Raw genomic sequence first — 141568 nt, forward strand, 5'->3', positions numbered from 1 at the left:
TTAGCAGTACCAATATAACTATATTTATAGTGCAATAGTACTGATAAATATATATAGATTATGTGGCATGTGCGAGATTGGCCTATGTAAATGCTAGTGACTTGGTTTGTTGTTTCTAACATACACGTTTCCAATTTCATTTTTTTTCTAAGCTCAATATTACAATCACTTTAACAAGTTAGAAAGAATCTAAAATAAGCCTCGTAGCGTTTCATAGTCCTCTTGGCAAATGGCCTACCATGTGGTCTTCATATTGAACAAAAATAAAACATAATTAACTTTGCTCTTCACTCAGCACTAAAATTAATGTGCATCGACGAAGACTTTGAAATTATAAAGCAATATACATTATTAGTTTACCATTATAAGCTAAAAGGTCACCGGTCACAATTGTTTCTAAGTCTTAGTCCATCACTACAAACAGGACTAAACAATTGCGCAACTAATCAAGCAGAAGAGACACTGTGAAATTTAAATAGTAGAAATCATCAATTCTAAATTTTGATCTGAAACTGAATTACAGTTTCAAATCCTCATAATTCTACAATCCAAAAGTTCATGTAAATATATAATTTTCCATTTTATAAACTAACAACAGACACAAACAAGAAAATAAAAATAAAAATAAAAATAAGAACGAACACAAGAAAGAGTAACAAGAAAATCATACAATAGCTTTTTGTCTTGGAATCATCTTCTCCTCGGTGTTGGTGTTGGTGTTGCTCCTCTGTTACGTCTCCTTTTCTTCTTGTTATTATATCCAACGCCAAAAAAGAATTCAACTAACCATCTTGGCTTTCCATATCGAATAATCCAACAACCCATACCAATTCCAACTATGAATCCACATCCATACCCCATCACTACACTTTTCCACCCAAATCCATCTATAAATTCATCATCGTCATCATCTTCTTCCTCTTCTTGTTTTGGCCTAGTCACCTCTCCGCATTTCTTTGTCAACGGAACTCCACATAACCCTAAGTTTCCCACATATGAATCATTCTCAAATGTGGAAAACTGGTTAGACTGTGGTATGCGTCCCACCAGACGATTCACTGAAAGATTTAATGTCGAAAGAAATGTCAAACTTGTCATTTCATTTGGAATTACTCCAACCAGATTGTTCGAAGACAAGTCCAAAGATTCAAGTGCCCTCATGTTGGCAAGAGATGAAGGTATATTTCCTATGAGGTTATTGTGTGACAAGTTCAAGTATTTGAGATACGTAAGATTTCCTATTGAATGTGGAATACTCCTAGAAAATCTATTGCAAGATAAGTCAATTATAGTAAAGTCATCCAACAATCTCTCTAATAATCGATCCTGACCTTTCAAGGTGATCGTCATCTCCACATAATTTCGAAATGCATTAAAGATCGGAGGCCCATTTTCATCGACCACGTCTACCATTGCTTTGAAATTTGTGATATAGCTTTCAGGTAGAGAGCCAACAAACGCATTCTGAGATACGTCCAAAACTTGCAACTCGGGAAATGGAAGCTTAGTCCGTAAAGGCAATGAGATGTTACCATCAAAATCGTTAGACCTCAAGACTAGCACCCGAAGTTGAGGAAGGGCTTCCATCCAGTACGGAAAATTGCCATGTATTCTATTATTTCCAATGTCGAGGCCTTGTAGACTTTGGCAGTTGGCTAAGGATTCGGGTAATTTTCCTTGCAATTTATTACCACTCAAATTGATGGACTCAAGACTACACCCTTTGCTGAATGTTGATGGAATGAGACCACTAAACGTATTCGCATGTAAATGTAACATGACCAAAGATTTACTCATGTTTCCAATGCATTGTGGAATTGTATCTCTCAAACTGTTATTTGAGAGATTAAGATCTTCTAAGGATGTTAGATTGCAGATAGAGGATGGAAGCTCACTATTTAATTTGTTGGCCATGAGTTGTAGAGACTCCAAATTTGATAAATTTCCAATAGTGAATGGAATTGGACCTAGAAATTGGTAGAATGAGATGGAAATGAAACATTTTCGTTACAGTCCCATAAAAAACATAATGGAACTTAGATGAGGTTGGAAACTTACCATTTATTTTGTTGAAAGGGAGACGTACCTCAGTCAAAGTTGGTAGATTTCCAATGGTGGATGGTATAGGACCTGAAAATGTGAGCATTATTTTTTATTATCATAAATTAATATTGGAACAAATATTACCTGGGATATTTGTTTGAGAGAGAGAGAGAGCTAATTACTATTGGAAAGTTATTGATATAGCAGTGCACAACTAATTATATTGTTTTCCTTTTCTAAATACAGATCAAGAATTATAGCTCACCATTTAACTTGTTGGACGTGAGATCAAGAAATTGCAAATTGGGTAGATTCCCAATAGTGGATGGTATTGGACCTGAAAATTAAATTAAGTTAATAAAAATTTACTTGAGTTTCCAAAATATCATAGGGAAAGTAATATGAAGTGTGCATCTTTTGGCATAAGGAGTACGGAAACTCACCATCGAAATTGTTGTAGGAGAGAACTACGTAAGTCACCTTTGATAAATTTCCAATGGTGGTTGGTATTGGACCTTAAGAAGTTGAATTAAAGATAAATTAAATATCTCCAAACATATATCATAAGTAATTATATATATTACACATCATATTCCAAAAACCATACATTTACGTGAATCAAGTTCTCTAAGAATATTACTTTTCCGACGAAAGATCATAGCTAGTAATATTCAAAGTGGTTGCAATTGATGTATATGAAAAGAAGCCCTACCAATCAAAGAGTTGTTCGCAATGAACAAACTATCAAGCGCTTTCATATTCCCAATTTCCGAAGGCAATGCTCCGCTAAGTTTGTTATTTACTAACTGAATATATTCTAAGGAAGACATGTTGGAAATGGTAGGCGGCAGAGGGCCTGACAAATTGTTATAACTCATGGACAATACTTGTAACCGATGAAGACGATGAATCTCTTGTGGAATAAAACCTGTAAAAGTATAATTATTGGTCACTAATATACTGAATTATGGCTGAATTCTAGATTTTCAAGATAAGAGATAAAGACTTGGGCCCGCTCTGAAAGAGAAGAGATAAAGACTTGGGTCCGCTCTGATACCATATTAGAAATGAGACGTTCACCCCTTAAAAGATCTTATAAGGGGGTATCCATCTTTATATAGATAAGATAGTATCATCACCAAGTCAATGTGGGACAAGATTTAATAGTTTTAACAAAATCGAATCATAGCTTGTCGGATAGACTAGGCAGACTACATTTCAAATAGCTGTAAACGATATCATTTCATGCACATATTATAATTAAACCTTAACCTAAATTAAGTTTTTTCATGTTTTAAGATAGAATTTCTTGTTGTTCATGTACGGAATTTAGGTTTGAGTGTTCATCCCCATGTTTGTTATTCACCTTCATCGAATTTCTCCATCTTCTTTGATTAGATTCGATTCGGTAGTGGCCATGTATGGATGTATCATTGATTTTGCCGAAAGACATCAATAGTGGAAAATCTCAAGCAATTCCAAAGTTCATGATTTTTATAATCAAGTTTTAAATTCTTGAGAAAATCCAGAATTAGTCATAGTTGGATAATCCTCATGTTTATGCTCTATTTACTTCATACAGGCATTCTTTTGGAAGCTCCACTTAATGTGAGTATTAGTTTTATTTTTATAAATTAATAGGTTGAAAGAAATATTACTTGGGATATTTGTGTGTAGGAATATAGTATAATCTGGAAAGAGAGAGTAATTACTATTGGAAAGAAATTTTAGTCACAACTAATTGCTTTTTTTAAGCTATAGATGGAGGGTAGAAGCTCACCATTCAATTTGTTGAATGTTAGTTGAAGAGTTTGTAAACTTGCCAAATTCCCAATGCTGGACGGTATTGGACCTGAAAATGAAATGAATAATGGCTTGAACGTTGTATGAGTTTCAAATTTTATGGAAAAAAAGTATGGAAAAAAGTAATTCAAAGAATGTATATTTGAATATGGAGGACCTTGTAAGCTCACCATTTAAATTGTTGGAGTGGAGATCTAAGGTCACCAAATTTGATAAATTTCCAATTGTGGGTGGTATTGGACCTGAAATAATTTACTTGAAAGATAAAATATCTTCAAAATGCACATTGCATGTTACCAACAATGACTATTTTACTCTATCCATTCATTTGCATTAAACTTTTACATTAGTATCCATAAAGTTTTTTATACAATCAACTAATAATTGGAGGAAGAAAGAGACATGTGACTCGTTTATTTGTGAAGGAGTAATATTTTGGGAACTTGATACCTAGAAATTAAATGCCATATTAGTAGACTTGTGTTTTGAAATAGTAAAACTATTAGAAAATTGTATTGATTAGTTGAACAAAAAGAGTTGAATAAGTTTAGAAGTGTTACCAATCAAAGAATTGTTTCCAATGTACAAAGCCTTTAGCACTTTCATGTTTCCAATTTCCGAAGGCAATACCCCGCTAAGTTTGTTACCTCCCAAAAACACATCTTCCAACGAAGACATGTTGAAAAAATCAGGCAGCAAAGAGCCTGATAAATTGTTATTACTCATGCTCAATCCTCGTAAATGATGAAGATGATGGATCTCTTGTGGAATAAAGCCTGTAAAATATATGATCACAAACACTGTGTAAATTTTTGATATACATTCAACTTTCAATGGATGTCATGCGTTGATAATGGAAGCTCACCATTTAAATTGTTGTTTGCAAAGAAGAGAGCAAACAAATTTGATAGATTTCCAATCGTAGGTGGTATTGGACCTGTAATTCAGAGATACAAATTTATAAATATTAAGGTATATATGTATATCAAGGTGCAAATGGAGGATGTAAACTCACCATTTAATTCATTGTTCATGATACTTATGAATTGTAGCTTTGATAGGTTTCCAATAGTGGAAGGTATTGCGCCTGAAAGAAATTATTTGGATGATAAATCACTAAATAGAAAATAATATCATATCACAAACAGTGCATATTAGCATTTTACCAGCAGTTACTTTTTTTACTCTACATACATATAGTAGTAGTATATCCGGAGTAGTATACAGATAAAGGTATTGCATAAAAGTAAAATATTATTTTTAAATTAAAAATATGAATTATTTTCAGTTCTTTTACTAACTGGGTACTTTTTTTTATCACGAGAACTAAGAAAGTGAACATAGATATCAACAGAACACATACGACTACATTTCGTTGACATACAAATGTTTTCGTATTGACATTTATAACGTAGGTTATTGACATAATTGTCGGTTATTAATTTAAAAAAATTATCAATTAATCATATCCCTTGCATCGAATGTGAAAAAGTTCTACATCCAAAGTTAATTAAATTAAATAAAAGATTTTGCCTAGCATGGGATTCGAACCCTGATATTGCATTAATCCAACAAAGAAGATGATCAAATAGGTGAAAGTAATTTGTTACTTCGATACCGTGTTTTTTTTAAAACTCCTATAAGAAGGAGGAAATTACAAATAAACTTTCATAGAAAGGAGGAAATTACAATCTTATAAGAAGGAGGAAATTACAAATAAACTTCCATAGAAATGAGGAAATTACAATTGATGTCAAGAGGGCTCGAACTCGGCACCTCATACAATAATGTCTAAGCTCCTTGGCGCTAGGACAAAGACTCTGGACTTACTTCGATACCATGTAAAGAGGAATGATATGCTACATACCTTATTTGAGCACTACTCACGTTTGGCCCACGTTTAACGTTGTTTGTTATGATTTATATATTTAGTTTGATTTTAATACATTGAAAAATGTTATTAGAAATTTTAATTTCACAAAAGTCATAAATATCAAAGCTTGATTTATTATAGTATTAATTTATTTGAAATAATAGAGAAAACAAGTAAATCTAGCTTTGATTTTTATGAATTTTATGAAACTAAAAATTTCAATAATATTTTTTAATATATTAGAATCAAACTAAATATATAAATAAAAATAAACAACGTTAAACATGGGTCAAAAGTGAGTAGTGCTCACATAAAGAAAAAGGTTAAAAATGTCACCTGTTAAAGCATTGCGGTCAAGGTTCAAGTCATGTAATGCTTTCATATTTCCAATGGCAGCAGGCAAAGGACCGGACAACTCATTGTCCGACATGCCCAACCTTCTTAAATTATCAAGATGACAAATCTCTTGTGGAATAACTCCTGCAAAATTATAGAATCACAGTTATACTTTGATTGCCTAAGTCTATATTTGACATTTTAAAAATTGTGTCACGGTGGATTGGACACCACATGTTTTGGTACCACTAGGCCAACTCCCATTTACCTCTTTAAAAAGATAAACATACAAAGAGCAGTGAACTCCAAGAAAAAAAGATATATTAAAAAAATTAAATAAAAATAACTAACATTTTACCTTTTGTGTGAAAAAGAGGTAAAGATATTTCTTCAAAATTAAAGAAGGTATAATACCTCCTCAAATACTCTTTCCATTGAATAATGATATTTTATGAAGAAAGGTAAATATAGTGGTTATTTTTCTTTATTTCACCATATTTCTCTCCTCCTCAAATACTCTCTCACAATTATAGTTAAATTCTAAGCATATTTACCTTCTAAATAGTTTATATCAAGGCTTAATTCCATAAGCTTTGTTATGTTCCCAATTTGTTTGGGCACATGTCCACTGAAGTTGTTGAGTCCAAACATAATTCTCTCAAGTTGTGGACATTGATCCAAACTCAATGGTATACCTCCCACGAATTCGTTCCAAGTCAGATCAAGCATTTTGAGTCTTCCAAGTCTATTTTGCCTGCAAATGTCTTCCGGAAGGGAACCAGATAAGGTATTATTGTATACATTAATTGATTCAATTACCGTTAGATTGAAGATTGATGGAGCAATAGGACCATGAAGAATGTTTCCACTTAGATCAAGAGAAACTAGACAATCAAGATTTCCGATTTCGGGTGCAATGCTGCCTGCGACTCCCATGTTCGAGATATTTAATCGAGTCACCCTACTTCCGCGGGTATCACAAGTGACTCCAATCCATGAGCAAACAGAGGTTTGAGTGCTCCAATTTTGGTTTATAATATCGGAAGTGATGAGAGATTTGAAAGCAAGAAGAGAAGATTCATCACTTTTTATGTCGAGTGTGGTAGCAATGCTCAGATAAGAAAACAAAGGTAGCAAAACTAGGGAAAATCTTTCCATAATTAAACTGCTTATTATTGTGTGACTTGTGAGCAAACAAGAATCCAACCAACTGCATTATATACTAAACTAAAAAAACTGTTGTGTGGTTATAGAATTATTGGAGATTAATTTATAAGTCAAGTCAATTGTGGAGTGCAGAAATTAGGGGCTTCTCACTTTGTTAATCTTTGAATAATCAATTCAATTTTATTGTTTTGTCATTACATTTGAATGGAGGATTAGTACTACTCAAGTCATCTACGTAAGTCACATTTGATAAATTTCCAATGGTGGTTGGTATCGGACCTTAAGAAGTTGAATTAAAGATAAATTAAATATCTCCAAACATATATCATGAGTAATTATATATATTACACATCATATTCCAAAAACCATACATTTACGTGAATCAAGTATTCTCTAAGAATATTACTTTTCCGACAAAAGATCATAGCTAGTACTATTCAAAGTGGTTGCAATTGATGTATATGAAAAGAAAGAGTTGAATAGGCATGTATAAGAGTTAGAAGCCTTACAATACTTGTAACGGATGAAGACGATGAATCTCTTGTGGAATAAAACCTGTAAAAGTATAATATAACATAAGGTTATGTATGAATTATACATACCCTCTTGAAATCAAAGTATATGCATAAACAAACCACATGCTAGAGTCTAAAAGCAAGTTTAGGGTTATTGGTAGCTAATATACTGAATTCCAGATTTTCCCACAAACTTAAAATTTGGCCGTAAAAAAGTAAGAATTTGATCGTGTTTGGGATTTCCCACAATTGATGTGTAACATCCCAAAAATTTGTATGACCTTTATTTAATAAATGTCGGTTGGAAATTTCATTTATGAAATTTAAATTGTTGCTACGTGTTTGAGTTTGGTTATGTGGAATAAATCATCATGGGGGAATTGGAATGAAGTGCTAATTAGATTTTAATGTGGGGAGTCAATTTAAATAAAATCATGCATCTTGTTCTAGCCAAAAAATGGCTATTGTCGGCCCTCCAATTATTGAGAATTTATTCTTTCTTGGATTTAATTAATTGTTTTGAGATATTCATCCAAATTAAATCCAATTAAATCTTGCCACATTTTATTCCCTCGCCCCAATTGAATTAAGAGTTGAATTATTTCCTTGTGGCTAATTAAGCCAATTTTCGGTCTCCCTATTTTTTAGAGGAGAATATATTTGTTTCTTATTTTATGGAAACCTTTTTATTCAATGAAATACCAAATTAATACCTAAGTCAATTAATTGGAGATGTGAATATTTCCTTGTGTCGCGCGCCCCATTTTGGTTAATTTCCTTGTGCAAATTTATTTAGTTGTTGCCTATTTTATGGGAGTCTTTTCCTATAAAGAAATTACCAAATTTAAATCCTATTCTATTTAATTGAGGATTTAAATAATTTCCTTGTGCAATTCCTTATGGAATTTTCGTCCCTTCCTCATTATTTTCCTACTTGGAGATTTAATTTATTTTGTTCCCTTGTTTATGGAATATTCACTTTTATTTCCTAAGTTGTGAATATATTCTCTCCAAGTAAATACCAAATAAATTCCTTGTTATGCTCTACATGGAATTTTCGAATTCATCCCCATCCTACATGCCTATTTTATTCTTTTAATTATGGGACTTTTATTTCATTTGGCCATTATTTTATCCCTCCATAATTAATTAAATAATTCTTTAAACTTTAACCTAATCCTATACAAACACCTAAACTAAACCCTAGCCCCCATCTCCCTCAAAATTTCGTGCCTCCCCCCTTCACTCTCCATCCTCTCCAAAAACTTCTTCCCTCATTGTTTCTTGCATCAATTGGAGTGGATTTTTCAAGAGTTTCGACGAATCGCCTCCATCCTTGTTCCTACCGTTCGTTTTCGTGATTCGAAAAGGTATAACTAAGTTTTTCTTCTCATCTCTTCATTGAAACATTATTCTTGAATCCTACATGCATATAGAGGGTGTAGGATTAATAGATCGAAAAATTTATCGGTGGGAAAGTGTGATTGCATAAGAACTTTGATAATATTGTGTTTTTGATTGAAATCATGTGATGTTGGATTGGAATAGTTGGTGAATGATGTGAGTTCATGTGCAAATATGTGTGTGAGAACCTTTTAAGCATGATTATGTGTGTTCGAGCATGAAAAATCGATGTTTGTTTGATGGAAGATGAAAACCCTATTTTCGATCTATGAACCTGAAAATCTGTGGTGCACGACCAGTGACTTATGATCTATGATTGACCCATCAAACGAACGAATTTTGCTATGAAATATTTACTGAGTAAACTTCAAGATGTTTTCTGTGTCTCGTGTGAATTTCAGCCCGTTTTATCGAAAAATGAATTTTTAATAAATTTTTGAAGTTGACTGCGCAAATCTGCCAGAAACGTGAGTTCTCGCCATGAATGTTTCGTTTTCTGTTTGTCTGACCAAATGACCTCCGATTGATGTGATTCTTGAGCTATATGAAAATTTGAAGTGTCTTCTGTATTGTGTTAAATTTTCAGCTTTTTTTGGCATCGTATGAATTTATGGTGAATTTTTCAAATGAACTGCGCAATACTGCCAGAAATTGTATGTTCCGACCAGAGAGTTCAATATGTGATATGACTGACTAAATGACGTGATTTCGATATGAAAATTTTCATGGATGAACTTGAATGTGTCCTCTGTATCGTGACCAAAATTTAGCATGTTTTGAGGTCGGGTGAATTTAAAGTGATTTTTACAAACGGTCGCGCAATTCTGCTAGTTTTCTGCCTTGATTAAATGACACTTATTTTTCAAGTTTAAAAGTATTGTATGATGCATGTATGTCCAAGGAATGTGCTTAAATGTTGAAATCACTTGTGATAAGTTGAAATGTGTTACGTGTGTTTACACCTTTGAGATGTATGTCGGGTTTGGGAAATTGAGGAAAACGATGAGAGAGAAACGATAGGACATGCATAGTGATATGTTGTTGTGTGAGGCTGACTTGTGTTGTCGTTGACAAGGGTGTTGTGTATTCGTGAACTCGAGGATCGAGAGTTGCTAAGTTGGGTTGTGATTTTGCTAAGAGAACGAGGTGGGCTTTCTTTTCAAACCTCTTTACTTTTCCGAAAAATATTATGTGGAGATATAAGGGTGGTTTAACTGTTATGTCATGCCATGATGTTTTTGTTATGAGATTGTGTGCCTGATGCCTAGTTCGTATGAGTTTACTCCGTTAGGCTATATGGCTGTGTTGTGAAACGAATTCGGGTCCGAGTAGGGCCGTAAACCCTATCGGGCTGTGTACACTGGTGGGATCATGAGCCGTCCTTGCAAGTCGGCCGGTCTCGTGGGCGAATAGTGTGGCCACACTATTGTCGCATTGTGATTGTGATTGATGGATTGATGTGAAAAGTGGGGAGATAAATTGTCTGGCCAGACTTGAATATTTTTGTGTTTCTCGTGATTTTCTTAATACATAAAACTCGAGATCACTGGTATGGATGACATAACTTATTAAAATGTTTTCGGCATGAGCCCATTGAGTACAACAAGTACTCAGCCCTGCATATTATTTTTCTTATGTGCAGGTTGAGCGGGATGTTGCGGTGGATGTTGAGCTGGCTTGAGAACGTAGGATACGTTGTGTCGTCATACATAGGCGTAGTCCTTGACTCTCCTTAAATTGTATTTTCCGCTGCTATAACTTGAACCATGTCTCAAGACTTTAATCTTTTCTTTATGCTTTGTGTTTGAACATGTATGGTGGTGATTAGTTTTTAAACAAGTGTTTACGTTGTCTTTTGAAAATGATATTCTTCGAGATTTTAGTTAAATGTTTGTTTTACTTTAGTTATTAATGGTTGTATTTCTTAAGTCTAATTTTTTTTCCGTTATCCTTTTTGAATGTATTTTTCTTATGTCTTTTCAAAAAAAAAATATAACCTTAAAATTTTTAAACTAAGTTGTTTTCCTTTCTTTAAGTTAATTAAGTTGATCTTCTAAATTGTAATCCATGCATGTCGGTCACGATCGCCGCGTTTGTGGTACCCCTTGTATGGGCGGTCGTGACAGAGTGGTATCAAAGCTTTGTTCTTTCGCTCTGGTCCGAGAGTCTTCTTTCACTTTAAGTCTAAGTTAGTGAACCCGTATTGACTAGAAGTGTCACGAAGGCTCAACATCCAAAGCATCACGCTCAACCAAGGAAAGTGAGGTATATTTTAAAGTTGTTGATGAAATATGAGAACGAGGTATAAACTTTATGATATGATGAGGATGGTTTGGGCAAAAGAATGCATGAGCATGTAATTACGTGATGATGTGATGTGATTCTCATGTTCAAATTCGTGAATAAATGATGTGATGACGTAAAGAAGTTGAATGTGAGCATGATTTGTGTGATGATCTAAACACGTGCTTTATGTGGAAATAATGTTGTGATAGTATGATTTTGTTGAGTATGAGCATGATTGTCAAGATGATCTAAACACGTGTCGTATGTAAGAATGTGATATCGTTCTGGTATACTTATGTGGAACATGAGCATGAGTGACACAATGTCGTAAATATGTGTTATGTGTGAAAGTTCTACGATGTAAGCATGCGAACATAGGAAGATGGAGTGTTTTACATCAAAAATGACAATTGATGAGTTGTTTTGAGAATGTTGAAATTTATGAGAAAAGATGAGTAACTAAAAATGTTGTTTCAACCATATATGCGAAGTGCATGAGTGTTTTGTCTGGAATACAAATGCGTTATGAGTTTTGAAAGATTTGCATGGTGTTAGACATGTAGAAAAAAAATGGGAAAATGATTTTGAGGTTGATTGTTTTGCGATATTAATGACTAGTTGTTCTAGTGGAGTATGGTTGAGGAAAAATATTTATGTTGTGGAAAGTTGTTAGAATTTTTTTTAAATAAAAATATGTTCTTTTGAGGAAATTAATTGATCAATGGAAATTGTGGTGTTTATGATTTGTTAAAAAAAAACGAGTTTCGACAAAAAAATTTACTTCGTTTGGAAAATTGAGCTGTGGAAGTGTGATGTTATGTATGTTATGAGGTGCGAGGTATGATGTGTTATTCCATGGAATGTTTTATACGAATGATGAAAGTTGATGCGAAATTACGATTTAGTTTGAGTCAAAACTTTTACTTTAAAAGTGAGATGTGGAAAATTTTTAGGAAAGTGAGAAAGTGTAAAGAAATTTTGTTTCAAAAGTTTTGAACATAATGTTAAGTTCGAAAGTGTTTTGCTGTGGGAAGTGAAAATGTGGTGTGTTTATCTTGGGGTATGAATGACGTAAATTGAAGTAGATGATGATCTATGAGATGATGAATTGTGTGGTGAACTTAGAGTAACTAAAATATAAGCCTAGTTGACCGTGCGAATCGTAGTTCTAAGTTGAAAACTTAACTATTGCTTCTCTGAGCAATGAAACGTACGAGAATATGAAAGTTAAGGCAAATGCTTAAGTCAAGGTGCGAGACAAGAAGAACTGATGCTAAGAGATATTTTCATGCAACGACGAGCGATCATACTCGCAATTTAAATTAGTATAGTTTAATCTTGCGTAAGTGGAAGCACGATGGAGATGATCTCCATACCCTGCTAAGGAGCACGAGGATGATAACCATGTCATACGAGGATAGTCATTATGACAGGCAAAGAATTTTATGAAGATATGGATTTCAATTATCGTTATTATGGTAATGACACGAAGAATCTCAGTGTGGAATCCACAGTTCTTAGAGCGATGTTACCAGTTTCGGCTTGCGAAAGATGAACAAGGAGGTGCGACTTTAATAGGTGGAACAAACTATTCTAGTCAACAGTTCTTACTTGGATTATAAGAAGTTATCTTTCAGGACCTTTCAAATAGCCGTGAGCCATTGTCTATTTAACAGCTTGTTTCATTCACCCCTTGCAAGTGATGCATATTGTTTCTTTTCCTCCATTGAGTCATAACTCACTTTCACTTCTTGGAAAGTGGTGTTGCCTTCATAACTTTGGACACTTGGATTGATTGTAGTCTTCTTTGATCTATTATCTATACGGACCATACTTTGACTCTGTGAGCCTTTGCTATTGAGCTTCATTCCTAAGGCTGCTTGCAGTTACGTCCTTCAATATAATCACGTTTCACAGACATGTTTTCTATTGGGATATTCTTCTTCGAACTTTTGTTTAGCCTTTTATTTTGTCACCATGTCTGTGTCAAGTTCTTCCTTACAGAGTGAAATTCTTTTGGGTTCAGTTCATGTATCCTTTCCATAATAGATTCTTTCTTTCTACAAAATGAAGTTAAGGCCTACATTTTGTTCCTTGCCTTAACAAACTTAATCCACTTGATTTTTTTGTTTTCAATAACCCCTTTGACTTTGATTGCCTTTCACAAACTTATGAACCTATTGATGTGATTCTGTCAGTCCATATTATGATTTTCCTTGAACCATGATCAGTACCGCTTTGTGGCAACTGCCTATATTTCTCAATCCTCATGCAACTGATCATTTCTTTTCTTCAACCCTTTAAGTCATTATCCATTGATGTGTGGACCTTCCAAATTTGGTCGAACAACTGAGTTATCTTTTGGTAGCCTACTATGAGAATTGACATTTGTTTGATTTCATCCCATATTCATGACCTATCTTATGTTCTTTCAAGCTCCGTGGGGATGATCATAACCAATTGTTATATTTCAAAATCGGTTCATATCCAAGTTAAGACTGTTTGACTAAAGTTTGTGTTAGGAGAGTTAAGAGTAGTAGCTCGACTTTTACACATCATGCCTTGGAGAGCGTTGACATAATTTTGGGAATGGATTGGCTTACCGAGAACCACGCAACGATTCACTGTAAAAGAGAGACAGATTTCTCTTCAAGCCCCGGGCGAAGAGCCAACTATCTTGTATGGGATCTCCCTGAACCGACAAACTTCCATAATCTCCGCATTACAAGCGGCCACGATGTTAAGATAAGGGCGTCCGGCGTATCTTGTGTACTTGAACGGAGATGAAAAGAAGGATTTGAAAGTGGAAGACGTGGCAGTAGTACGAGATTTTCCCAAAGCTTTGCCAGGACCGCCACCCGACGGACAGGTAGAGTTTACCTTTGACTTAGAACCTGGATCTGCGCCAGTATCGAAAGCACCATACCGAATGGCCCCTAAAGATTTGGCTGAATTGAAGATTCAGTTGCAAGAACTGCTACATTTGGGATTTATCCGACCGAGTGTATCACCATGGGGAGCGCCTGTGTTGTTCGTAAAGAAAAAGGATGGAACGATGAGGATGTGCATCGACTATCGTGAGCTCAACAAGTTGACCTTGAGGAATAAGTACCGACTGCCAAGAATTGATGACTTGTTTGACCAACTTCGAGGAGCGGGCGTATTCTCGAAAATGGATTTGAGATCAGGGTATCATCAACTAAAGGTCCGACGAGAGGATGTGCCTAAGACTGCTTTTCGCACTCGCTATGGCCATTATGAATTCGTCGTGAGGCCATTTGGGCTGACTAATGCCCCTGCCGTCTTCATGGACTTGATGAACCGAGTATTTCACGAGTATCTTGACAAGTTGGTGTTAGTCTTCATCGACGATGTTTTAGTATACTCGAAGAACGAGGAGGAACATGGATGGCATCTACAAACAGTGTTGGAAACGTTGCGAAAGGAGAAGCTTTATGCCAAGTTTAGTAAGTGTGAGTTTTGGTTGACTCGAGTGAACTTTCTTGGTCATATTGTGACGGCAAATGGAATTCAAGTAGACCCAGCAGAGGTCGAGGCCGTGCAGAATTGGAAAACTCTGAAAACGCCAAAGTGAAATCCGCAGCTTCTTAGGATTGGCGGGATACTATCGACGATTCATTGAAGGATTCTCTAAGATTGCGAGACCGATGATGCAACTGTTAAAGAAAGTAATCAAAGTAGTTTGGACGCCGGAGTGCGAGGCGAGTTTCCAACTATTGAAGGAGAAGTTGACGACAGCACCGGTTCTAGCTATGCCGGCAACCGACAAAGACTTCGCTGTCTATACGGAAGCATCGAAAGTAGGACTTGGATGTGTGTTGATGCAAGATGGAAAAGTGATAGCATACGCTTCCCGACAGTTGAGACAGAATGAATTGGATTTTCCGACTCACGACTTGGAGTTAGCGGCAGTAGTGCATGCACTGAAAATTTGGAGACATCATCTCTATGGAGTGAGATGCGAAATATATACAGATCACAAAAGTCTCATGTATTTCTTTGAGCAGAAGGAGCTGAACATGCGACAACAACGTTGGTTAGAGATTGTGAAAGATTATGACTGTGGTATTCACTACCACCCGGGCAAGGCAAACGTAGTAGCCGATGCTTTGAGTAGGAAGAACCAACCGCAATTGGCTTATTTCCTAACGCAAGAGGAAGCGTTGATTCGCGAATTCGTCAGAATGAGATTGGAGATAGTGAGAGCGCCCGAGACAGTAGAAGCGAGATTGGCGACGCTAATGATTGAGCCAAATTTGAGAACCAAGCTCATAGAACCCAGCGACGTGATGAGAAGTTGAAATAATTACGTGCGAAGGTAAGAGCCGAGAAGCTTGATCATTACCGTGAGGAGGCGGATAATGCCTTGACGTATGATGGACGATTGTGTGTGCCGAGCGATGAGGCGCTAAAAGATGAGATTTTGAGTGAAGCACACGACAAGCCTTACACTGCACACCCCAGAAGCACGAAGATGTATCGAGATTTGTAGCAACGTTTTTGGTGGAATGGAATGAAAGGAGACGTAGCGTCGTATGTGGAACGATGTCTAGCATGTCAACAAGTGAAGGCCTTACACCAACGGCCATATGGGAAGTTGCAACCACTCAAAATTCCCGAATGGAAGTGGGAGCATCTAGCTATGGATTTCGTGACGGGTTTGCCAAAGTCACAGAAGGGCAACACCGCAATTTGGGTGATCATTGATCGACTTACTAAAATCGCGCACTTCTTACCGATTAAGATTACTTATGGCGCGGACAAACTAGCAAAGCTCTACGTGAACGAGATTGTGCGATTGCACGGAGTGCCAAAGACCATTGTATCCGACCGCGATACGAAGTTCACATCAAAGTTTTGGATGAGTATGCAACGCGAATTGGGCACACATCTGAACTTCAGCACTGCATATCACCCGCAATCGGATGGGCAGTCCGAGAGGACGATTCAAACACTTGAAGATATGTTGCGAGCAGTTGTCTTAGATCGAGGGGAAAGTTGGGAAACAGTTCTACCATTGGTTGAATTCGCCTACAACAATAGCTATCAAGCGACGATCAACATGGCTCCGTACGAAGCTTGTATGGCAGGAAGTGTCAATCTCCATTTTAATGGGATGAAGTTGGCGAGAGGAAGATGTTAGGACCCGACGCTATAAGGGAGATGACCGAAATTGTGCATCAAATCCGCACAAGGATCAAGGAAGCTCAAGATAGGCAGAAGTCGTATGCCGACGTGCGTCGAACGGAAATTAAATTCGACATTAGTGACAAAGTGTTCTTGAAAGTATCCCCGACGAAAGAAGTTGTGAGGTTTGGAATGAAGGGCAAGCTGAAACCGCGTTTTGTATGGCCGTACGAGATTATCGATGAAGTAGGTCCTGTAGCGTATCGTTTATCGTTACCTCCCAGTTTTGGGAATGCGCACAACGTGTTCCATGTGTCGCACTTGCGCAAGTATGTGTTCGACCCCAAGCATGCGATTCATCAAGAGGAGGTGATCCTAACCCCCGACAGGAACTACGAGGAAAGGCCCGAGGCAATCCTAGATCGGAAGGTGCAAGAGTTGCGAAACAAGTCGATAGCATCAGTGAAAGTGTTGTGGAAACACCATGGTCCCAAGGAAGCCACGTGGGAGTTAGAAGAAAGTATGAAAGAAAAATACCCCGAGTTTTTATGTGAGGCAGTCAAAATTTCGGGACGAAATTTCTGTTAAGAGGGGAAGGATGTAACATCCCAAAAATTTGTATGACCTTTATTTAATAAATGTCGGTTGGAAATTTCATTTATGAAATTTAAATTGTTGCTACGTGTTTGAGTTTGGTTATGTGGAATAAATCATCATGGGGGAATTGGAATGAAGTGCTAATTAGATTTTAATGTGGGGAGTCAATTTAAATAAAATCATGCATCTTGTTCTAGCCAAAAAATGGCTATTGTCGGCCCTCCAATTATTGAGAATTTATTCTTTCTTGGATTTAATTAATTGTTTTGGGATATTCATCCAAATTAAATCCAATTAAATCTTGCCACATTTTATTCCCTCGCCCCAATTGAATTAAGAGTTGAATTATTTCCTTGTGGCTAATTAAGCCAATTTTCGGTCTCCCTATTTTTTAGAGGAGAATATATTTGTTTCTTATTTTATGGAAACCTTTTTATTCAATGAAATACCAAATTAATACCTAAGTCAATTAATTGGGGATGTGAATATTTCCTTGTGTCGCACGCCCCATTTTGGTTAATTTCCTTGTGCAAATTTATTTAGTTGTTGCCTATTTTATGGGAGTCTTTTCCTATAAAGAAATTACCAAATTTAAATCCTATTCTATTTAATTGAGGATTTAAATAATTTCCTTGTGCAATTCCTTATGGAATTTTCGTCCCTTCCTCATTATTTTCCTACTTGGAGATTTAATTTATTTTGTTCCCTTGTTTATGGAATATTCACTTTTATTTCCTAAGTTGTGAATATATTCTCTCCAAGTAAATACCAAATAAATTCCTTGTTATGCTCTACATGGAATTTTCGAATTCCTCCCCATCCTACATGCCTATTTTATTCTTTTAATTATGGGACTTTTATTTCATTTGGCCATTATTTTATCCCTCCATAATTAATTAAATAATTCTTTAAACTTTAACCTAATCCTATACAAACACCTAAACTAAACCCTAGCCCCCATCTCCCTCAAAATTTCGTGCCTCCCCCCTTCACTCTCCATCCTCTCCAAAAACTTCTTCCCTCATTGTTTCTTGCATCAATTGGAGTGGATTTTTCAAGAGTTTCGACGAATCGCCTCCATCCTTGTTCCTACCGTTCGTTTTCGTGATTCGAAAAGGTATAACTAAGTTTTTCTTCTCATCTCTTCATTGAAACATTATTCTTGAATCCTACATGCATATAGAGGGTGTAGGATTAATAGATCGAAAAATTTATCGGTGGGAAAGTGTGATTGCATAAGAACTTTGATAATATTGTGTTTTTGATTGAAATCATGTGATGTTGGATTGGAATAGTTGGTGAATGATGTGAGTTCATGTGCAAATATGTGTGTGAGAACCTTTTAAGCATGATTATGTGTGTTCGAGCATGAAAAATCGATGTTTGTTTGATGGAAGATGAAAACCCTATTTTCGATCTATGAACTTGAAAATCTGTGGTGCACGACCAGTGACTTATGATCTGTGATTGACCCATCAAACGAACGAATTTTGCTATGAAATATTTACTGAGTAAACTTCAAGATGTTTTCTGTGTCTCGTGTGAATTTCAGCCCGTTTTATCGAAAAATGAATTTTTAATAAATTTTTGAAGTTGACTGCGCAAATCTGCCAGAAACGTGAGTTCTCGCCATGAATGTTTCGTTTTCTGTTTGTCTGACCAAATGACCTCCGATTGATGTGATTCTTGAGCTATATGAAAATTTGAAGTGTCTTCTGTATTGTGTTAAATTTTCAGCTTTTTTTGGCATCGTATGAATTTATGGTGAATTTTTCAAATGAACTGCGCAATACTGCCAGAAATTGTATGTTCCGACCAGAGAGTTCAATATGTGATATGACTGACTAAATGACGTGATTTCGATATGAAAATTTTCATGGATGAACTTGAATGTGTCCTCTGTATCGTGACCAAAATTTAGCATGTTTTGAGGTCGGGTGAATTTAAAGTGATTTTTACAAACGGTCGCGCAATTCTGCTAGTTTTCTGCCTTGATTAAATGACACTTATTTTTCAAGTTTAAAAGTATTGTATGATGCATGTATGTCCAAGGAATGTGCTTAAATGTTGAAATCACTTGTGATAAGTTGAAATGTGTTACGTGTGTTTACACCTTTGAGATGTATGTCGGGTTTGGGAAATTGAGGAAAACGATGAGAGAGAAACGATAGGACATGCATAGTGATATGTTGTTGTGTGAGGCTGACTTGTGTTGTCGTTGACAAGGGTGTTGTGTATTCGTGAACTCGAGGATCGAGAGTTGCTAAGTTGGGTTGTGATTTTGCTAAGAGAACGAGGTGGGCTTTCTTTTCAAACCTCTTTACTTTTCCGAAAAATATTATGTGGAGATATAAGGGTGGTTTAACTGTTATGTCATGCCATGATGTTTTTGTTATGAGATTGTGTGTCTGATGCCTAGTTCGTATGAGTTTACTCCGTTAGGCTATATGGCTGTGTTGTGAAACGAATTCGGGTCCGAGTAGGGCCGTAAACCCTATCGGGCTGTGTACACTGGTGGGATCATGAGCCGTCCTTGCAAGTCGGCCGGTCTCGTGGGCGAATAGTGTGGCCACACTATTGTCGCATTGTGATTGTGATTGATGGATTGATGTGAAAAGTGGGGAGATAAATTGTCTGGCCAGACTTGAATATTTTTGTGTTTCTCGTGATTTTCTTAATACATAAAACTCGAGATCACTGGTATGGATGACATAACTTATTAAAATGTTTTCGGCATGAGCCCATTGAGTACAACAAGTACTCAGCCCTGCATATTATTTTTCTTATGTGCAGGTTGAGCGGGATGTTGCGGTGGATGTTGAGCTGGCTTGAGAACGTAGGATACGTTGTGTCGTCATACATAGGCGTAGTCCTTGACTCTCCTTAAATTGTATTTTCCGCTGCTATAACTTGAACCATGTCTCAAGACTTTAATCTTTTCTTTATGCTTTGTGTTTGAACATGTATGGTGGTGATTAGTTTTTAAACAAGTGTTTACGTTGTCTTTTGAAAATGATATTCTTCGAGATTTAAGTTAAATGTTTGTTTTACTTTAGTTATTAATGGTTGTATTTCTTAAGTCTAATTTTTTTTCCGTTATCCTTTTTGAATGTATTTTTCTTATGTCTTTTCAAAAAAAAAATATAACCTTAAAATTTTTAAACTAAGTTGTTTTCCTTTCTTTAAGTTAATTAAGTTGATCTTCTAAATTGTAATCCATGCATGTCGGTCACGATCGCCGCGTTTGTGGTACCCCTTGTATGGGCGGTCGTGACATGATGACTCCAGTGAAATCGAATCATAGCTCGTCGGATAGACTAGGCAGACTACTCAGACAGGAAAAGCAATTATATCATTTCAAATACCTGTAAACGATGCATTCATGCAAATATTATACTAAAACCTTAACCTAAATGGAAAAATTTGATAAACTTTCTGGGATGGATGGAGTAATAAGTATTTCCTTTGTAGTCACATTCACATACCTTTACTAATTGTTCAACCTACAACTATTTTCTAAGACCAACTATATAAATTAAAGTCTGTGCATAGATTAGAATAGAGTAGCTCTTAAATCGTTGAAAGTGAGCTCTAATATCTCAAGTTGTGTGATGTTCCCAATTTCCTTGGGCACATGTCCACTAAAGTGTTTCATTCAATTCAAACATAATTTCCTCAAGTTGTGGGCATTGAGCCAAACTTAATGGTGTCAGAATATATCACGGAGGATATTCCCCCTAAGAAGAGAAGATTAGGGAATAATTGATTGAATTGATTGATTCTATTACATATTTGCCTAGAATAGGTTGATTACACACTTATGGTATTTACCATAGTTAAGGGGAAATCCTAACTATATAAGAAAGGCTGTAATACATTGTAATCATTCAATAAGAAATAAAATACATATTCCCTACGCTACTATACGATCTCTACAACCCTTTCACCACCATGTCTAACCTCTCTCGATTACCATCTTTAAGATGGTATCAGAGCAGGACGATACAGGCTTGAGACTCAGAGCAATCTCATCATAGTCTCGAGTACCCTTCCCGGCCTTTCGAACCCTGCAAAAACAGCCACCAAACATGTCAGAATCCGATACCAATAACTCCTAACTTACCAACCAGCCAATAACCCTCTCTGCAGAACAATTTGCAGAATTGATGAGACTAAGCATGTCTCCAAAACCTCCAAAACAGCCAATCCAGACTGAACCCCAACCAGAATCGTTGGGAGATGTACACGTGCAGACCAAGCTCAATGGTGAGAACTATCCCCTATGGGCAAAATTGATGAAGAAGGCAATCGGGGGGAAGGGTCTGATTTCTCACATTTCTGGAGTGTCAGACCCCCCTTCACCAACCGACCCAGCCTACTCCAGATGGATACAAAGGGACCACTGCTGTTTCCACTGGATTATCAACAACATCGACGCCAGCCTGATAAACGAGGTTTCCCAATACGAAACAGCCCAAGATCTCTGGGAAAACTTGGCTGTTACGTACGGAAGCGGCGCCGATCCGTTCCAGATCTCAGACCTGCATCGACAAACATATGGGATGAGACAAGGAAATTTATCGTTGGAAAATCTATGGCAAAAATTCCAGGATTTATGGATCTCCATCGACAGCCGAGACCCGAATCCGATGGACACCCCGACTTCCATCGAGAAATACAACCAAATCATCCAACGACATCGATTATACCAGTTCATATGGGCGCTTGACGACAGGGTTTAGGGTTTATCAAACTGACCCCCGAGACAGAGAAGCCCACAAGATCCTACCCCATAAATCACAAAAATCACCCAATCACCCCAGAAAATTGAAACCACCCGATTTGCACCCCAGAAAATTTGAAAATCAACCTTCTATACCCTGTACGAATTCCTTTGATGCCTTAGCCTGTTCATCCATGTCACAAACATGCCATAAAAATACCCATTGGATCTTTGATTGCGGCGCCACTGACACGATGTCTTTTGATGCTTCTGATTTTCTGAGTATCTCCAAATCGAATAAGTCCTATGTCCAAACTGCCAGTGGGGATCTAGCCCGGGTCTATGGGGCCGGCACAATCAATATTTCGCCCACTCTACGCCTCTCTAACTGTCTTTTTGTCCCATCGTTGTCACATAAGCTACTATCTATCAGTCATGTGACGAAGGAACTCCATTGTAAATTACTAATGCAGCCGAACTTTTGTATGTTACAGGATATCAAGACGGGGACGATAGTTGGGCGTGGCACTGAGCGACGAGGACTGTACTATGTGGACGAGATAGCCCAACAGAGTGCCGCGATGCTGACTCACGGACCGACAGACAGACAGGCTTGGCTTTGGCATCGTCGGTTAGGTCATCCGTCCATAGGCTATCTACGTATGCTTTATCCTAAGTTAGTTAATTCTATGCACTCCTTTCATTGTGAAACTTGCCTGTTAGCCAAAAGCCACAGGCACACGTTTAAGTTGAACAATACAAGAATGAAAAAACCTTTTGCTTTAATACATTCTGATGTCTGGGGCCCTGCTCCTATTAATGGGGGTCAAGGTTTTCGCTATTTTGTGTTGTTTATTGATGACTATTCACGTATGACTTGGATATATTTCTTGAAACATAAGTCTGAAGTTTTTGATAAGTTCACTCAATTCTATACCCTTGTCCAAACTCAGTATAACCAAACGATTCAAATCTTACGATCGGATAACGGGGGGGGGGGGGGGGAATTTGTCAACACAAAAATGAAAGATTTTTTTCAAGAAAAGGGATTAGTTCATCAAACTTCGTGTGCATATACTCCGGAACAAAATGGGGTGGCCGAAAGGAAAAATAGGTACATCCTTGAAATTACCAGGGCTCTCTTAATAGAATCCAAGATACCCAAATCTTTTTGGCCTGAAGCCATTGCCACAGCCGTCTACCTTATAAACCGTTTACCCACAGGGATTCTAGAATTCAAATCACCCCTAGACCTTTTTTCCCAACATTTCGAACTGCCTTCTTCCCTGTCTCTGGAACCTAGAGTGTTTGGGTGTACTGTCTTCGTCCACGTTCCTAAGCAAGACCGTACAAAATTTTCTCCATGTGCCCTCAAATGTGTCTTCTTGGGTTACGGAAAGAACCAAAAAGGATATAGATGTTACGACCCAACCACTAGAGCCATGCACACCACTATGAATTGTGATTTCGTAGAGGGGGAATATTTCTATAGCCAATCTAGTAGTCAGGGGGAGACACAACCTTCAGATATTCATCCGAATGGTGACCTACTAAATTGGCTACCCTCACCCATGTCCACCATTGGACAAAGGGACACCCAATCAGGGGGAGAACCACAGTCACAGCCAAGTCCTGCCACAGACGTTGGTCCAACAGAGGAGGTTAGCGACACCGCCGGGCCGTCACATCCTATAGTGCAGGACGAGGAACAAAGTGGCAACACCCAAACATCAACCCCGTCATCAATTCCTGAGGTAACGAGTTCATATAATGAGGCATCCTTAGAAAACACTAATCTTGACAGGAACGATGGAGCCGAATGTGAAACCAGTGGAGGATGTGGAAATATAAGACAACCGTACGAGTTACCTAATAGAAGTACAAGAGGAGTCCCACCTCGACGATACTCACCTGAATGGAAAGGAAGAAAGGCCAGATATGCAGTAGCAAATGTTGCCCAAGAACAACTGTCAGAAATGGCCAGAGCATTTGAAGCTGCCCTTTATGATGAGGAAGAAATTCCACATTCTTTCGAAGAGGCATCAAAATACAAACATTGGAGAGAAGCCATGAAGAAGGAGATAGATGCCCTTGTTACAAATGGAACATGGGAGAAGTGCACACTACCTGACGGAAAGAAACCAGTTGGATGCCGGTGGATTTTCACTATCAAACGGAGAGCAGATGGTTCAATCGAGAGATATAAAGCAAGACTTGTGGCGAAAGGATACACTCAAGTGTACGGGATAGATTATGAAGAGACCTTCTCCCCTGTTGCAAAGCTGAACACTGTTCGAACCCTACTGTCTGTAGCAGCATGCAAAGATTGGCCTCTACATCAGTTTGACGTCACCAACGCCTTTCTCCATGGAGAATTGGAAGAAAACAAGGAAGTATATATGGAGGTCCCACCTGGTTTCTCAGCAGAATTCGGAACCGGCCAGGTGTGCCGTCTAAGGAAAACACTATACGGACTAAAGCAATCACCAAGAGTCTGGTTCGGAAGGTTTTGCCAGGCCATGGTTAGACAAGGTTTCAAACAAAGTCAATCAGACCACACACTCTTCACGAAGAAACGCGGAGACAAGATAACATGCCTAATTATCTATGTGGACGACATGATCATCACGGGAGATGACAGTGAGGAAATTCAAAACCTCAGAGAGAACCTGTTCCAAGAATTTGCGATGAAGGATCTTGGAGCATTGAAATATTTCCTTGGGATCGAAGTATTGAGATCAAGACACGGGATATTCCTGCGGCAGAAAAAGTATGTCCTAGATCTGTTAGCAGAAACAGGTCTACTAGAGTGCAAACCGGCAGAAACGCCTATAATCGTGAATCACGGCTTGACGATAGAAGAATGAGCCGACCTTGCAGACCGAGAACAGTATCAACGGCTGGTAGGGAAGCTTATCTATTTATCACACACTCGGCCAGATATCACTTATGCAGTTGGCGTAGTCAGTCAGTTCATGCACCGACCACAGACCAACCACATGGAAGCTGCCTTAAGAATCGTTCGATACCTAAAAGGGACGGTAGGCTACGGAGTATTCTTGGCCAAAAGAGAAGACCTTGAGGTTGATGGGTACACGGACGCGGATTGGGCGAGTAATCCCGTCGATAGGAAGTCCACAGGTGGCTACTTCACCTTTGTTGGGGGCAATCTTGTTACGTGGAGGAGCAAGAAGCAGAAAGTGGTAGCCTTATCAAGTGCCGAGGCCGAATTCAGGGGAATTAAGAGTGGACTCATGGAGATTATGTGGCTAAGGAGACTCTTAACAGAAATTGGCTACCCCCCTACACGAAAAAGCCAATTATTCTGTGACAATAAGGCAGCGATTAGTATCTCAGAGAATCCTGTACAACACGACAGAACTAAACATGTGGAAGTCGATAGGCACTTCATCAAAGAAAATCTCGAGGCAGGCACCATTGAGTTCCCGTTTGTAAGATCTGAAGACCAGTTGGCCGACATCTTGACCAAGGCAGTCCATCCAAAGGTCTTCAAGGAGGTTTTGGGCAAGTTGAGCATCGGGGATACCGTTTCTCAACTTGAGGGGGAGTGTCAGAATATATCACGGAGGATATTCCCCCTAAGAAGAGAAGATTAGGGAATAATTGATTGAATTGATTGATTCTATTACATATTTGCCTAGAATAGGTTGATTACACACTTATGGTATTTACCATAGTTAAGGGGAAATCCTAACTATATATGAAAGGCTGTAATACATTGTAATCATTCAATAAGAAATAAAATACATATTCCCTACACTACTATACGATCTCTACAACCCTTTCACCACCATGTCTAACCTCTCTCGATTACCATCTTTAAGAAATGGTATATCTCCCTCCAAGTTGTTATATCCTAGATCAAGCACTTTGAGTTTTTGAAGTCTATTTATTGTGCCTGCAAATATCTCTTGGAAGGGAACCTGATAAGTTATTACCGTAGACATTAATATATTCGATTACCGTCAGATTGAAGATTGATGAAGCTATAGGACCATGAAAATAGTTTCCACTTAGATCAAGAGAAACTAGAGAATCAAGATTTCCGATTTCTGGTGCGATGCTGCCTACGACTCCCATGTCCGAGATATTTAATCGAGTCACCCTACTTCCGCGGGTGACTCCAATCCATGAGCAAACAGAGGTTTGAGTGCTCCAATTTTGCTTTATAATATCTGAAGTGATGAGAGATTTGAAAGCAAGAAGAGAAGATTCATCTCTTTTCAATTCAAGTGTGGTAGCAAACCTATTATAACGGGTTGGTTAATATGAAAAATAGGGATATCCTCTCCATATCAATCTCACCATCACTTACATATTTATAAGATTATTTTATTTTGTTGTGAGTGTTGGAGTAGGAATGATGCACCATTATTAGAGTAGGAGATCCGCTCCGGAAATTAGGGAGTCTTCTCAGTCATATTTTAAGTTTATTTAAATTTTTTACTGATCAATGGCTATACAATATTATACTCCCTCGTCCAATAATAGATGTCGCACCTTTTATTTTAGTTTATCTTATAAAAGATGTCTTATTTCCTTCTTTAAAACAAAATTCTCTCTCACCATAATATAAATATACTACTATTTTCTATTTCCACTTAAAACACAAAATAACATTTTCTAAAATCTAGTATCATTATCCAAGTGTGATATCTATTATGGACGGAGGAACTAGCATCTTTTTATGGATTCAGAACACAACCAAGAACAAGAACCCCTAATTCTCATTTTTTCAATTTTCAGAGGATCATCAATAGAGTGGCTCTGATACCACTTGTTAGAATAATTGAATAAACAATTATATAAACAATTATATAAGCTTCTTTACGACGACTATAAATTCTTCTGTGATAACTTTGGTTAAATCAAGAATTGAACAATGTAAAATCAAAAGTCATTGCAACGAACACAAACCTAAAGATGAATAACCAATCTCTACGAAAATATATAAACAAAGGTTACTCATTTTAAAGATAAAAAATACTCTCATCTTTATTCCACAAATCATGTACTCCTGTACAAAACATAAACAACAGCAGTGAGAGTGAGATTCCTGAGAAAACAATTAAACAGTTATTTACACCTCCAACGCTATAATTTTCTACTCAATACATCAGTAACTACGAGTTCCGATCTTTCACGCTCCAAGTACCATCGTCTCCTTGTTAGAATCCACAGTTCTAAGGGGTTCCGCAGCGCCAGGCTGTTTCGACCAATAGGAGTGCGCAGATCCAACAGATCCTGAGGCCCCAGCTCTCCTCGTCTCCGATGAAGAGATAAGCCAGCAGTGTGAACTAAAGTTTTCCATTTATCCTGTATTAACAACAAATTCCATATCACATGGGAGTAAAGCTAGTTATTGATTAGCTGAATTAACAACTGATCTGTCTAAGTATATCCAGAACATTCCACTTGAAAGATCCATTTAATGTTATAAATGATGAGATGCGATTGGTAATATTGTATTCCTAACAGTTTGTCCGATGAAGATAATATAAAACTATCACATCCAAACAGACAGAAGAAAACAGAAAGAGACCGAAACCCAAAAGGCCAAACCACACACAAAGACCGATAAAACAATATTATAATCCATAACTGACATCTTGAAATAGATACCTTCAAGTCGACATACATGCGATGATCTGCATGCTCGAAAGCACCCATTTTGTCATCACGCCACCTGCATAAGCAAAAGGATTATTAGAAACGAAAATGTGATGGGGATGGATCAGAAGCAAATCTTGACGGGTTACATTAGAGTATCAAGCCAAGTTTTGTACTACATTTTTACCTTCCGGTCCTGAGTCTTTCAACAGCTTCAACATACAACTCAACTTCACCTACGGAGAATGGTCTCCTTGTTCTGCGTTGCGACAGTCCATTAATTTTTGGGTCTGGGGTTCACTGGAACTACTACAAGTGACTCTAAGTTCGTTGGAGAAACAGGAACTAATGCATTCGAATCAGGAACACACCATTCACTGTCTCGTTTGTAGGAGTCTGCGGGGCAGACATGAAATCACTGGTAACCACACCATCATCAACTACTTATAAAAGGGGAATCTACTGAGGCATTTGAAATCCCTGAATCAACCATTGGAGTGACAGGAGACCTGGAGATCAGGACAAACAAGTAGCGGGTTAAATCAGTAAGGAATTAAGAGATTATACAATAACTTCTGCCCTCAGTAGATAAGATCGGTGATATGAAGGGTTAAGAAATATCATACCTCATTAACTCCTCGTCTGCATCACATGGCAATACTGAGGTAAGTTTTTTGAGTCATGGTACAGCAAATACTTGTAAAACTCGGCTCCAATGTAAAACCCAGAGTGTCAAGATCGCTATTCTGAGAAATACCAGCCTGCTGCAAAGTTCTTTTGTCATCTCGAACTTTCTTCCGTTGAAGAACTGCCCCAGCTCGTACTCCATGTCCAAGAATAGCAGTAATTGCCTCCATCAAAGTTCTCTAAAAAAGATACAGGATAGTAACATATCAGGAAAAAAAAACAGACACAAACCTTCAGAACCAACACTTGCGGTTTCGGGGACTTCAATATAAATTTCCGGTACCTTAAAGGACTTAATGATGAACTTCACTGAAAGAGTAGAAAACACGAATGTAAGAACTTCTTCATGTCAACAAAGAGAGACAAAAGACAGAAAATTGAGATTTCCGGAAGAATAATTCTAATACCATGAAGTTTTTTGCCTTTTTTATGGCCTTCCATTGGGGTTGATGCACCTGTCACTGCAAAATTTAATACAGTAATACTTATTTAGATATGTACTATATAGCACCAATAGAAAGAATTTTCAAATAACAAGAATGATAGAGGACCTCTTTCCAACATGATGCCCCAATTACTCTTGTCCATGTACATCCCCGCTATTACTACTGGCCTGCTGATCATGTGCAACTGTGCTACTGTGATCAAACAGTTTCCTTTTCTTGATGGGTGCTTGTAGACATCTCTCTTGGGTATAAATTCTCTTCCTATTTTGGTAAAACGACTTCACTCCATCCCCTGAAAACCCAAAAAAGCATACAGGAAGGGATACAGTTAGTTAAATAAGGACAGTTGCTCGTGCAAACTAGATTACTGAAAATGCAGACAACTTGAGTAATTCAAACTCAGATAAGCAAGCAACCAACCACTTACTAAGGTTATAGAGTTCACAACTCCCTATCTTTGGAGCCATCTTCCGGTATTTGGATGTCAGCATCTTCCTTATTCTTCAGTGACCAGTGTGCGGCTGTGGCCTAAACTTGGTGCTCAGTTTATTGCACCAATAACAATTATCATCATCATCGCTAATTCCTATTTTTACAGTATTCCACTGCTCAGTTTTTAAAGAAGAGACACCACAAGTGTAAGAACTTCTTCATGGAAGAGAGACAAAAAACAAAAAATTGAGAGTTCTGGAGGAATAATTCTAATACCATGAGGATCCTTCCCTTTTTTATGGCCTTCCACTGTAGTTGATGGCTTGATGCACCAGTCACTGTAAAATTTAACAATACTTATTTAGATATGTATTTAATACCAACAGAAAGAATTTCAAATGACAAGAATGATAGAGGACCTCTTTCCAACATGATGCCCAAATTACTCTTGTCCATGCACACCCCCTTCTCGGGTGAATTAGAAATGCTATTACTACTGGCCTGCTGATCATTTGCAATTGTACTCATGTGATCAAACAGTTTCCTTCTTTTGATGGGTGCTTGTAGACATCTCAGTTGGGTATAAATCCTCTTCCTATTTTGGTAAAACGACTTCACTCCATTCCCTGAAAACCCGAAAAAACCATGCTACTTGTCCTCCTTTTTTTGGTTATGAATCCCCTCAATTAACATGGAATGTGTTTGAGGATTAAGGGGGCAACCACTTCTTTCCATAACACCGACTAGCTCAGAGCATTCTTTCACAAAGCCCATCCTCATTAACCCATCAATCAAAACCTTCCACACCACCTCATCATAATTGTAACCAATGTGAAGCAGCCTACAAAAGGTTTGCTTAGCCTTCTCATCACTTCCCTCATTATATAACCCACAAACAAGTAATTTATAGGACTCTATATGTGGTAATAATTCATGAGTGAGCATGACATTAATTAAATCCACAGCTTCCTTGTACATTTTCAAGTTGCAGCAACAATCCACTAGTTTGTTATACATATCTTCATTAAGAGACATCCCACGCTGTTTCAAATGATCAACCAACCTCCAGGCTTCTTCGAAGCGTCTTTCTCTGCAAAGTCCTGTAATGAGTGCATTATAAGTTTTTATATTTGGTGCACAGCCATACTTTTCCATATTCTCAAAAAGCTTAAGAGCAGTATCATGTTCCATAATTTTCCAGATATCTGCAATATTAACGGAGCCACTAATTGGCTTAAATTCTTGATCTACTCCATCCCTTCTGTCGACTAGCTTTTCTTGAGAAAGATGTTTAATTAAAACTGAATAAGTATAATCAGATGGTTCGCATCCAGCAGCAATCATAGACTTGAAGGTACTAAAAGCTAGATTGAGAAACCCTGAACGCCCATATCCATCAATTAGTACAGTGAAAGCCATCAGATCTGGTCGGACCTCTTCTTCTTTCATTTTAGCCTTCACATCCTCAGCTTCTTTCAACATTCCTTGGTTGCAATAAGCAAGAAGGAAAGAAGTATATGTGCAGACATCAGGTTTACACCCCATAGCAACCATATGGTTCAAAACTTTATAAGCTCTGTCAAACTCAAATTCTTTTAACATTTGCTCAATGACAATTGAGTAAGTAACTATTGTAGGTTTCATGCCAATGTCCAACATTTTTTCCAAGTAACTTAAAGCTTCAGATAGCTTATTCACCTTGCACAATCCCTTAATTACCACATTGTAGGTGTATGAGTTTGGTAGGAAACCCTCAGTGGACATTCTCCTGAATAGTTGTAAGGCAAAGTCAACCTTTTCAGCATTACAAAATCCAGAAATTAGAGCAGTATATGTAACTTCATTCGCTTTTATTCCCATCCCTTTGAGGGATTCAAATATGTCCAACGCCTTGTCAACACTCCCTTTGTCACATAAAGCTACAATGATAGGACCATAGGTACACTGATCAGGAACAATGCTATTCTCTTCCATCAACCTAAGCAGGCGAAAAGCACTATCTATGTCCCCCTGCTTACATTGTCCATATACTAAAAGGTTAAAAGTGACAAGATCAGGAGAAAGCTTTTGCTCCAGCATCTTACCAAGGAGAGCCATTGCTTTGTGCACTTGTTTCTGCTCAGAGAATCCAGAAATTAATTCATTGTATGTGCGTACATTCGGAGTAGAGTTGTTTGACTTCATCAGGTTAAATATCTCAAATGCTGCATCTACCTTTCCCTTCTTGCAATACCCATTAATCAGAGCATTATAAGTAACTACACTAGGAATCAAACTGTTATCTAACATAGTTCCAAGTAGTTTCCTTGCATCATCGAACATACCATCTCTACATGCACCATTAATGATTACAGTATAAGTATGAACATTTGGTTTACAGCCTTTCTCCTTCATCTCCTCAAACAAACTCAAAGCATCCAGCCTCCTATCTGAACTGCACAAAGCATCGATTAAAATAGTGTATGTTCGAACATTTGGAAAACAGTGATCGTCCTTCATTTGCAAGAAAAGCTTTCTGGCCTCATCCACCCTCCCAACTTCACACAAACCATGCATCAAATTATTGTATGAAACCTCATTCCTTTGACAACCCATAGTCATGAAAACTTTGGTCGCACTATCAATATCCTTTATCTGACAGTGTCCTAAAATGAACGATGTGAAAGTATGGGCGTCCGGTCCTAGACCAGCCTTAAGAATCATACATAAATAACGCTCTGCCTCCTTCACATTCCCCAATTTACAGTAAGCATTAATCATGGTATTAAAAGTATACACGTTAGGCGATACTCTATCCTCCAACAACATTTCCCAGTAAACAGACTTCATATCATCAATCATCACAAATCGAGCCAATGACATCAATAGCACGTTGTAACACAGAAGATGAATCCTAAAACCGTTATCATTCATCTCGCGCAGAATGGCCAATGCCAGCCTCGCATCCGCCTCCGTATCACATGACTTAACCATTAAAATGCGGATTTCCTCGGCATCACCAAACCATTTATAATCGACCAAAACGCCCAAAACAGCAGCATAAGTCTGGAAGTTGGGGGAATTTAATGAATTTAGGGCAATGTGAGAATTGAGGTGAGGGCGTTGAGAGAGGAATGAGGAGACAATCGGAATCAATTTGTTGTGCTTTTGAGATTTGTGTTGGCTGGAGAATGAGAGAGCGAATGAGGAGAGGACGGACTGACCTGATGAAGCGGCGGAGGTGGCTCGTACCATTCTGATGTGGAAACGGACGGCGGCGGAGGTGAAAACGCCGTTCATTTTTGGATTAGAAGCTGAGATTCATGGATTTGGGGAGGCGTTCGGAAGAATCAAAGATTTTGTGCATTTGAAATTCAGCCCAGATAATAATTTGGGTTTAGTTGTAATACTATTTTAAATTAGCATAAATAAATAAATAAAACCTAAAAATATTACTAGCACGTTCGAATTTTATTATTTCAATTCATATATCATGATGTTAGTTAAATTAATTTTTGATTAAATTAAAAAAGCAAATTCTATAAAACTTAACGAATAGTAGATACGAATCGAGTAGAGTTAAAATTTTAAATTAATGTTTAGATTAAATTCATATACTAATCACTTTTGTATACAAATTAAATTTTCATGTTAGGAAGAAGAAAAAAATCAAAGGAAAAAGAAAACAAAATACTTTATAGCTTTAACAAAACACATTTTCACTAGAGTAAGTATAAATTTTGTATTTAATCCAAACAAGTCCTCTAAATGCAAATCAAACTCACAAGCAATATTTGAAGAGAAAGCTAACAGCTCCGCCTCTACATTAAAAATATTACTTTTCTCTAATGTGAATAATTACGTATAGGATCCTCATCTAATGCTTATAATACCACGATCCAAAACTAAGACTAAATTTACACCCTTAGATTTTAAAATGAGTGTATGAGATTAAAGCTCACAAATTTCAATAAATACTAGACAAAATATCAACAAAAGGGTAATATCGTCATTGTTTTATCATATGATAATTTTCGTGGGTGTTTTTTATGTCAACGTAGTGTATTACAAATATCAACAATATGACATGAGAATATCAATACAAGTACAAGAAAATATCAACACAATTTTATTGATATTTTACCTACATTATAATGAGATTTTGCATACACTATATTGAGATTATTTTTACATTTGTTGATAAAATCTGTTTATCAACATGTACGAAAATTGAACTATAATTTATCAAATTTCATCACCCGAACATCGTCGGAACATATGCAATTGAGATCTCGTTGGAATCCTTATAAAATTATCTTTAATTTGATATATTTTTTACGAAAAAATAATTTATATCGAGAGAACTCCATATTAGATGCAGAGCTTTGTGATTCAGAGAACTCCATATTAGAGGCAGTAGCAAAGAAACTCATGGATCGTGGCTTGCCTAGTGAGAATTGGGGATCTAGGGAAGGTAGAGATGGCAGACTCGAAGACCAACAAGTTCCATCTTTTGATGAAATTGACCCACCGTGCAGCCCCGATATGAGTAAAGAGACGGAGGAAGAGGCATTATTAGACGATGTAGAGGAGGTTGATTCCATTGAGGAAGTGAAGAAGGCTGTCGTTGCTCGAGTGACATCCCAAGATGTTGTTGGGAATTGTTTGGGTGAAAAGGGAGAGTTGCGTGATAGTGATGTTGCAAGAATATTTCAGCGACCGACATTGCTTGCCATCGATGCACGGATGGTCCCGCCGCGAAATTACACGGCGTGTTTGGGAGTTCGTGGACGTGTTAACAAGCTTCACGTTTTAGCGCTGAATTTTGACGACTGTTTTGATCCTACCTTGATGATTTTTTATGGAGAAGGTGAAGTGACACGTCCAACTATTCGGTATGCGTTTGATCCAGGAGGAGACGCCTCGCCAAGCTTGTGCTTTCAACTCTCGTCTTTGGTTCGTGGTTCCCGCCTTGAGGACAAGGTGGATTTTAACCGTGGGGGAGTTGATACGAGTATTCTACCATTATTTATTAGTTTAGATATATTAGGGATTTGCATATCTTTTCTTATATTTGTTTCTTGTTTCCTAAGCTAGTATTCTAGTATTATAAATAGGGTTAGGTTGTTATCGTTTTAATCATTCAATGAATATATTATTTTCCACAACTTGTCTTGAGTAACAAGAATATCATATTTCGTTTCCAAATTGTTGTTCATCGGAGAACGTCCGAAAATCAGCAATTCGTGAGCTTTCCTTCGAGCACGTCGAAGGTTTGATCACCTTATCTCTCCGAGAAGTTAGCCATCCGGCCTCGTTACGGAGAACGTCCGTAACAGCATCTCCCATGAAGTACCTGAAGCAGCTCTCGCTAATGCCCGAGGAGCTTCCATGATCATTGTTCAAACCTTGCTCACAGTAAATATGGCTTTGATAATTATTGCTGTTGTTATATTTTCTCTTCTTGCTCACATAATTATGGATGCTTTCCCATTTCTCCTTGCAAGCCGCAGCGCTCCTCTCATGCCCAAAACACCCCATCTTCACCGCGATTTCCTCCCAAACCATCTCCTCATCGAATTTCCCCTCCATTGCCGTTGTCAGCTGAATCAGCTTGTTGATTTCGCATTCCGGCCAGTCTTCGTTGTGGCTCTCTTTCCGGGTGAGCTTGTGCAGTGCGTTCATCAAGGCGGCGTCGCGCGCTTCGATCCAGGCGCGCTCGCTAGCCCAGAACCTGTGCTCTCTCTCGATCCTGGCGGCGTCGTGCTTCCTCCACTCCTCCTCTCTCATCGCCCTCTCCCTCTCCCTCTCCCTCTCCTTCTCCTCGATCGTCCTCATCATCTTCTCCATCCACGCCTCCTGCTTCTCCATCAATTTCTTCAACTGCGCGTCGATGAAATCCCTAATTTTGACCTTCCACCTGCTCTTCTTCATATCGTCGCTGTCGTCGGAAGAGCTCGTGTTAGCGTCCGGGTAATTGGAGAGGCTGAGGCTCGTGTCGGAGGCCTTTGGAGTTGGAGTAATTGGAGTTTTATCGTCGGCTTGGATTAGTGACGGATTTGTGACGGATCAGTTTCTCCCAATTAGTGACGGATTAGTAACGGATTTGTGACCCGGTAATTAAAACTGTCAAAAATTTGACGGTTTCGTCCAAAATGGACCAAATGTGGTCGTATTTCAAATGTGAGTGACCGAATAATTCAAAAGATAATGTTTTGGACCAAAAAAAAAAACGAATGTTAAGGACCATTTTGGGACTTTAGTCTATATAATAAAAAATGAGTACTATGTATGTGTGTAGTGACAAATCCAGAAATTATAGTGGGTGAAATCGGACATTATAAATTAATTTATTAAAAATAAAATATTAAACCATTGAAACACCTTAACCATAGCCTTTTTTTGGCCTGAATCTTAAGAAAGTCTATAGCCAAAAGAGGAAAAAGAAACTAAGTTGGAAAGAAAAGTGTACACAAGAAAGAGCAACGTTTTTTTGTCTTGGAGTTGGAATCATCTTCTCCTCGGTGTTGGTGTTGCTCTGATGCGTCTCCTCTTCTTCTTGTTATTGTATCCAACACCAAAAAAGAACTCAACCAACCATCTTGGCTTTTCATATCGAATAATCCAACAACCCATACCAATTCCAACTATGACTCCACATCCATACCCTATCACTACACTTTTCCACCCAAATCCATCTATAAATTCATCCTCTTCTTCTTCCTTTTCTTCTTCTTTTGGCCTTGCCTTCTCTTTGCATTTTCTCGTCAACGGAACTCCACATAACCCTAAGTTTCCCACATACGAATCGTTCTCAAATGTGGAAAACTGGTTAGATTGCGGTATCCGTCCCACCAGATGATTCATTGAAAGGTTTAGTTTCGAAAGAAATGTCAACCTTGTCATTTCATTTGGAATTACTCCAACCAAATTGTTCGAAGACAAGTCCAAAGATTCAAGTGCGCTCATGTTGGCAAGAGATGAAGGTATATTCCCTGTGAGGTTATTGTGTGACAAGTTCAAGTATTTCAGAAAGTTAAGATTTCCAATTAAAGGCGGAATACTTCCAGAGAATCTATTGGAGGATAGATCAATTATCGTGAAGCCTTCCAGCAGTCTCTCTATTAACTGATCCTGACCTTTCAACGTCATTCTCATCTGCACATAATCTTGAAACATATCATAGAATTGTTTCGTGTCATTTTTCTTGGTCACCTCGATCATTGCTTTGAAATTCTCGATATACCTTTCACGCAGAGAACCCGCAAATGCATTCCGAGATAAGTTGTTTTCAAAGATTTACTCATGTTTTCAAAGCATACTGGAATTGATCCTGCCAAACTATTATTTGAGAGAATAAGTTGTTCAAGCAATGTAAGGTTGCACATGGAGGATGGAAGCTCCCCATAAAATTTGTTGGAAGAGAGTGATAATATAGACATTTCTGATAGATTTCCAATGCTGGATGGTATTAGACCTGAGAGTTTGTATGAAGAGAAAGACAATATGAAACAATTTTCTTAACATCTCAAAAAAAGCATATAGCATTATAGAAGCTCACCATTTAGTTTGTTGAATGTGAGGCGTAGACGAAACACATATTGTAGATTTCCAATGCTGGAAGGTATTGTACCTGAAAATAGTACAAACACTCGTATTCATACAAATTGCTTGCAAATGTATAAGAAAATTAATTAATTTCGCAACTAATTGCTTTCTTTTTAGTACATACAAAGCTCACCATTTAATTCGTTGGATAAGAGATTAAGATCTTCTAAATTGGCTAGATTCCCAATAGTGGATGGTATTGGACCTGAAAATTTAAAATTTGGTTGAGTTTCCATGATCTTGTGAAAAAGGTGATTCAAATTGTGTGCATGAAGCTCACCATTTAAATAGTTGAAGGAGAGAAATAAGATCACCAGAGTTGATAAATTTCCAATGGTGGGTGATATTGGACCTGAAAGAAGTTGTTTGAAGGATACATATTAGATCCGAGCGGGTTGACCCTATTGACATCTCTAACAGTTGGAAGTCTTACCAACGAAAGAATTGTTATAAAGGAACAAAGCCTTTATCGCTTTCATGTTCCCAATTTCCGAAGGCAACGCCCCGCTAAGTTTGTTATTTCCTAAACTAATATATTCCAAGGAAGATATGTTGAAAATGGATGGCGGCAAAGGGCCAGACAAATTGTTAGAACTCATGCTCAAACTGCTTAACTGATGAAGATTATGAATCTCTTGTGGAATAAAACCTGTAAAAATTAGATCCAAATTTAAGTGTTACAAAATTCAAGGGATGCATGCATGTCAAGTTGAAGATGGAGGATGGAAACTTACCATTTAAGTTGTTGTAAGCGAGACTTATCTCTTGCAGATTTGATAGATTTCCAATAGTGGAAGGTATTGCGCCTAAAAGAAATTATTTGAAAGATAAAACTCTAAATAGATAATAATATAAATAAATTTATTCTAAAATATTGTAATGAACTATTTTGATTTTTAGATCGTTAAGAATCGCAATGATATTTATATCTTAGGTTGAACATAATACTTTTATCGCGAGAACTAAAAATAGTACATTGAACGTATAACGTCATTACATAGAAAGTGCAATTAATAGCATTCAAAAATACGAAATCAATGAAAAAATGTCAAATATTAATTTAATAATAACTACTATTATTATTATTATTAATATTTAGTACAGTATGTACCTTTATAATGTACATTGTTATTACTAGAAAGTGATTAAAGAAAAACTATTATGCATGTTAATAAACAATCATTTATCATATCTACTAGTTATTTATAATTAATTAATAAAAATTTAGAATCCTAATAAGTTTTCTTAATACATTAAACACATGATAATTAAGTAGTAATATATTGCACATCATATTACCAAATAACACACTAGTACTTATTTTGAATCACATTACATCGGATATTACTTTTGTACCAACCAAAAGTCCTTAATCGATTTTGTTTAACATTTAGTAGAAATGTTGCACTACTTTTGTTTATTTTTTAACCTAAGTTTGTTATAGTTTTTTCTAACTAGTCCTAATAAATGTGTTAAACAAAGCTTAACCAGCTAGTATTCACAATGGTTGTAATTGATATATATGAAAAGAAAAGGTTGAATATGCTTTAAGCTATGAGAGTTAGAGGTTTTCTCATCTTTTTACTTTTTAATTCAGTCTAGGAATGAGTAGTAGATGACCAAAGATCTTCTATTTTAGAGAATTAAGAAGAAAGTATGTCATGGAAACACATCATTTAATGCTGTAGATACAACATATTTAATAGATTTCCAATGGTAGAAATTGGATATACAAATTCATCAAATTTTCTATATATAATTTGACAAATAATTGTACCTAAAACTACTCTTATTCATGATTTTTGTTGACAATACTAAAATACATATTCAAGGTATGTAAGTCAATTTGCAGATGTTGGATGGAAAGTTAACTCACCATTTAATTTGTTGTAAGAGATATCAATACTCTTTATATTTGATAGATTTTCAATGCTGAAAGGTATTGGGCCTGAAATAAATTATGGAGTGAGAAAGATAAATCTCTACATAGAGAAGAATAATAATCATATCTCAAAAAATGCCTATAGCCTTTTACCAACAATTACGTTTTACTATACACACACAAATATAGATATTGAAACAATTTTTTAAAATAAAATTTATGAATTATTTTAGTTCTTATATTATGAAGATCTAAAATGGATATGTACAGACATACAAGAATTATGATCAAAACAAAACTCAATCTTAATGTTAAACCGCATAATTAAAACACAGAATGTCATATCTAGATATATTGAGGTCGTTTTAGGCTATCTCTGTGTTTTCGAAATCGAATTTTATAAAATAAACTAAAAATGTTGATTCTACTGTTTGACATTAAGATTGAGCATTGCATTTCACTAACCTTAGAGCATCCACATCTGTGCTCTTGCCAACGAGCGCGGATGTGGGCCCGGCCCCACTTTTACTCTCTGTTCTTAGGCAAGAGCAAAACACCCACATTTGTGCTCTTCCGCAAGGACGAGCACAAGGGCCCAACTGTTCCATTATTCAAAACATTTCCATAAAAACATTTCCACAAAATTAAAATTCATTAAAAATAACCGAAATAATATTACAAATTACAAAAAAATTAAAAATTACATAATTAAAATCCTAGAAATTAAAAATCACATAATTAAAGTCTTAAAAATTAAAAATTACATAATTTAAATCCTAAAAATTTAAAATTACATAATTTAAATCCTAAAATTTAAAAATTACATAATTAAATTCATAAAATTAAAAAGCACACTACTCTTGGCCAAATTTCACCCAAATGGATGATGAATGTGTGTATTTATATATGATTTTGGGATTAAATTTTTTTAAAAAAATTCAAAAAAAAATTCAAAAAAATGGTAATAAAATCTGTATATTTTTGGGAATCCGAAAATTATTTAATTTTTGGTATTATTTTCGATTTTTTTTAAAAAAAAAAGAAAAAGAAAATGCCAACGGCCAACAGAAACGTGCCACGTCGCCCTGCTTGTTGGCACAGACTTGCTCTTAGCTAAGAACACGTCCGTGCCAGCGGCAAGAGCGCAGCGGCGGACAAGCGTGTCCTTGCCAGCGGCACGCACGGACGGACGGAGCCTGCTCTCCGATGTGGATGCTCTTACCATCGAATAAACATAAAAAAAAATGAAATTAAATAAAGTCACAAGATACACAGTGAAATTAACTGTATTTCGAAAATATGAAATTAAATACTAGTAATATATTTGGTGCTGCGTATGAAAATCTGCTGTAGATTTTCACAATCGAATAACTGAAAATAATATTTCTTCATCACAATAAAAACATATTTTTATTTGTGTTCATTATTAATATAACTTGTGCATACACAGCTCTACTCTTTTGACAATGGCTGTAAATTCTACTATTAAGGTTAGAAATATTGTTACCAGTTAAATCATTTCCTCTAAGCGTTAAGTCCTCTAATGCTTTCATATTTCCAAAGGCAGGCAAGAACCCTGATAACTCATTGGTCGACATGCCCAACTTTTGTAAATTATCAAGATGAAAAATCTTTTCCGGAATGACTCCTGCAAATTGTTATAAAATATAAAAGCAAAACTCATGTAGAGATTGAAAATGGATAAAAACTGACCCTTAGATAATTAAGGGACCAACTATAGTTAAATTTTGGGCAGTGTCCAACCCCAATTAGTTTGAGGCCGACCCAAAAAAAAATTCATGCTGGCTCCCAAAGCGGACAATTTTAAAATTAACGTGCAGTCGACGATGCTATAACAAGAATATAGCAGTACCTGTTAAAGAGTTGATGCTAAGGTCTAATTCCTTAAGCTGTGTGATGTTCCCAATTTCTTTGGGTACATGTCCACTAAAGTTGTTGTCTCGAAGCCTTATTGTCTGAAGCTGCGGGCATTGATCCAAACTCGAGGGTATATCGCCCTTCAACTCGTTGCGGGATAGATCAAGTACTTTGAGTTTTTGAAGTCCATTGTGCCTGCAAATGTCTCTTGGAAGAGAACCTGACAAGCTATTATCGTATAGATGAATAGATTCGATTACCGTAAGATTGAAGATTGATGGAGCAACGGAACCATCAAGTTGGTTTCCACTGAGATCAAGAGTAATCAGAGAATCAAGATTTCCGATTTCTGGTGCGATGCTGCCTGAGACTTCCATGTCTGAGATATTTAATCGAGTCACCCTATTGCCACGAGAATCACAAGTGACTCCAATCCATGAGCAAACTGAGGTTTGAGTGCTCCAATTTTGCTTTATAATATCTGAGGTGATGAGGGCTTTGAAAGCAAGAAGAGAAGATTCATCTCTTTTTATTTCAAGTGTGGTTGCAATGCTCAGACATGAAAAGAATATGAGAGAAGGTAGCAAAAATGAGGAAACCCTTTTCGGAAAATGATCAATACAAAACTTGATCTCAATACAAAATCCAGACCAAATCCTGACCATGAGATTTGACAATCCAATGGTCAATAATTAAACAAAAACACGGAGGGTCATTGTAAAGCAGTTTTAGGTCATATTATAAACTTTGGGTTTGAGGTCATGTTAAGATCATTTCATGTCATCCTTACTATAATGACGTAAAAATAAGCTTACAATGACCTAAAAATGACTTTTGTATGCTTGGTTCTGCATTTTTGTATTAAGAATGGTTTTGCATGGATCAAAACCCACCCTTTTCATCATAATTATTTGTGTGAGCAAACAATTAAGCCCAACAAATGCCCTATTTATGAAAACAATAGTGAATGCTACTTTAATAAGTCAAGTCAAGTCAAGTGTGGCCACAAATTGATGCATGCACAAATGAAAGATTTCTAGTAATCTTTTATCCTCAAAAAAGGACATTGATTGGTTGATCTTTTCTTTTTAGAAATTTCTTCATATTTATCGTTCTCGCATGTTTTTTTTTATGCATATAATAGGCCAACTAAGATTTATACTATGTAATTATCAAAGTTCTTTTTAGTACTTTTTAACTCTTAAACATAAAAATATTATTATAGATATTTTAGACTATTTATATGTCTCGCAATTTTATTTTTATTAATTTTTATTTTATTTTATTTATTATATATTTTAATTAAATTTGATTTTTTTATTCTAAATAAATTCATAAGTCCACGCTTGAAGTCAGTCCTCTTTGAAATTGCAAACTTGGGTTTTTATTTATAACCATAAATTGCAGTGGCCTACCATGTGGAATATTAACCAAAACGAACATAAATTTTCGCTTGAATCAACACGCTAAATTTATTGTGCAACGACGAAGACTTTGAAATTATAATGCAATATATCCATCAATAGTCTTATTAGCAGATGGCATGGATTATAACACGAAATTGGTAAAATAAGATTGATCATAAAAAGATAAAGTATCATGTAAAGTTTAGCTAATGAGTAGAGACTTTGAGACATGTTCAATTTATTTGAGTCGTATAATTCTCTCGATTACGTTTAGCTAAAAGAAAATGTAAAACAAACGCGTTGTCGCGATCCTTAATAGCATAACTTTAATTTAAGGTTAAGTCGGAGCAGTTTCGAAACATGCTATATAAGGTTATGTTCTCATTTCTTAAAGGTTTTCAAGTTTAGCTTTCTGCATCTTTCCATAAATTAGTTTAGATCAAATTTCCCTCATTCCTGTTAATTCGATCCTTAACTAATGATTTAATAATAGGGACATTTATTACTAATTATAAAATTTGTATTACCCATGTTAATCTATTGTTATTTAAGATGGATACAAATAGAAACAGAAAGAAACAACTAAAGCACAACCAACATCTCTACATTAGAATAACCTATATACAAAAAAAGGAAGTTGAATCAAGTTCTCATGGTGTTGCTCTATTGCTTATCTATTGTCTTCTTCTCATTATATACAATGCCAAAAAAGAAATCAACTAACCATCTTGGCTTTCTGTATTGAAGAATACAACAACCAATACCAATTCCAACTATGAGTCCACATCCATACCCCATCACAACACTTTTCCATCCAAATCCATCTATAAATTCATCTTCTTCTTCATTTTCTTGTCCTACTTCTTCTTCTAGCCCACTCTCTTCATTGCATTTTCTTGTCAATGGAACTCCACATAACCCCAAGTTCCCCACGTACGAATCATTCTCAAATGTGGAAAACTGGTTAGATCGAGGTATCTGTCCCACCAGATCGTTCATTGAAAGGTTTAATTTCAAAAGAAACGTCAACCTTGTCATTTCACTTGGAATTACTCCATCCAAATTGTTTGAAGACAAGTCCAACGATTCAAGCGCACTCATGTTTGCTATAGATGAAGGTATATTTCCTACGAGGTTATTGTGTGACAAGTTCAAGTATTCGAGACACTTAAGATTTCCTACTGAACGTGTAATACTCTCGGAAAATCTATTTGAGGACAAGTCAATTATCGTAAAGGCTTCCAGTAGTCTCTCTTGATCCTGTCATCTCCACAAAACGTAGAAATGTATTAGAGAATCTTTCTGTTACATTTTCCTTGCTCACTTCTATCATTGCTTTCAACATACCTTTCAGGTAGAGTGCCCACAAATGCATTCCGAGATATATCTAAAACTTGCAACTCGGGAAATGGAAGCTCAAATCGCGAAGGTAGCGTTATGTTACCATCAAACTTGTTAGACCTCAAGACTAGTACTCGAAGTTCAGGAAGGCCTTGTAGACTTTTGCAGTTGACTAAGGATTTAGGTAATCTTCCTTCCAATTTATTACCACTCAAATTGATGGACACGAGACTACAACCTTGGCTAAATGTTGATGGAATCGGACCACTAAACTGGTTTGAATGTATATGACCGTGAATGTATACGAATATTGTTTCCGACAAGTTGTTATTCGAGAGAATGAGATATTTAAGGGATGTTAGGTTGTAGATGGAGGATGGAAGCTCGCCAATTAATCCGTTGGAAGAGAGAAATAACAAATATATGTTTGATAGATTTGCAATGCTGGTTGGTATTGGACCTGGAATTGAAATAATGTGTTTGTAAATCTTAAAAAAAAAGAACATAACATTATGGAATTGAGATAGATGATGCAAGCTTACCATTTAAGTTGTTGTTAGAGAGGCTTAAAGCATACAAATTTGATAGATTTCCAAAGGTGGATTGTATTGGACCTAGAAATAGAAGAAACCAAGAAATAGTTACATATGCAGAATAGAAACTCACCATTTAATTTGTTGAATGTGAGATCAAGAGTTTGTAAATTGGCTAGATTCCCAATAGCGGATGGTATTAAACCTAAAAATTAAATGAATAATGACTTAAAAGTTTGCTCTAGTTTGAAAAAGTAATTAAAAAAGTGTACTTGTTTTTTCATATAGAGGATGAAAGCTCACAACTGAAATTGTTGAAGGCTAGACCTAAGAAGGCCAAATTTGATGAATTTCCAATGGAGAATGGTAATGGACATGAAAAAAAATATCTTTATAATGACAAACAATGACTAATATATAATAAGTGTGATTAGATGTTTTGTTTTTAGCCAAAAAGAAAAATGACTCAAATAACTTGGGACAACCCAAAAAGAAATACGACTCAAGTAACTTGGGACGGATGAAGTATATAAGAAGATCATTCATTTCTCTTAATTTTTATTTTTAATTTTTAGCCCGTTAGGCTAGGTCAAAACTCAAATATATAGAGTTAGGATTAGAATTTTTTTGCCCAAAAAGAATTCAGTCCCATTAGCCAGCAATGGTATTAATAATCCAAAGGACTAGCCTAATTGACATCACTACATCTGAACATGTGCATTCTCCTAGTAATTATGAACACACGTGTGCATTCTCTCATAAAAATAGGGACTTTGGGGACAGCATGGATTTTAATACAAAATTGGTAAAATATGATAGAAATAGAAAGAAAACGTGATTGAAATATTATTAGTAGAAAATGAGATTCACCTTATAAAAAGGTAAAAACTTGCCAAAAATAGAAGGTGGCTAATTTTTGGGACACCCCAAAATAGAAATGGAAGACTATTTTTAGGGACGGATGGAGTATTTATATATTCTAAGAAGGTTAATAATTATTAATTAACTATTAATATATTTACCTTGGAGTTGTTCACAAAAGAGACAAATAATTAATCAAATACATACCATTTAAATCGTTTGAACCAAAGTTTAAATGATGAAGTCGAGTGATGTTCCCAATTTCTCTTGGAATCTCTCCACCAAACATGTTGCTGCCAAAGTCAATATACTCCAAATTCGAACATTGCCCCGAACTCAACCGTATGTCTCCATACATCTGATTGTAAGAAATAATAAATCTTTTGAGTTTGTTAAAACCATTCTTGCACATATCATTTGGCAAACTACTCGATAAACTGTTCTTTCCCAACGACTGAATCTCCAACGATGAGATATTGAAGACGGATGGAGGGATCGGACCATGAAACGAGTTTTCTTTCATGTCTAAAGAGACGAGAAAAGAAAGATTTCCGATCTCTGGTGGGATGGTTCCGACAAGACCCATCTCCGATATGTCTAGTTGAGTAACCCTATTATAGCGAGAATCACAAGTAACTTCGATCCAACTGCAAACAGGAGTTTGAGTGGTCCAATTATTTATCAATATGGCATGTGGATCTGAGGTTATTTGAGATTTTAAGGTGAGGAGGGAAGAAATATCAATGTTGATGTCACAACTTGCAAGGATGGGAAAGGTGTAAAATAGTAAGAATGCAAGAAAGAAATAGTGGGAAGGATATGATATCTCCATTTGGGTTGGCAAAGAAGAAGGCCTAGGAAGGTTGGTACCACAATATATAAACATTAGAGTAGGTACATTAAGACAAATAAAAAGGTCTAGTGAATAACTATTCTTTTAAAAAATATATCAAAATACTAGTATATTTTTGAAGGTCATAATCATGTTTGTGAATAACGTTGAAATGAATCATTCTTTAATTCCGTGTGTGTGTATTGATATGACATTGCCGAACAAAATTGAGGAATAATAGGTTACCGGCTGCGATGATCGGCATCGGCCTAATGGATGAATAATCAGACGGCCACGATCAGTGGCGGACGCAATGAGAAATATTGTCAAATTTGTCGAAGTTCTTAGAGATCGATCGTCTATAGCTCGATCTTACTAAATTTACGTAGATGAAGATCGAATCGGGGGAGGTTGGATCGTTAGGAAGCGCTTAACCGGAGATTCTATAATATGCAATCACCACAAAGAAAACAACAAAAGAAGGCCTAGGAATTTGAGTGCATGTTACATTGAAATAGTCATGACAACGAGCCTTAACAAGTGAACGTGACATGATCCAGATTTTTATTCAATTTTCCAACTAATCTGTCTAATTAAATCATGTCAGACTAGGGGTGTGAATTCGGTTATTCGGTTCGGTTTTTGCCCAAACCGAACCGAAAAACCGAAAAACCGAACTAAAAAAACCGAATTAAATCGAAAAACCGAAATTTTTAATAAAACCGAAAAACCGAAAAAAATATGTAGTATATATTAATATGTATATATATATATAATTTATTTTATTTTATATATACTAATATAATATAAATATATAATATAAAATTAATAGAATATATAATACATATTATATAAAATATATTTAAAGAATATATATTATATATATAATATAATATATTTAAATTAATAGAATAAATATATATAATATTATATTTAAAATATAAATTCTGTTTTTCGGTTATTCGGTTTTTTTCTTCATCCGAACCGAACCGAACCGAAAAACCGAAATTTTTTTATTTTCAAAACCGAACCGAACTGAAAAACCGAAAAACCGAAAAACCGAAATAACCGAACCAAATTTCAAAATTTCGGTTTGGTTCGGTTCGGATATTCGGTTTCCGGTTTTTTTGCAGCAATGGCACACACATGTAATTAAACTACTTTGCCATTTCTATGATCAAGCTGGTTATGAGTACATCAAAAAAATAGCTAACAATCACTACACGAAACGAGCCTTCTACGACATCACATAGCACGGCATTACCTTGACAGACTACATGTGACGAACCCCTAGAGCAGTTACCTGTTAATATTGTCAAATGTTTTCCACTTCAACCACCCTCGAACGTTCTAGTATAGCATGGAAGTATGGTGGCAGTTAGCACAGAGACTGTTGGGCGAACGTGTTGCATCACCAATGTGGTTCTACAGCCCGATTGACAGCTGAAGCGCGCAGGATCAGCAAACTCTCACTTACCAGCTAAAGGAGCGAAATAAAATTAATTTAAGAAGCTAGACAACTGAAATATATTTAGAAACAGTGTAGCATTCCAGTAGATAGCCGAATAAATAATACCTTCCTTGCAAAGAGAAGGAAGTTCATATTCCAATGGTGTTGAAGAAGTTGGAATGTCCAGCGGTTGATTATCTTGGCATCATATACGAAATTTATGAGCTTTGACGAGCTGGTCCCCAAGAAGATCCAGCGTAAAGAATGCGTCCCTTCCACCCCTGCAACAACCACTGACTGTCTTCAGCTACCACAAAGTCCTTGTGGTAGGATGATTCAACTCTATTTCTAGCCATTGTCGTTATCTCTGCGTCCAGAGGAAGCTTCTCAAAGCCAGCCCTTATAAGTCGGACCTGCCATTGCTTGTATGTCTCTGGTCTCTCAATCCGCTCAGCACCTTCACATGCAATTGCATTCTTTACCTCCCGCCCAAATAAATATTCCTCAAGCAGCATTCTCTCTTGAATTCCTCGGGGAATAATAGAATCTAGCATATCGAAAATAGATGAGTAGTAAAAGAGTAGCTCACGGAATCTCGAGATAAAAAAGGGGGCATTGTAGCCACCATTCTTTATCCCCAGAACGAAAACGGCAGGATTTGTCTCCCTGATAAGGTTCAATACCGTATCTCTTGGACTGTTCACCACAACAGTTTCATCCAGCAGATCCCTTAATTTAAAATGACTGCTCACAGCCACCATCTCATCTTTCTGGATCTTAAGATCTTCAAGTTTAATTGTTTCCCACTTTTGAGCAATAGCATGGAACTCAAATGGAACTCCAAAGGTCTTAGCATGACTAGCCAAACGTCTTCCAGTCTCTTCAACCCTTATGGATGGGCGAAAACCTGGAATGGGAAAATCAACACCGGTGAAACGAAGTTTAGGGGGTCCACCAGGTCTCATCGAGAGCTTTTGCAGAAAGGAAGGCCATTGAAATCCATAGAGAACACCAAAATCAATAATGTGGAGTTTCAAGGCTTTCTCAGAGACATTCAGAATGGTCTTATTCGCAAAGAAATTAGTGATATTCCTGAACGGACATGTACCAAGATATGTAAGATATGATTTTAACACTTTAGAAGCATGAATAGGCCGCCTAAGAAGCGTTTCATATATCTGACTACCAGATCCAGCCATACGTGCCTCAAGTCCATCAGCAACATAATGTGCTAGCCTCTGCATTCCATCTCCTGATGGCGTAGCATGCTGCCTGATCTGCTTCAGAAGTTCATTTGTAGTCCTCCGGTCTTCTGCTGCAACAGCTCGTGCGCAAAGAGTCAGAAGGGTACTCATATCTACCACATTCCTTTTGCCTTGCTTCTTCCTACCACCACTTTTTCTGCCACTAGGTCCCTTTGATTGACCACTATGTTTCTCGTTTATGGCTATCTCATTGAATGCTTCACGGAGGTCGGTGTCTGCATATAGGAGGACCCTATCAAACATGTCTGAGCTCACAGTTGATTCAACAAAAACGGCTGACTGTTTGTTACTCCTTTCCTCTTCCAAACCCATATTTTCATAGTGTGGATTCCTCTTCCCACTTAACGCATCAACAACTTCATCATTACCAATTTTGCTGTCCACTTTGACTGAAAGATTAGCAGAGCCTTCCTTCGGCAACAGAGCATCATACCTCAAACCAGCAACTAAGTTAGTTCCTTTAGAAAGAAACTTGCTTGCTTCTTCGACTCCCTTCTTAAACTGCATAATTGATTGACTATCACCAAATATATCAGGGATTATAAGGGTGTTCACAGGAGAATCTATTGCACCCTGGGTTCCACTTCTACTTGATGAAGCATTAGAAGACTGAGAAGTCGACTGTGAATTTGATGAAGCATAAGAGGACTGAGAAGTCGACTGTGAATTTCTTTCGGAAGTATCATGATATATGTACATCCCACTACTGCAGTCAGAATCAGAATTCAAATCAGGAAGTAGTGTTCCTGAATCATAAAAACCAGTGGAATCATTTACACCAAACAAGTTTTTATCAGGGTTCTCAATGATCTTGTCAAAATTTGATCCATACTGATAATCTGTGGCTGCAGGATATTGTTCTCCAATGACCTCGTAAAATGATTTTTCTGCAGCTTGAAGTGCAGAAGACTCTCGAAGCATGAACGTTTCCTCTTCCAAATCCTCTTCCAGGAGGATATGATTTATATACTTGAGAAGTGCATCACCAAAATCAAGATCCACTGCAGAATCACCTTCGGGTAATTGGACTAATGCATCAAAATTTGCATGGGTGGAAACTGGTATAACATCAGCATGACTCAAATTTTGAAAACTGTCACTGGCTCTCACACTGTCGACTGGAGTCGGATCTGTGAATTTTTGCGTAGTTTGGTTGTTATATCTCATTCTAGAAGTTGCCTTATCAGAACACCAAATATTTGGTACATGGCCTTCTCCTTTGTTGTAACCACTCATCTCAATGTCAAATCAAACTGTAGTAGGCTACTACTTTCCCAAATCTCCAACCAATTTTGAATTTCTATTCTCAGAAAAGGAGCCAACTTCTACCGAAATGAAAGCTTATGAAACTGAAAACCTGTAACAAGCACAGCAGTTAGATTAAAAAAACAACTACAAATTCATCAAAGATTCTCACAAAACTGAAACTAAATCCCCAAGCGTCTATCATCTACAAATTGAACACGCTGATCTTCTATCATTGAGAAAAGGTTAAAGGAGATGCAAAATTAGCTCAACGAAGTTCAAATCCCGAACTTCCAACAGTTTTCGCTGAAACAAACCTCATTTCTGACATCGAAATGAATGAATTGTACCGAATAACAATAAGTTCGATCAGATTCCAGCACGATCAACTGACATTTCACATGTACATAAGCACTAAACACAAAAGAAGGCCTTATAATCAGAAGAAACCGCAACAGAATCCTAATCAATGTAAAGGAGATGATCATCTATTCAATGAGAAAAGGTTAAAGGAGATGCAGAATTGGCTCAACGAAGTCCAAATCCAAAACTTCAACAGCATTAGCTGAAACAAACCTCATTTCTGACTTAGAAATGGATGAATTGTGCAGAATAACAACAAGTTCGATCGGATTCCAGCATGATCAACTGACATTTCTCACAAATATAAGCACTTGACGCAAAAAATGCCTTATAATAATCAGAATAAACCGCAACAGAATTCTAACCAGTATAAAGTAACAACAATCTAGTATAGAAAGAAAAAGAACGGCGAAAAAGTAGAAGTAGAAATGAGCTTACCAGAACGACTGAGATGGATGAGATTTGGGAGAAATATCCACGCGATCCACAGTTTGCTCCTCAAGTCTCTCTATCTCTGTCTCTTCTCTTCAGTATATACTATTTATGTGGTATATAAATTGCACACATAACATAATGTAATCGTGACAGAGATTATTGCCACGTGGCGCTTCTTGATTTGTGCGTGTGGATTGAGGGAAATTTAAAAGTATTTGACTTTGTGCTTGAACTATGCTTTGGATTTATAGATCAAATTGAATAAAATTTATGTAATCGAATTGAGCTAAACCCAAATAGTGAACTTGGTTTGGACTTGTAGCTCAGATTGAAGAAAATTTTCATAATTCATGTAATCGAATTGAACTAAACCAAAATATATTAAACTTGGTTTGGGTTTTTAGAGCATATTGAATACTCGTAATCCAAATAGTTGAACTGAACTAAATCAAAATATTGAACTTGATTTGAATTTTTCGATTAGACTGGACAAATTTTTCATTATTCATAGTATAATCGAATTGAACTAAATTTAAATACTTAACTCCGTTTGGACATTTAGATCAGATTGAACAATTTTTTTGTATTCCAAATTTTTTAATTTAACTAAACCAAAATATTAAACTTATGTTTGGAAATTTTGATCAAATCGAACACAATTTTAGTAATCTAAATAATAGAATTGAACTAAACCAAAATATTGAACTTCGTTAAGGATTCTGAATTTTTGCAATTGATCTATTTACATTTTCCAAAATTTGAATTTTTAGATTGATCACATTCACAGCTAGGTCACATTTTTCATGAACAAATGCCCATTAAAAAATAAAAACAACACATTCATGCAAAAAAAATAGAACTGCTCTTAAAGTTGATAAACAAATTCCTGATCATGTGATGTATAATTCTACGATTTTAATGTCGAGAAGTAAAAGAAAGTCTATGTGCTATCACTGCTCACAAATTTGATGACAAATTCCCACATTATGTAAACTACATTGTCATTTCTATGATCAAACTGGTTACAAGTGCATCAAAGTAAAAGCTAACAATCACTATACGAAACAATCCTTCTACAACATCATATTGCACAGCATTATCTCGACAGACTACATGTGACGAACTCCTAGAGCTGTTACCTGTTAGCATTGTCAAAGGTTTTCCACTTCAGCCACCCTCGAACGTTCAAGTATACATGGAAGTCTGGTAGGCAGTTGGCACAGCGAGTGTTGGGCGAATGTGTGCATCACCAATGAGGTTCTTCAGTCAGATTACCCAGCTGAAATGCGCAGGATAGCTGGATTAGTGTAGACAACTCAAAATGATTTACAATTAGTGTAGCGTTCCAGTTGATAGATGGAGAAATGATCCTTACAAATGGAAGAAGTTCAAATTCCAAAGGTATTGAAGAAGTTGGAATGGCCAGGGGTTGATTATCTTGGCATCGTATATGCAATTTTTGAGTTCCGATGAGCAGGTCTCCAAGAAGAAGCAGCATAAAGAATGCGTCCCTTCCACCCATGCAACAACCACTGACTGTCTTCATCTACCACAAAGTCCTTGTGGTATAATGATTCAACTCTATTTCTAGCCATTGTCGTTATCTCCACATCCAGAGGAAGCTGCTCAAAGCCAGCCCTTATAAGTCTGACCTGCCATTGCTTGTATGTCTCTGGTCTCTCAATCCGCTCAGCACCTTCACATGCAATTACATTCTTTGCCTCACGCCCAAATATTATTTTCTCAAGCAGCATTCTCTCATGAATTCCTCGGGGAATAATAGCATCTAGCATATCGAAAATAGATGAGTAGTAAAAGAGTAGCTCCCGGAATCTCGTGACAAAAAAGGGGGCATTGTAGGCACCATTCTTTATCCCCAGAACGAAGACAGCAGGATTCGTCTTCCTGATAAGGTTCAAGACCATATTTCTTGGACTGTTCACCACAACAGTTTCATCCAGCAGATTCTTTAAATTAAAATGACTGCTCACAGCCACCATCTCATCTTTCCGGATCTTAAGATCTTCTAGTTTAATCGTTTCCCACTTTTGAGCAATAGCATGGAACTCAAATGGAACTCCAAAGGTTTTAGCGTAACTAGCCAAACGCCTCCCAGTCTCTTCAACCCTTATGGATGGGCGAAAACCTGGGCAAGGAAAATCAATACCGGTGATACGAAGTTTAGGGGGTCCACCAGGTCTCATCGAGAGCTTTTGAAGAAAGGAAGGCCATTGAAACCCAAAGAGAATACCAAAATCAATGATGTGGAGTTTTGTGGCTTTCTCAGAGACATTCATGATGGTCTTATTCGCAAAGAAATTAGTTATCTTCCTGAACGGACATGTAGCAAGATATGTATGGTATGCTTTCAATACATCGGCAGCAGAAGTAGGCAGACTAAGGAGGGATGTATATATCTGAGTACCAGATCCAGCCATACGTGCCTCAAGTCCATCAGCAAAATAATGTGCTAGTCTCTGCATTCCATCTCCTGATGGCGTAGCATGCTGTCTGATTTGCTTTAGAAGTTCATTTGCAGTCCTACGATCGTCTGCTGCAACAGCTTGTGCGCAAAGAGTCAGGAGGGTTCTCATATCTACCACATTCCTTTTGCCTTGCTTCTTCTTACCACCAGTTTTTCCACCACTAGATCCCTTTGATGGACCACTCTGTTGGTCATTTCGGGTTATCTCATTCAATGCTTCACGAAGGGCGGTGTCATTTTTTCCTCCACTGCATAGGAGGACCCTATCAAACATGTCTGAGCTCACAGTTGATTCAGCAAAAATGGCTGATTGTTTGTTACTCCTTTCCTCTTCCAAACCTAAGCTTTCATGGTATGGATTCTTCTTCCCTCTTAAAACATCAACAACTTCATCATTACCAATTTTATTGTCCACTCTGACTGAAAGATCAGGAGAGCCTTCCTTCGGCAACAGACTATCATGCCCCAAACCAGCAACTAAATTAATTCCATTGGGAAGAAACTTGCTTGCTTCTTCGAATCCTTTCTTAAACTGCATAGCTGATTGACTATCACCAAATATATCAGGGATTCTAAGGGTGCTCGCAGGAGAATCTATGGGACCTTGGGTTCCACTGCTACTTGATGAAGCATTAGAAGACTGAGAAGTCGACCGTGAATTTCTTTTGGCAGTATCATGACATATGTTTAGCCCATCACAGTCAAAATCAGGATTCCAATCAGGAAGTAATGTTCCTGAATCATAGGAACCAATGCAGTCATTTACCCCAGACAAGTTTTTATCAGGCTTCTCAGTGATCTTATCTAAATTAGATCTGCACTGATAATCTGTGGCTGCAGGATATTGTTTTTCAATAACCTCAAATAATGATTTTTCTGCAGCTTGAAGAGCAGCTGACCCTCGAAACATGAATGTTTCCTCTTCCAAATCCTCTTCCAGGAGGATATGATTTATATACTTAAGAACTGCATCACTAAAATCAAGATCCACTGCAGAATCGCCTTCGGGTAATTGGACTAATGCATCAAAATTTGCATGGGTGGAAACTGGTATAACATCAGCATGACTCAAATTTTGAAAACTATCACTGGCTCTCACATTGTCGACTGGAGTTAGATCTGCAAATCTTGGCATAGTTTGGTTGTTATATCTCATTCTAGAAGTTGCCTCATCAGAACACCAAATTCCTGATCCATGGCCTTCTCCTTTGTTGTAACCATTCATCTCAAAGTCAAATTAAACTGTAGTAGGTTACTACTTTCCTAAATCTCCAACCAATTTTGAATTTCTACTCTCCGAAAAGGAGCCAACTTCTACCGAATTGTTAGCTTATGAAACTGAAAAACCTGAAAAAAGCACAGCATTTAAATGAAAAATAACTACAAATTCGTCAAAGAATCTCACCAACTGAAACTAAACCCTCAATTGTCTATCATCTACAAATTGAACATGCTGATCCTCTATTCTATGAGGAAAGGTTTATAGAGATGCAAAATTAGCTCAACTAAGTCCAAATCCAAAACTTCAACACTTTTAGCTGAATAAAACCTCATTTCTCTGAAATTGAAATGAATGAATTGTACCGAATAACAACAAGGTCGTCGGATTCCAGCATGATCAACTGACATTTCAACACAAATATATAAGCACTTAACACAATAAAAGCCTTATAATCAGAAGAAACCGCAACAGAATCCTATGCAAAATTAGCTCCAAGACGTCCAAATCCAAAACTTAAACAGTTTTCGCTGAAACAATCCTCATGTCTGACATCGAAATGAATGAATTGTGCAGAATAGCAACAAGTCCGATCCGATTCCAGCACAATAAAATGACATTTCACACAAATGTAAGCACTCAAAACAAAATAAATGCCTTATAATCAGAAGAAATCGCAACACAATCGGAATCAATATACACTGACAACACTCTGGAATAGGAAAAGAGAGAAGAACGGCGGAAAAGTAGAAGTAGAAATGAGTTTACCAGAACGAATGATTAGCTGAAGATTATCAGATTTGGGAGAAATATCCACGCGATCCGCCGTTTGCTCATCTGACTTCTCCAGCTCTGTCTCTCTCTTCTCTTTATATAATTAGCAAATGTAATGTAAAATCGTCAGAGATATTGGCCACGTGGCGTTTCGTGATTTGTTCGTGTGTGTAATTATTGAGGTAAACTTTAGCTCAAATTGTCAATTATTCGAGAACAATGTAAATCCAACCTCGAATAATGCTCACCGAGGTTGGATTTTTAGCTCAAATTTGGTAATCCAAATTTAAAAATTTGTTTGGATTTTTTAGACCATATTGAACACAATTTTTCGTAATCTAGATAATTGAATTGAACTAAACCAAAATATTGAACTTAGTAGTTAGTAATAACAATTTTGAATTTTCTCAATTGATCCACATTTACATTTTCCAAATTTTCAATTTTTAGATCAATTCGGTCTTCGGCAAAAAAAATTGATTTGATTTTTGTCATACCTACTCACATTGTAGGTCGGGTTCTAATCCAATCCTAGCGCCAAACATGGCCTAGTCCGAATTCAATTTGACCCAACTTGAATTTAACCCATTTCTCACACACATGGTCCATCCATTCTATAAAAGTAACATTTGTTGTTAACAATAATACAACTTGTATTAAATACTAACAAAAGATGTGTAATTAAATTCACCAATATCTAAGTCAGCAAAGGGAAAAATTCCATCAAGTTTAAGGTTCAGTTAAAGATGAAAAGTACACAACCAAAAGATTGTGAATTGAATCACCGACTTAAAAAGGTTTCTGTCAAGATCCAACTAGAAGTGTTCCTTGAGGAAAAATAATCTACAAGAATTATAGAGGTTTGTAACACATATATTTGATAAAATGAAGGGATGAATAATGATGAAGTGGAGAAAATGGGTTTCATTAGCTGCAGATTGTTTAAAATGTCACGCCTAAATAGTGGATGGCGATTGAGTCTCCCATACTAAGGTGTCCACGATCATAATTCAATTATTTCCATAGGAAGGTTTATACTACAACAACTTACCGACGGCTCGGCTCTGCTCTTTAATCCATCCCCCTCTTTTTCTTATGGAACTTCCACTGCTTCAGCAGCAGCGCGACTCCTTCCTTGAGGGTGGCCCTCCTACCCTCGTTATAGTTCCACAGTTCAGAAGTAATGTACGTCCCACTCGGGTTGTATTCATTTATCTCGATGAGAGCGGCCGTCACAGCATTGTAGACCGCTGCACCGTAGTTCTTCTTCAGGTCTATCAGCTTCTCATCATCTTCCTTTATCATAGTCTGAACCAACATAAAAAGCCTGTTTAGATGGCACAATAACTTAAAAAAGATGTGAACTACTAAATTAGAATATTGTATATCAGGAATGGAGTTGATCGTCATTTTCACTTCCGACTGAGCTAAGCAGAAGAGTAGCATGCATCTTGACCACAAAATGCACCAGAACCAGGCTTGTAACTTCCATTCAGTCTAGTATGCGGCCCAAATTTACATTTGGACTCGGTGAGTTCGAACCTACTTTAGTGAGTTTACTATCAATTCTAATTATACTGATATCTATGCGCCACCAAACAACAGCCAAACTGTACAGTGGAATGCCTGATGGTTTATGATAGGAAGAAACAAAATTAAAAATTCATCGTATTAGATGGAGTAGTATGAAACTAAGTGGAAAGCAGATAATGTTGTATCAGCCAAGTAAAACCACTACATACGTAGTATATAAGATAGGTAGATATGAAATTCAGTTGGAGCACGTGACGTTGGAACATCCAACACAAAAACAAATGGCCTAGAAAAAAAAGAGAGAGTAGACTAGGGAAAGCAATTTTGGTGGTGTAATTATTATAAGTAGAAGCTTTAGAACATTTCATAAAGCATGGGATAGTTATGGCAGTCGCATCTACTCATCTACTCTCATCATATTAGGTCATTGTTGACATCGATAATGCACTAGCACTGCTTATGAACTGAATAAAGAGTTGAAGTATAAGGTTTGCAGAAGTTTAAGAAGAGAAGCAGGTCATATTTTACAGCGGGGCTACAAGAAACCAGTTTGGAACTGTACATGAATCACCACAAGATTTATACAGAGTAACGAATAACAAGGAATTTAAGGATACATGTAATGTCATAATATCAGTACAGAAATTAAATCCTGGCATTAGAACATGTATACACACACTGACTCACATGCATGCATATTAATTTATACATCCAGAGTGCCATCAGTAAATTCAAACCTCCATAATTAAGAGGAGAAGTTAAACTAGCTAAAAACTCTAACCTTTTTCAACTTTCAGTTAAATCTTTCAAATCATATGGACCTATAGCATAAGTGATTAACAGAAACAGAATCATAAAAGACAAAATTTTGTTGTAGGAACAAGACCATAATTAAAAATAAAATAAATTGTGATGCAATAAGGTAATATTTGATCTGCATGTGCTAAACGGCATACCTGTTCCTTGCCATTAGTGATGACCACCTTTAGAGGATGCCATCCTGGATCTCTAAGATACTCCTCCCACAGGGAGCACAATTCTGAAGCCCTCTCATCTGCCTCAGCTTCATTATACTTCCTCTTCATTGCATCATGAAATGGCTTGTTATCAAGTTCCCCCATCCTCTTCACGCCAATATGAGAATTTATTGACATATCTTTCAAGCCCTAGGAAAGCCAGTATCCAATATAAAGGAAGGTAGACAATTAAAAAAATGCAAAAAAATATTGGCATGGAAAAAATGCAAACAGTGTAGGAATCGAATATGAAGATGTAGGAGCAAATTAGATGGAAAAACAGTGGCTTTCCTTCGGAATTTTTAAAATACCAAATCATCATAATTTCAAGTGTGGAGAGATACAAGATTAACCATAATTATATATTCATGCGTGTGTGCCTGTGTGTGTATACACACAAAGGGACAGCGAGGAGTGAAATCAGTTCCCACGTATGAAATTTAATAGGGTTAAAGAACTAACATTAACCATTTCCTTCCGAGCATCCTGTAGCTCATCATTACTCTTGCGCTCCTGTACGATTAAAGATTGGTTTAAATCTTCCAGACTCTCAAGGTCTCCTTCCTTCTCCCTTAAGGCTTTGAGCAGCAAGTCAACTTGATTTAACACTTCTAAATCACCTTCATCTCCCATGTGCTTCATAACATTCACTTTGCCTCTCAGCTGCTCAATTTCAAGTTGTACTGCTTGTTTTGCATCCAATTGTTTCTCCAACATAATGATCTTCTTATGAAGCTCCTCCTTTTGTTTCTGAAATTACAAAGCCAGCATAGAATTTCCTATAACTATCTGAACTTCACATTTGAAAGAATTTCAAGTATCAGAATGACTAAATACCTTCTGTTCGTCTGCCAACCTCATTACTTTTTCATCAGCCTTTCTTTGTTCCTCAGCAGCAGCTTGCAGGGAGCAATTTTTCACTGCATTCTGGAAAGGAGCACAAACGAGGAAAACAGAGGTTAGTTGAAGAATATGCCAATAGCTATGAGGACATGGTGGACAGGAACAATGTGAACAGTGCCAGTGGCAAGAGGTGGTCGTTTCATCTAATTTTGAATCAATCAGTCAATATTCAACAACCAGAACTAGGTACCAAAGTTCTCAAAATTTGTGAGAAGGGAGTATGGGGACAAGCAAGGAATGCTAGCTTTCAAAAATATTGAACATATGAAATACCTGTTCAAGGTCCTCTGATAGCTTTTTTCTCTCAATTTCATTGTGTGTCTCACGTTTCATTAGTTCTTGACCTCGGAGCTCAAGATCTCTCTTTTGGGTTTCCAGTTGGAATTTTAGCTTTTCATGGTCACCAAATATCCTCTTAAAATGGTCTCTGGCACTTGACTCGATCTTTTTTATCTCTGACAAACACAAAATGAAAGAGTACATCAGTTTCAAAAGTACATAAAATTTAATTTGGAATAAATAGAAAAGTTATACATAAAAGACCTTCATTATACTCTTGATGAAGATTATCCTTTTCCTTGATCAACTGGCTTAGAGAGCTTTCAGTCTCCTTGTATTTACTCTCCATCTCTATCAAGTGCATTTTCTTTGCCTCAATTACATTTGTTAAATTGCCTACAAGCTTGTTTGTCTTTCGGGCTTCTTCTTCCATTAGATCAGATACGGTTCTAATGTCACCTATCTTACGAAGATTTTCTCCAACAATGTTATTAGAGTTGTAATCATCTCCACGAGCTACCCATGCATAAAGATCAGATTTTTTTTCGTTCTTTACCAGCCAATTCCTCTTCCCATGATGCTTAGCCTCATAATATTTCTCAAAAGACATGGCGTTGGTAAATCCAGACCAGTCCTTACGAAATTCAACAACTGCAGTTCCAGAATGTCCTTGGTAATTCCACAAAGGTCGCACCCTAGTTGGATTAAATCCTTTACTTGCCAACTCATCCCGCAATTTACTACCACTCGCCCCCACATAACGACCATTCTGAACGCTGGTTGGTATGTTGACAACGATGCCAATCCATGGCCAGACAAACATCTCATCACGATCCTGGTCTGCAAGAGCTTCAACTTCATCTGAAGGCTTTGAAGGGCCAGCTACAGGATCACTTTCCAAGTACTTAGCTAGGGCAAGGTGATTTGCCTTGTCTTTTCCAGTCCTTTTCTGTGAACTGCAACTGCCAATTGAAGTTGCATGCTGCAAGAGTTCTTTATGATGGAAGTCTTTTCTTTTCTTCGTAGGGCAGAACGGGCAATTGTAAACCTGATCAGCTAATTTAACCAGGTGTTTACCATTCTTCAGTTCTTCATATGCCTTCTCTGCGTACTCCTCAGTCTCAGAGTCACTAACATCGGTATCTTCACCAGAACTATGCTCTACCGAACTTCCCATGAGTATCAGCTCTTGGTCCAACTGAAGTTCAAAATTCATCCCATAAGTTTATGACTCGACCATAACACCAGAAATCAAATGAATGAAACAGTTTCAGCAACAACAAAAGCAAATTAGCACAAAACTTGAAACAATTAAATTACTTTACAAAATACCAAGGAAGCCACATTCTACCATTCTGCTATATTAATATACGGATATTTACATGAAATTCACCGATGAGCTGACAAGTGAAATTGCAAAAGTATCAGCACGACACACCAAATTTCACCTTTCACAGCGAGGCAGTTCTAATTCAAAATGAAATTGCATTACCTCCTTCAGTCTATCTTTCCTATTCTTTCAATTTCACAAATTTGCAGAGACAACAACTGAAACTAGACATGCATTACATCGATAAAATCGCCACATGCTACAACACTCAGGATCTAAGCTGAATTAGGCACAACCAGTACCACGCTCCACCACATACATAGAAAATGACAAATTACACGGAAATAGCTTCCGACTTCCAATTCCTTAAAAAAAATTGGTGAATCAACAAAGCAAAATGATTCTGACACAAATTCGGAGCCGGATTTGTTAAATGCAGCTGCACACGACCAAAATTAGCTGAAGATATGCTGCAATTCAACATCCACATTTACGCAGAGAGATTAACGGAATACTACCTGTCAATCGACGATTCACTGCGCGACGAACGCCGGAGGTAAATTGAAATCAGCGTCCAGAAATGCAAATTCGTTCGGTTGAGATAGAGAAAATTGAGTGAGTAAGAGAGAGAGAGAGAGAGAGAGAGAGAGAATGATTAATGAGTCAAAGAAGCAGTGAGAGGCTTTGGGGTTCACAGAGCACAGTGAATCACTGATAACAGAGCACTCAGAAAAGTGTGAGAAAGGTGTGATTTATGATGCGTTGAGTACCGGCGAATCGGTGATGCTGTTTGAATTATTGTTTCATAATTAATTCTATGTATTTTCTTACCTAAAAGAGAAATGTTTTATTTTTTTATTTATTGTTTTGCATGAAATAAAAAGATTTCCAAAGTGAAATCTCCCTTTCTAACCTAAATATGTGGATTTTCTAAAAGTGTTAAGGTAAAAAGGAATATTGTTTATTTCTGGAAAATAATAAGTAGGTAGTTTATGTACATTCATTCGAAACAAAAATAAAAGTTAAAGACTCGTGAATTACTTTATTTGTCCAAAAAAATAGTTTATTTTGTCATTGTGGAATTTTCACAAAAAATAGTCTCATTTCAAAAAATTGCAACTTTCACCTACTTTATTTTTTATTCTCTTTTTCTCATACTTTTTCTTTTAAGTTTTTCTCATTCTCTTATTTTACTTACTTTTTTTCTACTTTTGTCTTACTTTTTTTTCTCCTCTTTTACTTTTTCTCCTCTTTTTCATACTTTACTCTTTTTTTCTCTCTCTTACTTTATCAATTTCTCATTAAAAACTCATGTCCTTTAATAATAGACCTATTTTTCTTGGACGAAGTAAGTCTAATTATTGAGTAATTCAGTTTTAAAAAAAAATTGGTCCAAATCACAAAATTTAGTCCATAAATTTTAACTGCGAAAACTAACAAATTCGACCAAAGTTTGTTATTTTAATGTCAGTAACTTCATTTAAAATTATTTTTTCTCATTTCTCACACAAAGTTTCCTATTTTAAACAATAATTTATTTATTATTTTTTTCAATATTATGCCAAATGTGTGGAATCAATGTTTTATGTGTTTTAGCACAAGATTTCAGTCCAAATAATCTCATATTTTCATTTAATTAATAATATTTGGCACATAATACTCCCTCCGTCCCATCTTACTCGCACTTTTCACTCTAAGCCGTAAATTTGAGAATGATTTTTTAGTGTAATTAAATTAGAATTTTAAATGTAATGAGACATCACTTAATAAAGGAGCTCTTAACTTAATCTAACATATTAATTAAATACATTAATTTTAACTTAAACTATAAATAGTGTAAGAAGTTTGTGACGAGCCGAAAAGTAACAGTGCAAGTAACATGAGACGTAGTGAGTATTAAGGTTAACTAGTGGTAGAAGAATGTCAATGACTTGATGAAATCAAAACTATCTCCTCGAAGTATCATCAATATTCCTGTAGAAAACTTAGTCTTTTCATAGTTCGAGTGAAATCCGTCAAATATTTGTATATAAGAAGAAAAATTGATAATAAGGTTATTGGTCCTAAAATCACATATTATCGAATAAAAACAATAAATTTGTATACAAATTTTGCAAAAATAATTTTATAACATGTTCTCAAATAAAAATAATAAAACTATATTATTGCCTTAACAGACATAATAAGGTTATTGGTCCTAAAAATCACATATTTTTGCTGAAAATCTCTTTTACACTAACATGAAAGTCAGATTATTCTTTATTTTGTATAGCATTTTATTTGTTTAACATCATCCCCAATTCATTTTCTACCATGACTAAAAAGCCATGCTCATTCAAGTCAAGGCTGAGCAGACCCTCGTGCCCCCCCCCCCCGGGTTCCACCGTGCTACGGCTGAAAATGAATGGAACAACTCTAAGCTACTAAAAGTACAACAACATGTTCCAACCCTATCACTCCATCCCCCTCTTTCGCCTGTAGGACCTCCAATGCTTGAGCAGAACCCCGACTCCTTCCTTGAGGGAAGCTCTCCTACCTTCTTCGTAGTTCCACAGTTCTGATGTAACGTACCTCCCGCTCGGGTTGTATTCGTTTATCTCAGAGAGAGCTGCTGTCACAGCATTGCAAACTTTGTCACCATAATGTTCTCTCAGGTCTCTCAGCTTTTCATCGTCTTCATTTATCACAGCCTGAAACAAAAAGACGAGAATTCTTTGAGAGAATTGTTCCATTTTCCTCTTAATAGATAAGCCGATATAACAAGTAGATCAATGTATTATCAGTCAAAGTATGAACAAAAACTGTTTTGTAACTTTAATTTGGTTAATATATGCTGCATTCACATTTCACAAATGTATGATGCATGACAACTTATATCTTGAACTGGCTTTAAAAATTAAGTGTGTGTGTGTGTGTGTAGAGTGAGAGAGGATTCAAATCCTATAGCAATTAGAAAATCTCATCTCCAACAGAGTTACAGAGATGATCATGTACCATTTATTTGGTCATTTCCTACTGCATATTTCAAGCTTTGTCAATAAAGAAGTGGCACACAAATGAAGCAGTAGCGAGCAGAATAAATTGTTCACTATGTTATAAAAACAACACAATGTGAAATTTGTAAAGGATTGAAGAAGAGGAGATGGAGCAATCAGGAAAATAGAGAGAATATAAAAATTGACCTAGTTCAGTTATGCTGTTCGAGAGAGCAAATAAAAAGGATATAAATTGCAGTACACAAATTATTTACTAGGTTAACATACGCTTTAACAGGATACCTGATGCTTGCCGTTAATGTAGACCACCTTTATAGGATGCCATTCAGGATCTCGAAGATACTCCTCCCACAGCGAGCATAGCTCTGTTGCCATTTCGTCTGCTTGAGTGTCACCATAAATCCTTTTCATTACATCGTGAAATGGCTTGCTATCAAGCTCCCCCATTCTCTTGACACCAATATGAGCATTTATTGACATATCTTTCAGGCCCTGGAAAAACAACAGTCTCATGAGCTACTCTTATCTTTGTAGTCATACATAGATTGCCAAAGAATGAGAAAATAAGATAAGCTAAATGCAAAAGCAAATGAGAGGCACCCTGAGGAGCGAAATTTAGTTCCCATTCACGAAAAACAGTTATAGAACTAACATTAACCAATTCTTTACGTGCATCCTGTAGCTCGTCATTTTTCTTGCGCTCCTGCACAACTAAAGTGTGGTTTATTGCTTCCAAATCTCCAAGCTCTCTCTCCTTCTCTCTCATGGCCTTGAGGATCAAATCAACTTCATCTAACACTTCGACACCACCTTCATATTTTATGTGTCTCATGACATTCAAGTTTCCCCTCAACTGCTCAATCTCAAGCTCTAATGCTTGTTTCGCATCTAGTTGTTTCTCCAGTAAAATAATTCTCTTACGGAGCTCCTCCTTTTGTTTCTGAGACCAAAAGCCAGCACACATTCGTCATAATTGATTCAACTTCATCCGAGAAAAAAAGTTCTATATAATATAGGAAAAATAATAGTAATACCTTTTGTTCCTCAGCCAACTTCATTACTTTTTCATCCACCTTCCTTTGTACCACAGCAGCAGCTTGATTGAATGAATTTTTCACTGCATTCTGTTAAAACAATTGAAAGCAATTGGTCACAAGGAAGAATTCTGTAAGATGATCATTATTCTCGGACATAGTGCACATAAATAAAATCCAATTTTCTCCAAATAGCCATCAAGTGTTAATGGTTTAATAGATGTGTGTGCAATGTGATAGAACCGATGTTAATTTAAGAGAATAAGCAGAAGGATGGATCTCTCATACATGATACATTTCATAAGAACAAAGAGTTTGTCTTTAGGACAACGCAGAGTACACAGAGATGTATAATAAATGACCTCTGGTTACTAACACTTGGTACATGACCCAATTAAATAAATATTAACACCAGGAAAGACCAATACATTGTGAATGATGCAGTGAATCACATCTTACTCATTCTGATAAAAAAATATTAAACACACGTAGCCAATGGAAAGAACTTGATCATTTATCCATCTATTTCTCATTTTACAGGTAAAACTGATAGTATAAAACTCAAAGTCAGACTGATAGAGTACCTTTGAAACATTACCAGGGCCCGTCAAGCTACATGCAGCATGCTTGATGGTAAAAATTGGTAATGGTAAGGCTCAGGTAAATGTAGATGGATCAATTTAATAATCATTGTAGTTATTCTAAAAGTAGTAACTAATAAAGATAAGTATATGGAGTATCAATTATGATATCGTGCAATCTATGAATTGAGAAGCTTTCTTATCATTTAATATCATTTATTGTATCAAATAGTGATAATATAGTACATTTTATCTCATTGAATTCATTTAAATAGACTAAAGAAAATGTAGCTAGGGATACAAAGAAACACACGGACAAATTGTAATGTGACTCTAACAAATAAATATTTAGCACTACAGAGTGTATTATTTATGTTGATGTGGGACTTGAAATTTACCTGTATACATGCATATAATGAGTCCATGAATTTATGTCGATGTGGGACTTGAAAATTACAACTAACGTTTGCATGGTAAAAAGCAAATATAGCAACATGGATGCATTTATATAATTTGCCATAAGTGAAGATACAACTATAAACCATGATATCTTAGAAATATATGTTACACCTGTTCAAGGTCTTCAGCAAGCTTTTTCCTCTCGATTTCGTTGTGTCTCTGCCGTTCCATCAGTTCTTGACCTCGGAGCTCAAGATCTCTCTTTTGAATTTCCAGCTGAGATTTAAGCTTCTCATGATCATTGGATATCCTTTGAAAATGATTTCGGGCACTTGACTCAATCTTTTTAATCTCTAATCAACATGAAAGGGCATATGAGGTTTACAACTTCATGTAATGTTGAGTTATGTGGAATAAATCCAAAATTTATACATGAAAAACCTTCATTGTGAGCTTGACGAGTATTATCATTTTCCTTGATCAATTGGTGCAGAGAGGTTTCTGTCTCCTTTAATCTACTCTCCATCTCTAGCAAGAGCAATTGCTTTGCCTCAATAGCATTTGTTAACTTGTGGATAAGCTTGTTGGTCATTCGAACGTCTTCTTCCATAATACCTGAAATGGTTCTAAGATCGCCAATTTTTCGAAGATGCTCTCCAACAATGTCATTTGACAAATAATCATCTGCACGAGCAATCCATGCATATGGATCAGATTTCTTCTCATCCTTTGCCAGCCAGTTTTTCTTTCCATGATGATCAGCCATATAATCTTTCTCAAAAGACATGGCATTGGTAAATCCAAGCCAATCCTTACGAAATTCAACAATTGCAGTTCCAGAATGACTTCCATTGTTCCACAAAGTTCTTACTCTAGTTGGATTAAGCCCTCTACTAGCCAGCTGATCCCTCATTTTACTACCACTCTCCCCCACATGACAACCATTGCTAAAGCTAGTTGGAATGTTTACAACAACGCCAACCCATGGCCAGACAAACAACTCATTATATTCATGGTTTGCAGCACCTTCCTCGCCATAAGGATTTGAAGGGCCGGCTCTAGCAGATATTTCAGTTTTTAAAGACTTGGCCAACGTAAGGACATCTACTTTTGGAGAAGGATTTGAAGGGCCAGCTCCAATAACTATGTCCTTTTCCAAGTAATTAGCCAGTGCAAGGTGATTTGCCTTGTTTCTTTCTGTCCTTTTCTTTGAATTGCAACTGCCTATTGAATTTGCATGCTGCCAAAGATCTTTATAAATGAAGTCTCGTCTTCTTGTGCTTGGACAGTAGGGGCATGTAGTGGTCCTTCGAGCTTCTTCTCCCATAATATCTGATAAGGCTCTAAGATGTGCAATCTTGCGTAAATTTTCTCCAACAACACTATTAGAATTGTATTCATCTGCGCGAGCTACCCATGCATGAGGATCTGATTTTGTGGCGTTGTTCTCCAGCCAATTTTTCTTCCCATGAAGGTTATACTCATAATCTTTCTCAAAAGACATGGCATTAGTAAATCCAGTCATATCCATACAAAATTCAACAAGTGCAGTTCCTGAATGGCCTTGGTGATTCCACAAAGGTCGAACTCTGGTTGGATTAAATCCTCTCTTTGCCAACTGGTCTCTCAATTCACCACCACTCTCCCCCACATAACGACCATTGCTCAAGCTAGTTGGAATATTGACAATAATCCCAATGCATGGCCAGGCAAACATCTCATAATGGTCATGGTCTGCAAGGACATCTACCTCGTCACAAGGCTCTGAAGTGCCGGTGGCTTCTTCACTTTTCAAGTGATTAGCCAGTGCTAGAGCATCTACCTCTGGTGAAGCCAATGAAGGGCCAGCTACAGAAACTACGTTCTTTTCCAAGTACGTAGCCATTGCAAAGTGATTTGCCTTGTCTGTTGCTGTCCTTTTCTTAGAGTTACACCTGCCTATTGAACTCACATGCTGCAAAAGATCAGTATAATCAAAGTCTCGCATTCTTGTATCAGGGCAGTAGGGGCACGTGGTGGTTCTTCGAGCTTCTTCTCCCACAATAACTGATACAGCTCTAAGACATGCAATGTTCCGTAGATTTTCTCCAACAACATTATTAGAAGTATATTCATCTATGCGGGCTAGCCATGCATAAAGATCAGGCTTCTTGGAATTGTCTGCCAGCCATTTCTTCTTTCCAAGATGATTAGCCTCATAATCTTTCTCAAAAGACAATGCATTGGTAAATCCAGTAAAATTCATATCAAATTCAACAAATGCAGTTCCAGAATGGCCTTGGTGATTCCACAAGGGTAGCACACGGGTGGGAAAAAATCCTTTACTTACCAACTGATCTCTTAAGTAACTACTACCACTCTCCCAACTACCATTGCTAAAGCTAGTAGGAATGTTGACAATTATTCCAATACAAGGCCATACCAATACCTCACGATGGTCAATGCCTGCAAGGACATTTACCTCATTTGAAGGCTTTGAAGGGCCTGCTCCCGCAGCTGTGTCCTTTGCCAAGTACTTAGCCAGTGCACGGTGATTGGCCTTGTTCTTTTCAGTCCTTTTCTTCGAATTGCAACTTCCAATGGAAGTTGCATGCTGCAGAAGGTCTGTGTACCGGAAGGACCCTCCCCTTTTCTCAGGGCAGTACGGGCACGTGTAAGCCTGGCCAGATTGCGTAACCTGGTGTCTACCATTCTTCAGTGCTTCATACATCTTCTTCACATGCTTCTTAGCTTTAAAGCCGCCAACATCAGTTTCTTTTCGAGAATTATGCTTCACATGAGTTCCCATCAGCTCCATGTAATCCCAAATCCCATCCATGAGACTACTATCAATCTAGTCGAAAGCCACTACCAAAATACAACTCAAATGAAAGGAAGAGTTCTTATGACAGCTAGAGGCAGACACACACCTAAAGGGTTGCAAACTTGCAATTATGTGCAACACTAACCTCTATGCAAATTCAACATTCATAAACTAAATTTGGAAGGGAATATACCAAATAAGCCAAGACACTGGAAATATCACAACTTATTTAGCACAAAGTTAAAAAGATACCTAATTTCTCCTACAGTCTATCTTTTCCTTTTTTGGATTTTACAAATTTCGAATGAACACCGGCGAAATCATATATATTCATAAAAAATAAAATTAAAAAAAAAACGCAACTCAACTCTGAGCCCAATTGGGAACCGCGCTCCACTACATCTACCGGAATTAAACAAATAAGAGTAAATATACTCTCAATTCATCAAAATCTCGCCGGACCTACAAATCGGCGAAGCAGATACAAAGCCGGGGTTGAAAATGCAAGTGAAAAAATACGGAATTTGATAGGAAATACACGTGCATTACACATACATGCATACGAATTAGAAGAACATCGACGAATGTGGTGAAAAATGAACTCAGAGCCTCGGATTGCCCAGAACGCTGGAATCTTCACTGATAAATTAAGAATAAATCTAATTCTTGGCAACAAAAGAAATTTGGATAAGAATTAATCTCGTTTAGGAAAGGACCAATTAATCTCGTTTAGGAAAGGACCACGAGCTATTGGAATTGATTTGCTAGGAGAGATATGACTCAAACGAAGAAGAAGACTGTTCACTCTGCAAAACGGTCAGTGCCCCTATAAAAACGGGATGGGATCCCCTGCTGTGGTGGGAGCACAGCAGGGGCTGCTGCCCTCACCCAAACAAATTTTTTATATTAAATTTTTTTTTTTTTATAATACAAATTTATTATTAAAAAATTTGGTTGTGTGAGGGCAGCAGCCCCTGCTGTGCTCCCACCACAGCAGGGGATCCCCATCCTATAAAAACGGGGATGGAGCAGGACCACTTTTACTCCCGGCTCCTCAGGCAAGAGCACGACACCCACCCACATTCGTGCTCTTCCACAAGAATGAGCTCAAGGGGTCTCACCATTCTATTATTCAATTTAAATAAAAATATTTCTACAAAATTAAAATACATTAAAAATACACAGAATAATATTACAAATTACAAAAAAATTAAAAATTACATAATTAAAATTCTAAAAATTAAAAATTACATAATTAAACTCCTAAAAAATAAAAATTACATAATTAAAGCCTAAAAACACCCTCGTGGAAGACTATTCATCCGGCTCTACCCTCAATGTTCTTTGGAAACTCCGTATCATTGTCACATGCGATCGAAGTTGCTCGGGGGTCATAGTTGACCTATCGGCCAAATTGAGTTGGGCCAAAATCCCTCACAACGAGTTGGTGGGGGTTCAGGTGACACAAAGGGCGCGGGAGCGGGGGCGGATGGAGTCGCGGCGCGACGGCGGTTGGCCATCGACTTCTTCCTTCCTTGCGACTGGCGTTGGGAACTACTCGGGCCGGCGTCGGGGCTACACAAGTTAGCTCCGGCGAACTAGGTGGACACCTCATCGGAGCCAGGGTCGGATAGGGATACCGACCTCGACCGTTTGCCGGAGGACACGCACCTCCTGCCAAATATTGAAGTACTTGAACGGTTTGTAGTGTTAGTATTGGTAGGTCGCCAACGCGGCAAATCAATAGGATAAGAATTTGGAATTGTGCATCGGATCCTTGAGTTCTACATTTTCTAAATATTATCTTTTCACATCTTGTTTACTTGTTTTCATTTATTTACTTGCTTATTACTCCCTCCGTCCTACTTTAGGGGTCTCAGTTGAGTTCGGCACGAGCTTAAAGAAATGTAAAGGAAAGTTGGTGAAAAAAAATAGTGAAATGTGGGTCATACTTTTTTATATTAGTTTTATAATAAAATGTGGGTGGGAAAAGGTTAGTGGAATATGTGGCCTAATACTATTTATGAAATATTTCAACTGGGACTCCTAAAGTGGGACACCCAAAAATGGTAAATCGGGACTCCTAAAGTGGGACGGAGAGAGTATATGCTTTCAGTAGTGTTAGAACAAATCAAACTTTTCTCAATTGTCTAGATAGCAGTTGACATTTGTTCGTGGTAGTTATGTTGATACAAATTTATCTCTGTGGGATACGATATTCTTGCTTGCTAATTGTTAAACTAGCCTCGTACACTTGCGGGTATTGCTTGTGTTAAAATAAGTTGAGTCAAGTTTTCGGGCGTGGGCGATAGCTCGTCCTACTTGGGGACGTCCTACCTGTCGTCCGCTATTGCGGCGGACACCCCCACAGACTAACCGCTAGTCCTACCTGACATCCGCTATTGCGGATGCTCTAAGTCACTGGCGGACGCAAAAAAATTTTTGCTATGGGCTAACTGTATACTTTATCCGTCCAAATTTAAAGTTCCGCCGCGTGGGTGGAAAAAATCAACGAAATCAAAATGATAAAATATGATATTATTTCATGAACGAAAGAAGTACTATTTCATAATAAAAAATAAAATAGGATAAATAATACTTGCATTAAACCTACCGGACAAAAATCAAATAGGAAAAATCAATTTTTAATAAATCACTAATAGTATATATACAAACTCTAATTTTTATTGTCAAACTTTTATAATTAAATAAATATAATGAAATATTAAAAGCAAATTTTTGTACTGTATAATAGAATTCACAAAAAAATATAAGAGAAATTTAAAACTATTAATTAGAGCCAACGGCAAAAAAATTATTGTGATAATAAAATAATGAATCTGAATTGTTTCCATCTGGGTTTATTGGGGGTGTTCGGTTGGCAAGATTAAATCTCATAGTTAAATATGTATCATGTTTGGTTTATAAGATTGAACCCTTCAACTTAATCCTAGATGGATAGTCTAATGATAATTAGTCATAGCCTTCCCCTCCAACTAAAATAATCTCACAACTTAATCATATATGGATAGTCTCATTATATTAGTCATGACAACCGAACGTCATCTGAAAGTACTACTAGTATTATAATAATACTTCTACATTTAAAACTTAAAAGTCTAAATCACGTCACATTTTATAATATTACTCCTGTTAAAAGTAATTAAATAGAGAACATTTAAGAGAGCACGCTACATTTTATATATTAATAATAACCAGTCGTCTTCAAGTTGTTTCGGCAACCATTTTTTTATGCAACTCTCCACTTTCCAGATTTTTCAGCCCCTTCCGCTCGTTAACTCTCGACAATATACTCTCCTATGGCAAAATTTTAGGAAGGGTGGATAAATTTTGAAAATTATAAAAAATTTAAAAGAATAAAAACATAAAAAAAAACATTTGGGAAGGGCTTAAGCCCCTCGTTACTCCTTACTGTCTCTGCCCCTATTCCAAGTGACACATTTTCCTTTTTGGATGTCTCATTTTAAATAACACATTTTTTAATATAGAAACATCACTATCTTTACTTTTTTTTCCCTTTTCACTCCTACTCTAAGTGAAACATTTTCCTTTTTAGATGTCTCATTTTAAATAACACATTTTTTAATATAGAAATATCACTATCTTTACTTTTTTCCTTTTTCTTATTATATTTTTCTACTTTATTAACAAAATAAGTACTATATAAAATTTTGTGTTAAATTGAAAATGTTCCACTTAGAATGGGATGGAAGGAGTATATAGTTTGATCCGCTAATAGGCTAGGTGTCGAATAAAATCCTATATATTGATGTTGAATTAAAAGCCCATTTGGAAGCCCAAATATGCCGCCGCTCACTTCGATTAGCCATAAATAAATCCCATAGATGTGTAAATTATCCAATGTTTACATTACAACTTATATATGTTTTTGTATGATATTTCCTCATAATTCGACGCTAGTATGTTATGTATTTCATGTTGTGAAAAGGTAAACTTAATTTTCGTAATTAAAAAACATACATACGATATATTTTTGTAGTAGTAGAATTATCTAGATATTTGGTCATGAAAGATCATGGATTCATGGATTTATAATTAATAAATGATGATATTTTTTAGAGAAATTTTTAATAGAAAAAAGTGTCTAGAAGACTAGAACACCTATAGTGTTTCTATATACTTGGCGTTATTCATCATTTATCGAAAGAAAAAGAATGAAAAGTTATCAAATTTAGCTTAAATCAACAAAAATATATAGTAACATGTATATGCAAGATACATTTCAAATACATATTAATTGATTAAAAATGTAGTAAAATATGACACAAATTGCGAGTGTTGATATATAGGAAGTATAATGCTAGCTAGGTCTTGTGGCCTAATGTTTAGCTGAGCATGTAAGGATTTCCCTAAGACTACTTCAAACGGGTGACTATGTCACCAATGTCACCCATATAAGACAAAAAAACCATAAATAAAAATAATTATAAATGAAATTTAATGGCCCAACCCTCCCATTTCAATGTCATCCTTCCGCCCTTGGCAAAAAGTGGGAGTCAATGACACATGTCATTTTTTTGTTGGATGTGGGATATTTAATTAATTTTAATTTTCTTTTACTACTTTAATTTGTTAGTATTATTTTATTCAATTACTTATATATCTTTTATTGTACTTCTTTTATTTTAATTACTTATATTTTTGGAGTCCTACAAGTACGTTTCGCATTTTTGCGAAGGCCGTGTCTTGTATGGGATAAGGTTTTGATGGGAAAAACTATGATGGCTTGTATCATCATGCATAATATGATAGTAGAAGATGAGCGTGATACATATCAAAATTATTATGATGTCACTGAGTTTATTCAAGATACGCATACAAGAGTACATGAAGAAAATGTTGAAGCCTTTTGCTATTCCACTCAACGGATCGGGAGCTTGTCATCATATATAACTAATCGAGCTCAACTCCGCAATAGAGAAGCTCATATTGCTCTTCGAGAAGATTTGATTTAGCACATTTGGATTAAATTTGGCACAAACAATTAAATATGTACTAATGTTTATCTTGTTTAAGCTAACTTTTTTTTCACTCTTCATTTGTATTTTGGTTTGTTTATTTCTATTATCGCCTTGTATGTTTTAATGTGTGTAATTTATTATTATATTGTGCTTTAATTATTTGAATATCTAAAATTTGATGTTTTAAATTTGAATCATATACTTTTTTTATTATAATTTTTAGACATTATTTAATATATCTAAATTAATTATAAATCAAAATATTAATATAAAATATATGAAAAAGAAAATATTTAATTGGGTTGGGTTGGGGTCACTGATGAAAGTAAAAAAGTTGATGTGGGTTGAATTGAGGGAGGGTTGTGTATGTGGAGGATAGAGAAATGAATATTTTATTAAAAGGTTGATTGGGGTTGGGTTGGGTGAGTGTCACGGATGGAGATAGTCTAATATGTACGTACCTCAACTTTTGTAGGTTAACCAAAAGTGATGTCTAATTGTGGCTAACCAGTCCGGATACACATGGTATACAAGTGAAAGCAGCCAGACACCTACTACAAAACTAGAAGAAATTGACATTGGCAAATCAAAATGCTTCTTATGCATCAACATGCGGAACTGATTTACCGAATAGACAATACATCCAAAGTGAACAGCGCCGATGAAGTTTGAGAGGTGAGCATTGAGCTTCGGCTCTGTGTTTAGTCTGACACTCCATAGTGAAATGAAGATTAAACCAATCGCACAAATAAAATCCGGATTGAATTTGTCGTCGCGCTGGAGCATATGAACAAACGCATAAGTAATCAGCCCGATGAACACATGTTCCACCGCATTCACCATTTTCAGAGAGAGATTGGGGAAAATCTCGTAAACGAGTGATTTAACCATGAGCGGGAAGGTTATAATTGATTCAAAGTCTCGTAACTGACTTAGCCGGAATCTTAACATGGCGGGAGGATTACCTACACCCGCTACATTCAAACCCCTGCCGTAGATTGTGTTTACATTGAAGTTTTTAGTATTTTCTTTTTTCTTTGCATTTTCTATATTTTATTTTTTCTTTTGTTTTTTCTTTATGGTTTTCAAAATTAAATTATCATCTTTCTTTAGGGCACTCACTTATAAATTAAAACCCGCTCTATAAATCCGTTCATCCCATTTTTTCTTTGTCCCGTAAGCATTTTATTTTCCAGCCCAACACCTGCAATAAAGTCTTAAATTTTGCCCTTAAAATTCGTATATCCTCATTTTTAACACCATTTTCCTTAAAATAAAATAAAAAATGAAATGAAATAAAATTAATAACACAATATGAAAATCTACGTGATATTAAAATGTCAAAAAAAGTACTATGAGAAACAACTAAAAAGGGTACAAATAAGCTTTAACGGTTACGTGACCAAATTTCTTCGATCATATTGCATTGGAGCTGAGCGTGGTTTTGTTCGTCGCACATTATAGTCTGTGCACAAAGAACCTCATTGATGTCGGCCGGTAAATCCTAATTTCCGGGCTCGTGGGCTACACCTAAGCTAAGTCTTGTGTCCTCCTCGCCCAAATTGGTGACTCCTCACTTCCAACCTCGCCTATCATGTTATGCATGATGATGCATGCATACATGACATCAACAATATAAGATTTGTATAGGAAACGCGTCGAGCCTTTCACTATTGGGAAAAGCAATTGGAGCACGCTAAATGTCAGCTCGACATCCTCATGTGCAGACTTTAAGAAAATAAAGCTCTCCTCTCATTAGTTGGACAAGTGATCGACTTCGGAATTACGGGCCACTTCAGGTATATGCCGTCAGCTAAGTAGTACCTCATACGATACGGTCGGCCATTGACAGTTAAGTCTATGGTCGGGCCTCTACCACGACATACTTTGTTGAAGAGAGTCGATGAGTTCAATACGTTGATGTCGTTGTATGACCCGACCACACCAAAGTAAGCATGTCATTGATGTGGTTTGTATACTAAAAGTAGTTTCAAGTGTGTACATGTGCTAGTACGATTACTCAAACGTGTGTATACGAGAAACTCTATCCACTTCTATCCCTAATTTGAGATAAATAGGATTAATGTAATGGTTTATTTAATGAGATTTCATGCATTAAAGGCTTATGCATTGAAGACCGGGTAGTGGAACATGTCTCAGCATCACGGGACTCAGCTGGTACTTTACAGAAGAAAAACTTTTTCAAAACCTAGATAGGCTTTGGCTACCTATGGTGAACTGTTGCAGTGTTAGTCCGATAAGTCTTTCTTACTTATGGAAGACTAACGATACTGGTGTAGTATAGCACTAAATGGATCTAAATTGAGAATGTATCTTTATTACTATCTACTGAAAGATACGTTTGTTAGAGTTTGTATACTAGAAATCACCTTTCGAGTAATTGAATACTGTAAAACTCTATATTTTATTTTCTAATGAATGCAACAGATTATTTTATCATAACGTTGTTATGTTTTACATTTAATGGATGTTTATTGCATATTTCAATGTATAAGCAACGTAACAAAGTCTAAGTCTTTGTTTTAGTAGACCGGTTGTGGGCGTCGTCCACTTTAAGGTAACACGGTTAGTTCTGAACAAAGAAAAATAAGAATTTCACAACCTAGATAGGCCTAGACTACCTATCGTGAAAGGTTGCAATGTCAGTCCGCATATTTCTAAGTCTTATAGAAATAAGATGACATTGGTGTGGTATAATAGTGAATTGGATCTAACAGCAAGACGAGTCTTTATGATATCTACTGAAAGACGAGGTCTTGATAATTAATTTCTTAATCAATGTACATTAACATTGAGCATACGATATTTATCACCCAAAATTTTATTACTCGAAAATTCGCGGGTATTACACTATAGTGTTCCAAAATAATATTCCATTTGGATGTATATTAAATTATGAGCAAATTAATTTAATTAACACACCTACTTGCCATTTATGGTAAAAATAAAGTGTGACAATTATTGAGGGACAGACCGAAATAGAAAAGAGTGACAATTAATCGGGGACGGAGGGAGTATGTCATTTTTATGATGCTGTTATGGTGATTAGTGTTCATAAGCATATAATTCAAAACAATAATAACTATTCCTTTGGTCCATGAAAGTTTGTCCAATTTTTTCATTTTTGTTCGTCCCACAAAATTTGTCACATTTTCTTTTGACCATTTTTATAATGGACCTTATATTCCACTAACTCATTTATACGCACATTTTATTATAAAAGTAATATATAAAAGTAAGACCCACATTCCACTAATTTTTTAACTCACTTTTTATTACATTTCTTAAAACCTGTGACCGGTCAAAGTGAGACAAAATTTAAGGGACGGATGGAGTATTGTGTATTAAATTTTGGCTTTATGCTTTGACAATATCAAAATGAATTTTTATAAAACTGAAAACATTTTTTTTTATTTTTTGTCCTAAAAATCTAGAGGTCATTTCGTCCAAATTTTGTTGTGATTAAAAGTAAAAATTGGAAGTTTGATAAAGCCAAAAAAATGTCGTATTACTCTCTTCATCTATTACAAATAGTCTTATTTTTTAAGAAAATCAATTAAAATTAATCTTATTTCTATTTAAAGAAATATTTTAATATCTTTTGCTACTGTTTTTCTATTTTACTCCCTCCATTTTTAAAAAATAGGGAGGTTTGAAACGACACGAGTTTTAATGCACAATTTGGTAAAGTAAGAGAGAAGAGGGAGAAAATTTGTCACGCCCGCATTTCCTAAGGATAGGAAGTACGGTGGACCGCGACTAGGGGAGGAATAAAGAAGCGGGGAAGAAAGGGGAGAACAAGAATACTTGACCCGAAAACGTTTAATTAGAGGAAGTTCACTTCAAAACAATGTACGGTAGCGACATTTCTAAAGTTAAAGTAAACAGAGTTTAAATGAAAACATTGTATCGGATTATAAAGCAGCGGAACAGACCAAGAGATAGATAATGCCGGGTATGACGACACGACACCATCCAAAAGGCAAAGTAAAAACACAATTTTGACTTTAATTGCTCAACATCCGTCATCCCCATCGTCGCTCAACCTGCACATTAAGAAAACAACACGCAGGGCTGAGTACTTATTGCACTCAGTGGACACACGCCAAAATCATAGTTTGTCATGCCATAACAGTGTAACCTTGGGGTTTTAAGTGTAAAGAAAATAACCCAAGTACACTAAAACATATTTCATAAATTCGACTGCGCAGTCATTTTCAGATATTGCCACCCTTATTCCCACCATCATACACTATCTGATCCAACGGGTGACAAGGGGCGTGGCCACACCCCAGGTCAACTAGACCGGCCAACTTGCTCTCAGATGGCTCCCGATCTCGTGTACACTAGCCTGAGGGTTCGCAGCCCAACAGACCCGAATTCGATTAAACATATGTGGTAAACCACTTCAGATAGGTTTCAAAACAAAACAGTTGGCAAGACAAACAGTTCATCTCCATAAACATTTCCGGAACAGCGTCCGTATTAAAGATAACCCACAAAATAGTAGGGTAGAAAAGCCCACCTCAATTGCTTAGCTTTTAAACAGTTTCCTTCTTCAACCACAATTGCCTAGCAAAAGTTCACCCTTTTTGAAAGATAAATGAGAATCATGATTAGACTCAGGGAAGACGAGACTTAGTCAACAATGCATGTTTTCTACGTGGATGACTTCAATATCTAGCACGTTACACATACACACACTTAACAACATCCTATAAGTCAAGCACACAGAATCACACGTCCGAAACACACCACGCACGCACCCGACACGCATACCACGCACCCACGACGCGCACACGACACACACCCGAAACACTCGTACTCCCGGTATACCCTCCTTGTGCAAACGGCTCACTTGGCTCGGAAAAGGTTCAGAAAAGGCTCGGTGTCTCGGCCTGGCTCGGCACCTCGGCCGACCGTCTCGGCCGCCTGGCTCGGCACCTCGGCCGACCGTCTCGGCCGCCTGGCTCGGCACATGTCTCGGCGTCTGGCTCGGCCCTGGCTCGGCACCCGTCTCGGCACCTCTCTCGGCACTGGCTCGGCACCTGTCTCGGCATCTGGCTCGGCATCTGGCTCGGCGCCCGTCTCGGCACCTCTCTCGGCACTGGCTCGGCACCTGTCTCGGCATCTGGCTCGGCGTCTCGGCCGCTGGCCCGATCAAGTGCACACCAGTTTTCCCCCAACCAACGATTCTCAAACCTTATACGACATTCACAACACACATTCTACATCCCAAAACACACCCGAAAACATGAGATCAACCCTCCAAAACTCTCCACAACACCACCCTAGGCCAAACCCTAAAACTCTCGGCCAACACACACAAAACACTCGAACCAAACGCTGATTCCTCCGAGCCATCCCTTGGCCAAACACACCCACATACATCATAATATCAAAACACCCAGGTTCACACCCATTGCACAAAAACACATCACCCAGAAACGTACATCTCGCAGAACTGCGCAGTTTACTTACAAAAATCATTATAAAATCATCCGACGTCCAATGAAGCTGAAATTTACACACCACACAGAAGACACACCCAAGTTTACACAGTTAAAATTTCGTACCAAAAGAAAATCGTTTGATCAGTCAAAAAGGGGTCGGAACCCACTGTCAGTCACCACCGAAAACATACTCAACATAAACACATGATCACAAAACCTATTCAGCATTTAAAACATTCAAAACGTCCTAAATGCATGTGGTTCGGGTATGGAAATAGGGTTTTGGACTACCTTCTCGAAGAGTTCAAATGTAGTTCGAAAGCCTTCCCTACTCCGACTCCAAATCGGTACGCGAGAGTGTGATACCTTGATGAATTCAAGAAATCAATGAGAGGGAGTGAGTGGGGGAAAGGTGAGAACCGAGAGGGAGGAAGAGAGAGAGAGACCTTACCGGTGTTGAGAACAAAAGCGAGAGGGAGATGAGAGAAACCGATGAGTGATTGGAAAGGAGATAATGTATCGGTTATGTGGGAGTGGGGAGGTTGAGAAAATAGTGGGGTGAGGGGGAGGGGTTTCGAAAATAGGGAGAGAGAGGTTTAATTTGTTAATTAGGATTTTAATTCATAGCTTAATTAATTATTTCAATTACATGTTGCTTAGGTAAATAAAATCATATCCACAACAAGATATTCACAAAAAGAAACATCCCTTAATAAAAACAATATTCAAAATATTTTTTTTTTCGGATATTACAAAATTGGTAAAGTAAGAGAGAGACAAATTGGTAAATTAAGAAAGAGAAATAAAAAAAAGTAATGGAATTAATGTTAGTGGATCATGTGGTCCACTTTATATTGTTAATTGTAGTGGTATAAGTGATAAATAAATTGATGTATATGAGTGTAAAGATTTCCTAAAATAGAAAGTTTGAAAATTGCTATTTTTAAGAACAGATTTTTTTTAAAAATTAACTCCTATATAAGGGAGGAAATTACAAATAAACTCCTATACTATAAATAGGAGGAAATTACAACCGCGGCACCTCATGCAATAATGTCTAAGCTCCTTGCCGCTAGGACAAAGACTCTGTATATATTTTTTTAGAATGAATTAAAATGGAAATAGTTGCTATTTTTAAAAAACGGAGGGATTTATCATGTTTTCATTCGTCTTTATTTTTTTTATTTATAAAATAAATAAAAAATGGAACGGAGAATGTAATATACTAATAATCACTGGTTGACTTTGTTATTAGATAAAATCGAAGGGAGCTGATTGATATTTTTATAAAATCTCAAGGTTCGAGCTCATCTTCACAATCAGAATCCAAAAACAGTCGACCACGATCCGAGTTGAATGGCAGAAATCGGAATTCCGAGGGAAAAATCAAATTAGATTTAAAAAATGCTGACGCAATTTGGCGCGACGGCGGAGTCGCTGTCCAAGGCGTCGACGATGGTGTTCCGTATCGGCACCGACGCACACCTCTACGACGATCCCGATGACGTCAGCATCGTGCCTCTCCTCGACAGTAAGTTCGAGTCCGAGAAGTGCGAGGCGCTCAAGCGCCTGCTCGCGCTCATAGCTCAGGGCTTCGATGTCTCCAACTACTTCCCTCAGGTCTGTCCACTTGCAATTTTGCTTTGTCGTGCGGATTTGGATTTGATTGAGTGTTTTATGTCTATTTGATGGTATGGATTTCGATTGTGTTGATCAGAGCTTGTTTTGAATGCTTCTTGTGATTAACGGCAGCTTGTTTTGGGTCATAGGTAGTGAAAACGTGGCGACTCAGTCGCTGGAAGTTAAGAAGCTGGTGTACTTGTACCTGCTGCATTACGCTGAAAAGTATGCCGCAGTGCTTTACATAATGTGTTCAGACTGTAGTTGAAGCATCGTTTTGCTTAATAAAAATTTCTGGCAATTAGTGAATGTATCGTTTGAGTGAGAAGAGCTTCTGTGTTGTAGGCGACCGAACGAAGCATTGTTGTCAATCAACTATTTTCAGAAGGATTTGGGGGATCCGAATCCTCTGGTGAGAGCATGGGCGCTCCGAACAATGGCAGGGATTCGCCTGCATGCTATTGCGTCCCTTGTTTTGGTGGCTGTGGGAAAATGTGCGCGAGATCCGTCTGTATATGTTAGAAAATGTGCTGCAATTGCGCTTCCAAAGTTGCATGATCTTCGCTTGGAAGAACACACGGCTGCAATTGAAGAGGTAAGTCTAGTAGCTTAATTACCAACTCATTGGTCTTCCTTGCTGGCAGGGAAATACAGAAAAATCGACTTCTACATTTCCTACTACATAACCATTTTCTAACCGAATAGTTATCTTTGTTTAACTCTACCAGTAAGTGGCACTGAGTCAAGCTAATCTTTCAGAGGAACCACCATAGTTTAGTCCTAGCAGGTCATTGCATGAATACTAAATTTACTAAGTAGATTTCTGGACCGTCTGTGTTCCTAAAGTTTTCGATTGCTCTTATGTTTTGCGAACCTGCAGTTATGCTGTGTTCTGAAACTTAACATGTTAAGTTTATACATTTTTTTCCAATTTAATCTTGACAGGCTGGTTTACGTTTCTTGATTATTTTTGCAATCCTATCAAAATTCATGCAAAAACAAATTTAAGAAATTATGTAATTTAATCTCTCTCTTATCAGATTTTTGTGGAAGATATGACCATGCCGCATGAGTTGATAACTATATGAAAAGCATGATAGCCTATCGACTTGATTATAGTTTGTCCTTTGACAACTTACATATCTTTTGGAGAATATACTTATCATCAAGTGAGAGCCAAACATGTAAAATGTTAAAAAAAGAACATTATTATGAACTTGAGCATCAATATCTTACTCATTCTGTAGTCTCTTGAACTTCTATTATATTCTACTGTTGGAGTCACTATGTCTCATGCTAATCAACATTGTAATATCTTGAGTTATATCATGTGCTCCTATCAAGAATATGGGTTAAGATTTAGTCAATTTACACTATGGTTGGTTTGTCTCTCTTGCTGTAAAGAATTATGTTCATTCATCTGGTCTTTTGAGTAAGTTCTAATTGCAATCACCTGTTATTGGGTTGTAGATTGTTGGAATGTTGTTGAAGGACAACTCTCCTGGAGTAGTTGGTGCTGCTGCTTCTGCTTTTGCTTCTATATGTCCCAATAATTTCTCCTTGATCGGAAGAAATTACAAAAGATTGTGTGAGATTCTTCCTGATGTGGAAGAATGGGGTCAGATTGTCTTGATCGGGATTCTCTTGAGATATGCAATTGCAAAACATGGGCTAGTTAGGGAATCCCTAATGTTATCTTTTGACGATCTGGAAATTCAGAGTCTGGAGAAGGATGATCCAGAATCATCTCATCTTACAGTAAAAAGACCTTTCGATGGTTCCAGCTTTGACATATATACTGAGATTGCAGATATAGTAGCTAGGAGTTACCTTGAAGGACCAGATAAGTATTTAGCTCGGTTGGGGCATGTAAACCAAGATTCTCTTGGGTTGGATGGTTCATGCATTACGTCCGCAACAAGCAATGATGATGTGAAGATTTTGTTGCAGTGCACATCACCTTTATTATGGAGTTATAATAGTGCTGTTGTGTTGGCTGCTGCTGGAGTTCACTGGATTATGGCACCAAAGGAAGACATTAGGAAGATTGTTAAGCCTTTGCTATTTCTGTTGAGGTCATCAGGCTCCTCAAAATATGTGGTAAATTCCTCTTTACATAGAATCTTTGGTCTAACTTCACTCATTGATAGAGCTTTCTCCTATTTTTCATTTCTTTCTTCACCCTAGCTAGATAGTTGGGTTCTCTTACATTAAACTCTGGATATGGCTACGTGTCTAGCTTGTCTTCCATATTTCATGTGCCTCATTATTGATTCTTAATGTTAGATTTAGTGATAGTTGTAGATGCGGGTGTACTTGTTTGGATGGAATTCTAATTTTAGTTGTGTTCAATTTTGCATTCTATCTTCTGATAAAAACTATTAAATCTTGTCCCCCATTGACTTGGTGATGATCTTAGCTCTTCTATATAAGTATGGATAACCATCCCCCTTATATGGCCTTTTAAGGGGTGAGTGGCTCATTTCTAATATGATATCAGAGCGGGCCCAAGTTGAAGATGGATTTTTATCTCTTTATCTCTTCTCTTGCCTACCCACGTGATGGAAGTCCGATGTGTCATTGCGGCCCACGCCCACACGTGAGGGGGCGTGTAAAAACTATTAAATCTTGTCCCACATCGACTTGGTGATGATCCTAGCTCCTCTATATAAGTATGGATAACCCTCCCCCTTATAAGGCCTTTTAAGGGGGAGTGGCTCATTTCTAATATCTTCCACTATAAACCATTCGAGGAATGGTGAATTTTACCAAGGAAGTTTTACTCTTACTACAGCCAATTCAGATGGTAAGATATTTCTTGAAGTATACCAGTAGTTTTTTAAAGTTTTTACCTCGGACGTGCTCCTTCAAGTTTAAAATCCCACCATCCTACTGTGTGCTAATAAACGATGACACTCCTGACTGGCTGTTATGTAGGTAATTTACCGATTTTTTAAGCCCATACATCCTCATAACTGAAACTGTCTTCCTGTTAAAACTCTTTAGTAGACTAGTAGCAATTATTGATTTGTGAGATCATCACATGTTAATGATATATATAGTTCTCAAGGTGTAGGTCAACCTACTTAAGCTCATATGCATGGAACACATCCCAGCAAAGTGGTTCATTCGACAATCTTTCTTAATTTGACCTTTACAATGTTTTAATGTGCAGGTTCTTTGCAACATTCAGGTCTTCGCCAAAGCAATGCCATCACTTTTTTCTCCATATTACGAAGATTTCTTCATCAGCTCTTCAGATTCATATCGAACAAAAACTCTGAAGCTTGAAATTCTCTCCACCATAGCTACAAAGACTTCGATTTCCTCTATATTTCTGGAGTTTCAGGTGATTTGGTCTACATTTTGTTTATCCTTCTATCTGAGGAACCTGAGGCTTTATACTTTGGTATAAAAAATTACACACTGTTTTTGCTCCTATTGTTGGCTGGATTTGGAGAAAGTGTTCTGAAATATTTTGGTGGTTTGAATAGGAAATCAGTACTTCAGTAGTGACATAAAATATCTCTGAATGTTTTGTTGGGAAATGATCTGATGTATTTCTGTAAGAAGTTTTCAAGTTGATATCTCTTGTCAGTAATATTTTGTTTCAGTTTGTGGAAGGTTGTTCCCTATCCCGATGCCATATTTTTCTCATTTCTGTTGCATATATATCATTTTTGTTTACTAACTCAAAATGTTTTTTCTAGATATCTTATCCCACTCTAAATTCAGTTTTCTCAATATAGTTCTGATTCATTCCTTTGTTGCTAGCTTATCCAGGTCCAATTTCAGTCCTCTAGCCCTATAGGAGTACTATTTAGGTTTTGTTTGTTTGCAAGTTGGGCACCATGGCTCTTTCTATAGTATTATGGTCTAGGCGTTTTTGGATTTAAAAAAAAATAATGATTCATATCTTTTAGTCTATTTTTAGGATCATGTTAGAGATCCTGATAGGAGGTTTGCTGCTGATACTGTTGCTGCCATTGGTTTATGTGCACAAAAACTCCCTGACGTCGCCAACACATGTTTGGAAGCGCTATTGTATCTGGCTTTGTCAGGTAATTGTTATTCCAGTGACTTGCATTGTAGATCTTCATACCCATAACTTTATTTCTGAAAGTTCTTTGATGTAATTCAACTTTCAGAATCTTCTAACAATGCTGTGGCATTGATGGGCGAGGAAGAAATATTATTAGTTCAAGTAGTCAAGTCTATCATGGCAATCATAAAACAAGATCCTCACAGTCATGAGAGAGTAAGTTTATCTATTTCCTTTCCTGTTTAGTCTGTTTATGTATGCATCTGAGGAATAGCTGGGCATCCTTAATAAACTGATCATCATGATTTTATGACATTTGTAAGATCACTTCTAACTTCCTGATGTGTGGAACCTTTCTTCTCTTGCCAGATTCATGTTTAGGCTTCTGTTTCTATATACTTGATGAAACTGGGTAGCAAATTTACCATGGAAGATGTCAAACATGGTACTCTTTTGATAGTGCATGGAAAATGTACCATTTATTTAATGAAATAGAGAATAATATGATTTTCAATCGTGTAAAAGGTCAGCAGTTTGAAGCTTTCGAGTGGTTGTGCTTGTCCTGTATCGAGAATCTTATAAACACTCCCGAGAACAATATGATTTTCAACTCCTGTGATAATTTACTCTCATATATCAAGAATCTTATAAACTTAACCTGAACTTGATTGAAGGTCATTGTTCATTTGGTTCGAAGTTTGGATTCAATGTCTGCACCTGCAGCTCGTGCAATGGTCATATGGATGTTGGGTGAATACTGCAACATTGGAGACCTCACGTCTAAGATGATACCAACCATATTTAAGTACCTTGCTCAGCGCTTTCACTCAGAATCAGTTGAAACAAAGCTCCAGATTGTTAATGCTTGTGTCAAGGTAGTCATCAGTACTCAGTAGTAACTCTTTTGGTTGCATTAGTATTCTCATCTGGACCTATATGATAACTTAACTTGGTTAATTATAGTCTGTTCTAAAGTATGGTGAGAATTTAACTTTTCTTGCAGCTCTATATTGTGTTAGATATTAAGATGCATGAATTTAATCACCTTAGAATGGTATGTCAATAATTTTCTTTTTCATTGCTTTCTTTGACATGCATATTCAAGCATGTATTGGTTTCTTGTTTGATGGTTTTACTGTATGCATCTGCTTATTCTGGTATGTCATACGCAGTTTATATGTCAAGGTTGATGGAATCGAGTATGTTTCTGTGCTTTGTGGTGGATATATCTTTCAAGTTTTATCCACTTTGGATTCTTTTTTTTTGGTAATATTAATTGGTATGTCATCCACCTTGTTTAATGGAGGATGAATATCTGACTCATGGTTCGTTCTGGATATATCGTATTAATCCTCATATGGTTAATCCACAATCTGTCTTCATATGTTTCCAGGTCCTACTACGTGCCGAAGTGGAAGATATGTCTGAACTGCGATTAGCCATAAGTTATGTTCTTGAACTAGCCAAATGTGACTCGAACTATGATGTTCGCGACCGTGCTCGTGTTCTGAAGAATTTTTTGTCACACTGCAAGGGGTTCAATTATTTGGAAGAAGCAGATAACCTAACTGAGTTCAATGACCTGACATATGTATTTGCTGAATACATATTTGGAGGAACCAAAAAAGTGCCATCTGAATCATTCAGTTATAGGTTTTATCTTCCTGGTTCTCTTTCACTAATAGTACTTCATGCAGCTCCAGGATACGAACCTCTCCCAGAACCTTGTAGTTTTGCAGATGACGAGACTAGTCATTCCCCAACTAATGTGCATAATGATCACGAATCAAATGATATTGATGATTCTGATGACATATCAGGTTCTCTTGATGAAGAGAACACGTCTGATTACAGTTCTGGGTCTGTTTCTGGTGAAGGCGGAGACAGTTATATTGCATCAGATAGTGGTGAAGATGAAGAAGCTGGTACGTTAATTCATCTTTCAGATGATGCTACTGATTCTAGAGATCATGACAGAGTCTCAGTGAAGAATACCTCGTCTGGATTGATGGATGCTGGTGAATTAATGTCCAAAAGAGCTCTTGAGTCTTGGTTGAATGAGAATTCGGGTTCGGGACAGAATTCATCCAATCTGAGTCATGTTCAGAGATCACTGGCCAGAATCTCAATTAAAGACATTGGTCAGCTGGTTAAACCAAAGTCATATACACTTTTAGATCCTACAAATGGGAATGGGTTAAGTGTACTTTATAGATTTTCTTCTGAGGTATCAAAAGTATCTAAAGAACTGGCATGCATACATGTTTCTTTTAGCAACCATTCAGAAGGGCATATGTGCAATATTTTCCTTGCTGAAGAGAAACCTAACCCAAGTCCAGATTCTTCAGAGAAATCCGGGTCACCAAGTGAAAGGTATTTTTACCTATAGCTCCAGTATGCTGCTGCATACTACATATCCTTGATGTGCCTATCTGAAACTTGATTAAAGCATTTGTCACGTTAAGCTGCTTTTCTTATTCTGTCATGCTTCTATCGCCTTAATGGTTTTTCATAATCAACTCTAATATCAGATTGTTTTTATTCCAACGTGATTATTCTAGCAGTCTCAGGCTAATGTTTTTTCTTGATGTACAGTGTATTGGTGTCTCTTGATAAAGAAGCAACACTAATTCCCATGGAAGAGATAGACAGGCTTAATCCTGGTCAAACAGCAGATAGAGTTCTCCAAGTTCGCTTTGAACACCATCTGTTACCTTTGAAGCTGGTTTTATCATGTGATGGCAGAAAGCAACAAGTGAAGTTACGACCTGATATTGGTTACTTTATTAAACCTCTGCCAATGGATATTGAATCATTTTTGAAGAAGGAATCTCAACTTCCTGGGATGTTTGAAAATATAAGGAGGTCAGTTTCTTTTGAGCAGTTACTGATTTCTTGTTCTTATCTACAGCTGAGGATTTTGTTGATCCTAGATTTTCAATCTTTTTTTTTTTAATTTATGCGGAAGAAATTATGTTCTTGCAGAAAGCAACTCACATGCAATCTGCAATTTGTATCTGTGGTTTAGCTGTTGAATAAGTATTTAGTATTCTATGGAATCAGTTTCCTAGGTCTTCCCAGTTTTATCCTTTTCATGTTGGTCTTCTGGGTTCTCGTGCAAGATGTTTACATATTGTGGGCCTCTAAATTTAATGTGTTTTCACTTTGGCCCTCAATGAAATTTGACAATTAGTCAAGCATAATCTAAGATCTCTCTGTCCTGTCAGTTTTCTTCATTTACAAATTGTTCACATAATCTATTCTATTGATTTGTGCAACAGGTGCACATTTTCAGAGCATTTAAACCAGCAAAATGATAAAGATGAACCCCCACAGAAAGACATTTTTCTGATGATATGTGAGAAGTTGGCACTAAAAATGCTTAGTAATGCAAATTTGCATCTTGTGTCTGTGGACATGCCCATTGCAGCTAATCTTGATGATTTATCTGGTATATCCCTACGTTTAAGTGGTGAGATCTTGAACAATTCTGTCCCTTGTCTCGTCACTCTTACTCTTAAAGGTACTTGTGCCGAACCACTTGAAGTGTCAGTAAAAATGAACTGTGAAGAATCTGTATTTGGTTTGAATCTGTTAAATAGGATTGTAAATTTCTTGGCAGAGCCAACACGGTGATGATACAATTTTGGATAAAAACTGAGTTGTACTTAAATTTGTTTGCAACATTCATTTTTCTAGCTTTGAGCTTATTGTTTTCTCCCTTTTGCATTGTGAAACTACCCCTGGAATATCTATCTTCTGGCACAGTAGTTTTAGGGATAACTTTTTTATTGATATGATTGGTGATTGAGTTACTTCTGAAGATGTCCATGCTCACTCTCTCTTGTACAACTGTATATGTAAACATGGTGTACTTTAAATCCAGTCAACTTTTATTTTGGATATAAACTTTTACTCCCTTCAGTGGAGGATTAACTCTATTACAGTGGTTTTAGGGAGAACTTTTTTGTTGATATGATTGGTGATTGATTTACTTCTGAAGATGTTCATGCTCCTCTCCCTCTCTCTTGTATAATTGTATATGTAAACATGATGTACTTTAAATCCAGTCAAAACTTTTATTTTGGATATAAACTTTTACTCCCTTCAGTGGAGGATTAACTCTATTACAAAATAACTCCGTGACAAATCTCAGAAACTATTTCATACTGCAGCTGCTTTCATTCCATTTCCCTTCTGGAAGAAAGGGTATCTAGAAATATTATCTTGTTTATCACATATACTGGAAAAAATTGTCCACTACCTGACATATTTTTGGTTCTTGTATCGTCTCTGTAATCTATATGGGATGCTAACTTCTTACTATGTGGGGATCAAGTAACGAAATTCGAAGACATAAGGCTGAATTTCTATCAGCTTATGTGATGGAGATTGAGTTTCTCCATTTAGACACTCCATCATCAATCTTTTCAGTGAGCTTGTAAGAGGTAGTTGGCTGTAGATCCACTCTAGAAGCGACTCCATATCATCAGCAAAGTCCTTCGTGTGCCGGTGCATGAGTTTTGACACTGAAATCTTCTTCTTGCTCGTAATTCCTACTGATGCTTCCAGATACTCTACTTTAGCTTTCTCTAATTCGTTCATTACTTCATCGGGCATGTAAAACCTTAGCTGCAAGTCTTAATCTTAGTTGTCTGCATGACTCCTAAAACCTGGTGAATATAAATTGTAATGTTGGAAATTGTACTTACTGCTGGAGACGACCAGTTGCCTCGACAGAGAGCAAATATGACATTAGGTTCTGGATAGTCTAGACCACAAGCTTGCCTTAGAATTATTTCCCTCTCATCAGTTAATTCCTGTAGTTCAACAAAATCATGCCTTATGATTCATGAATAAAGATTTCTTACTATAAAACAGGATTTAGAAAACTGAACCATAGCATAAATTGGTGTATATCCCGTTCATTGTATGAACTGATCTCCAATTACTGAGATTGCTGTTCCATTTGTCTCATTTCTGTTATAGATCTTGATAAAGACTTTAGTATGTTTATGTTCACTCACATGCTTAGCTTCTGCTGGATGTCTGAGGATGCACTGCTCAATCGTGGAAGCCTTGAATATGAAACCTCCCACATTGATTTCAGCCTGAATGATAATGCATCGTGAACACTACTGCTTTAGTTTAAATGATTTTAGTGTCACTGCTTATGTTATAGTATATAGTTTAGTGGGCTGGATGTTGTTACCTCGTTCACGAGTAAGAGCAGTTTCTCCTGTGTAGAAGGCAGCCCATGTTGCAGAAAGGCCTGGAATGAAAGAAAAGTTATTCAGATAATGATGATATTGATTTTGTTAGAATTGGGCTTAAATCACTTGAGACTTCTTATGTACATTCATTATGGAGGCGTTGTAAATGTTAATCCAGAATGCGAGCTTCTGCTTGTGGCTAAAGTGGTTTACTTTGACTTTACTGAGTTTCTGCATCAAAATCCTGGAAGGGAAAAAGAGCCACTCATAAACATGTCAATGTTGATCGGGTAGAAGTTGCTGGTACATACCTCAGTCTCTGCACGTCCGGGAGACATTCAGAAAAACGGCTTGTGTCCAGTGTAGTTTTTGTTATTTCTATGAAATTCTTGTATGGCCCGATGTCTCTGATGTTAGCACCAGGTTCAGGCAAAATTTCATAAGGATCAAGATGGGATGCATTATCGATAAACGGAAACACAGGTGTTCTGCAGCTGAATGTGGCTTTGGACACCAAGCCTTTCGAGTTCATGCAGGCCAGAGTCTGCTTCGAGAGGTTAGTCGACCCTTTGCTCTTGAATGTGGTCAGGTTCAGTTTGAGAAATATGTTTATCAAGCACTTGATAAGATCTACAGAGAGCTTGTTGGGGTTTACTACTTCACTCTCTGTACCTATTTGGCCTTGAACTGTGCGACCGTTACAGAATTTTAAATCCCCACTTCCCCATTCCGTTTCCGCAGCTGAGGAGCTGGATGGCTTTATAGTTATGTTGCCATTCAAAGCTGAAGCTCTTCTCCTGGAAACGGGAAAATCGGGTTTACCACCATGTTTTCCCAGGAATGTTGCATTTTGAAGTTCCTTGGAGGAACCCAGAGATGCTCTCCTGTCTCCTGGTATTCTGCATCTTCTATTTTCGTAGTTTTGTGATGTTGAGAACGCGTCGCTCTCCTTGTGTTGCATCTGGTTTGGTCGTCTGGACGGCAACTTCCTGAGTTGCCGTTGCTCCAGTTTTGGCCGGAACTCTTTCAACTGCACCACCTCCATTTCCTTTCTCTTCTGCTTCTCATGGTGGATGTCCGATTTGAGGTCATTGATCTTTCTCTCCACCCAATCTATCTCTTGTTCCACCAACGCTAAATCAGCAAGAAGCATTTGCACCTGGGTTTTCATTCAGTGTTCACAACCATATTTATTACTCCTCTGTCTCGAGTTAATCGAAATATATTTAACCCAGCATAGGAAAATAGTGTTTAATGAGGTAAGTGGACGGGGAAAATAAAATAGATAAGTAAAAAGAGAATAAAGTGGACGGGGAAAATACTTTACTTCTTTCACAAGAGGAAACGATTCATTTAGTTGGGGGCGCTTTGATAAGGAATAAAAATTAATGAACTTGAGATGGATGAAGTATTGGTTGTGACTTGTGATATGGGGTTTGGGTAGATTTCTGAAGAAATAGAGTGATTTTTTGTCCCGCCCTCGTCCGAGGGCATCGCACCCGATGTGGGACCAACCGGACTCTATAATAATACAAGCTTTGCTAACTACTACTTCGTTCTCGATTTGTTGAATTTTTTTGGGATTCATGTATTTGAACACTCTATAGCAGTGTTTATTGTGGCTTTCAAATATTGATAATAGCATTTTTTCTGTTGGTGTACATTCTAATACATCAAACGTAATTAAATTCCTGATTGTGATAAATAAATCCCCACTACTATTTGGTTATAATCAAATATTGATGAATCCGAACAAGGGTAGATGTTTAAATGTACAATTTTTGCCTTATCAAAAGAAATCAGGGTGGTTCTGGCAATGTTTGTTAGGGTATGTGTAGCGCTGCATGTAAGGTTCACGTGTTGAGCACGTATCGGCGTGCTCTGGGCGAAGCACGCGTTGTGGCGTGTAAAAGCATGCCACTATATTACTCAATCAGAACCCACCATGTGACGTTATTTTAATTTTAGTATCTAACTCTTTTAGTGCTCAAGGGTTGTGGACAGTGCTCAACAGTGCGCAAACGGTAGTATAACTGTTCAGCATCATGGATGCCTTACATGACACATGTTATTAAACATGTAAATTATTCATTGTTGGCAAGTACTCCCTTCATCAAAATCATCTTTTTACATCACAAAAATTAGTCACTTTTAAAGATGAATATAAGAGGGAACCTGAAAAGGAAGGAAGGGGGTGAGAGATGAACATGAGTGGCAGCAGCCAGTTGGTCCTTGCATAGTGCATTCCAACACCCTCTTCATCTGAAGCTCCCCTTCCAACTCTTCCTCCAATCTCTCAACCTGCAATTATTACCCTCTTATTACATGCTACCAGCACCACACAAAAAAAACACTGTTATTACCAACAGATTTTCCGACGGATAACATTTTATCGACATACTAATCCGTCGGTAAATTTCTCAACACCGGTCCTATAGACCACTCATTATCGACAGATTATACTAATGGACTACTTTAACCGAGCAGTATATTTATGTTTCATAAACTACTCTTGTATTAGCATATTCTTTGCATGACTAACCAAATCCTAGCGACGTTTCATCCTAAACCAATTAGTTATAGAAGGAGTGACTCACTAGAAGCCGAAATTGAGAGAGGGAGGTACCTGTTCTTGGAGTTGGAGTTTGTTAACATGTTTATCTTCGCCTTGCTGCATCAACAAATCCTCGAATTTCATAGTCGAGACGACAACCGGAACAATTGCACTGTTTCACAACGGCAAGATTGTAACATAGTATGTGTGCTTGGTTTGGTGGGAGAGGGAAGTATATAAACGCAGTGTATGTGTGTGTGTGTGTGTTTGGTGATGAGTCAGAAGCAGGCTTCACAACCTGTAAAACTTTAAAGGAGAGCACAAATGTGAAGGAGAGGTGGCAGACGTGAAGTCCATGATTGGTTTTAACTCATCCAACTGTTCCTTCTAGTATTTGTTGAGTTAGTTTAGCCAACTTCCATTTCAACCCTCTTTTTTTTAATTACTGGTATTTGTTTAAGGATCCTTTAATAATAGTAGTAGTATTTCTTGGATCGTCTCAAAATATTAGTTCATTTTTATTTAGAATAATAGTCATTTAAAGTAAGAATTTATGTCAAATTCTGGTTAGTCCTACCAGGTTAATTAGGAAACGAAATATTAAATCACGAAGTTTTAATTTTTCTCAAATGTCTCATGCGTGTACAAAATGACATATTTGGTGATGCTCAAAATAATGTTGTTAAATTAATTAAGATAAAAAAAATTTCTTTTTCTTTTTTATTTTTATACTTTATTTAAATATCATTTTGAGCATCAACAAATGCATCGTTTTGTACATGTATGGGACAATTGAGAAAGAAATGAAATTTTGTGATTTAATATTCCGTGTTCAAAATTTGTGGGACTATCCTGAGTTTGACCATATTAGTAATTTAAATGACTATATTCCTTTTATATATCAATCGCCCCATAGCATATCTTATTCACTCTTTCTACCACTTGGTCTGCCAAATTTTCTACTCGCACTATTTTTTAATCATTATATAATGTTGGGTTGAGATTAATAAGCTAATTATGACTGTAACACTATTGCAGAATCTTTTCTCCACTCATAATATACTACTCATTTTGATTAAACTCGTGTCATGCTTATTAATACCTAATAATTAACATACACAGGCCTATTATTAAGAGATGAGGGAGTATTAAAAATTAAAATGCCCAAGGAAGAGGGATATATGTGTCACGGGTTCAATTTTACCATAAAGTTTAAAAGATTTGATGGTGAATAGAAATAAGATTCAGTGGGAAGGTAACAAAATTAATTCCAAAAATAAAGGTTTCAGTAGCCAGCTACTTGTGTTTGGTGGTGGGCTTAATATTAGTGGATATGATTTGACAATTCAGCTTATACATTATTATGCAATATTAGTGGAAGTGTCACGGATCAATTAAACAGAAAGTCCACCTACAAAATACAATATTGGTTATTTGCTTTTTTTCTCAATGATGAACTTATTATCCACTAGTATCATTTTCCTCAAAAAGTCTTGCACTATTAATAAGATTAAATCAGCCCCCGTACATCATACGGCATTTATAGAAATAAATAAGTGATAACGATGATTTTTTGTATTAATTACATATATAATTTGTTCAAACAAAATCACATCCCTTTATATATCAATTTGACAAAAATGTTTACATTAATGTCATTTTTCATATGCAAATTATTGGAATGGAATCCATAACCACATAGTTATACTTATATGCGATGATGTGGCGAACAGTTTAAAACACGTACGACTAAGGGAAAAAAGTTAAAATTGACAAAATGATTATATTAAGTCAATCCATGACCACATAGTTATATACCATATGTGATAATGTGGCAGCCGATTTTCAAATGTGACCACATGGTTTGAAGGAATTAGTCTATAAGAATATCAAAAATACAGACTATGTTTTCTACATTACAAATATCTTCTCCAATTGAAAAACCCATTATTTTCTTTCTCCACCAAGTATTCCGATTGCTCAGTCTCACTCTGCATCACAACAAAAATAAAGATAATCAATAAACATACTATTAATTATAAAAATATATGTAAACTAAATATGTGGTTTTCCCACTAAAAATAACAAAATAAATAAATTACGGCAATACCTTGGCTGTAAAAGTAATCGCAACTTGAATTTCACCTTGGTAACTAAGGTCATTGAGAATAACCCTAAATTTTTGTGTGCCAAAATCCGCTTTGCCCTTCTCTAATCCTATTGCAATTAAATCCTTCACATATATCCTGCATATGTATAATATTCATTTTCTTTAATCAGCCAAGCCATTTAATTAAGGAAACATGTAAAAGAATGAAAAAGAGGGTGAAAACTCATGATCAATTAAATATTGGAATTAAAAATGAAAATAATCACTAAATAATAAGTCTAATGGAATGCGTGCTCATAGTTGCGTGCTCAAGGGAGTAACAGAGCACGTGCTGACATGCTCACACGCGTTGAGGGCTATTGAGCATGCGAAAATTCGAGTATATATAATTAGTTCTTCATTATCTACGTCCTTATTTTGATTTCTTCGATTTTCGACAAACCCTATCAATGTATCTTAGATACTCCTACAAAATTAATAAAGTGAATGTTCATTCGCTTTCATATTTAAGCTTTAGTAGCTTCATATCTACTGATTGATAATACCATCGAATTCAAGTTGATACACTGCTAAAAGTGCTCAACTTTTCATAGTTATGTAGATATCGTAAGTGCACAACTTCTCACACTTATGAATGCTTTGATATATTGTGAGTAGAGTTTATAAATGAAAATGGAATAATTTTTCCAAATTTACCAAAAATGCCAAAAATACGTGACTATTTTTAGGAACACAGGGAGCAAAAGTTTACGTGGATTGGCCCAAAAAATCGTCGTTGCTGCACGTGTCATGGTCGAAAACACGAAGATTTAGCTTGTAATTATTTTGGTTATCATCCGATCCATCGAGTGATGGGAATTCCACCCTAAATTTGAACTCTTCATTCCACACTGGTTTCCTACCTTGCCCTGCAATTTTCAAACACTTAATTAAATTTACTTATGTGCATCACATAATCATATAGTACAAAGTTTTGATGAAATAAAATATTAGTCCACAAATGTCTAAAATAGCTTGTTATAGGAGAAGTGCACACATTTTTCCTACAAGAAATAATATAACATAAAAAAAATTGAATAGAAATTACCTTTAGCAGTAGTGCTAGTGTATTCTTCATCTCTGTATTGAATCACAACATACGGGTCGATCCTACCTGTATCATATCTGTATATATTAATAATTTCATATCCTCAATACAAATGAAATTAAATAATACATAAATATATATGTATGAAATATTATATTTATATTTCCATTAATATCATACTTCAAGATATAAATCTTGTCATTGTGATGAGTTTTTACAGGCATTTGGAAAAAAAACTGACATAAAAAATTATTCTTTTTGCTACAAATCGGGATGGTCAGGGCATTCCAAAAGAAAGGTTAGGCCTTTCTGATGAGGGAGCACCCGGCTTTTCTCAGTGAATCGCTAAAACGATGAGACAATATCGAATAAGTATTTATCTTGTAAATACGTACCTAAGAAATTGGTGCGTTTAAGGCCCTTAGCTCCGATCAGTTTCACCTCCATTATACCCACCCCCATCTCTGTTTGTGTGAGTAGACAATAGCAATAGAAGAAGATCTTAGTTATGGGAATCAAATGAAATGAAATGATATATGTTTGAAAGTGAATAAAATTACATTTACAAAATACTTAATAGATTATGTGCTTGAAATTTCGAAGAATCCGCTGTCGCAGCCGACGTTGACCAATATTTAATTTCTTTCTTGGCGTCAGTCAATTTTTTAACATCGATTTAAATATTATACTATTGAAATGAGAGAAATTTAAATTTCTCAATTTCAACATGACATTTCTAGATACCATGAGGTATAAGACGAACTTGTTTTAAATTTAATTATCATATACCAGCTCGAGATTTTCTTCGAAGGTGTGATTGCAACTCCATTCATTTTATGAGATGTTCATAACTTCATTTCTAATTTTCTTGAGATTTTTACAACTTATTCTCAGTTGTCCCATTGGACCAAATTCATTACTCCATATTTTATTTTTTAGTTTCTTAGCCAGAAAACGACAGCTTTTAGTCGTCCACGTCGTCACATTAATACTTCTCCACATCACCATATTTTTACATGTGTACGCCAACTCAGCATTGCATTTACTCAGAAAAAAAATCACACGGGACAACTGCAAATCTGAAACTTTGTAATTTCTCACTTAAATTTCGAAAGACGTGATAGGCTGATAGCCTAGAATTTGACCAAACTGATTAATTTTGGCACCTTATAAAAAGATTGCATTTTTTCCCTTACAATAAAGCAGAAGGTCTTGGATAGGAAGCAGTTTTTCTGGTTGAACTCTGTCCATTTCCAAAGTGAAGTTGTCTCTGAGCTTCTTCTTCAGTTTGGACAATGCCTGTGTCCTGAAGTTGCTCCAAAGCTTTAACCACTTCGTCCATCGTGGGCCGGTACTTGGGCTCAATGGCTATGCATTTCACAGCCAATATCGCTGCTCGTAGCGCCCCACTTGGCTTGTACTGGCCTTCTATACGAGCATCTATGACACGGAGCACTCTCCGTTTGCTTGCCAGAAAAGGCCTTGCCCATTCAATCAGGTTCTGCTCGCCCTGAGGCCGGTTCTGGTCCAGCACACGCCTTCCCGTCAGTATCTCTAGGAGAACGACACCAAAGCTGTACACGTCGCTCTTGGCAGTCAGATGGCCTACACAAGAAGAATGAAACCTAAGATCAGAACTCAACACCAAAAAATTTGAAATGCTCGTCTCCATTGGCATTCACCATGATTTGATTTGATTTGATCAGAAATCATCACTACACCAAATAACATTGCATACAAAAATACAAAAGCAAATCAAGATTAATGTATTATTTAGGGTAAATAGCCAAAAAAACCACGAAGTTTGGTCAAATTCTGGTTTATCCCATAACTTTTTAAAAAATGGCCAATTAAATCATAACTTTGATGATTTTCGGAATTGTCCCATGGATTTGAATTTGAGGAGAATTGGGCATGACATGGACGACGGGAACGTATGAAAAAAGCTCGGACGTTTATTCAATATCGTGCTCAATTCTCCCTAGACGTTCTCAGTGTCCATGTGATGCTCAATTATTCCTAAATTCAAATTCATGGGACAATTTAGAAAATCATCAAAGTTATGATTTAGTCAGCCATTTTTTAAAGTTATGAGATCGATCAAAATTTGACCAAACTTTGTGATTTTTTGGGTTATTTACCCTATTATTTATACCTGTGGCCATATACTCTGGAGCAGCATAGCCGTAGGTGCCCATGATTCTTGTAGAAACATGGCTTCTGCCATCGAGTGGGCCGTCCTTAGCCAACCCGAAATCAGAGAGCTTCGCGTTGTAGCTCTGTTCCAAACCAGCAAATGAAATGTAAGTGTAACTACACAATATGTACTCACAAACATGTAGTGAAGTTAGGGAATAATGCACACATACAGAGTCAAGCAAGATGTTTGAGGCCTTGAAATCGCGGTAGATGACCTTTGCCTCCGGGCTGTGAAGGAACGCTAGCCCCTTCGCTGCACCAAGCGCCACCTTCATCCGTAAATTCCAATCCAACGGCTGGAAATACGATTCCCCTACCCAACAACAAGGCACACAAAATCACTCATTGTAACAAACAAAAGAAGATCATTTCCTTCCTAATAAAAACTCACTCCTGAATAAATGATTCTCCAAGCTGCCACGAGGCATGAACTCGTACACGAGAAGCCTGTGCTCGTCCTCCAAGCAATAACCAATCAGTCTCACTAGATTGGGGTGGTGTAGCTGCCCTAGATAGTTGATTTCTGTCTGAAACGTGAAAACGTGTCACTTTTAACGGGATAGAGGGAGTACATTTGATCAAACAAACACATAACTAATCCACCAAAACATAAGAAAAAAGAGAAAGTGATGGTACTAACCAACCATTCCTTGTGACCTTGTGAACCTTCTTGATTCAGTCTCTTGACAGCAATGACCATTCCCGTCCCCGCCTTGGCAGCCTTGAAAGTGTGCTCGTCGATCCAGCCTTTGAAGACAGACCCAAATCCACCTTCCCCCAACATACTGTCAGGGCGAAAGTTTCTAGTGCATATCCTGAGATCATTGTATCCGAAGCTCTTCAAACTCCCCGTGTCCAAGATTTCAGCCTCGTTTCGAGGGGTCAATGGCACTGAGGGAGGCAAGCTCCCATCAAAGCTAACATATCTAGAACTTTTCCCTGATTTGGGAGATTCATGTGTCTAAACTAAGTTAGCTAGCCATCAAAATTGGACAGCAATTCCTCTGCATCAAGAACAACTAATCCAATACATGTATTTGTATTTCCTTTCCATCAGTTTTGCATCTCCATTAGCAGATTATCTATGAAATAAAATAAATTACTTCCGTCCACAAAAAATAGTCATATTTACCATATCAATCCGTCCACCAAAATTAGTCTTCGGCCAAATTCTCTTCAATGAAGCGAGTCTCATTTTTCACTAACAATCTTAAACCATTTTTTTCTATCTCTTATTTTTCCAATTTTTACATTAAAACTTATGCTATCCACTAAAAAGATTACTTTTTGTGGACGGATTTAGTATAATTTCACTTAAACTTATTTCTTGAAATGTTTATATGATTCCTCCAACCAAAATGAACTCCACATTTAGAACAAAAACACAATCTTTCATAGCACAATACAAGCAATTTCTATGACAAATGTGACCTCAAACACAAAATTCCAAAACCACCAAAGGTGAATAGTGAAAACCTCAATTCATCTCCATTTTGCAGAAATTCAAGAAAATCAGCAACCTTAAACACACACACACACAACATTAAACACATCATATATACGAAGGTGGGGATTTACTAACCATCTCTCTGAGGGCTGTGGTGGGCCCCTATTCGGGCGCTGCAGCAAGAGCCCATCAATTCTCTCTCCTCAAAAGCCAAGAATCGGAGATAACAAAGAAGATGTGAAGAGGAAAAGCAGAAACACGAGAGTCGAAAATTCAAGCAGTAGGTGTGAACAAATAGAAGGAAGAAAAAGAGTAATTTGTACTCCCTCCGTCCCGGACTACTCGCACATTTCATTTTCGGCACGGAGATTAAGGAATGAGTGTATAGCAAAGTCAACAATTGCGGCTGTAGGTGATAATTTTTACTAAAAATGGAAAGAGTACAAATAACTTGGGACGCCCAGAAAGGAAATAAGTGCAAGTAGTTCGGGACGGAGGGAGTAACAAGGAAAGTGTTTTTATTAATGTGTTTATCTGTGTGCTGACTTTTACGTAACAACGTTTAGTCAACTATCCCTACTGCAACTTGCTCGGACATGGATAGATGTTTTTGTATGTATGTATGCATGCACTGTACGTGACAGAGTTTAGTCATAAAAAATTAAAATATTTATTTATTACTATTAAATAATACTCCATTGTTTCTGTCCAAACTTAATTGTTACTCTTTTTCATTTTAATCCGTCTCAAGTCACACTTCATTTTTACCATAAATGATAAGTAGGTCTCATATTTCAATAACTCATTTCACTCACATTTTATTATAAAATTAATATAAAAAAGTGGGTCCCATAACTTTTCTTTACATTTCTCAAAACTCACGCCCACTCCAAGAGTGACAATTAGATTGGGACGGAGGGAGTAGTACTAGTAAATTTTTTATTTAAGATTTTACAATCAATCTAAAATTATGAAAATATATTAGTATAAAGAAAAGTTAGATGGCTGCAGCCTGCATGCATTTCCAGCCGTTGGATTGGTATTCAGCAACCTTTTAGATTTTCCTCCAATTTTATTTTTCTCTTACTATTCAGTATTCACTAGAGTACGATTTTGGAGTACTATATTTGAGTTTTATTCTTGATAAATTTTGGGTTTTCTCAATTCAAACTAAAAGATAATGTTGATTGGAATATTCAATTACTTCCATATCATTAATGGAGACGGCAGAAATTTTGATTATTGTAGTAGGGAAATTTATGTTACGAGGTGGATTTGTGAAATAATTGATGTATACCAATTCATAGGCTTATAAATTATAAATATGTGTGAAGTTAGCTAGATGGATGATCGATATAAATATTATCACTTGTTCACAACTACTTGACATAATTTTCGCTTATGGAGTATATTTTTTCTCAGTTTTAATGCAGTAGTAACAAAAATATTTTAATGAATAATAATTACTGATCACGGATTAGTGGTATTTACTGACGTAATCGGTAAAACGATGATTTTATAATTATCAACTTTTGCAATGGAAAGTTTTCGATTTTAAGCTTCCCAAGCTATATTTATGTGTCTATCACCAATCATGGGCAGACGCAGAAGTATTTATCAATAGGCAGAGGCGAAGCCAGGATTTTGACATTGGGGCCCAGCCGCACGTTGAACACGTAGTGAACTATTCTTTTGTCTCTTAAAAAAATTAGAGATATATTTTTCGATGTTAACTTTGCTAGAAGTAAACTCGACATCGACAATAGAAGTCGCGAGAGAAATGATACTGTTAATAATATGATTTTTGTGTGAGTAATATAAACTAGAGATCTATACGATGATTGTTGTTAAAAAAAATATCGATGTCGAAAGATCCTTAAATTATATAATCGGCATCTTTAATCATAGAACTCCATGATGTAATTCAAGATAATTAATAAAGAAATGAAATAAAAAAATATAGTGTTAATTTTTATAATAAAATCATTGTTTGTATGTTATATTTACAAATATTAGTATATGATATATACGCGGAGTGATCAATTGCTAACTAATTAGTAATGACAAATTAAGATCAAATCTTAGTAATTAGATTAGTAGATCTAATGTTTGAAATAATATCACATGGATTATATTTAAATTAAAAAATTAGCAAATAAACTTAAATGGTATTAATGTCAATTCTCTCATCAAAATCATCTCAAAACTTTAAATTTACGTAACTCTTTCGATTTAAATTATTTTTCAGCAAAAAATATATCAAATTAAAGATAATTTTATAAGGATTCCAACGAGATCTCAATTGCATATGTTCTGACGATGTTCGGGTGATGAAATTTGATAAATTATATTTCAATTTTGTATGTGTTGCTAAGCAGATTTTATCAACAAATGCAAAAAAAAATCTCAATATAGTGTATGCAAAATCTTAATATAGTGTAGGTAAAATATCAATAAAACTGTATTGATATTTTCTTGTACTTGTGTTGATATTCTCATGTCATATTGTTGCTATTTGTAATACACTATGTTGATATATAAAAATACCCACAAAAATTATCATATGATAACATAATGACGATATTACCCTTTTGTTGATATTTTGTCTACTATTTATTGAAATTTGTGAGCTTTAATCTCATCCACTCATTTCGAAATCTAAGAGGGTAGATTTAGTGTTAGTTTTGTATTATGATATTATAAGCATTAGAAGATGACCCTATGATATACTCAACACGAAGACCAAGAGAATGACCAACTCAGCTACCTACTTAATAAGTTTGAATCTATGACTATATACCATATATAGGAATTCCGGAAATTGGTGGGGGACCATGGGCCCCTGGCCCCTATGTGGCTTTGCCACTGTCAATAGGTGTAAATAGGGGCTCGAATTTCTAAATTTTATTCAAAAGTATATTTTTAAATAAATTAGATTATTTGTAGAGACTTTTACATAATAATTTACACTAAATTTTAATAAAATTTTTAAAAATTAATAGAAAAAGGTTAAAAAAATAATATCAATGAGGACTTAAGCCCCTCCCTCTCCTCACTTGGGTCCGCCCATGTCACCAATACAAAAGATATAGATATATATAGTGAGTATGTTTTTTTTTCCGTGTGGTTGTAGTTAGTCATTTTCTTTTATAACAAAAATTAACATATTTATTTATTTCACTAATATTTTACCCTCTCTTCAACTATTTATTTCCCATAAAAGAATTAACTCAAATAATTTCATATATATTCTAGAAAAAGTTAATCAATTTTTAATTTGTAACTTGATCCTTTCTATTATATGACACATAACGTTCTTCACTCATAAAGTCATAATATTTGTAGTAATTATTGTTCATGTGGTATAAACACAAAGTGAAGTGTTATTTACTCTATTAAAAATTGTGTTGTATTTGACCTATTTTTATACTACAGAATGAGTGTAAAATACCATATTTTTAAATGAAAATGTAGAAATCGTCACCCCAAGACTCTCGTGACCTTTTCTTTTATTTAATTTAATTAATTTCGAATTTGGCAAGCATTGACCTAGTGACACCTTCTGTTTAATTTTAAATAATAAAAGACACGAAGATAGGAAATGTTTTTTTAGATAAATAAATGAATAGTGACATAGAATCTGGCAACATAATATACGACTTTGACCTTTTAATCTTAAGCAACTGTCCATTTAATTTCTTTGACAATTTAATTCTTTCGACAGCAAGACAATTTGTTTTATGCACGTACTTTATTGATTATTTTATTTTTATACTATAACTGTAGTGTGATGATTAGAAGCATAAATTAAATGAAAATCAAGCAAGTTGTGTGATGACTTATCTAGAATAATAAATTATTGATCTTTATTTTCTTTAGAACTTTCAAAACTTTATGTTTTTTGATGTATAATCTTTGCCAAAGTTAAGTGTATATTTAATCTGTTTGGTTTTATCGAATTATTGCCAAAATAATTTGGATTAGTGCACATTTATAGCATAGTCATATCAGATATGATTATGAATACAATATTAGAGCCCGCAGGAGCATAGCCCAGTTGGCAACGGATGGACAGATCTTGCTGCAATGAGCCTGGGTTCGAATCTCACTGCTGTCGTGTAGTTGCTTCCATCTCTCAGTCACAAGTGTGAGGCCTTGGGAGATGGGCTTTTGGCAGCCAGTGGGTTAAGGTCTCCCCCTTAACGGGCTACTGCGTATCCTAATTTAACCCTTTCACATAATGTTGGGCCGGAGTGTGGGGGCCGTCAAGACGACGGAATCGCCATTTGGTGCAATGAATACAATATTAGAAAGCTCCCAAAAAGTATGACTAATAAGAAAAGTGGTTTGACTTTAGAACGATTAAATACACCAATTGCCATGTCCTAATCTTGGCCCATTGTGAATTTTATTTTTATTTTCTTTGTATGGAGAGAAGCATGAAAAGTCAATAGCTTGACTAGATTAACATATGAGCAAGCATAGATGACCTCATATTTTATGAAACTAACAAAAAATTTTCTTGAAAAAATGGTGAGGAAGTAAACAAAATATCTGATGTTTATTTATATTGACTTTTTTTAAAATAAAGTTTTTGCTCTCCAATCCAAATTGATAGTCATATTTTTCATTATGAATCATCAATTAAAACTAGTCATTCTTTTTCTGATAAGTTTATCTATCTTGTTGGGATTGAGACACGCAATTCACATAGATCTACTCTAATTAATACTCTATGATAAACCAAGAGTCCAAGATATGATGAAAGAACAAAAACCTAAAGTCGAAGGCGAACAAGAATCCATGAGAATTGATTTCTTGATAGGTAGTAGTATAACATTTGAATTGATTTAGGGTTTTCAGACAACTAGAGACATTTTTGTCAACTTACTTTATGAGAATAAAAAAAACTAACTCCTATCTAAAGTTTGAGGACCATATATATAACTTGTATTGGTGTTCAACAAATTAAAAATCACAATATAGTATCTACACTTTAAATCTATAACAATGTACTACTACACTTGAGCCCCTAATTTAAACTTTAGTTTAATTAGGTCACTTTAAGTTATACCCATTAAATTTGTCATGTAGCCAAATATTTTTCAACATATCTATCTAATAATATGGACTTTATTCTCTACTAATAATTTCTAATTATATATATCTTTTATTTCTCTCATATTTTACTAATTTTATGATTCACTATATACAGTCTTGAGTGAAAGCGAATATAAAAAAGTAGGGTAAGTTAAAGCCAAATGCATTGAACAATGTAAAGACCCTCCATAAAGCTTGAACATTCGTCTTAAGTACATGTCAAAATGGACTTAGTGACCTATTTCTAACGTGACATTAGAACAAGCACAAATCGGTTATGAGTGTTTTTCGGGGTAATTACATATTTCATATAAAATGTTTTACCTTTGTTTCAATTTAGTACAAAAAATATTAAGTTTACATATTTCATACAAAAAGTTTACTTAGTGTTCCAAAATAATATATTCCGTCAAGTCCCTACTAACACCGTTACTTCCAATTACATTATACTTACAAAAAGTTTCATCAATGTTTTAAATTTGTATAAAAAGTTTTAAATTAAAACTTTCTATTTATTATTTCAAACACATTTATTTTTATTACTCACAAAAATGAAAAACACAGAAAAAAAATCACCACTCTTCATCGTCAAATTAGCGAATTGCATTTTTTTGTAAAAATGAAAAATTAAATATTGACTATTGGAAGCTCAAATTAGCCATTTTGTAAAGATGAAATATGGATTTATTTTATACTGTATTCTATAAAGAATACAATAAAAAATAGAGTATATTGAGAGACATAATTATTTTAAACCACGATCAATTGATGGAAGAATTGATATTGAATGTTAGTTTTTTAGAGTGATTAATTGTATGAAATCTCTAATTATTCTTTTATCATGATGAGAAGTTGGATAAATTATAAACTAACTAATGGTGTCTAAAATATTTAACAGAATGTATTAACTTAAAACACTAATATAACTTTTTGTATGAAATACGTAAACTTAATATTTTTTGTACTAAATTGAAATAAAGGTAAAATAGATACGTATGAAATATGTAATTACCCGTGTTTTTCCTTTCGCCATTATGCAAGTTCGATGAGCTATACTAAAATTAATCTTTATATTTCGAGGGACAATAAATATCACAGAAAAATATAAAATCGAATTCTCACAAAATTCCCGCCATTACAAGCCAGAGAGTTAGGGCTGTGAGCTCGAACCTACTCACCTCCGCCCTGCTCCACACAACCGCCTTATCGGAAAATGGCCGGCACCTCCGATCCCCATGCCTCCGCATTTTCGGCGGCAGAGGTCCGTTTGAATCTTTCTCAACTTTTTCGATTAGTCAATTTTTCTCGATTTGACCTCCATTTTTTGGAAATATTTCGATTACGCAGCTGGAGTTTCTAGCGGAGGATGAAATTATTGAAATTGTGCCGAATTTGAGAATGGATGCTCTCAATTTCATATCTGTAGGATCCGTTCTGTGACTCGCTCCTTTTTTACGCGTTCAATTTGATTTCGTGCTCGAGTATTTATATTGATGGCTTAATTTATGGTTTTGTGGTTGATTTGTTCTGCTAATAGGGGGATTTCGGTCCTTTTAGACCGCAAATACCTACTCAAGCGCCACTTTGGTTGGCAGTTGCCTTGAAGAAGAGAGGGAAGTGCACAATTCGAACTCCAGAGTGGATGTCGGTTGGTGAGTTTGAAGCTTAATTAGAACTAATGGAAGTTTAGCTAGCTTAATTAGAGTGATAATTGAGCAAAAAATACTAGTGAACTAATTAGAGAGATGTCTATTTAGGTTAATCTTCTTGACTTCTTTAGATCGATTATTCGTTTGTTAAGGCCATAAGCAATTCATGTATATGCACCTTGAGTTTATTCTACATTCGCCTAATTTGTTGAACCAGCTCTTTTCATAAAAACCGAAACACTTTTAATCTTTTATTCAAAATTCACAGATCATATGCATTTTTTTACTATAAAACATTGATGCCCTCCTTAATCACCATGAGTCAGTTTTCCGTTATTTTCTGTGGGAGTTGCTCGATTTACGGCCGGAGGTTTGACCAATTTGACAGAGTACAGTGCAAGTCAAGGCTGTGTACTGGTTAATAGAAAATAGAAATTAAAGAGAAACAAAAGATGGGCATGGTCAAAGAAAAGCCAAATTGCTCTCTAGTTTCCTCCATGATCCCTTTCTCTTCAATGTACTCTGTCAAAATCATGTTTTACTTATCTTGTATACACTCAAAATGAAAGATACTTATGCTATTAATATCTTCTTTTGCCATAGATAAGTTAACACAAGTACTGGAAGCAGAGCGAGATTCTGACAAGTTTCAGCCTTTGCCATTTCACTATGTACAAATATCAAGGCTTCTTTTTGATCAGTAAGTATTTATATGCAATGATTTAATTTGCCGTGTTAAATTTTGGCTGTTGTTTTGAACATGTATATATTTTTATGTAGTGCACAGGGCGATATTCCTGATACCTACATGGTTAGTGAACTGTTGTCATGCTCGTATTCTTTCTTTGGCCTACCATGTTTTCTAGAATCTTGATTCGGATTTCCATAAAGGTAAGGTCCCTCATTGAGGACATCAAGGACGTGAGGTTTCATAAGATCGGGAAAGGCTTGGAGTCTATCTCAGGGGAAGGTACTTTTGCGCTGAAGGTAAGTTCTTTTTCGTGTTTGTAATTTCACTTTTTCATATTAGTGCATAGCTATGTGCATACATATTCGTTTTGTAGCTTTTGATGCCTTCAGTTATGTTAATAGGTATATTAGTAGTGTAAGTCCTTTTTCAACATCATATCACAGTGAAGAAAACTATTGTTACCATTCCAAAACTTGTTTATTTTGTGGATTACTGTTCATAATATTCTTGGACTAGTTTTATAAGTTTTTCAATTCACTGACCTACTTATGCTGTTGACTTGATCAGGTTTCAGTATTGCTGCTAACTCTGTTCCTTGAATCTTGATAAGGAAGTTTGTCAGTTGTAATAATCATTTGCACAATATCTTGTAACTCGTGTAAAAAATGCATTAGATCGTGATTTGTGGGTATCTGGTTGCATCTTTTGCATAACTCATGCAATATATTTCTTCTCAATTTGTCACATTTGAAAGTTGTGAAAAATGAATATGACATTGTTCAATATGTTGTCGTGGATGGTAGCTAGGTTAGTGCAGCCAGTAGCATTAAATTATTTGTATTTTCTCTCTTCTCATCATTTCCTCAAAACTTGCAGCTCAAGAACTTGTCTGCAATGGAAGCAAATATAGTGCGCCCATTTGTTACAAGAGCTCTCGAGACATTTTACAAGCTTAGTAGTTCTGATATGATTCAAGAAACAGACCACGCTCCTAATAGACAACAAACAGCCAATCGTGGGCCAAGAGTAAGTTACATGTTCATGCTTTATATTGTCAAATCTCCCACTGGTGCTCAAGTCGGCATCTCCTATCAAATGATTCAACTTACATTTTAACAAGTAAAAGTTACTATTGTTGCTCATCTATCCAAATCTTTTCTGGCAACTTACCCTGCAGTCTCTTTCACTTTGTTGGTATTCCATCAAGCATTTTCGACTTGATTCATCTATATACTTGCAGCATTTGGTTATCTTACTGATCTATTCATTGCTACAAGTGATTGTGCTTGCTGACTATCTTCTGCTCTTGATTTTCAGCGGCAACTGAAAGATAGATGATTCCAATCCCTGGAGATGCTGTACAAATGTATTTGGAACAGTATCAAACTGAAAGTAGTGAGTTCCTCTAATTGGCTCTTACGGTTCTTCAATTCCTTCACATATTTATCCAACATATGTTTCGCTGCGAATCAATCTACAGCAACAGATGGCTCCTAATCTTGTCCAAGGACACTTATAATCGAAGTAAGGCTATTCCTTAAATATACATCCTTATTTGTATTATTCTACGGTCGTTTGTCAAGACTGCAGCTGGTATTATTGAAGGTTATATAGACATCTAATTTGATAGTCTTTGTTTATGAAACAGTCAGCCATAAACATGCCTAGATCAATAAAATTTGTTCAGTAAATCGATTTGTGTTTTGCTGTTATGGTTTTATTTTTTATCACCTAATGATTATGGCAGTTGAAGATTCCTAGACATGCTGAACTGTAGTGCTCCTAAATTGGTGTCATATATTTGCAGTTCGTTGCTTTTGTCTTAGTTAACTAAATACCTTTACAGGGCTAATAACACCTATTCATTTGTTAGCTGTCCCTAAACTTAGGGTCTGGTGATAAACACATAATATAATAGGATGGATCACACACACACACACATCTCTCTCTATACATATATACACTATATATATGGTGAATCTACCTTCCTGACTATCTGGATGTCCAACTCCTAACATAGTAGTAACATGTAGTATGTTCTTGGAGAGTTGCTTCTTGGATTAAAATCTTAAATATATTAATGTAAACACACCTCAGGTTAAGAGAGTTTAGTAAAGAAAATATAGGTTTCTGAAACATTATCTTATATACCTGACAGTTTTTAGAAAATAGAAGTTTAAGAATATTTGATAACTATAAAGAAATATATGGCTCACAACTTTAGGCAAAGACTTCTGTGATCACTTGATATTATTCTATTTTAAAAGGTAATGAAGATTGCTCTCTCCGTATGCCAATAAACGTCTTACTCTCGGATGCTCGGGTTCTAAGAAATGTGAATGAATGTGCAGAAAATTAGTAGAATGTTGATCTCAGTTTTGTGGAGTAAACTAGCAAAAGTGAATTGAAATAAATAATTGTGAAGATATCAAAATAACAAAATGAGACATCGTGAAGGGAATATCTCTACTTTGTTGAAAAACTCCATTGTTATTTACTCTGTTTTTTTTCCTTCCCTCCATAAAATTAGTGTTTATAAATTTAGAATACTTGCAAAAACTTTCTATATTTCCAAAATGTATGCATGAGGTTATTGGCCTTTAACTACATCAATTTTGATTGAATTCATGAATTGTACATGACTGGACTATACATCAACTTTCAATTTATCACGACTTTACTACCGCGAAATTAAAATTCTCAAATTTTATGATGATTTGGAGACCGGAAGTTGTCTGCATAAACTCATGTTATACGACGTCGTTTTGAACCAAAGAAACGAAGCTTACTTTGGGGTTTGAAAACATTGCAAATTTTGTGATTTTGATTTTAATTTGTGAGTAAAAGTTCCGTGTATATTCATCATACGTTGATGATTACTTCAAAGTTTGGTTTAAACTAATAATTAGGTAATCTTTAGATGCTTGAGCTGGACATAGCTATATTCTGTCTTATGTAAGTCTTCATATGCATGTGCAATAATACTCCATTTCAATAATTTATGTCTTCTCAAAATGCAAATATTATTCCAAAAAACTAAATTGAATTAAATTGGCCCATTTTCGCCTTACAAACGTACTAGTCAATGTCAATCTTTCTATCATATACTAACACCCCAAAATAGGAAAATAAAATGCAAAAAATATGAACATTTAAAACAAAACAAAATTGCAATTTGGGGTTGTTGTTATTACTATTCCCTCTTTTTTGAGCAAACAATCGTGAATATATTTATTTCTATATCCTCATTTCAGCCTCATGAAAGTGATGAAATAAAGGAGGGGAAAGTGTTTGAAGTTTGAACTTTTGAAATATTGAACCATCCACAGTTAATTTATGGCCACCAATAATATATGAGCATTACCGCCATTACCTTTTGGATTCTTTATTTTAGCCAATCATATTATATACTTATATTTAATATTTGGTCAAATCATTGTGACACTTTTAATAACAGAAAAACTTAAAAAGAACAGTCAGATTATATTTGTGCATGGTCCAGTTCCCATTTTACCCTAATCACATTATTTGTATTTGCACAAATATTAAAAAATACATTGAAAAAGAAAATTATATAGTAAACTTTCTACTATATTTATATTTATTAGCATGATAATCGATTAATCGAGAGATTTAATAAATAAAAAAATAATCGTATGCTAGTAAGTATGTTGAGTTGAACATTCAGCTTTCGAATACTACTCCTGATTTATGCTTAATCCGATTATTTGATCTTTGAGGTTGATAAAAAATATACAAAATACGAATTCAAAAATTTTATAACTAAATACAAACCCAGAAATAAAAAAAAAACAGAAAAAATTAAATAATTAATGGTTTTCAATTTTTTTCCAGTTTTAAAAAATACTAATCTGAACCAAATCCGAAAATCCAATTTTAAAAAATTAAAACTCGATCTGATTCGTAAATAAAAAAATTGAATTCGAATATTTGGTTCGATATCCCATTTAAATCAAGAATATTTTTACCATCCCTATATATAAGTAAAATGAGTTCAGAAATAGGCACATATTAATTGAGGCTAATTTTATGGTCACAAAATAATCATGAACAATTAAACTTGGCCATTACGAAACAAATCGAGATGTCCATTTCCGTCATTTCACACTCAACACATATATTATATGTATATCTGTTATGATGAACTCTGGTAATTGCGTTCTTCTTCTTCCTCCTCTGTCTACCTAAATCTCTCATCTCCCTTTTCCTATTTCATTGCATTTATTTATTAATTCATTACGTTAGAGTAAATTCATTATATATATCCGTATAATGTTTCATTTCAATTCATTATCTGGATTGGGAAAGGCTGTTTCGACGTCAAATCCGAGCTTATTAATCTGTTGATTGAGTTTTCCTAGGAGCACAAATGGTGCAATTGTTTTACAGATTTACAAAATTCAGAAATTTCGAATTCGATTGACCAATAATTATTTTTTGCCGTTCAATCAGGATTCGAATTTGTCGTTTTCGTTCGTCCACGAATTCTTTTTCCCTAATCTTATCCGGCAGATTATGAATTGTTTCCTCTGCGGATTAATATAACCTTAGGATTTTTTTTCCTTTTTCATTTTTTTCCATTTTTTTGCAAAAAAAAAATTGAATTGGTTGGAAGTGTATTTTGCAATGGTGGTTGGTGATGGAATGAACTGCGGGATTTATAGGTCGTCGTCCAATGAATTGTGGCCGAAACAGGCTAGTGGAGGAGGCGGAGTCAGTCATGAGAGCGAGCATGATTTGGCACTGATGGTTAACGATTTTCTCGAGAATGGGAACAGTTGTGGGGCCGATTCCCGATACAGCAGCGACAGCGACTCCAGTCTCTCTGATCTCCTGCAGCTCGCTGACAAAATCTCCGTGAGTCCTCTCTATATATAATGCAGAAAATTGTTTTGGTAAAGACGATATATATATATATATTTTTGAGTTCAGAATTTTAGAAAATAATTTTTCTATATCTCACCTGATGATAGAGGCTTTTGCATAACGATTTATACAAAATATATATTTTTTTAACTTGGTAGGGGCTTAAGAATTGTGTTTGTGTTGGTTAGGAAATGATTTTGAGGGAAACAATTGAATGACAAAGTGTTATGATGAATTTCAATTGACTGACTGTGTTGATGAATATTGTACTTAAAACCAAACTTTTGCTTTGGTGAATTCAATTATAATTTTGTTGATGTGATAGAGTTGCTATGGTTTGGATGATGGTAATTGAATTATTGATGTTGAAATAAATGATTTATAGCTGGAATTAGCTGGATTTGTTAAGGTGAAACTGGTGCTTGTGCATACTTAATTTATGTTCAAGTTTATAGATATTGATGTTAGAAAGGGAAATTGGGTGTAAAAGGCATTTGGCACAATAAATCATGGTTGTTGATTGTTTCTTGTTGAATTGTTGGACTTGAATCCGAGACCTTTCGCCTTTCGCCTCAATAATCACTCTACTACTAGTTTAGACACACTAAACCATCACTCTCTCTTTATTTGTATACATACAGGTGTGTTTGTGTTGATTTTAAGGAAATGTTTTTCAAGGAAACAATTGCTGGAAAAAAGTGTTTGTTAATATCTGTCTTGATGAATAGTGTACTTGAAATCGAACTGTCGCTTTTGTGAACTCAAATCCAATTCTATAATTTTTAGCTGATTTTTTTAAGCTGTGGTTAATGTATGAGGCCAAATGTATCGGATTCGAGTGTACTTTCTTTTTCAATTGTTATGTGTGTGTATATATGAACTAGTCGTGTTTGGTTCTGCAGTATTTCAAGATGGCGATGGATAAGTACGAAAACGACTTGCTTTCCGTGGTGAATTCCCTCGCGCTTTCAATCAACGAGCGAGACCTCCACGCTTCGAACTCAGGTCCGTGCAAAGCCAGCTGCATCCGGTTCTCCCTAGTAAAAATGCTGAGGCTGTCCGGTTACGATGCAGGCCTCTGCACGTCTCGGTGGCAGGGGAGCGAAAAGGTCCCCGGAGGTAAAATCACACCTTGTCCTGTCTCTGTTCATGATTTGTACTAGAGATACTCGTCCTAATACGACACAACCTCCCGTTGCATACAGGCGATCACGAGTACATTGATGTCATCCGGTTCAACGACACAGGAGGAGCCACGGAGCACGTGATCATCGACATAAACTTCAGGAGCCAGTTCGAGATCGCCAGAGCTGTGGACTCGTACGACCGGATACTCAACTCTCTTCCCGTTATCTACGTTGGCTCGTTCGCAAGGCTCAAGCAGTTTCTTCAGGTAATGGTGGAAGCTGCTCGATTTTCGTTGAAGCAGAACTCGATGCCTCTGCCTCCGTGGAGATCGCTTGCTTACTTGCAAGCGAAGTGGCAGTCTCCGCATCAGAGGAGGCCTGATTCTGCTGAAATCGACACGAACATATCTGATCATGTCGATGATCACAAGAAGTGCGCGGGGCATCTCATGAGGCTGCATTCGTTGCTGCTCTCGGAGATTGAAGTCGAGCGAACTCTCAAGGCGTATAACCGGGATAGGAGGGCGAAGACGGAGAGGCGGAGGTATGCATTCTTCCATTAGGAGACGTGCGAATAAGCTTCAATGGCCAATGAATTTACACAAATAAATTGCATTTTTCACAAATAGTGAATGCTGAGAGAGTTTTTTTTGTTATTGCGGGAATTTTGATATTTGTTTTGTGATTTTGTGATGTATTTTAGCAGCTGTCAAACTGCATAACTCAAATCTTTTTTATTCTATGAATGAGATATGCTGTGGCTCACTTTGTCAGAATGTTTTGTTGTAGTACACTATATTTTAAGATGAGTAGATTTTTTATGTTGTTTTTATAGTTTACTTGTCTAACATGAACAAAGTCGATAAAAATGGTTCTCTCTCATGTGTTTAATTTTTCCATCTTCTTCTTATTAAGTGATGTCACGTTAACTTTTTTTTATATACTACTACTATTATTAAGTGACCGTCACAATTTTTTTTAAATATATTTTGCTCATATTTTATTATTAAACTAGTACAATATATGTTCATGAATATAATCATGGTAGTATATGATCCGTGTTTTAATACAAAATCGCTAAATTGAGTGATAGATGAAAGAAAAATTGTTTAAATATTGTTAATGGAAAATAGAACACTCCTAATTAGAAAGGAAAATTACCATAAATAAATTAAACTAATTTTGATAAATGTGTTAAATAAAAATGAAATAAATTTATTTTTTTATGGACGAATGAAGCAATTTAATAGACACGCCAATTTGTTTTAATCTTTGCACAAATGGGAGGAAGAGATGTAAATCACTACTACTATTACTATTTTTAAAATTATTATTAGTATTATTTTTTATAGCAAATTACTACTGTTTTTAAGCACTGTAAAATTCCAATATTTCGGACACGCCTTTTTTTCGTTTCTCCTTTTATTTTTAACACGTTGGTATTGCTCAAATAGTAAAATAAGATATTTTTTGTGCTAATCAAATACAGTGTCCAAAAATTAAAAATAAATAAATTACTGAAACTTGTATTTTTTTGTGGTCGTATTGTGTGTGGAATGTGGACTTTAGGCCATCCACAATAGAAATAGTCCAGCAATAGCCCAGCCATAGCCTAGCCACTGCCACATCATCAGCACTAAAAATCCTTCTGCCACATCATCAAAACAAGCAAATAGCCCAGCAATAGCTCAGCCATAGCCTAGCCACATACTATCCACATCACTATTAACAAATATATACCAAATGCAATAATTAACAATAACGCAATATACGAAATTTAATTTACGAGACATATACGGGAAAATTCACTAATATTAATAAAATTTAAAAAGTACATAATTAAAAAAAATTACATAATTAAAAAAAATTACATTAATTAAATTTACAAATGAAAATTTAAAATAACATTACAACTTAAAGTTAAAAAATAAAAAAAAGACATAATTAAAATCTTAAAAAAATAAAAATGACATAATTTAAAATACAATTTTAAAGAAAATCCTTGAATGAGATTGTCTCACATCGAAAGTGGAACATAAAACATTCAAGGATATCTCTCTATAAAAGAGAAACATCCTTGAATGAGATTGTCCCACATCGAAAGTGGAACATAAAACATTCAAGGATATCTCTCTATATAAGAGAAGCATCCTTGAATGAGATTGTCCCACATCAAAAGTGGAACATAAAACATTCAAGGATATCTCTCTATAAAAGAGAAACATCCTTGAATGAGTTTGTCCCACATCGAAAGTGGAACATAAAACATTCAAGGATGCCTCTATAAAATAGAGGCAACCAAGAATGAGTTTGTCCCACATCGAAAGTGGAACATAAAAATTCAAGGATGTCTCTATTAAAGAGAGACAACCAAGAATGAGTTTCATAAATTCGCAAGCCCATTAAATATATATGGGCTATAGAAAACAATTTTATATTTGCTTGCTCATTTATAAAAATTGATTTTTATATATAGAAAACAATTTTTATAAATAAATAATATTTTTTTATATTTGATTTTTTTTAAAATTCGAATTTTAAAAATTCGAATTTTAAAAAAAAATCCCGCTGGGCGATCCGGGCGCTGCAATAGCGCCGAGCGGACGCCCAGCGCACCGCCCAGCGCCACGAAACCGCCCAGCGCTGCGCGATTTCTCTCTCCAATCGTCCGCTGGGCGGCTGCAATAGACCGCCCAGCGCCGGCGCTCGGCTGAGCGGTCGCTGGGCGCCTATTGTGGATGGTCTTAACATAGTAATGTATGCCCAACAATGTTGACCACATTCAATCTAGTTTCTTTGTCATAATTCAACCTGACATTTCCTTAGTAGACTCGACACGTTACTTCATCCAATGTTGACGTTTCAAATTTTTGCTCTGTTCCAAAATAAAAATAGGTCTTCCTTTGTCACCTCGTGTTGTTAATAATTGGCTAAATCGTCGAACAAATATTAAATTTAATTCATTTGTGATTATTTCTAATTTATTGTCGGATTATATTATAATTTTGATATATAGTTTTTCAATTATTTTCATAATCTCAGACTAAAAAATAAATAATTTTATTTAAATCAGAACTATAACAAGTCATATTATAGACCTAATATATCACTCTAACTTTTATACTACTGTCATAAAACGAAATTCACCCAAACAATCTTCACTATCCAATTGATTGCATAAATCAAAACTTCACATTATTTAAATGAAAATACAATCTGGAAAGTGATTATTAACTCAACAACTGCTGCATATGTCGGGATTCGTGTAACGTTCAGCTAGCTCCACGATGCAGATCTAAATAGAGAATCAATGCTTCACTTTTTTTTATTTTTTATACTACAACAATAATTTACTAATTATAATACTCCCTCCGATTCCTTGTTAATAGAACTATTTCTTTTTGGTACGGAATTTAAGAATAATGAGTTAAATTGATCGTGAAAAAAAATAAAAGACATGAAGAGAGAATAAAGTAAAAAGAATAATTATTTTTTTGCTAAAAATAGAAGTGACTCAATTAACTTGGAACTTCCTAAAATAGAAAAATGACTCTATTAACATGGAACGAGGGGAGTATTAAATATATAGTGTAATACTCCCTCCGTCCCACAAAAGATATTACATTTATGAGATGTCACGAGATTTTAGATGATTTTGTTTTGTGTATTAAATGAAGAGAGAAAATATAATTTTTATATTAATGTGATTTTGAACTTTTTTCAAAAATGAAAATGTAAATCTTTTATGAGACAAACTAAAAATGAAAGTGTGACATCTATTATGGGACGGAGGAGTATTTACAACGATGTGTGTTCGGTTTACAAGATTATATTCCATGATTAAATATTTTCATGCAATTGAATCTAATAACTTAATCCTAGATAGATAATCATGTGATAATTAGCCATATTCAATTCCAACATAATACTAAATAATCTCACAATCTAATCCTAAATTATATATCTTTTATCCAGCAAACTAAACATCATTTTAGTACTATTAAATTATCTCATCCACAATGTGAGTTTGCTTCTGGCACGGTTCTAATAAATTAGTTAAGCTTTAGTATGATAAAATGTTAGTCCAATTTTAACTCACTTCATCTTAACAAAAGTGTTGTTTTTTTTTTAATATTTTCAATATGTTCACCTCTTATTTCATTTTATTGTAAAATGATAAGTAAGTCTTATAATCAACCTACTCATTCTATTCCTGTTTTATTACAGAATTAATTATATATATAAATGAGATTTATATTCGTCTATATTTTCAATTATAATTTGTTAATGTTTCATTAAATTTTGGGTTCCATTTATAACAATAAGATATGTGAGACTTGAAATAAACAACAAAGCAATGTGAGAAAATCCAAAAGCATGACTAAAGCATCCCATAGAAAATTATATTCTTGAAAATAGCATGACGTGTATAATGAGCAAGCTCATTATTACAATTACACATTTCCGTTGAGACAACACTCATCTCTAAATCTATCAATATTTTTACTTTTCCACCAAATATATACGCGTTTCTTATCCCAAATAATAAATCCATCTTCATCCCAATTTTACCACGCGTTTCTCACCTCACTTTCTACACGTAATTCACCTCTTCACTTCCAATTCCTCGTTTCACTATTTTCCCCATTCATAGACATTTTATGTAGAATATTTATCATCAAATTTGTAAACTTTTTAAATAATGATCTTCTATACTAATTTTGAAATTTATATACTCTACAAATTATTCCATTGCCTCCATTAATTATTTCATATACAGGGAGTACTATTTTCAGTGGACTCTCATTTCACCATTTTCGTCCAAGTTCCCATCAATTATTCTATTTCAATTTCACTTTTTTAAAAAATTGACATTCACATCCTACTAATTCAATTATAAAAGTATTTTGTTTCCCATTTCATTAATAAATTTAAATAACTTCTTAAAACACGACACTAGTCAAATACTAGTACTCCCAAGTATAATTTTACTACCAATAAAAATTTCTAACTCAATACTATAAATCTGAATTCAATAAAAGAAACTATTTGATTTAGTACAATATATTGTCTATAACATAAATTTGATTAAAGTCCATTAATATATCATGTACTCCTAAAAAGTAAGTTATCAAATTATTTTAACAACAAAATCTTGATAACTTTTAAATTTAGTAGGGGTATATAAAATTAAAACTAAAAATAAATGAAAAACATGAATTCAACCATAAATAACCTTTCATCCAAATCCAATTCATTAAAAAAAATCCCAAAATTCCAAATCCAAATCACTAAAAAAAAGTCCAACAATCCCAATTCCCTTACATAAAAGTTCAAACCCCTTCCCAAATCCTCCATTTCTCTCCACACAAACAATGGCCCCTCCTCTCCTCCTCCTCCTCCTCCTGTTCCTCCCCTTCCTCCTCTCCTCCGCCTCCGCCATCGGCGTCAACTACGGCACCCTCGGCGACAACCTCCCCTCCCCCACCCAAGTCGCCCACTTCCTCCAACACTCCACCTCCATCGACCGCATCAAAATCTTCGACACCAACCCCGACATCCTCCGCGCCTTCGCCGGCACCGGCATCCTCGTCGCCGTCACCGTCCCCAACGGCGAGATCCCCGCCCTCACCGACCCCTCCTACGCCCGCTCCTACGTCGCCTCCCACATCGCCCCCTTCCACCCCAAAACCACCATCAACTACATCCTCGTCGGCACCGAGGTCCTCCACTGGGGCCCCCAGCCCCTCGTCGACAACCTCGTCGCCGCCATGAGGTCCCTCCACTCCGCCCTCCTGCAGGCTAACCTCACATCTATTAAGGTCACCACGGCCCATTCGCTCGGTATCCTCGAGTCGTCTGAGCCGCCCAGCCTCGCCCGGTTCAGGCCGGGCTGGGATAAGGGCGTGCTCGCCCCGCTACTGCAATTCCACCGCGAGACGAAAACGCCCTTCATGGTTAACCCTTACCCTTATTTCGGATACAGGTAAATATTCGTGTGTGCGTTTATTGGCCCAGTGGTTAATGTCTGAAGCCAAAGATGTCGAGTTTCAACTCACTGGCACATTTTTGGTATCTTTGGAAACAGAGATGTAAATAAATAAATGAATTTTTGCCGTTATTTTGTAAAAAATTTACTAAAGGTTTTTCTGCCATTTTTCGGTATATTATGGCAAGTAGAAAAGAAATGATTGTTTTGTATCGATTTAATTATTATAATTAAGTTGGTGTTAAATGTTAGGAATTGGAAATTGATTGTTGGTCTATGTTTTTGGGTATATAATAGCCAAATGGATTTTTCGATGTAGTAGTTTAAAAAAATTTCTAATGGCTTTAATTTGGCTTGGTTTAATTACAATTTTTAATTATTTAATTATGAAAATTAAGTTAGTAATATTAATTATTAGTATGAGTTAGGAATTGATTTTGATTTGAGCTTTTGGGTTATATAGTAACAATATGGACTTTTCAATGTATAAGATACAAATTCTAATGAATTTGGTATTTTACTGCGAAATGTCAAGGAAGCGATTTTTTATACTGTATGTTGGTTGTGAAATACTATGAAATAATCTCTCTAGCGGTGTAATTTTAAGATATAGATATTACTAGTAACAAATTAGAAATTGATTTTCATAATTGAAGTGACTAAAGTATAAATTCTGGCTTTTTGCAGTCCCAAAAATGCCGATTTCGCGCTTTTCCGGCCAAACAAGGGCGTTTTCGACAAGTACACGAAGCGTACGTACGGGAACATGTTCGATATGCTGATGGACGCGGTGTACGTGTCGATGATGAAGCTCGGGTACAAGGACGTGGAGATCGCGGTGGGCGAGACGGGGTGGTCTTCGGATGGGGAGCCGTTCGAGAAGCCGAGGTGCTCGGTGGAGAACGCGAAGGCGTACAATGGGGAGCTTGTGAGGAAGTACAATGCCGGTAGGGGAACGCCGCTGATGCCGAGGAAGAAGTTCGATGTTTACTTGTTTGCGTTGTTTAACGAGAACCAGAAGACCGGGCCGGCTTCCGAGAAGAATTTCGGGCTTTTTCGAGGTGATTTCGAGCAGGTTTATGATGCTGGGGTTCTCCGGGCTGACGCTTCTGCACCTGTTAAGGTAATGTTTTAAGCTTTTTTTTCTTAAGAAATTTTGAATGTTAGTTGGATTTGTGCTTTTAATTAATGGTAATGATATGTTTTACTTGTTAGTTAGTATGTTTAGCTTGGTATAGTAATGAAAACGACTTCAGTTTGATGGATTAGATAACACTTAATTTTATGAATAATGTGTTTTTCGCTTGAAATAGTAGTGAAAAAAAAAGACTTAGTTTGATGTATTAGGTAAGACTTAGTTTTAGAAATAATGTGTCAATTTAATCTCGAGTATTACTAAAAGGGCATAAGGAAGTGTGAATTGCAACTATATAAAAGGATATTGTGATGAGATTTAAATCTGATTAGATGATTCATGGAGTAGTTATTTATGGTCGTTTGATTGTGACAATTTGGTTTTATTTTTCTAATAATACTTAAAGAACTAAAAGGCCTCATGTAACTCGTTTATAGTAAAAATGATTTTTTAAGAACTATGCTTTCGCTTTATATGTGTGGCGAATTAGTTTAAGTACTTGAATTTGACTTAAGGGTCTTCTAAATTAGAGATAATGATAAAATAATTTTTTAGTACTATATGAAATTAAAAGAGTAATGAAGATGGGTAGCATGTGAGGTGTCGATTGTCTGTTTTCTTTAACTTTGAAATTTGAATCTTGTCCTTATTTTTTTGCCCATTATTATTAAGCTTTAATTGTTTCTCTTTCACCTTTTCGAATCTCGAATTCCCATCCGCCATCTGTCTTGCTGCATATGATTTTTTATTCTAGATTTATTTCTTGTTCCCTCTTTTTAATTATTTAATCATCAATTTCTCCTTGGAGTCCTAGGAAATAATATAGAAATATGGTTAATTATATAGTATATAATATACTATGTACTTGATTGATATTTTCTACATCTTCTAGTTTTACGCATCATACAAATTGTTGTAGTAGTAATACAGAGCTCATAAATTTCAGAAGCTTATAAGATGTGATTTTCAAATAGCTTATAAGTTATGAATGTGTTTGGATAATTGAACTTATAAGCAAGATAAAAAATTGTTAAGTTGTGGGAAAAAACTAAAAATTATAAAGAGAGAAATGGAAGAAGGGTAATATTAGAATGACAAACTATGGTAGAGTTATTTTGGTAAGAAGATTGTTGTTTATGAAAAATGAAAATGAGTTGGAGCTGAAGGACTTGTTTTTTTGAAGGATTATAAGTTGTTGAAGCTTATTTTATAAATTGTTTAGGAATAGAAGTTGTTCAAAAGCTTATTTTGTCAAGTGCCATCTAAACTCACAATACGAATCCGCGTGAAATTAATGCATTAGTGTCTAGCTTTGTTGCGTCCGTGTTCTTATTGTGTTGATATGTTATGTTCATGTTTTTAATATTTTAATGTTATCTTTTTTATGGATCCGCTCCTTGCAAAATTATGTTCTGAATTCGCTACTTCCTTTTACTTTGTAAACCGTCAATGTTATGCGTTATCTTGTTTGCCAAAACTGACAAAGCTGCGGTTTTATGAAAACAATCAGCCTGCTCCAAAAACGCCACCCGGGACCCAAGGCGGTAAGAAGTGGTGCGTGCCAAAGCCAGAGGCGAGCGATGCTGCCTTGCAAGCAAACATAGACTACGTGTGCAGCCAGGGAATCGACTGCAGCCCTATTCAGGCAGGCGGCGGTTGCTTCGACCCAAACAACGTTAGGGCTCATGCCTCTTTCATCATGAACTCCTACTATCAGAAGGAAGGCCGTCACGACTTCAACTGCGATTTCTCCGACTCGGCTGTCATCACCACTACTGATCCTAGTATGCTTCTTCCCCTCTTCTCTTACCTTAATCCAATTTTTACTGCTGTTTTCATTTTCTAAAAATAATTTGTTTGTTTTGTTTGTTGTAGGTAATGGTCCTTGCAAATACCTTTCCTGATTCCAAGGGGAGGAAGTTTTTCTCTTACATATTGAGGGGAAAATAACATTTATTTGTTGATTTTAGGGCCTCTATTAATCTTGTAATTTATGCTTCTTCCTCTACCCCTCACCCCTTGAAAAAAAAAACAAAAATGTATGATGGGAGGAAATTATTATGTAGAAATTATGGTATGGAGCAGTTACATTATCATCTATTAATTGATTTATGATTCCATGAAAGTACATTTCAGCATTATAAAGTGCAAAGTCCAGTTTAAGAAATTTTGATAGTTAATAGCATTGTGCAATTTAGAGCATCCGCAGCGGTGGCGAAAGACGCCACCGCCGTCCGCGCCGTTGGCAAGGCGCAGGACCGCCGCCGCTGCAGCCGCGCCGCTGGCACGGCGCTGCTCGATGTATCGAGCACGTCCGTGCCAGCGGACGCACACGTGGCGCGCTCCCATTCGTCAACGGCATAGCCGTTGTGTTTAAACTTTTTTTATTTTTATTTTTTAAAAATCGGTATTTAATTATAAATAATGCTAAAAAATAAAAAAAAAAATATTTTCCAAATCCCAAAAATATGGCCGTTTTTTTCCCGTTTTTTCTGAATTTTTTTGATTTTTTTTTATTTTTTTTTTCCCCAAAATCATCTATAAATACACACATTCATCATCCATTTATCACATCAAATCATCTCTCATTCATCTCTCATTCATAATTCTCATACAAACTATCAACACATTCATCCCCCACTCAAAATCTCAAATGGATTTCACCCATATTATGGCGGAAGCGGAACGCGAAGAACAAGAATACTACGAACAACATCGTGCCGCTTACGAAGCATATGTCACGGCGAATACCCCTGCTCCTCCTCCTCAACGAACCAGATCAAATCGACGGTACATCCATCGTGACCGGGAGGGAGCCCACGAAAGGCTCGTTGCCGACTACTTTGCCGACCAGCCGCGGTTTCCGGCAGATTACTTCAGGCGCCGTTTTCGCATGTCAAAGCGCTTGTTCATGCGAATTGTCAACACATTGTCCGCACGTGTTGAATACTTTCAAACAGGTGTAGATGCAGCCGGCCGGCAAAGTATCACGGCGTTGCAAAAGTGTACGTGTGCCATCCGACAACTCGCTACTGGGCAAACGGCCGACATGTTCGACGAGTATTTGCATATCGGTGAGTCCACTGGAATCCTATGTTTAAAGAATTTTTGCGAGGGCGTTCGTTCTGCTTTTGGGGATGAATTCCTTCGAGCACCCACCACTGATGATTGCCAACGGTTGCTTCGTCTTCACGAATCAGTCCATGGCTTTCCCGGAATGCTTGGCAGCATTGACTGCATGCATTGGAGGTGGAAGAATTGTCCGACTGCTTGGAGGGGGCAACACTTGAGCGGTCACAAAGGCGGCGGCCCAACGCTTATCCTTGAGGCGGTCGCCGACTACCGCCTATGGATTTGGCATGCATATTTCGGCGTTGCTGGATCCAACAACGACTTGAATGTGCTATATTCGTCACCACTCTTCAATGATGTGATGAATGGTGTAGCACCGGCGATCGACTTCACCATCAACGGAAATATATACCGCATGGGTTACTATCTCGCCGATGGTATCTACCCAAGGTGGTCGACGTTCGTGAAGACGCTCCACAACCCGCACGACCCGAGACGGGTTCTTTTTGCGCAGCGTCAAGAGTCAGCGCGGAAAGATGTCGAAAGAGCCTTCGGGGTCCTTCAAGCTCGATTCAACATTGTGAAGGCCCCGGCTCGGCTGTGGTACGTGAATAATATCGCCGACATCATGTTCACGTGTATTATATTACACAACATGATTATAGCCGACGAAGGGCCGAGGGCGGCTAGCTTCTACGACGAGGACGAAGCCGGAAGCTCAACAGCGAGGTCTCCCCTACGCCGAGGCGAGCATACGACTGTTGGCCAGAGGATCGAGACAAGACACACAATGCGCGATACTCGAATCCACAATCAACTACAAGAAGACCTAATCAACCACATGTGGGCGAAATTCGGCAACGAGTAGTGTCATTTTTAATTTTTAGGATTTTAATTATGTAATTTTTAATTTTTAGGATTTTAATTATGCAATGTTTAATTTTATTTGTCATTTGTAATATTTATTGTGGGTTTTAAATGAATTTTAATATTATGGAAATGTTTTTGTGTAATTGAATTTTATATTAATTGTGCTCGTCCTTGCGGAAGAGCACAGTTGTGGGTGTTGTGCTCTTGCCAGAGAGCAGGCATGAATAGTACCGCCCGGGCCCACAACCGTGCCGCTGGCAAGAGCACGGTTGTGGATGCTCTTAAACCTTTTCTTGTCATTATTTTGGCATTTGATATTCAATTACTAAATTACAGGTATAGTTGTAAAAATCTTCGGAAAATATATGTTTATAATGTCGTGCATGTTGAGTATGGAGTTTGAAAAGAAGTTAATTGATCCCCGACAATGGCGATCCAACTCCGCTAGGGCTCGGGAGTGTGTGGAGTTTCAGAGGCGAAACTTTGGGTTGTCATACAATAAGAAATTATCTTGTTAGGATGGTTAGGTTTCATTATTTTTGTCTATACATGTCTACTCTTTTATTATGTCTTGTATTCGAAAATTAAAAATATCTGGTTTGACATCGCTCTTAGATGTAGATATACATCATATCGAACAAAGTTCGAGTCATTATAGTCCTTTGATATTTTAAAAATTAATATGGATCATACTATAAAATGAATAAATATAAAAGTATTATTGATCAGTTAATAAAATTGCTACTGATTTTTTTAAAAAGTAACTGGATTTGAATTATATTAACTGCTAATTTTGATTCATTAATGATGATAAAGGCATGGAGCCTTCAATGTTTGGTATATACCCGAATTTTAAGCAATAGAATGACTTATAATAAAAGTAAAATTAAAAATAAAAGTACTATATTTTATGTGAACTCTATGAATTGATTACAGGCTAGCTGATTTTAATATATATTGTGTTACTAAGAATTGGGCCAGCAATCATGTCCAAGGAAAATAAAGCTGTAAAGGAGAAGAAAAGAGAGAATAATTAATTAATAACAAAAACTTTAAATGTTTATTGCTATTTGCTAATGCTCTTATCATCTTATGTACTATAATTGTATATATAAGTTAGATAAATAGTAGGTCCAACTAATTAACCGTTGAATATTTATTTCTTAAGATTGTGAGTAATCCATATTGGCTGAGCAATTAGAGGTGACATAGAATCCATTATAGTATGGGTTTCAATTTAATTCAGTCAAATTCTATTATCTGATCCACCCAAACTTTCCTAATCCATGTTATAATCGAATCAAAATTAGTGACAGTTAATGATTACCTATCCACTAGTGACATATTAACATATCCACTAAGCCATATTATTCAATTAATTGATGTATTAAGGTACCCACTTGTTGACATATAAGAACTTTTCCAGCATACAATTTTTTTATATATAAATAATTGGGTTAAATGAGGGAAATAAATGGGCCCAATACTAATTTAGATTTTAGCTATTTTCAATGGTAACCTTAAATCTTCGGATTCCAATTAAACCACCAGGTTAGAAAGTTTACATTTTCTTTAATATGTTTAAAAGTCCTTTATAACTAGAATAATACCCCATTATGAATTTGGAATCAAAATAGAAAACTCTTAGCAATTTATTACTCCTCTGTAATGATACACAATGTTACAAAGAAAATATTTTATATTAAAAAAATTAAAAACATGTTAGTAGATGATAGAAATAAATAGGAGAACTTAATCAAAAAATTGTGAGCTTGGACAAGTTGCAATTGTTGCCTAGAGATACTTAAAAATCAGATCCAACTTAGAAATTACCCTAGTCTTTATCATTGTGCATAGATAATTACAAGATTCTAACCTATAAGTGAATAATTCATTTAAACAAAGAGGTTTCCTTAATTGGGCGTGAGAGTGTGGTCCTATTTCTCTATAATTGTGTCCAAAATACTCCAATATCATTCTTATTGTAATTATTATTTACTATAGAGGGGTGCACTAAATTCCTAAAAAAATGTTAGTAATATGTATATTTTGTAAGTCAAGTTTATATGAGTAGTTCTTATTCGACAACAATAATAATTCCCTTAGTCAATTAGGGCATACCTAGGCGACTTAAGTAGACGTCTCGGATTATTTTCTATCATACGAATAATAAAAGGGAAATTTATTATCAATTTTATTTATGATGTGTCACTTTTATTAGAAAGGAGTAATTAATTGCCACTTTTTATGTGTCTACACATAAATCATACTACGTGTATATTTGAAAAAAATATGAAGAGTGCTACTCCATTGTTACACATGGATTCTTATACACTATACAGTAGTGGACTACTTATTTGAAAAAAAAAAATCTAAACGTTGAATTACCAGCAATATAATACTACTTGTAGAAGTAGTACTACATCATTATAGGCAAATTTCGTCAATTCGTGCAAGAATCAAAACATTATCAACAACCGATATTAACTAACATAATTAGCTTTGATCGTTACAATTCATTAAATCAATCTTAATATTCCAATAATAAAATTGATTTATATTCTTCGTCGTATTATCAAACGTAATTATATTATGATTACAATCGTAGTGAGTATTCGAAATAGGACACACATATATCGTATATATAATGTGATATTAGTACTATGTATAATAACCAATTCTTTCCAACATTTTCCCATATTAGTAAATATAGCAACTTATTCCAAAAACAATTTCCGCCGTTATATGTATAAAACAAAGTAGTTATTAAAAAAATCATAAATGAAAGTTAAATCGTCAGCACAATTTATTCCCCCAAAATCACAACCTTCCAATCCTCACCACCCTCTCTCTCACTCCCCACCGCCACTCTCCTCCGCCGCCGCCGCCATGGAATCAAAATCAAAGAAAAAATCCAAGAAGCCGAAGCACCAGCACCCCAACGACCAAACCACCTCCAAATCCGAATTCTCCTTCAGGCCCTCCTCCGACGTGAAAGGCCTCCGCTTCGGCGGCCAATTCATCGTCAAATCCTTCACCGTCCGCCGCGCCCGCCCCCTCGAGCTCCTCCGCCTCCTCTCCCTCCCCCCCACGCGCCGCGACCTCCCCTCCGCCGCCGCCTACCTCCCCACCAACTTCACCATCCTCGCCCACCACGCCTGGCACACGCTCACGCTCGGCCTCGGCACCAAAAAATCCAAGGTCGTCGTCTTCGTCTTCGACTCCGAGGCCTCGCGCGTCGCCGCCGAGCGCCTCTGGCCGGCCGAGATCCCGCTCGGGGAGGTCAATCGCAAGCTGATCCGGAGGCTCTCCGGCTGCGAGATGGCGCGATTCAAGTTTAGGAAGGGCTGCATCACTTTCTACGTTTATGCTGTGAGAAAAATTGGGGATTTAGGGTTTGTGTGTGCGGAGGATTTGAAATGCGTGCTGCAGTCGGTGGTGGCGCTCAAGGATTTTATTGATCACACGGCGATGCTCGCCTTGCCGGAGCAGAGGAGTATTGACCACGCGCCGCCGGTCGCCGTCGCCGTCGCGCATTGAGATTTTAGGAATTTTTCTGTTTACCATTTTTTTAATTCGGGAATTTTCTTCATTTGACGATTTATATTTTTTTTCGGTGGAATTTTTGTAAAAAAAATTACATACGGAGTATATTTTAAATTTATTTTTATTTGCTGATTTTTTTTAGAGAAATGGTCGTTAATCGTTTAGCTTTGTTAAGAGAAGCTGTGGTCAGACCTTTCCTTAATAAAATTATTGCTCCAGTAAATAGCATCTCAATCTTTTTATCTATTCTAATAAATTCTTAATTTGTGTATTCTACGATTAAACAGTTAGACAGCGTTACTGAAAAGATGAAAGAAAAAAAATGTCATTTTCACACCCATCCTAGCCTAGGGATAATATCCAATCAAGAAAACGTTTCTTTCTTTATTTTATAATCAATATTTGCATACATGATTTAATATTTTTTTAACTTTTTGTGAGTTTCCTATTGTTTTATCGTGTCCGTTAAGTTTTTTACAATAAATATCATATAAATATTTGTATTTGTTTATAAATTGATTTTGTTATTTTTGTTACTATTAACTTCTTTTTGCATTGCTCCTATCTAAATTTTGGTTTTGAGAATGTTTTTATCTATATATATTTAAAAATGTGGTTATGGTTACCATTTACCATTGGCAATATAATCACATTACGATTTTATGAATAAATGTATAAAATAATATGCATAAATTGAATCGGTGCATGGATATTGTCACATGAATGTAAATATGTACTAGCAATATACATTGGTTGGTAAATGGAGAAATAAAAAGCATTACTCCATTAAATAAGGAAGTGTATTTAATGTGTATGTTGGTAAAGTGATGGGGAAAAGAGTTAGCATCCATAAAAAAAAGGATTTGCTAATTGACTAGTTTTCAAACATCAATTGCAATTTGGTGGGTCACCTAACTTAACAATGTTTGCTCTACAAAAAAGTTATTTCATATCCATATAGTTTTTATTATAAATTTTTTATAATTAGTAATTTGTTGTCAAGTGGACCAGATAATACCTGGAAAAGCAGTATTCTGGCAGTAATGGTGGACAATCCATTTCCTTCCAAAAAAAAGAAAAAGAAATTGATTACTAACATTTTTTGTTTTTATTACTATTAAAAAAATGTAAATACAAACTTTTGGGTTGAGCTCTATAGTTAAATAATTTTTCTTCAAAGTACAATGATTACTAGCATTGTGTAGCAGTTCCCTAATTTTAAAATTAAGATTACACTAAAGTATACTAATGCTAACATTTTTTTTGATAGTTTAATGATGAAGTGCAACTTACTTAGTAAAATATTGCAATCTTTTTATATTTGGCTAGTCTCATGCACACTATCGATAAGATTGGAGTCGAGCATAGTGTATATGGAGGTTCTGGAAGTCGACGCTAGTTGTGCCTAGCTAGTGGTGTGACAGTGTCAATTGTTGAATTGGCGGTAGGATATACTATAATTTGTAAAAGCCGAAGAGTCAGAGCATCCGCAACGCGGTGCCGTCGCCGTTCCTATGCCGTTCCGGAGGAACGGTTTCGCGGCGGCACGCGTTGCAGCGTGCGTTCCGTCGCCATTCCGTGCCGCCACCGTTCCCATGCCGTGCCGCGTTTCGTTCCTCCGGAACGCGGAACGAAACGTTCCGCCACGCGCCGAGGCGACGTGGCGGACTCCCATTCGACGCGTGAAGCCCACTCGCTGCCCCGCGAGTGGGCTTCGTCCCGATGACGCAATAATTCATTTTTTTTAAAAAAAAATTCGAATTTAATAAAAAAAAAAAATTTTTTTTTTATTAACGGTAATGAGACCGTTAATTTTATAGCCGTTTTTTTTTTTTTTAATTTATTTATTTACTCTATAAATACTCCTATTTCATACTCATTTCAATCACAAACACACATCTATTTCTCTCTATTTCCACCCCAATTTCCATCTTATTTATAAAATGGGGTACTATCTCGCCGATGGCATCTACCCAAAGTGGCCTACCTTCGTGAAGACGTGCAGTGGGTCTGCGAACCCAAAGCAGGCTCTTTTTGCGCAGAAGCAGGAGGCTGCTCGCAAGGATGTGGAGAGGGCGTTCGGGGTTCTCCAAGCGCGCTTCAACATCATCAAAGCCCCGGCTCGTACGTGGTTCATGGAGAACATGGTCGACATCATGTATACGTGCATAATCTTGCACAACATGATTGTCCAAGACGAAGGACCCGAGGCGGGAAATTGGTTCGACCCCGAATCCCCCGGAAGCTCAACCGCAAGTAGTCCGCCTCGAAGTGGAGCGCATCCGTCTATACAAGAACGGTTATCTATTCGTGCAAGGACACGCGACTCTAGCGCCCACACCCAACTCCAACATGATCTAATTGAGCACATTTGGGCAAACTTTGGCGGATGAAATTATTAAAATTGTGTACTTTTATTTTTTTATGATTTTAATTGTGTGCTTTTTATTTTTTTAAGTTTAAGTTGTAACTTTGTTTTAATGTTGTGTGTTTTTTAATAAAATGTGTTTGTTTTTTTAATTGAATTGAGTTGAAATTAAAAAAAAATGAAATTGAATGAATAGTAATTTAAGGAACGGTTAAGGAACGGTTAAGGAACGAGGGTTGCAGGTTCCGTTCCTTAGTTAAGGAATGGAGTAAAAAATAGGGCTGGCAAATCGTGCGGATTGGGTCGTTATCGGGTCAACCTGATAATGACCCAACCCAATAAGGCCTAACCTGAACCCGACCTGTTAAGGAAACTGTAAATCCGAACACGAACCCGACCTGCTACCTTCAAATCCGAACACGACCCGCACCCGACACGAACCCGTTATCGACACGATATAATATGGGTTGACACGACACGATAACAACCCGAACATGATATTACACGATTAAAACCTAATATTACACGATTAAACCTTAATTTTTAACCTAATTTACACAATTAAAATTCGTTTTATACTATTTAAACCTAATTTATAAGAAATTAAAACATTAAAGTAATATATATTTTTTTAAATAATAATAAAAATAATAATATTATTTCTTAATGGGTTACCCGTATCCGACCCGCATCCGACCCGAACCCAACCCGAAATTATCGGGTTCTTAATGGGTCAACCCGATAAGGACACGGATCCAATAAGACTTGACCCCAAACCAATAATTTCGTGCGGATTCGTGTCGGATTATCGTGTCGTGTAGAAAATTGCCAGCCCTAGTAAAAAAGTACAGTGGGGCCCTCAAATAGTGGTTTAAGGAACGGTTTAGGAACGGTATAGGAACAGCGTTGTGGATGGCCTCATAGACAATTTCATCCGAAATTTATTACCACTACATGTATTTTAAATCAGAGTTGTATGTAATTTTAAATCAAAATTGAAAACATTTGGTACTCTTTTTCAATTATACTAAGATTGTGAGTCTTGTGAAATTTTTGTTAAAACGCTAAAATGATGAGAAAATTAAATATTTATCCTGAAAAATACGTTAATAGTATAATCCAAACAAGCTTGTTGTAGATGTCCGTTCCCAAATTTATTTGGTTTCAAACCATTGTACAATAAGCCCCTTAGACCATCCGCAGCGGTGAGCAGCATGCTCACCGCCGTCCTTGCCGCTGGCAAGGACGGAGCTCGTCCGTTGATGCGCCCTGCCGCTGGCAGGGTGGTGCTCTTAGCTAAGAGCACGTCTGTGCCAGCGGCAAGAGCACGAGGTGGCGACGTGGCAGCTTCTGATTGGCCCGTTGATTTGTCATTTTTTATTATTATTTTTTTAATAAAATCAAAAAAATCTGAAAAATTCAAAATTAATTAAAAAATATTTTCTCACTTCCTAATAAAATATATCCATTTTTTCCACACTTTTAATTTATTTTTTTTTCATTATTTTTACCCCAAAATTCATACTTTCATCTATAAATACTCTCATTTCAAACACAAAAAATGACACTATACTAAACAACTCTCTAAATCTCAATTTTTATGAGTTTAATTATGTAATTTTTAATTTTTAGGAGTTTAATTATGTAATTTTTAATTTTTAGGATTTTAATTATGTAATTTTTAATTTTTAGGATTTTAATTATGTAATTTTTAATTTTATTTGTAATTTGTAATATTTATTGTGGTTTTTAAATAAATTTTAATATTATTGAAATGTTTTTGTTTAATTGAATTTTATATTAATTGTGCTCGTCCTTGCGGAAGAGCACAGTTGTGGGTATTGTGCTCTTGCCAGAGAGCATGCATGAATAGTACCGCCCGGGCCCACAACCGTGCCGCTGGCAAGAGCACGGTTGTGGATGCTCTTACTACCATAGCACAAAAGACAAATAATAATACATGTGTGTTGGTCTAATAATAATAATATACTACTATCTGATTAAAGATCTAAAAGTAAATATATATGATTAAAAATCTCAAATTTGAGTATACCATGAAAAAGTAAACAAAACAATGTAAAATTTAAGTATTGGGTAACAAAAATAGCGTCAGTGATAAGGCAACAGTGTGTATCGTAAACTGGAGGAAATCGGGTTTATAGGGTACTTTACGTTTAAAATAATGTAAATGTACCCATTTTGTTATCTCTTCCACATATGGGAAAAACGCCACCCACATTGGCGTTTTTTATTAGTGAAGACGCCACCCGCATTGACGTTTTACCATTTTGAACCGTATGTCATCGTATTTTATGGAAATACAGGTAAGTTAAAAAACGCCGATATGATTGGCGTGTTACAATAAAAAAATGCCGACGGAGTTGGCGTGTTTAGTAAATAAGAAACGCAGAAGGGAATATCGTGTTTATATAAAAACGCCATCACGGATGGCGTTTTTCACTTGGGGAGATGAGCTGGCATGCAAGGGAGAGAAAGTCATGGCTGTTTGATTTTCGTAGATTGTGCCGTAAAGGCTGTTTACACTACGTATGGAAAGTGGGAGGTTTTAGCAGCCAAATCTCAAATCAAAATTTGTCACATCGCTCACATTTAATGAATGCCATCATTTGATTTGATTGTAATCCCAACATTTATCTTTCTGAATTTTTATATTGTTCTCTCCATCATGTTGGTTGATCCATCCCACTAAATCGATGACATCCTTATGCAAATTGTGTATGATTAATACGTTACGGACAATTTTATATATAATCGGTTAAGATCAAAATAGTAATTTTATGTCAACATTTATAATTTACAATAATCTCTGTATCCTATGTGAATAAGAGTTTTATTTCTTAGTGATACAAATTTTAAGAAATATTAAAAATAATAAAAAAAGTTAGTGGAATATATGTCCCAATTTTAAATGAAATATGACTGGAATAACTTAGTGGAATGTGTGACCCTATTATCATTGATAGTAAAAATGAATTAAAACTCCTGTTCATGAATGAACTAAAATGGAAAATCAAGACTCCTACTCCTATGCGTGAACGCATAGAGTATATAGTTCTCCCTCCGTCCCAACTTTGTTGGGAAGTCCCAAAAAGAAATACGACTAAAAAAAAAACAAAGATAGTAGTTGACTCGATGTATTACATGACGTTGTTAAAGTAGGTAAACGTTTTGTCTAATATATTTCGTTTGTCACATTATACATAACTTCTCCCAAATACGTGATTATGGTACAAATGAACAAATATGTCAAAATTATTACTCCCTCCGTCCCGTGCTACTCGCACGTTTGCTTTTCGGCACGGAGATTAAGGAATGAGTGTATAGCAAAGTCAACAATTGCGGCTGTAGGTGATAATTTTTATTAAAAATGGAAAGAGTGCAAATAACTTGGGACGCCCAGAAAGGAAAATAGTGCAAGTAACACGGGAAGGAGGGAGTACAATTCATCATATTCTTTGAAGTTACAAAATTAACCGAAAATTGCTTGGACTTTGCAGTTTTTTCAAATCTTAATCTCAATACATAAACCACAAATCTTACTATCAATATGTATAGGTGATCAATGTAAACTGCAAAGTAACAAGTTTCGTAGGTTTTTACTTTAACTTAAATTTTTATATGAAAAATGAAGTTTGTTTGCCAAATCATAACTCCACATATTTGCAGTAGTTCCATTTTGACGGAGTCAACTAGTGACTCTGACTACTTGTCCTATCTTCAACTAGACCTAGAACTAGTCATTATTACCCTCTCCCTCTCCCTCTCTCTGTTGACTTTCTCTCCCTTGCATGTCAGCTCATCTCCCCAAGAGAAAAACGCCATCCGTGATGGCGTTTTTATATAAACACGATATTCCCTCATGCGTTTCTTATTTACTAAACACGCCAACCCCGTCGGCGTTTTTTTATTGTAACACGCCAATCATATCGGCGTTTTTTAACTTACCTGTATTTCCATAAAATACGATGACATACGGTTCAAAATAGTAAAACGCCAATGCGGGTGGCGTCTTCACTTATAAAAAACGCCAATGTGGGTGGCGTTTTTCCCATATATGGAAGAGATAACAAAATGGGTACATTTACGTTATTTTAAACGTAAAGTACCATATAAACCCGATTTCCTCTCGTAAACTGAGGCAAGATTGTTGGCCCGTGAATCTCAAGCTTTTATAATTTCATGTAAAACACGTCTTCACATTTGTCTCACAATCAATACAAACTACCCAACATAACTAACTTTATATAGCTATAAATAACTAACTTTATATAGCTATAAATAAATAAATGATACTCAACTATTCAAATTAATGACACCTCCTCGAAATTTCCAAGCATAGTTTATCTCGATTACTTTTTATGCTACTCAGTACTCCCCAAGAGATATTAGTTTGAAGAGAATGTTAGGTCATCCGCGACGTCACCGGAAATATAAAGAATCTCACCGCCAAAGCAGTGGTGTGGCGGGGGTGTGTGGGAGTTGACCGCGAGAGTCACGTGTGAGTCGGTGTGACAGTTCGCCGTCATGTGATGCCTGTGATGCCTGTGATGCCTCGTGGATTGTCATACTACATTTTTTTAATACATTCAAATATATAAATAAAAATAAAAATAGCTTATGCGAGGGGTTATCATAGTTCAATTGCAAGTTATTGACGCTTTCTTTTTTTGGTACGATGAAAAATTTAATGATCTAATTATTTCCAATCAATTAGTACAATTATATATGGATTCTCTTCCATCCTTTGACATCCTTATTGGAATCCAAACAGTAATTGTTTCTTTGTTGACAAGTTTGAATGTATTGACTATTGTAAGATTTGAATAAGTTTGTTATAAATATATGATTAGTTATTATGGAGTTTGGACTTGAATTTAAATGCATTAGTCTTCTACATTATTCATTTTGTAATTTAGCTATTATTAGAGTATTATATATATATAGGTGAGTGATCAATTGCTAACTCATCATTTAATTGCTAACTACAATTAATTTAAGACCATAGGATTTTAGAAAACTTGTGGTCTACAATTTGTCACATATAATTTTTTTTATTAATTAAATCGAAAAAGATAAAAAAAACTGCCAAATTAGGGTTTTAGATGAAAATGTCAATATAGTGTTTTGAAAATATAAACACAATGCTTTGAGAATGTTAACACATTGCTTATATTGACATTTTACATCTATTAGATTGACATATTTTATATATTATGTTGACATTTGTTGTTGTACGAATAAATTGAAATTTTTTGATATTTTTTTCTAATTTTGACATCGGAACATATGCAAGTGAGATCTCGTTAGGATCCTTATGAAATTAACTTTAATTTGATATATGTTGTGCGAAAAAATAATTTAAATCGAGAAAGTTATATGCGTTTTAAAGTTATGAAATATTTTTCAAAAGTTAGTTACAACTAATTTGTTATAAATTGACCTTAATACCATTATTGACATTTTTTGTTGATCGTATTGACATTTCGGGGCTGATGATCTATGCCCTTAATTTGAATATCTAATGGCTATTATTTAGTTGTAGTTAGAGCATCCGCAACCGAATACGTCCCGGCGGACGTCGGACCGCGTGCCGGACGTCCGCCATTGCGGTGCCACGACGGACGTCCCGATATTTTAATTTTTTAATTTTTTTAAAATAATTATGTATGTTTTGGGTTGTAATTTTTTTTAAATATGTATTTTTTAACTATGTATTTTTTTAACTAGAAGAGACGGGGGTCACGTCTGTCGAAGCTTTGGGTTGTAATTTTTTTTAACTATGTATTTTTTAAAAATAATTATGTATATTTTTTACTATTTAAATAAAATTGTTGCATTTTTTCCCGTATTCGTGTGGAAATTTTAATTCAGTAAATTACATATTTGTGAATTTTTATTATTGTGGATGTCTTTGGGGATGTCCGCCATTGTGCAGTGAGATGTCTTTATGACGTGGTAGTGTAGTGGGAGGTACTTATGACGTGGCAGAAGTTGTTTTTGGGAAGTCCGCTGGGACATCCGCACCATTACGGATGCTCTTAGCAATTAAGTATTGAGTTAGCAATATAACACTCCAGTTAGCAATATAACACTCTCCCTCTGGAGTGTTATATTGTTAACTCAATACTTAATTGCTAATTATAACTAAATAATAACCATTAGATATTCAAATTAAGGGCCTAGATCATTAGCCCCGGAATGTCAATACGATCAACAAAAAACATCAATAAGGGTATTAAGGTTAATTTACAACAAATTAGTTGTAACTAATTTTTTAAAAATATCTCATAACTTTAAAACACATATAACTTTATCGATTTAAATTATTTTTTCACACAACATATATCAAATTAAAGATAATTTCATAAGGATTCTAACGAGATCTCACTTGCATATGTTCCAATGTCAAAATTAGAAAAAAATTTAAAAATTTTCAATTTTTTCGTACATCAACAAATATTAACATGATATATAAAATATATCAATATAATACATGTAAAATGTGAATATAAGCAATGTTAACACATTGCTTATATTGACATTCTCAAAACATTGGGTTGATATTTTCGAAACACTATATTGACATTTTCATCCAAAACCCTAATTTGGTAGTTTTTTTTTATCTTTTTCGATTTAATTAATAAAAACGAAAATTATACGTGACAAATTGTAGACCACAAGTTTTCTAAAATCCTATGGTTTTAAATTAGTTGATGTTAGCAATTAAATGATGAGTTAGCAATTGATCACTCCCATATATATAGAGAAATTTTGGAATATGAGTTTAAATTCGCTGACCTTTCGAGATAAGGGATTCAATTCGCTTACGTTTCGAAATATGGGTCCGAGACATGCGAATTTTTCGGAATAAGGGTTTTACACATTTTTATATTTATTCTCTTCATTTTTCTTATTATTTCCCTTCCAATAATTAAAGATTTACTAAACTATCCTTTAACCCATCTCTCAAAAAATTCATTTTACCTCCCTCCAAACGATTTGCGCTCCACTCTTTAAAGTCAATCTTCTCTCAAATTCTCACGTTCACTCCGCCTCCACTGATACAAAAATAAGGAATGAATGATTCTTAAAATGTCCATAACAATATATATAAAAGTTAAGAATTGCAGAAAAAAATGAACTAATTTCATCCTATTAATTCTATTAATCATGCGCTTAAATGTGATATTAAACCTCTGAATTTCTCCTACTTCTCATTGGAAAATTGCAGATCATTCTTCCTAATTGGTTTTGCTGCCTCTGTTTTATTAGAATTACACAAACAGATCAATTACAAGAACTAATAAAATTACACGAACAGATAAAATACATCCAAATTAGAAAACGAAAAAAGACTTCAAATACAAAACCGCATAATTTGAGAGAGAAGATTGACTTTTAAGAGTGGAGCGCAAATCGCTTGGAGAGAGGTAAAATGAAATTTTTGAGAGATGGTTAAAGGATAGTTTAGTAAATCTATAATTATTGGAAGAGAAATAATAAGAAAAATGAAGAGAATAAATATAAAAAGGTGTAAAACCCTTATTCCGAAAAATTCACATGTCTCGGACCCATATTTCGAAAGGTAAGCGAATTGAATCCCGTATCTCGAAAGGTCAGCGAATTTAAACCCATATTCCGAAATTTCTTATATAAAACAATAGACTCTAGATATTATATCCCCTCGTTTTTTCCTAGGGCAAAAGTAAATAATTGTCTTTATACTTTTAAAAAATAAATTTAGTTTCCAATCAACCTATAATTGAATCGATTATTTAACCAATATATTTCTCTTAGTAGTGAAAATTATTTGTTTTGAACCCTACTCATCCACACTATTTTTCAATTAAAATATTAAAAAAAGGGGGGAGGAGGATGAGAAAGTGGGTGGGCTCAACAAAAATGAATGATTATATCCAAAAATAGTGGTGGATGTAATAATGGTACTATAAGATGGACTGATGGAGTTGCAAAGCTGTAAATGAAAGGAGCATTTCTTCGGAAAAAAAACTTTAATTCTTAAAATAATCAATAATTTTTTTATTTATTTCTGTAGACAAGGTTTTTTAAAACCCAGCCCAATCTAATCCTTTTTTTTTTTGTAATAAATGAACAGAAATGTATGGGTCACGATAAACTCGAACTCAAAATCTTTGATTACCATTAAGTCAATTCAAGCACATCTATATATTCCTTATGAGTTTATGTACTTTAAAAAAATCATCCAATGCAGTACCAAAAATTTGACGAGATAAGTAAAAGTAGAAAAGCTGAATATGAAGCTTATGACTTTTTCTTGTTGCATTGGATTGAATCTTGATATTGCCCCCACTTTTGGCCCCCAAACACATGAATCCTTCCACACCTCTTTAGAACATCCACAACCGTACTCTTGCCAGCAGCACGGTTGTAGGCCCGGACCCACTTTTTCTGTCTGCTCTCTGACAAGAGCACAACACCCACAGCTGTGCTCTTCTGCAAAGATGAGCACAATTAATTTAAAATTCAATTAAACAAAAACATTTCCATAATACTAAAATTCATTAAAAAAACCTAAATAATATTACAAATGACAATTAAAATAAAAACGACATAATTAAATCCTAAAAATTAAAAATTACATAATTAAAATACTAAAAATTAAAAAACCACTATCGTTGCCGAATTTTGCCCACATGTGTTTGATTAGGTCTTCTTGTAGCTGAATGTGGGTTCGGGTATCGCGCATTGTGTGCCTTGTCTCGATCCTCTGGCCAACCGTCGTATGCTTACATCGGCGTGGGGAGACCTCGCTATTGAGCTTCCGGCTTCATCCTCGTCGTAGAAGCTAGCCGCCCTCGGCCCTTCGTCGGCTATAATCATGTTGTGTAAGATAATACACGTGAACATGATGTCGGCTATATTATTCACGTACCACAGCCGAGCCGGAGCCTTCACAATGTTGAATCGGGCTTGAAGGACCCCGAAGGCTCTTTCGACGTCTTTCCGCGCGGACTCTTGACGCTGCACAAAAAGAACCCGTCTCGGGTTGTGTGGGTTGTTGAGCGTCTTCACGAAAGTCGACCACCTTGGGTAGATACCATCGGCGAGATAGTAACCCATGTGGTATGTAGTTTCGTTGACGGTGAAGTCGATCGCCGGTGCTACATCATTCATCACATCATTGAAGAGGGGTGACGAATAGAGCACGTTCAAGTCGTTGTTGGATCCGGCAACGCCGAAATATGCATGCCAAATCCATAGGCGGTAGTCGGCGACCGCCTTAAGGATAAGTGTTGGGCCCGCCTTTGTGACCGCTTAAGTGTTGCCCCCTCCAAGCAGTCGGGCAATTCTTCCACCTCCAATGCATGCAGTCAATGCTGCCAAGCATTCCGGGAAAGTCATGGACTGATTCGTGAAGACGAAGCAACCGTTGGCAATCATCGGTGGTGGGTACCCGAAGGAATTCATCCCCGAAAGCTGAACGAACGCCCTCGCAAAAATTCTTTAGACAAAGGATTCCAGTAGACTCACCGATATGCAAATACTCGCCGAAGATGTCGGCCGCTTGCCCAGTAGCGAGTTGTCGGATGGCACACGTACACTTCTGCAACGGTGTGATACTTTTCCGGCCGGCTGCATCTGGACCTGTTTGGAAAAATTCAACACGTGCGGAAAATGTGTTGACAATTCGCATAAACAAACGCTTTGACATGCGAAAACGTCGCCTGAAGTAATCTGCCGGAAACCGTGGCTGGTCGGCAAAGTAGTCGGCAACGAGCCTTTCGTGGGCTCCCTCCTGGTCACGATGGATGTAGCGGCGAGTTGATCTAGTTCGTTGAGGAGGAGGATGAGCGGGGGTATTCGCCGCGACATATGCTTCGTAAGCGGCACGATGTTGTTCGTAGTATTCTTGTTCTTCGCGCTCCACTTCTGCCATAAGATGGGTGAAATCCATTTGAGGTTTTGAGTGAGGGATGAATGTGTTGATAGTTTGTATGAGAATTATGAATGAGATATGAATGAGAGATGATTTGATGTGATAAATGGATGATGAATGTGTATTTATAGATGATTTTGGGGAGGAAAAAAAATCAAAAAAAATCAGAAAAATGGGCAAAAAAACGGCCATATTTTTGGGATTTGGAAAAAATATATATATTTTTATTTTTTATCATTATTTAAAATTAAATAACGAATTTTAAATTAAAAAAAATATTCAAAGGCAACGGCTATGCCGTTGCCCAATCACGTACCGCCACGTCGCCTGTTCGCTGACACGGACGGACGCGGGGCCGGCGTCCACCGTTGTGCATGCTCTTATGCCACCTTTTCTAAAAGGAAAGTTAATCATAATAAACAAAAAATATAAAAATAATAATATAAATATAAGAGATTTATAATGTTACATACTTTGTTCTTTATTTGGGCATTATTCGTGCGTAATAATGTCATTTAGATCACGTTACCACTATTTATTTTATTTAAATATTTATTTGAGCAAATGGCTGAATAAATTATGACAGGTGGTCAAATTATGGTTCATCCTATACTTTTAAAAAACTAAAATAGTAGTAAATCATAAAATTTACTAGTACTATTTTTGCAATGATCTCATCCCTCAACTGTCCAGTAAAATTTGCAATGTTGTGACAACCGATTTTAAACATATCACCACATGTCACATAAACATGTATCACTATCCTTAGAAGGAGAGTTAACATATCTAAATTAACCAAAACATTTAAACATGTTTTAAGTTGCGTATTTCGTCAAAAATGAAATAAATGAGATAATTTTGAATATTAGTAAAGACTTTGTGATTTATAATTACGTTTTAAAAGTGCAAAAAATTTGACCATATTTATTTGGCAACTAATCCTATTTATTTTAATTCTAATACCTATAAAACTATCATTAACATCGTTAATTTTACAAATGTCCAATCAAAGCTCATTTTATTGTTATTTTAAGTTTGAACATGTTAAGAGCACAATTCTCTTAACGAAGAAATCATGCGATTACACTCGCAACACACCAATCCGGCGCCCCGAACGTTGGGGTCGGCGGCTCAATTCGTGGCTGGCACGGAGAACTTCCTCCGTCGGCAGTCTTCAAGGTTTGATAAGGAGTATTGCACAAGTAATGTGGGCAAATTATTTCTTCATTCAATGAATAAAAAGATAACAACCTAGCCCTATTTATAATACTAGAATACTAGCTTAGGGAACAAGAAAACAAGATATGAAAATATATTATGAATCAAAAGATATGGGGAATAAAAAGATAACTAAATATTTGAGGAATCCTAAGATATAGGGGGATCGTAACAACTCCCCCACGGTTAAAATCCACCTTGTCCTCAAGGTGGAGACTACGAAGCAACGAAGAGTCGAACGCAGAAGCTGTGGTGAGTTATCTCCTCCTAGATCAAACGGACACGATTGTTGTTTCAATCTCCAATAACCTACTATTGTATATTCGATGTAAACCTCCTCAACGAACTTCCTCATGATCGTAACATGAAAGGGCTTGTTATCAAGTTCCCCCATCCTCTTCACACCCATACGAGAGTATATTGACATGTCTTTCAACCCATTAATCGTACCTTCACGAGCATCATGTAGCTCATCTTTATACCGATTATGGAGCTTCTCTGGTATTGAAGGAGACCCGGGGGACCATGTATCTGCATTCACTCCCTTCACATATGTCTTTGCGAGACAACCATCGAAATTTAATGCTGCAGCTTTACTTGAATCATGATGACCCTCATCCTCAACAATTTTATCCACCTCTATAGCTCGTACTTCCTCATCTACTACTTTCTTCTCGTTGAGCCGCAAGTCAACTTGATTTAACACTCGTGAATCACCTTCAACTCCCAAGGGCATCTCTTCACAAGAAACAAGCTGCGTCGCCGGGCGGATAATTGGTAGATGCGAGGAGGGAGGTGGGACAACAACATATGCAATCGGTGGTATTGCTGAGCGTTGGAGACTTGTCGGACTGAGCAGCGGCTGCAGCACAACCGTGGGCTGCTCGTGGCAGGATCGGCTTTGGGTTGTGGCTGCCGGGGAATTGCTAAACCGATTGAGGGACTCCATATGTGCAGCAACAGGTTCGTGTTGCTGCCTATAGGCGTCTTGACGCCGCTGTGCGGGCCAACAACTTGGGGGTGAGCATTGCGGTGGCGGCCCGCCGGGAGGCTGTTCGTAGCAGGTGCGAAAACGAGTAGGGTGTTGGGACCCCCGATCGAGCTCCTGTGGGTAGCGATCCGTCGGCCTTTCCCAACTAGAGCGCGGTCGCATATCCGGGCGCGAGCGATAGGGTGCAGTCGCCACGCCGAACTGCGGAAAGCGGCCCCCTCGGTTGTGTAAATCGCGGGCATCACCACACCGGCGTTGGATACCCCTACCACTGTCCCGCCAGCCGTGGTTGAAGGGCCAGGGGGCATCCTCTTCGGCCGTCCACCCGTCGCGCTGGGAACGATGCCCGTCAAAGTCTGCCTCATCCGAAAAATAGGGTGGATCCGGGTAAGGGATACGCGGCGTCCCCAGCTTATCAACGCGCCTATCCATCGAATCCAACAGGAACTCCAATCTATCGAATCGAGCCATGATCTTCTCAAACCCTAGCGACAAGGAGTCGCCCGTCCACGCTGTATCGATGTAGGTGCGTGACTTTATGTAGGAAGAGCTATGGCGAGAATACAGTGGCGCTGATAATGGGAAAAATTGGATGCCGATGTCCTTCCACTTTGTAGATTACAAAAAAAGGCTAGCTATGGTGATGAGATCGAATAATGGATTGAATAATGTGGATTTTGGTTTGGTAGGTGGAGTTGGTGGTGATGCGGAGGAA

At 36.2% G+C, this 141568-nt stretch overlaps 17 protein-coding genes and 1 pseudogene across 26 annotated transcripts; 5 read left to right on the plus strand and 13 right to left on the minus strand.

Annotated features, from left to right (window-relative positions):
• Positions 1 to 486: 486 nt before the first annotated feature.
• Positions 487 to 7224, minus strand: LOC121761184 (LRR receptor-like serine/threonine-protein kinase GSO1). 3 transcript variants are annotated; one of them, XM_042156790.1, is made up of 12 exons: positions 6610 to 7224; positions 6056 to 6199; positions 4862 to 4933; positions 4712 to 4783; positions 4407 to 4622; positions 4017 to 4088; positions 3824 to 3895; positions 2756 to 2971; positions 2487 to 2558; positions 2309 to 2380; positions 2059 to 2130; positions 487 to 1967 (listed from the first exon to the last, which is right to left on the minus strand). In XM_042156790.1, the coding sequence occupies exons 1-12, from the start codon at positions 7211 to 7213 to the stop codon at positions 691 to 693; spliced, it is 2961 nt and encodes a 986-aa protein (XP_042012724.1). In that variant the 5' UTR covers positions 7214 to 7224; the 3' UTR covers positions 487 to 690. The 3 variants fall into 3 exon arrangements, with proteins under 3 accessions (XP_042012724.1, XP_042012725.1, XP_042012726.1); XM_042156792.1 differs by having other exon boundaries at positions 1789 to 1967; positions 2087 to 2130; XM_042156791.1 differs by lacking the exon at positions 2756 to 2971.
• A 19660-nt stretch (positions 7225 to 26884) lies between these two features.
• On the minus strand, positions 26885 to 29725 carry LOC121762927 (annotated as a pseudogene).
• A 14-nt stretch (positions 29726 to 29739) lies between these two features.
• Positions 29740 to 32004, minus strand: LOC121760910 (pentatricopeptide repeat-containing protein At5g65560-like). The gene has a single exon (XM_042156501.1). It carries the CDS (start codon positions 32002 to 32004, stop codon positions 29740 to 29742), a length of 2265 nt encoding a protein of 754 aa, XP_042012435.1.
• Positions 32005 to 35396: 3392 nt separating this feature from the next.
• On the minus strand, positions 35397 to 41036 carry LOC121761671 (probable leucine-rich repeat receptor-like protein kinase At1g35710). Its single transcript, XM_042157306.1, has 9 exons — positions 40434 to 41036; positions 40068 to 40208; positions 38555 to 38626; positions 37413 to 37484; positions 37112 to 37327; positions 36959 to 37030; positions 36812 to 36883; positions 36632 to 36703; positions 35397 to 36547 (listed from the first exon to the last, which is right to left on the minus strand). The coding sequence occupies exons 1-9, from the start codon at positions 40813 to 40815 to the stop codon at positions 36291 to 36293; spliced, it is 1356 nt and encodes a 451-aa protein (XP_042013240.1). The 5' UTR covers positions 40816 to 41036; the 3' UTR covers positions 35397 to 36290.
• Positions 35581 to 36222, minus strand: LOC121760911 (receptor-like protein 9DC3). The gene has a single exon (XM_042156502.1). The coding sequence runs from the start codon at positions 36220 to 36222 to the stop codon at positions 35581 to 35583; it is 642 nt and encodes a 213-aa protein (XP_042012436.1).
• Positions 41037 to 42451: 1415 nt separating the features above from the next.
• Positions 42452 to 43884, minus strand: LOC121761475 (receptor-like protein 12). Its single transcript, XM_042157120.1, has 2 exons — positions 43728 to 43884; positions 42452 to 43645 (listed from the first exon to the last, which is right to left on the minus strand). The coding sequence occupies exons 1-2, from the start codon at positions 43852 to 43854 to the stop codon at positions 43134 to 43136; spliced, it is 639 nt and encodes a 212-aa protein (XP_042013054.1). The 5' UTR covers positions 43855 to 43884; the 3' UTR covers positions 42452 to 43133.
• Positions 43885 to 46560: 2676 nt separating this feature from the next.
• On the minus strand, positions 46561 to 50255 carry LOC121759978 (scarecrow-like protein 33). Of its 3 annotated transcripts, none has more exons than XR_006041807.1 (3): positions 50173 to 50255; positions 46988 to 49483; positions 46561 to 46891 (listed from the first exon to the last, which is right to left on the minus strand). XR_006041807.1 is itself a non-coding variant. In XM_042155568.1 (3 exons), the coding sequence occupies exons 2-3, from the start codon at positions 49360 to 49362 to the stop codon at positions 47340 to 47342; spliced, it is 1887 nt and encodes a 628-aa protein (XP_042011502.1). In that variant the 5' UTR covers positions 49363 to 49483; positions 50173 to 50255; the 3' UTR covers positions 47200 to 47339. The 3 variants fall into 3 exon arrangements, 2 of the variants coding, with proteins under 2 accessions (XP_042011501.1, XP_042011502.1); XM_042155568.1 differs by lacking the exon at positions 46561 to 46891 and having other exon boundaries at positions 47200 to 47408; positions 47545 to 49483; XM_042155567.1 differs by having other exon boundaries at positions 46561 to 49483.
• An 878-nt stretch (positions 50256 to 51133) lies between these two features.
• On the minus strand, positions 51134 to 54740 carry LOC121762338 (scarecrow-like protein 14). Of its 2 annotated transcripts, XR_006042191.1 has the most exons (3): positions 54642 to 54740; positions 51545 to 54001; positions 51134 to 51448 (listed from the first exon to the last, which is right to left on the minus strand). XR_006042191.1 is itself a non-coding variant. In XM_042158184.1 (2 exons), the coding sequence occupies exon 2, from the start codon at positions 53877 to 53879 to the stop codon at positions 51603 to 51605; it is 2277 nt and encodes a 758-aa protein (XP_042014118.1). In that variant the 5' UTR covers positions 53880 to 54001; positions 54642 to 54740; the 3' UTR covers positions 51134 to 51602. The 2 variants fall into 2 exon arrangements, 1 of the variants encoding a protein (XP_042014118.1); XM_042158184.1 differs by having other exon boundaries at positions 51134 to 54001.
• Positions 54741 to 55548: 808 nt separating this feature from the next.
• On the minus strand, positions 55549 to 60488 carry LOC121759910 (protein INVOLVED IN DE NOVO 2-like). Its single transcript, XM_042155484.1, has 7 exons — positions 60227 to 60488; positions 58643 to 59576; positions 58373 to 58554; positions 58034 to 58123; positions 57659 to 57946; positions 57137 to 57346; positions 55549 to 55955 (listed from the first exon to the last, which is right to left on the minus strand). Exons 2-7 carry the CDS (start codon positions 59553 to 59555, stop codon positions 55719 to 55721), a joined length of 1920 nt encoding a protein of 639 aa, XP_042011418.1. The 5' UTR covers positions 59556 to 59576; positions 60227 to 60488; the 3' UTR covers positions 55549 to 55718.
• A 1448-nt stretch (positions 60489 to 61936) lies between these two features.
• LOC121761948 (protein INVOLVED IN DE NOVO 2-like) lies at positions 61937 to 68373 on the minus strand. The gene is made up of 6 exons (XM_042157661.1): positions 65160 to 68373; positions 64890 to 65071; positions 63739 to 63828; positions 63357 to 63644; positions 62987 to 63196; positions 61937 to 62398 (listed from the first exon to the last, which is right to left on the minus strand). The coding sequence occupies exons 1-6, from the start codon at positions 67534 to 67536 to the stop codon at positions 62162 to 62164; spliced, it is 3384 nt and encodes a 1127-aa protein (XP_042013595.1). The 5' UTR covers positions 67537 to 68373; the 3' UTR covers positions 61937 to 62161.
• A 10931-nt stretch (positions 68374 to 79304) lies between these two features.
• Positions 79305 to 87483, plus strand: LOC121762324 (AP3-complex subunit beta-A-like). Its single transcript, XM_042158168.1, has 11 exons — positions 79305 to 79622; positions 79768 to 79843; positions 79964 to 80213; positions 81089 to 81718; positions 82794 to 82967; positions 83553 to 83679; positions 83767 to 83876; positions 84335 to 84535; positions 85054 to 86033; positions 86256 to 86525; positions 86942 to 87483. The coding sequence occupies exons 1-11, from the start codon at positions 79403 to 79405 to the stop codon at positions 87294 to 87296; spliced, it is 3393 nt and encodes a 1130-aa protein (XP_042014102.1). The 5' UTR covers positions 79305 to 79402; the 3' UTR covers positions 87297 to 87483.
• Positions 87484 to 87808: 325 nt separating this feature from the next.
• LOC121762321 lies at positions 87809 to 91777 on the minus strand. The gene is made up of 8 exons (XM_042158161.1): positions 91500 to 91777; positions 91049 to 91174; positions 89185 to 90032; positions 89018 to 89117; positions 88873 to 88932; positions 88688 to 88771; positions 88373 to 88480; positions 87809 to 88292 (listed from the first exon to the last, which is right to left on the minus strand). The coding sequence occupies exons 1-8, from the start codon at positions 91569 to 91571 to the stop codon at positions 87984 to 87986; spliced, it is 1707 nt and encodes a 568-aa protein (XP_042014095.1). The 5' UTR covers positions 91572 to 91777; the 3' UTR covers positions 87809 to 87983.
• Positions 91778 to 93380: 1603 nt separating this feature from the next.
• On the minus strand, positions 93381 to 95124 carry LOC121762323 (16 kDa phloem protein 1-like). Its single transcript, XM_042158167.1, has 4 exons — positions 95020 to 95124; positions 94625 to 94690; positions 94289 to 94445; positions 93381 to 93673 (listed from the first exon to the last, which is right to left on the minus strand). The coding sequence occupies exons 1-4, from the start codon at positions 95084 to 95086 to the stop codon at positions 93526 to 93528; spliced, it is 438 nt and encodes a 145-aa protein (XP_042014101.1). The 5' UTR covers positions 95087 to 95124; the 3' UTR covers positions 93381 to 93525.
• Positions 95125 to 95700: 576 nt separating this feature from the next.
• Positions 95701 to 98562, minus strand: LOC121762322 (receptor-like cytoplasmic kinase 176). Of its 4 annotated transcripts, none has more exons than XM_042158162.1 (6): positions 98406 to 98562; positions 97464 to 97762; positions 97215 to 97350; positions 96994 to 97136; positions 96780 to 96903; positions 95701 to 96229 (listed from the first exon to the last, which is right to left on the minus strand). In XM_042158162.1, exons 1-6 carry the CDS (start codon positions 98458 to 98460, stop codon positions 95817 to 95819), a joined length of 1170 nt encoding a protein of 389 aa, XP_042014096.1. In that variant the 5' UTR covers positions 98461 to 98562; the 3' UTR covers positions 95701 to 95816. The 4 variants fall into 4 exon arrangements, with proteins under 4 accessions (XP_042014096.1, XP_042014098.1, XP_042014100.1 ...); XM_042158164.1 differs by having other exon boundaries at positions 97464 to 97784; positions 98406 to 98554; XM_042158166.1 differs by having other exon boundaries at positions 97464 to 97638; positions 98406 to 98553.
• Positions 98563 to 104491: 5929 nt separating this feature from the next.
• LOC121761082 (DNA replication complex GINS protein PSF2-like) lies at positions 104492 to 107401 on the plus strand. Of its 2 annotated transcripts, XR_006041916.1 has the most exons (9): positions 104492 to 104631; positions 104718 to 104792; positions 104908 to 105022; positions 105623 to 105719; positions 105800 to 105830; positions 105911 to 106006; positions 106587 to 106736; positions 107028 to 107105; positions 107191 to 107401. XR_006041916.1 is itself a non-coding variant. In XM_042156675.1 (8 exons), the coding sequence occupies exons 1-8, from the start codon at positions 104584 to 104586 to the stop codon at positions 107046 to 107048; spliced, it is 633 nt and encodes a 210-aa protein (XP_042012609.1). In that variant the 5' UTR covers positions 104492 to 104583; the 3' UTR covers positions 107049 to 107401. The 2 variants fall into 2 exon arrangements, 1 of the variants encoding a protein (XP_042012609.1); XM_042156675.1 differs by having other exon boundaries at positions 107028 to 107401.
• Positions 107402 to 109901: 2500 nt separating this feature from the next.
• On the plus strand, positions 109902 to 112500 carry LOC121763068. The gene is made up of 3 exons (XM_042159129.1): positions 109902 to 110588; positions 111500 to 111716; positions 111803 to 112500. The coding sequence occupies exons 1-3, from the start codon at positions 110358 to 110360 to the stop codon at positions 112285 to 112287; spliced, it is 933 nt and encodes a 310-aa protein (XP_042015063.1). The 5' UTR covers positions 109902 to 110357; the 3' UTR covers positions 112288 to 112500.
• A 4494-nt stretch (positions 112501 to 116994) lies between these two features.
• On the plus strand, positions 116995 to 120973 carry LOC121760912 (glucan endo-1,3-beta-glucosidase-like; the record flags this gene model as incomplete). Its single annotated transcript, XM_042156503.1, has 4 exons — positions 116995 to 117710; positions 118401 to 118836; positions 120359 to 120632; positions 120724 to 120973. Coding segments are annotated over 4 exons (1455 nt in total), but the record flags the coding sequence as incomplete, so codon positions are not given.
• Positions 120974 to 125591: 4618 nt separating this feature from the next.
• On the plus strand, positions 125592 to 126559 carry LOC121761181. The gene has a single exon (XM_042156787.1). The coding sequence runs from the start codon at positions 125680 to 125682 to the stop codon at positions 126328 to 126330; it is 651 nt and encodes a 216-aa protein (XP_042012721.1). The 5' UTR covers positions 125592 to 125679; the 3' UTR covers positions 126331 to 126559.
• The last annotated feature ends 15009 nt before the right edge of the window (positions 126560 to 141568 follow it).

Source organism: Salvia splendens, chromosome 13 (assembly GCF_004379255.2).
Source record: "Salvia splendens isolate huo1 chromosome 13, SspV2, whole genome shotgun sequence".
NCBI lineage: Eukaryota > Viridiplantae > Streptophyta > Magnoliopsida > Lamiales > Lamiaceae > Salvia > Salvia splendens.

Bases quoted from the DNA above. Each gene is read 5' to 3' on its own strand.
- LOC121761184 (XM_042156790.1), bottom strand. From the start codon at position 7,213: ATGGAAAGATTTTCCCTAGTTTTGCTACCTTTGTTTTCTTATCTGAGC. The intron at 6,200-6,609 runs GTAAATATGCTT...ATAATTTTGCAG, and splicing joins TGATATAAACTATTTAGAAG to GAGTTATTCCACAAGAGATT. The intron at 2,972-3,823 runs GTGAGCTTCTAC...ATACTTTTACAG, and splicing joins AACATTCAACAAATTGAATG to GTTTTATTCCACAAGAGATT.
- LOC121760910 (XM_042156501.1), bottom strand. From the start codon at position 32,004: ATGAATGATAACGGTTTTAGGATTCATCTTCTGTGTTACAACGTGCTA.
- LOC121760911 (XM_042156502.1), bottom strand. From the start codon at position 36,222: ATGACGTTGAAAGGTCAGGATCAGTTAATAGAGAGACTGCTGGAAGGC.
- LOC121761671 (XM_042157306.1), bottom strand. From the start codon at position 40,815: ATGGAAGTCTCAGGCAGCATCGCACCAGAAATCGGAAATCTTGATTCT. The intron at 37,485-38,554 runs GTGAGTTAACTT...AATTTCTTTTAG, and splicing joins CTCTTACAACAAATTAAATG to GCGCAATACCTTCCACTATT. The intron at 36,704-36,811 runs GTGAGCTTTGTA...TACTATTTTCAG, and splicing joins CTTATCCAACGAATTAAATG to GTACAATACCTTCCAGCATT.
- LOC121761475 (XM_042157120.1), bottom strand. From the start codon at position 43,854: ATGGTGAGTTTCTATTCTGCATATGTAACTATTTCTTGGTTTCTTCTA. The intron at 43,646-43,727 runs GTAAGCTTGCAT...TTTCAATTCCAG, and splicing joins CTCTAACAACAACTTAAATG to GTCCAATACCAACCAGCATT.
- LOC121759978 (XM_042155567.1), bottom strand. From the start codon at position 49,362: ATGAGTGGTTACAACAAAGGAGAAGGCCATGTACCAAATATTTGGTGT.
- LOC121762338 (XM_042158184.1), bottom strand. From the start codon at position 53,879: ATGAATGGTTACAACAAAGGAGAAGGCCATGGATCAGGAATTTGGTGT.
- LOC121759910 (XM_042155484.1), bottom strand. From the start codon at position 59,555: ATGGGAAGTTCGGTAGAGCATAGTTCTGGTGAAGATACCGATGTTAGT. The intron at 58,555-58,642 runs GTCTTTTATGTA...TGTGTTTGTCAG, and splicing joins TCATCAAGAGTATAATGAAG to AGATAAAAAAGATCGAGTCA. The intron at 57,347-57,658 runs GTTAGTTCTTTA...TGGCTTTCCTAG, and splicing joins CTCGGAAGGAAATGGTTAAT to GGCTTGAAAGATATGTCAAT.
- LOC121761948 (XM_042157661.1), bottom strand. From the start codon at position 67,536: ATGGATGGGATTTGGGATTACATGGAGCTGATGGGAACTCATGTGAAG. The intron at 63,829-64,889 runs GTGTAACATATA...TTGTTTTAACAG, and splicing joins TTGCTGAAGACCTTGAACAG to AATGCAGTGAAAAATTCATT. The intron at 62,399-62,986 runs GTATCCTGTTAA...TTTTTGTTTCAG, and splicing joins ACATTAACGGCAAGCATCAG to GCTGTGATAAATGAAGACGA.
- LOC121762324 (XM_042158168.1), top strand. From the start codon at position 79,403: ATGCTGACGCAATTTGGCGCGACGGCGGAGTCGCTGTCCAAGGCGTCG. The intron at 83,680-83,766 runs GTAATTGTTATT...TTCAACTTTCAG, and splicing joins ATTGTATCTGGCTTTGTCAG to AATCTTCTAACAATGCTGTG. The intron at 86,526-86,941 runs GTCAGTTTCTTT...TTTGTGCAACAG, and splicing joins ATGTTTGAAAATATAAGGAG to GTGCACATTTTCAGAGCATT.
- LOC121762321 (XM_042158161.1), bottom strand. From the start codon at position 91,571: ATGAAATTCGAGGATTTGTTGATGCAGCAAGGCGAAGATAAACATGTT. The intron at 88,933-89,017 runs GTACATAAGAAG...CTTTCATTCCAG, and splicing joins ACAACGCCTCCATAATGAAT to GCCTTTCTGCAACATGGGCT. The intron at 88,293-88,372 runs GTAAGTACAATT...TAAGACTTGCAG, and splicing joins GCAACTGGTCGTCTCCAGCA to CTAAGGTTTTACATGCCCGA.
- LOC121762323 (XM_042158167.1), bottom strand. From the start codon at position 95,086: ATGGGGGTGGGTATAATGGAGGTGAAACTGATCGGAGCTAAGGGCCTT. The intron at 94,691-95,019 runs GTACGTATTTAC...GATATGATACAG, and splicing joins TAAACGCACCAATTTCTTAG to GTAGGATCGACCCGTATGTT. The intron at 93,674-94,288 runs GTAAACTTTTGC...ATACATATGCAG, and splicing joins GATTTTTTGGGCCAATCCAC to GATATATGTGAAGGATTTAA.
- LOC121762322 (XM_042158162.1), bottom strand. From the start codon at position 98,460: ATGGGCTCTTGCTGCAGCGCCCGAATAGGGGCCCACCACAGCCCTCAG. The intron at 97,137-97,214 runs GTGAGTTTTTAT...GTTGTTGGGTAG, and splicing joins GGAGAATCATTTATTCAGGA to GGGAATCGTATTTCCAGCCG. The intron at 96,230-96,779 runs GTATAAATAATA...CTTCTTGTGTAG, and splicing joins TCCAGAGTATATGGCCACAG to GCCATCTGACTGCCAAGAGC.
- LOC121761082 (XM_042156675.1), top strand. From the start codon at position 104,584: ATGGCCGGCACCTCCGATCCCCATGCCTCCGCATTTTCGGCGGCAGAG. The intron at 104,632-104,717 runs GTCCGTTTGAAT...TCGATTACGCAG, and splicing joins CCGCATTTTCGGCGGCAGAG to CTGGAGTTTCTAGCGGAGGA. The intron at 105,023-105,622 runs GTGAGTTTGAAG...CTTTTGCCATAG, and splicing joins TCCAGAGTGGATGTCGGTTG to ATAAGTTAACACAAGTACTG.
- LOC121763068 (XM_042159129.1), top strand. From the start codon at position 110,358: ATGGTGGTTGGTGATGGAATGAACTGCGGGATTTATAGGTCGTCGTCC. The intron at 110,589-111,499 runs GTGAGTCCTCTC...TTGGTTCTGCAG, and splicing joins AGCTCGCTGACAAAATCTCC to TATTTCAAGATGGCGATGGA. The intron at 111,717-111,802 runs GTAAAATCACAC...CGTTGCATACAG, and splicing joins GAGCGAAAAGGTCCCCGGAG to GCGATCACGAGTACATTGAT.
- LOC121761181 (XM_042156787.1), top strand. From the start codon at position 125,680: ATGGAATCAAAATCAAAGAAAAAATCCAAGAAGCCGAAGCACCAGCAC.